Source organism: Sinohyriopsis cumingii, chromosome 16, assembly GCF_028554795.1.
Source record: "Sinohyriopsis cumingii isolate HCF-2022 chromosome 16, ASM2855479v2, whole genome shotgun sequence".
NCBI lineage: Eukaryota > Metazoa > Mollusca > Bivalvia > Unionida > Unionidae > Sinohyriopsis > Sinohyriopsis cumingii.
Window position 1 is genome coordinate 9,471,539 of NC_142976.1, and position 110,254 is coordinate 9,581,792.

Here is a 110,254-nt window from a genome sequence, read left to right on the forward strand (position 1 = left end):
GCACGCACACACACAAAGTAAACCGATTATTATCGAATATAGTAAAACAAATTGCCGGAAAGTTAACTATTCCATGCAGTGGTTTTACACAAGCTGCCAAAAATGTTTTTAATAAATATACGTCTGATAAATTTGTGCAGTCAAATCAATGATGCTTATTAAGAATTTACGATATTCAAGCACACCAATAAAAGCAAATTCTATTTGCCATTGTTCACTGAAGTAAATTATGTGTTTTTACTTTATGACAATTGCATGATTCGCGAAACTAACATCACACACGATCTAACAATGTAAATTGTTAATATGAACCTCCTGATCTTCATTCCATCTCCAGCAACCGATATGATTGGATTATGTTGGAACGTACTCTTCCTGGCTGTTTTGCCAACCGAGCTTGTGTCAGACAATTGCGAAAAGAAATGTACGTATCTCTCTCTCTCTCTCTCTCTCTCTCTCTCACACACACACACATCTGCACATCTTTTTCTTTCGGCAGTATTACTTTCTTCTAGTATAAATAATTACAAAAATGTAAATATATCGACTTTTCTCGCGCGAAAGTCCAATTAGATTTGAAAAGGAAACTTATTAACCATTTATATTTACTGCGCTTGAGAAAGGGTGTCATTCCTTAGAGTAAAATAATATATTTATTTTTTTAGCTAATAATTGATTTAGATGTTACCTAGAGAGGCAACATCTTCACACATGTCTCAGTCCACCATCAAGAAAACGTCACCTTTGATAGCAATTCCCAATTTTATCTCAAAATAGAACTTTAATTGTCCAAGGGGTGCAAATACCATTTGCATATATTATATATTATATTTTTAATACACTATGATGTTTAATAATTGTATACAAAAGACAGGCTGAGGGGCATTACATAAAATATAACGGAGATAATAACATCAAAAACATTACTTTATGGGTTTTCAACTCGTTTCTAATTCTGCAAATTTTGCTTTATTGACGATGAAATATGTTTCAAAAATGAAACAAGAAACGAACTTTTTTGGAGACTAATGTAAACGATTACTGTAAAAGACGGTTTAGAAAAAGTATTGGTACGGTCATTTTTATAACTTATTTAACATCACCAGTAGATAAAATAAATGTTCAGATATATTTGTGTTCCGTTAATTAGGCCTCGATACTAAAGAAAATTAATTATAAGAATAGTTGGTGATACTCTTATTGATATAATAGGATTAACATGGATGATCTTTAATTCCGCTTTTTCAATGCATTATAAGCTTTAACATCAACTGAGAAGAAAATGTGCAGTCAGCACTAATTTGTTTGTATTAAATATAAAATGATTAAGGCCATTCATATAATAGCAGTCCCTTTACGACAACACACAACAAACACTGCACACTAAATCGCGTAAAGGATAAATTATTGCTAGAGGGATTACTTGGTCAAAAATGACAGCACCAGATCATAATAATAGACTGTTTACAACTGATTCTCGAGCTTCCTGCTTATATTTGTATTTTGCATGCCCGGTGTTGTTCCTCTACGTGATATCTTGGGCTCCGCTTCTTTGGTATGCAGGGTGTGTTGCAAGAGAGGCAAAACAAACTATTGCAAAACAAGTGACACTATATCTTGTATACTCAAGATTGTAGTCAGTGTGCATCACATAACAAGGTAAATAAGCAAATAAATAAATGATTCCTTTACATTGATGAATATAATTCAGTTATGGTTACTAAATGCTAATTTTCTGCCTAAATCGGTATGACAGCGATAGTGAAACAATCCCTGTACATTGATTTAATTTCGCGTGACGAGCTTCAACAAAATTTCATTTACAACGGTAAACTCGGGGCGACCGTTGGTTCATATTATTAGAGTTTGTTCAGCGGTCCAACGCATGGGGCGACGACAAGTGCCATTCAAAACGTTCACATGTCAAAATGAAGCTAAGAAGTCATTCGACAGGGATTGATCGTCAAAATATAACCATTTTTCAAAGTCTATAAACAATTCAAATCTTACCCACATTCAAATCCAATTTTCTGCCCGACACGTGGGCTCATAGCCATGCAAAAATACATTGCTGATTCTGGATGTTATAAAAAATTAATACTATTTTGGGCCACGAGGACATCATCAAAATCATTAACGATCGTGACCACTTGTCGTGCAGAATATTGGCGTAGAACCCAGTTGACTTTTCGTTATATGCAAACTATTGAAACCATCAAATTTTTTGTCATGCTACTAAGCTTTGTCTCTGCTCAACCATGTACTCAAAGCACAAAACAATTTGGCTAACTTCTCAAGTTCTAATACCACATAATTATTAATTGCTTTATATAATATTCACTATATCTATTAAAATATAAGGTCACTCAAACTAAACATTAAAACATCATTAATGAAATAATCAGGTAAACTTTACATCAAAAAGAGAATCCACGAGTTTCTAAGTCATATATTACCCAAACTTACATCACCTAAATAATGCTTTTAAAATATTTAGTTGGAAAGATATGAAGTGAAAACATTTGTGAGAATTATATAATGGAATGCATATCGATATATAATATTATAATAACAAATTAAATGATGTACAAGGCCTAAAAACCCAAGTTAATATTTTTATCTATTAATGTAGAAGTCCAGCTTAGAGGTCATGCTAAACTTACCCATTTTACTTTCCGTATTTGTGTGATGTCATTAACAGCTCTTCTTAATTTACATGAAACACTCCTAATTGGTTCAGAATTAAAGGAGGTATAGTCTGACTCCAACATTATACAGATGTTTGATGCATTTTTCAGACACCGGTCCAGATTATTGCAGCAAAATTGCAGATGGCTGTACCTCTTCAAAGTGCAAAAATGGTGCCACATGTGTGATATCCGACAAGAAGGTACAATGTGTATGTCCCTCAGGGTACACAGGTAAAACACCATGTATTACATGACAGTGTATCTACATCAAAATTGAAAATGTTTGCCTCAGGATATGTAGGAGATCATTGTTTTAATAATGGATTACTTTGAAGAAACAAATGTAGATGTAAGGAGTGCTTATTTAACAGTGGTATTTAGTTGTGTTACCACTCCATTGTCATAAACTAAGTTACAGAAAGAAGCAAAAAAAAAAAAAAAAGTTAGTAAAACTTAACAAACAATTTCATTATCAATGCTATAAAAATGATAATGTAAGAGGAGCTTACAGTATCAGGGGGTAAATCCAAAAACAATCCTGAAATTGTTTTATGAAAGTCCAAGAGAATGAAAAGTTCCGTATAAACTTTTGAACCGGAAATATCCTGGTCCGCTAAGAATCGTGACGTTGTCACAATGGCGTCGTCCAGAACCCCTTTTAATAATTCACGGTAGTTCCAAAAATAGTATAGTCCAAAAGAATGAATACTTTCTATTTCCAATGAACAGTCCAAACAATGTTTTCCCTCTCGACTGGAATAATATCTAAGTACAACATGAAACACTTATGCGGACTCACAGCAATAACACAATAAATGAGAATGACTCTAAAATAGATATGAAATCTGATTGCTCAGTTCTCTCCTAATAGACCGTCGAGTACGATCATTTTTAACAATACCCCCTCCCCCACGAGACAGAGCTTACTACTCATTAAACACTGCGAAACGGCTATTCATATGGCCTAGCCCACCCAATGGAAAATTGCTTATTTCTTCTAGAATCGTCAAAACCCAACCAGACAATTGGAAAAAAGGCCGAATTTCGTAAACATATTTACGAAGAATTCTATTATTAGTAACATGTAATACGTTCTTTAGCATCTATCTATAGATCCTACGCAATTTTGCGTTTTTTAATATTCATCACACAGGACCTATTCACGTAGGCAAAATCTAACTTTAAATTACAGTCGTGATTAAAATTTTAAAAATTAGATGAAGTCATATACCAGGAGTTTACAAAACAATATAGGTGTATATTCCAGTTGGTAGAACATCTGCCTCTTAATCAGAGAGTTGCAGTTCGATGCCTACTCAGGCTAGCCTGCCTCTGTGCATCCTTGGCAGAAACACTTAGCACCCATTTTCTTAGCATGAACTTAATAATGTGTTAAAATTCTGTTGAAACCAACAACCAACCTGTTCTCTAGCGATAACTTAATTATCCCTGAGCTCCTTTGCATAACATGTGTTTATGATGATTTATTTAAAAACGTATTCTGTTGTTTTCCATTCGTTGTCTCATTTCAAAAGTGTGAAGTCCGTTTTTGTTCCTTACAGACGTCACATGTAATTTGTTAATACATTATGTTGGGCTTGACCAACAATTCCAAGTTCACCAAAGAATGATCAAATTCCTCAAATAAACAATGCATGAACTTTGCATAATTAGCGCCCTTGTTGTTTAACATCCCCGAGTGCACAGTGAGTTTTCTTCCTTCCTTAAAAACAAATTTCACGTTTCAGCATAACATGCTGATTACCATTATTTACATTTTTTATCATCATTAGTTTGAGGTTAAAAATGGTAACTTGTTTGGAATTAAAATATTGTACCCATTGACAGAAAGCACAGATAAAACATTAGGTTCGAAGTAATTCCACATATGTTTGGGAAATCAAATAAATTTCAATTTCGTTCGATATTTGTGACCATAGATTCCTTATCAATTTTGTTGAAATCTCAAATACTTCGTATATTTCAAAATGTGCTGGAGGAGTTTCGTACAACATAGGTGTTTAAATGCTATTATTTGCAGTTGTGCATCAAGAGGGGTATCAAGTCACATATTTAATTTTCTCTTTCTATTTCTAATAATTTCACTGTTGCTATTTTTAAAAATAAAATCCGTAAAGGCATACTAAATAAATAACATCAACAAACAACTTTTTATAATAGTTACTGCACTAAAGGTCTTCTTGGAAATGTCATTACTCTAAAACTTTCCAGCACAAAGTTTGTGAGGAAGAAAACATTGCAAGAAACAATAATACATAATTATTTGAGCATTCAGAAATTCTTGGTGTTCCAGTACTTGTTGGTAATTGGTATTAGATATAATGTATGCCGCCAACTTCTTGGTGCTTCCAATACTTGCTAGTAATTGTTATTAGATATAATGTATGCCGTCAACTTACTTCTTGGTACTTCCAATACTTGCTGGTAATTGTTATTAGATATAATGTATGCCGTCAGCTTCTTGGTGTTCCCAATACTTGCTGGTAATTTTTATTAGTATAATGTATACCGTCAAGAATAATATGATATGATGAATCAACAGAATTAAAAGGACACACCAATCATAGAAATAAAAACATGTATTAGATAGTAACAATTATATTAAACAGTTTTAAGAAAGGAAACAAAATAATTTCATATGTACCTTAATTTATTCATACAGGTAGTACATGTAATAAGTGTATAAATGGATGTACAGGTAACAACGGGAGCACAAACATCCTGGACATTGACATTACCCCCTGTCAGGAACAGTACCCCTGTCCGGATGGAGCCAACCAATATAATTGCACCTGCGCGGCTAATTATACAGGTAAAAGTTCAGATGAAGTAAATATAATTGGATATTTAACAATAACGTAAACAAACAAATAAAAAGCACACCTAAGCATCATTCGACAACAAATTTACTAAGTCCTTTATCACCCAAGCCTTATGTGAGCTTGCTACCACCATTAGAATATTAAGTTGAAACGAGTTAAAGTATAAAAATATATGTGACAAATAATCGAATTCAAATTTTAAATAAATACAAATGTAAATAAATGAACATCATGTCCAGCACGTTACCTGCGTCATATAACTCAATATTACACACCAGTTAACATGGTCACTACATAAATATTTGCAGATATGAAAATTTTCTATACTGAAAATAGTGTTGTCACTTAAAATCAATTCAACATGTTGATGGCTACAATTTAACCTAATCGTTTGAGCGTCCGCCTCGGATGCGGGAGGTCGTGGTTTCGATCCTCGGCCGAGTCATACCAATAACTTACCAAAATGGTACTAACAGTTACCTCGCTTGGCGCTCAGCATTAAGAGGTTAGTGTTAGGGGTGGTCGACCTGGTGTCATGATAATGTGACTGAGTGGGACATCATGTTACATATCTGCAGCATGATGCCTCAATGTACTGTCACACTGCATACATTGTAGAGATATGTAAAATGTAAATTACCAATGATATCAACGGTGCTAACTATTTCTTTGTATTTTTATTCTCTCTCTCTCTCTATATCTATATATCTATATATATATCTATATATATATATATATATATATATATATATATATATATATATATATATATATATATATAGTTGACCATATGGACTTCTCTGACATTAAGTTTTTCCTTATAGCCATATGGACTTATAATGTTAACCCTATCATTGTTTTTGACATTATATTTCTTATTAGGGACCAGCAAACCTCACTATATTAATTTTTTCTTAGATCTCATATAGATCTACTCACGTTAAACGTATGAATATTTTAACACGACACCTCCCGTTCGAGATCAGATGCAACCATAATGTTACAATGTTTCTTCCCACCAAACAGCCATTAGGCTACAATATTACATTTCCCGCCAAATTGTTTAACCTATTGACATTAATAACAAATTATATCTCATTATGCCCTAAAATCTAAAAGCTTTTTATAACGTAGGATTCCACTTATCCCCAATGCTACAATTTTTTATACTCCTATCATGATTTGAGATACCTCCATAGAGAATAATTAAAACAAGCAGATCCCAATTTAATTTTAGTATTGTTTTTAACACCGACAGGGATTTGCCTTCAGCTAATGTTATTCGACAGAATATAACATTAAAGATCGTAGCAGTAACTTTCGTTTAGCACAACTATATCCCACATAGTCCTTCCTTATGTAACCACAATTGATTAGAATCCAACATCTGACGTACATTTGTTGAAAAAATATAAACATATTTTGGTTAAATCCATGACATTTACTTAGTCGCCACACTGTTCCCTAATTGGGCCAAGTGCCGTGATCGTAAGATGAAACAAAAACTGACATTCTTTCTCCAAATGCACCTGATTCTTGGGAAAGACTCTTTAGCACATTATGTAAATAAATTTTTCCTCCAGCCAAATTAAGATTATTCATCCACGAATTAGAAACTCAACGCCGTTAGACCTCAGTAGTGGTACATGTTAATCCATGTGATCTGGTAACCAACATTTCGCAAAGTCTTGAAACAATTTTTTATCAAACTTTTGGCTAAATCTTCACAATCCAGGATTGTGGCCAAAATTTGACTAAGCCTTAAGAATCCGAAACTTTAGCCAAATTTTGGATGATTCCCGATTGGGTAGAACTTTAGCCAAGTTTTGGATGATTCCCGAGAGGGTAGAACTTTAGCCACAGTTTGGCTAAACTTTGATATACATGTCACCATTTTGGCTAAGCCTCAGACAGGATGGGCATGAAAATACTTTCACTATCACCATGGCTGATCTAAAACTTGATTCCATCAGGTCTGTAAAGTTTAATATTAAAAACAACATTATCTCTTCGCCATATGAATGAATTTTCCCAGCCAACCTTTGATAATGCATAACCGCTCAAAATTAAATTACTTGGGTTCCACGCTGTTTTGATAAACATGTTACTTTATACGTGAAGCAAATTGTTGGGATGTGTCTACAATTCAAAGTTCTATTCGGCTTTTCCTAGATAAATATTTTGTTCTCTCTCCATTACGTCATCAATTATAATAACAGGTAGAATTCTGTGTTAGTACAGTATGTATTCGTTTGGTTAAACTGGTGCTTTTGCTGATGTTCAATAAGGAGTGACTTTTTACCAGTGGTTTCTTTCTCAATAAAGTTTTGAACAGAAAGCCCAAAATCGCTCAGTTGATTGACATCTTCGTCATGGCTACATACCTTGAATTATGCTTGAAGACCTTTAAATGTTGGATTCTTCTGTCACTAACATTGGCCGTATTCCATTAAAGAAGAAACGCGTTCATGTAAGGAAGCTTTGTCCAAAATTAGTCTTCTGTCCGGCAGCTTTAACAAGTCTCTTTAAGGCACGTTTATTAAATCTGGCCATATTTGATAGTAGATAGGTATAATTTTTAAAACGTATTCAAAGGTTTTTATGCCATGTTAATTTCCTTCAAATTCAGTCAAATTTCTTATCAGCGGATTTTAACAAATTGATTAGGGCTTCATTTCTCTTTGGTAACAGCAGCCATATTTCAAGGTAGATCGCTTGTTTCGACTTGAAATGCTTTAATGACAGGATGCTTTTATACACTCCAATTTCTACTTTCTTGTATATTTAGGAATCATTTGTGCTTCATGCAAACAATGCAGAAAACATTAATGATGTTAATTATTTCATTTTTTCAGCTATTTACTGGATTTTTTCACTGATTTCCATTGGACATACATTTTATGGATTTCGTGGTTGTTTCAATCCACGAATGTTAAGACCCAACAAAGAATGATCCTCTTATGTAAACAACATATTTTTTCCCCCAATGTACAAATTTCAGTACAGAAGAATTTGTCATATTGCACAAAACCCTGAAAAAATTTTATCACAAAAATAAACGAATTTAAAGAAATTGTTTTTTGTTTCGAAATTGGTCAGTGCCACATTGACTTTGACTTTTAAGTTGTACAATTATTATTCTTTTATACGTTACTAATAGATCCAAATTACAGGGTTTTCTTCTATCTGATGATTTGTAAAGCAAATAGTAATCCATGATTAAATATCGGTATATATATATATATATATATATATATATATATATATATATATATATATATATATATATATATATATATATTGTTTAACTCCCAACAATTAGCAGTCCTAAATTAGCAGGAACATGTATAATGTCGACAAATTAAACAATCATTATGGTATTATTCCTTATAATTTCAGTCCTAAATTTATGGCTACCATACTATTTTATGGTATTATTCCTTATAATTTCAGTCCTAAATTTCTGGCTACTATACTATTTTATGGTATTATTCTTTATAATTTCAGTCTTACATGTCCGGCTACCATACTATTTTATGGTATTATTCCTTATAATTTCAGTTCTAAATATAAGGCTACTATACTATTTTTTGGTATTATTCCTTATAATTTCAGTCTTAAATTTATGGTTACTATACTATTTTATGGTATTATTCCTTATAATTTCAGTCTAAAATTTATGGCTACCATACTATTTTATGGTTCTGAGCACCACTTACTAATATAGTTTTATACATGACACCAATACGTGATATTTAACTTCAACACAGGATATATTTGACAGTGAGTGTACAATATTTACGCAGATGTTCATTTCTTTGTATATTAATATGGCCCCCTCTATTACCGATGAGCTTAAACAATAACCTTGTATATTAAAATGACTTTCCATAATAAACATAAGCTTAATCAATAACATTGCGTACCATAATGATCACCTATATTACCATTAAGATTAAACAATAACATGAGTTAGCAATATGCCAGTTTTGACGGGTTACACTGTAACAAAATCCCATGTTATTTAACAAATTAAAAAGTTTATAATGGAAACATGTAGAATTTGTAATATTATAGATGTGTATCCTAGATTTTTTTTTTCTGCTGTGGTTCAGTTTGAAAAGCGGCGATTTACTTTGCTTAAAATAGCCAAATTTCTCTATAGCTGACAAATGTAATAACTAAACTTGCCCGAAACCCACTCTAAATCAACCACTGTACCTCTATATGAATTCGACTAATGCATTAAATTCCGATATAAGTAATAATACATTACCAACTTCATGTGATACCTATACAAATTCAATTCCAGATATGAATAAAATCTACTATTGTCACTCTTTAATTTTAATGTAGAATTTTAACATTCTGCAGTTTAACCGCACGATTCTTGGGTGCAGATTTTAAAAGTTTCCCCTAATGCCTTTAAAAAAAGAAAGATTTTCACACTTTTTCATTTTTAATGGTGATAAAAGCTTGAGAAAAATCAACAAATATAATTTTTTTTAAAAAGACCTTTTCACCTTTTCCTTTGCTCTAAGACACTCATCTACATTAAAATTAAATTTTCAAGAATGACTGTCTCCATGGTGTCTTTATAGTGAGATTCTGTGTGAGGGAACCAGACCGATTTCATGAAATGGCTCCCATCCATCAGTGGAAAGTCTGGCTACGATAATTTTAACAGCTTGAAGTTTGAGTAGTCTTTCGTACTGATATATACATTATCCACATAATGATTCTGGCACAATGATTGATATAAAGTAGGTAATGAATATGTTATATACCAGTTCCATGTCAATTGTTAACATGCTCTGACAATGTGCTGTTTTTATTCATTTTCGTTATTCATTAAAGTAGATAATGAATATTTTATATACCAGTTGCATGTCGATTGTTAATATGCTCTAACAATGTGCTGTTTTTTATTCATTTTCGTTGTTCATTAAAGTAGATAATGAATATTTTATATGTCAACGACAAATGCACCCTTTAAGGCTATTCTAATTCATATACTCCGATGAATGGATACTTTTAGTCATGTATTTCCGCCATAAGCTCAGTTAGAGCCTGTAGATACACGAACATGACTGGTTTATTCAAACATGCATTAATCACACGATCATGACCGGTTTATTCAAACATACATTAATCACACGATCATCACTGGTATATCCAAACATTCATTAATCACACGATCATGACTGGTTTACTCAAAATGCATTAATCATACGATCATGTCTGGTTTACTCAAAATGCATTAATCACACGATCATGACTTGTTTACTCAAAATGCATTAATCACACGATCATGGCTGGTTTATTCAAACATGCATTAATCGCACGATCATGACTTGTTTATTCAAACATGCATTATTCACACGATCATGACTTGTTTACTCAAAATGCATCAATCACACGATCATGACTGGTTTACTCAACATGTATTAATTACAGGATCATTACTCGTTTACTCAAACATGCATTAATCACACGAACATCAATGGTTTACTCAAAAATACATTAATCACACGATCATGACTGGTTTATTCAACATGCAATAATCACACGATCATGTCTGGTTTATTTAACATGCATTAATCACACGAGCATCAATTGTTTACTCCAAAATACATTAATTACACGATCATTACTTGTTTATTCAACATGCAATAATCACACGAGCATGACTGGCTTACTCAACATGTAATAATCACGCGATCATGACTGGTTTATTCAAACATGGATTAATCACACGATCATGACTGGTTTACTCAAAATGCATTAATCACACGAGCATGACTTGTTTACTCAAAATGCATTAACCGCACGATCATTATTGGTTTACTCAAACATGCATTAATCACACGATCATGACTGGGTTACTCAAAATGCATTATTCACACGAGCATGATTCTTTACTCAACATGCATTAATCACATGATCATGACTGGTTTACTCAATATGCATTAATCACACGATCATCACTGGTATACTCAAACATGCATTAATCACACGATCATCACTGGTTTACTCAAACATGCATTAGTCACACGAGTATGACTGGTATACTCAAACATCACAATATCATGACTGGTTTTACTCAACATGCATTAATCACACGATCATGACTGGTTTACCAAACATGCATTAATCACACGAGCATGACTGGTTTATCTTTTTGATACACAAGGAGAAAAGAGTTTTGGAATAACATAATAATGTCTTCTTTGAGAAATTGATCTCAAGTTGTGACAATCTGAAACATGTTTATTTTAAACAGAGATATAACATGTATTATGACTGTTATGAATATGACTTAAGGCTTGTCTTTTATGTTGCTTGTCCTTTGAGTTTAAAGATGACCATGACATCACTAACTGGTTTGGTTTCTGCGAGAACGTGAGTGACTGAATGATCAGGCCAATGTATGTTCTGAACTATCATCCTAGCTATATATATATAAGGAGATAATTAATATTTCTAAAACATCTAAATATCTGAGGTATTTTAGGTGGAAATCTAAATCTTGGTTTACGTCATCTTCAATGCCAGGTTTATGACATATGCATCGGGCTTTTGGGTTACACTCTCTGGTCTTGTCCAGGGATGGTCCTTGTGGGTATCCTTCCCCTGGGTCACAACGTGGAAACTGTTGCGATCCACAGTCAACAATCATATATGGGTCTGAAGGATATAAGACAGAACTAGCCATACCACCATATCCGGGATCCAGTCTGGCTATGAACTTTTCTTGGACTTTGATCAAGTTCTCATTAAGCCTATCAAAGTCTGCTTTTTTCTTTCTTTGTTTCCCTCTCCTTGGCCCAGGTGGTCTTGATCTTTCCCACTTCTTCTTCCATACATTCCCTCACAAGATTGTCAGATTCTTTTAAGGCAGCGGATCTCTTTTTCAGGCAGCTTAAGGGTGGGTATGGCCAATACAGGCAGGTCTCTATCTTTTCCAAAAAATCCTCACTAATCACCATCAAGTCTAAGAGTTTCTTCAGCAGGCCTACTTTGCATATTCTTTTCTTCCTCTCACCATACCTCTTTAATCAATGCCATGGCTTCTTTAATGTTTGTCACCCGTCTTTTTACACACTGTTGAATAGATGGATATTTCCAATATGTCTCTGTCTTCTCTAGCACATACTCCACTTCTGCCATACAATCCCAAATCTTCTATACAGCACATGGTTTTTATTGTTGAAACGTCAAAAGATGGGTAGTCCGACTGATGATGATGAAATTGCATTAAAGTCGCTTGCGCACATCGTGCATGCGCTACGATTTAAATTCCGCAATGGCGGACTAATTAATTAATTGAGGTGGGCGGAAGAAGAGCCTCATCCCCCACGCATTTCTGCACACAGAGTGCGCTAGTGAATTGTGTCCGATTTCGGGACATTTAAGTCCCACTTGACAAGTGTTGAGCGGGAATAGAAGCACCCATGCTCATCATCATATAGACTGTATCTTTTGCATTGCTTACTGGGGATTGTACCACACTTATAGCGCCACCCCGGTATCATGCTGATACGCTCATTGGGTGGTATTTGGATTTAATGTTCGGGTCCGGCAGGGAGGAAGGGATAGAGATAAAAACGTAGCCGCTTGTAACATCCAGGGCTATTTTGGATCTCAGTTTCCGAAAATTAAAAGTGTCTCTTGCCGAATCTTGAATAAAACACTCTGTGCTGTTTATTATAAGAAATGTTTTGTTTTCCTTAAGTGGGCAATAAGTCCTACTTTATTTTAATTCGATTTTCTTTTATGATTTAGAGGCGTTTGAAAGTTTGGGGTTGTATATAAATATGTTAAGTTATGTTCCGCCTTGTGCAGGGAGGGCCTGATGATTTGGGTGTTAGTCACCTTATAGAATTCATTTAGGGCCTTACGTTCTATGTATAATTTAGATGCCGTATTGTGTGGTGGGGCCTGATGGTTATTGGATTTTTGACCACCTTATATTTCTAATTTAGGGTCCTACATAAATAATTTGTGTTTTTAGTATGCTCAATCTTTGCCACTTGTGTGGCTGGGTCTGATGGCTGGGTTTATGCTGCCTTACAACTTCTAATATTTACGGGGCAGATATTTTAAATATATTTATAGTGCATTGAACCACTTCACTTAGTGCTGAAAGGAGAGAGATAGATGTCAGAGGTTGTTAGTAAGTAGTAGACAGAGTTGAATTTATAGGATAAGGACTGATTAAGTTCAATTACCTATGACTCGATTGCAATGCCAGTGTTGGTTTTACTAATATTGTGACTAATTATCTTATATATATATATATATATATATATATATATATATATATATATATATATATATATATATATATATATATATATATATATATATATATATATATATATAGTATGTGATCGGCCGTTGGGTTAGAATAGTTAAAATTTACCTGGCTCATATCTTAAGTTTTACATTGTTTCAGTTATTAACAGGACCTGATGGTTTTGGGTTTTAACCACCTTATATTTATTTAATTTTAATGGTCCACGATTTTCATTAATGACCAATCTTGCCATGCTTAAGTAATAAGTACATATCCTATTTAGTCCGCTTTGTGCTTGATGGCTTGGGCTACTGGCCACCTTATAACTATGAATTTGAAGCCCTATATAATGACAGTCGTTATTAATATTGCCACCTTACGTGGCTGGCCATATCAATCCTGGGCTTAGACTGATTTATTGTGTTTACTTGGGGACTTGCTAATTGCTATTATTTATATTTAGTCCATCATAATGTATATGGTTTATCGCGTCCAAATGGTTTTATTGAATCCAAGTGTTTATCATACCCACCAGAGGCTCGTCCCAAATTTTTATTAGCATTGCCTTACCCTAAGCTATATCTGATTTACCGTATTGCATCATTATTAATATTATTATTTATAGGTGTATAGGTAGTATTCTAGGTCTATTACTACTTGCATTGCTTGGCTAGGCGGGTGTATTGTTATCTTATTTACTATTATAATTTAACTGAGTCCTGTTACCACTGCCATTGTTAAGTCAAACGCTCGCAGCCTCATCATGGCACGGGGTGGGCAGGTCTGTCTCAATCAGTATAGGGTCGGTCGTATGCACAACAGAATAACACCACACCCTATGCGACTGGCCTCCAGCTTTTCCCATACTTGTTGATACATTTGTCCCTCCCCTCCCCCACAAGGCCCCTGCGCTGCATCCAGTCGCCTTTTAGAAGAACTGCCTAGTATATATTAGTTACTACTGCATTGCTTGTTGGATTGAGAGATGATCCTTGATCGTCATATTGATGTTAGCTCAGTCGATAATGATCCTGTTACTACTGCCATTGCAAAGCATGTCGCTGGGGAGGGGGTAGGTCTGTCAAAATAGACATAGGGTCTTGACTTTTATAGTTTACCACTGCATTGGTTGTTGGTTGTCTGAAAGATTGATTTTTCAAAATGAATGGGTTTTAAGTAAGATCAATAAGTGGATGAGATTTTTCCTGTTTACCAAATTTCTTTCAGAAAGTATAATATTTTATTATGTCATATTGATGTTAAGGTTACCGAGAGCTTGGAATTCCAGGTAGGTCGTTGGTGATCCTGTGTTTTCCAGCTTGGGAATAAATATTTCACGTTGTGCACCATATTTGTTCCACACGTTAAATAAATGGTGTAAATGTTCGGGAGTAGGACAATGAGGGGAATTCAAGCACCAAGCCTTATTGTTTGGGAGATATTTTCCAAACCTGCTGGCTAATAATGTATTTCCAGTTTTGATTCTATTGAAAGTTTTCAGGCCATGTTTGTTATCCAGAGTAGGTACTTGTATGCTCCTGGAAACTTCCTTTTGTATATGGTCCTTCCTTTTACTATTATCCAATTCATGTTGCCACTTCCCTATGATTTTCTTACTGCCTAGGCCTTAGATTTCTTTAGTGCTGTACCGGAGTGTGGTAGGGTAAGATTCTTGAAGTTTATTTTTGACTGTTTGGTCCGCTTTTTCATTTTCTGGGATGTTGATGTGAGATGGTACCCACATAAATTTGATCTTCCTGTTATTGTGTTCCATGTGTCTCAGTAACATGTTGAACTCTTTATTGAAGTTTTCACAGCTGGTAGAGATGCCGGGTTCTAGTGATTTTAAGACAATAAGTGAGTCACTGATAATTATTGCTTTGCGGATGTTTGTGGATTGCACCCATTTAATGGCTTCAATTATGGCCCGGAACTCTGTATAGATAGAGCAGCTATCTGGGAGTCTGGCTCCAAGCTCTGTTTTCCTCCGGTGGTACTATAGCAGCCGTTCTGATAGGATCGTTTGATTTTGATCCCTTGGTATAGATCTTAGTGTAATCGTGATACAATTTTTCAAATGGTTGTGGATCTTATCTCTAACGGTTTTTCTTTTTTTGGTCCAAGCATTGATGCGGTTAATTTGATATGCGGTATGTTATATGTCCATGGTATGGTATTAGGGTATTTGATTTGTTCAGCCTGTATGTTTGAGATTTCAAGGTTTTTGATTAAGTCATGAATCTTCTTTCCTCCTGGTGGATCCGGGATTAACTTACGGCTGAAGGGGACATTACATCTTCCTAAACATAATTTAGTTGTATGATTATCTTCATGGACCGATATTCTTGTCGCGTATCTTGATAATATTTCATCCCTTTTGAGCTTAAGTAGAGGTTCTCCTGCTAGGATCTGTAATTCTTCTTTGGAGGTATTTCTGTGCGCTCCTGTACATATGAGTAGGGCCTCTATACAGATCACTAATAAGATCCAAAGAAGATTTACAGATCCTAACAGGAGAACCTCCGCTTCGGCTAAAATGTCCTTATTACCTTTCAAGCCTTATAGTTACCTAAATATTTGGATAATGATATGTAAGGTATATCGAGAAATTTAGTTAAATTTAGTTAATTTTATTGAGATATTTTTCTAATAGTTCAGATAAAAGTCTAAAACTAGGTTGGGTTGGAGTTAAGCTATTCTGAATAATGTTTTTGATACCTAATATACATTCGCCGATGATTTAAACGGAATGCTTAATGGGAAATAGTCTATTATTCTGATATTATCACTGCGTTGATCTTGTTTACTGTCCTCATTAAATATAGTGCTACTTGGTGCACAGTTATTTTGGATAATGTGGGTATAGGTTCCTGGCATTTATTGGCATCGCTAACTCTTGTTATGGATTCTTGATTAAGGGTATCTATGCAATCCTGTTTTCTATTAGCATTGCTTGTTTCCCTATCATTTCCCTGTTTCTTGGTTGCATTGCTATGATTATTGTCGTATTATTTATCAGTAAAATCTATTTGTATGATAGGTAAATGGGGTTCTTTGCTAGGTCTCATGGGTGGCGATGCAGTGGTTTGAGGTGTCTTTCCTTGCTTGAGTTACCTCACTGCGGATTTCGCCTTTTGGTACAATAAGTGGTCCGTCTCCATGAGATGGATAATTTCATTTCCTCTGGTGGTGTATATACACTCATCTGATTTGGGGCGGTGCAGTTCTCGGCAGTTTGCGCATCGTATTCCTTGATATGTGGCCGTTACAAGTGTTGCACCTTGTTTTGTAAGAGCATGTTCTGGTGTGGTGACCCATGACTTACAGCTGCTACAAAATCTGGGTTTGTTAATGTAATCATTCAGTTTGTAGTAGTGTCCATTAGTACCTAATCTAACAAGCAGAGGTGGGGTTGATAGGAATTCAACAAGTACTGCTGACGTTTCTTGTCCATGGTTGTTCTTCAGTCTGAATGACGTATTTATGTTGGTTCCTTGTTGTATCAGTTCTTCCGTGATTTCAGCATTACTCATTTGATTGTTTCTTCTACTTAACTTAAAACCATTTTCTAGGTGTAAGTCGTTGCAGTTTTCTTCGAGGATGTCGCTCGACTTGTTTCGGTTCTGTTAAGATTGTCATTTTCGTTCTGGCTGTTATTATTTGCCCTGGTGATAAGAGAGGTGTGCTTGGTCACTGACACCTTTATGAGGTCAATTCAGTCAATTTCCATGTTTTTGTCGACTTGTTGAAGCGTGCTACACCATACTATGATGTAGTGTGTTTTTGGCCGTATTAATTGGAATTCCCGTCCATGTACTTTTATCAGTGCATCAGCAATACTCCTAGTGCTAAGGTTGAGCCCCTTGGTATTACCACTGGTGATAAAAAGAGTATGTTCTCTTGAATGGTATTTCCGGGTCTGTTATTTGTGATTCTTTGGTGTCTGTGCATTTTCATTTCCATTGGCTTCTTGAAAAGGACGGTTAAAGTGTTTGTTTTTTGTTTCATCGATTCACTGCGCAAAGAAGCTAGCGCACCTATATAGGATATGCGACGTCAAAGGTAGCTCTCTTCTGATTGGAAGACAAACTTTGCCATGTGACTGAATTTTGTGAGGCGTGGTTGGATTGGTGATAGAGGTCAATACGTTTGATCCGCTCATCAACTATAAATACCGCTGCTCACCTCATTCTCTTTACCTGTTCTCGTTACAAGATATGGACTAACGTAGAGTCGTCTCCCTATTATCGTCGCTGCTGCTCAATCCTAACTGCCCCATGTATGTCAAATCATCATGGGCCATCACGAAGATTATATATACGGCAATTGGGAAACGAAGGATCTATGTGGAGAGGCAAGGCTGTCTGAAGCGAATCTTAATCTACGGTCCGGATGTCAGACGAAGTTTGAGGAAGAGAAAAAGACCCGTGCGATGTTTTGTATGTTAACTCAATGGTGTTAACAGAAATTCCAAAGGTTCTTTTCAGGACCACTCCATTGCCTCAAAAAGATTTATATTCTCTTGCCCTAAATTTTATTTTTCTTTCTGTTGTATTGATTTTTGTATGTTTTTATGTGTATGTCTATGTCTGTCTCTGTTTCTATTGTGTTTATCCATATATAACCCTTGACCCTATATAGGTTCTATACATTTTCATTTGACCCTGGACAGTCCCAATCCATTTTGACCCTATACAGTCCCAATCCAATCCATTTTGACCCTAGGTGCAAACCCCCCCCCCCCAATTTGACATAGATGTCAACGTGACCCTAGGGTATCCCCATATAATACTTCTTTAACATATCTCAGATGATGCCGAGGCGCATGAGGTTGCACAGGACGTCGGAAATGCAGACTTGACTGAATCATGTGGTGATACGATGGCAAACGAAACTGAGGAGCCGTTTTATACGAGACCTCGCCGAGAACGACGTGTTCCAAATTGGATGGATGATAATGTCCTCATTTACATACTTGAAATGTCTTGCAAATTAATCGCTCTATCATGTTTCCAATCATTGTGAATTAATGCATCGTGTTAAAACGTTCTGATAAATTGATGATTTGATGGATGATTTATTCCATTATTAAAAGTTGTTTTATTATGTTTTTTGTTCTTGTTTTAAGAGTCTAACCAAATTTCTGTTGAAGTTCGGATTAAGTACGCTTTAGCTAGCTTTGGTCTATCAAGGCTTTGCCACATCTTGTCAAATAATTCTGAAAATTCCAGTGTGCGACTGAAGAGTTCGTATGGAACTAAGTTTCATATTAGGTAACGTAAGTGTATCCTAACTGGTGGCTACAGGATGTAATTCGTATCCTGTACTAAGGAGGCTTAGTTTGGGAAGGTTCGCTGTTTCTCAAATTGTATTTGGGGACAGAGAGAATGTTCTGTTTAGTGTCCAGCCAAGTTTGATTTCTAAGCCGTGAGACAAATATTTTTTAATTTTTGTTTAATCGTTCTAGATTGCGATCGCTCCTTATCTCCAAGTCTATTCAATTTCATTGTTACAATAATCGAATAATTCTGCTATAATATTTTTTGTGGAGGGACCTCAAGTGCATTATTAAATAAATTATTATCATCGAAATCAAAGCGAATACTACTACTACTACTACTACTACTAATAATAATAATAATAACGATTTTATTTAAAGAAGGTGACAATTACAATTAGTTGCATGGAACTAATTCTCCTGGTGCTGTACTATTATTTGCATATTCTCATTCATGTACATGTTCATAGTTACAGAGAGAGAGAGAGAGACAAACACACACACACACACACACACACACACAAATAACATTAATAATAAGCTATATTTATATATGGACATAATAAACAGAAAATTTAAATGAACTTACTGCAACTAGGTACATTGTGTATATGCATTACTAAATTAGTGAGACAACAAACTGGAAGGTTAATTTATACTTAGAACGTATTTGTCAAATCGGACAGGTTAGTGAATTTATACTTAGAATGCATTTCTCAAAGCGGAGAGGTTAGTGAATTTATACTTAGAATGCATTTGTCAAATCGGACAGGTTAGTGAAGTTATACTTAGAATGCATTTGTCAAATCGGATAGGTTAGTGAATTTATACTTAGAATGCATTTGTCAAATCGGACAGGTTAGTGAATTTATACTTAGAATGCATTTGTCAAATCGGACAGGTTAGTGAATTTATACTTAGAATGCATTTGTCAAATCGGACAGGTTAGTGAATTTATACTTAGAATGCATTTGTCAAATCTGACAGGTTAGTGAATTTATACTTAGAAAACATTTGTCAAATCGGACAGGTTAGTGAATTTATACTTAGAATGCATTTGTCAAATAGGACAGGTTAGTGAACTTATACTTAGAATGCATTTGTCAAATCGGACAGGTTCCACTTTTCATCCATTAAATTAGATTATCATTAAACACATTTATATTTTTACTTTCTCTAAATTCCTTTGGGATTTTGTCCCAAATTAGTGATCCTGAAAATTGAAAACTTTTCTTAAAGAGTTCTTTATTTGGGTTTTGGATGAAAAGGTGGTTAGCTGAAATTGATCTTAAATTGGGATTGTTGCCTTGTTTTCTAGCATCAAATAGTTCATTCAGATATAATGGGTCCATATTGTTTGAAACTTTGTGCATAAGCCTAGCTTTTCTCAAAAATATTTGTTCACTTACTGTTAACATTTTAATAAAATCCATTGCATTTGAGATGTATCAGCATTATCTAAGATGAGTCTTAAAGCTCTTTTTTTGCAAGCGGAATAATTTGTAAATATTCTTGTCAGAAGTATTTCTCTAGATAATATTATATTAATCTAGGTATGGTTGTATATAGCATTTGTAGTATATTATCCTAAGTTTAGTTTATTGATACGACCTTTTTTACCCTAAATAACTACAGACATGATTCGTCATCATCATCTATATTTCCTTCCATATAATATTCCATGATATAACAATAAATCATCGGAAAAGAAATAATAAATAAGTACCAAAAAATAAATTGGATATTAGAATACAAATTCTTACAGTTTCTTAAGTAACTTAAGTTTTAAATTGTTATTTTTCTATTCTGGTCTCTTTTGTTTCCTAGTGGTCATTAATATTTTAGTCTTATCTGTGTAAATGTTCATGCCATTTTCCATACACCATGTAATATATTCAAAGTAATGCAATCTGACGGGAGACCTCAAAAGTTCTGATTTTGGCTGTTTTAAATCAGATAGTATGGTATCATCTGCATATAAGTCCGTAACCTATTTTCAGTAGCAGATGATTTATGAAAATGAGAAAGAGGAGTGGGTCTATGCTTGATCCCTTCGGTACGCCACATGTTACTGGTTATTCTTTAGAAAAACTGCCATTTATTTTGACACAATTTTCTCATTGTTAGATTTGATATAAGCCAGTCAATCGTTAAATTGTCACATCGATACATGATTCTTTTTTGTTGATACGAATATCATGATCAAAAAGATCGAAAGCTTTTCAAGATCATTTTATATGGATCTATCTAATTTTCCTGGTTCTAAGGCAGCAATCCATCTATCTATCATGGAGAACAAGGGTGTCTCACAGTATACGTACGGTTTTGAAAAAATATTTGGTACAGACTAGATTTCTAGTAAACTGTATTAAAGCTTTATTCATCAAAGAATATGGTTATCTTCTTTGTCAGCAACATGGACAATCTGTAGGTAAATTCAGTGAAAAAAATGAAAAGCACTAATACACACCAGCAAAACATTAACATTAAAACTTTCTAATTTTATAAAAGTAGTTAATAGCTAAGTATAGGAAGTAAATTATCTTTCTATGCACAGAGTCTATTCTTTAGCATAAGAAGTGGTTTTTATATTTGTGTGTGTGTGTGTGTTGAAAAATTACAGATTAAGATAAATTCACAAATGTCGTAGCATTACTTAGTTCATGTTAGGCTTGGGTAATATATAGCTTAAACAACCGTTATCAAATTAAGTTTTATGTGTGTTTTTGCGTAATGTTTTAGTGATATTCCATGTTGTTGCTGTCTTTGTTAGTTTGGATGTTTTGAATAATATTGAGTACATGGGTTCATAGCAAAAACATAATCATCTTCAAAACACAAGTATTCTAAAAGTCAAAGTTATGCCCTAAGTGTGTGCTAAACTGTTAATGTTTTTGGTGATGGTTTCAATTTCTTAGAACGTTGAAGAACTTCAGAATTCATCAAATTATTATCTTGTTTATGAGTCCAAGATTGGGCAGAACTTGGTCTCAGAAGTTGAATAATTTTGTGATTGCTTGTCGAGTTTGAAAAATGGTTATGTTTTGGCGGTCAAACCCTGTCTTCCATCTTACTGTTGATTTACATCATAATGATGTAAATTCTTCATCGGAAGTAAACCTATGTGCATCGTCAATGGATATAGATACAAAACATACTTTAGTTAGATCGAAATACTCAATCTTTCAATGAAAAATCATAATTAAATGTAATACGTGTATTGTTAAAAATAGACTTATGGAATTCTTTGTTACTGTCTATTTATATATCAGTTTTAAATTAAGAAATTTTTTGGAATGTAATTATAATTTGCACGAAACTGACCTGTACACATATTCTGCACATGACAGCGGGTGAAGCCGGTTGCGTCTGCTTTAACACGTCTGATTATTGTTACACTGTTCTGCATGACAAGGGAGTCCATATACAAGATGGACAGACCAGTCTCCAGTTTGAAGTCAAGGCCTGTAGCGACGTTCACTTGCTGCTCATGACGTCATGTACAGACGAAAATAACGGACTGTACGAGATTGTCATAGGTAAGCTGTAGACAAAAAACAACATTCTCAGGTCAAACCCATTTGTAATTTAAGCTGGCACTTTTGAGAATTATGTATGTACATTACATTGATAGAAGCAGCAGTTATTTTCAATATTGTATGATTACTGATTAACAAAGTTTGGGATATTTCACACTTAATGTTAGATAACAATCATAGTGGAAAGGGATAACAAGTATCACTAAAATAATCGGGCCCAATCAGGAAAGGGACAAACGGTATCGCTACAATAACTAAGTCAGTCTGTTCTTATAATGTCCTATTGTTGTTCTCAGGAAATCATTAGCACTTTCCTCTTCTATTTTGAAGATGATTTCCTAACCATGAAAATGTTGTATGCCTCCAACATAAACGCATTAGCTTTTATTATTAAGCATCCTTGGTACATTCATAGTGATGCTTTTGTGCGTGTAAATAAACAACTCGATTTGTTCCGAGCATATAATAATAATGCAATATTTTTCTTTAGATTTAGACAATATTTCTGTTTTACAAATACATCTGTTTTGCACCAAAAATTGTAATATACCTGTATATGTTTGCATATGCTTGAAATTTCATATTGATGCATGAAACAGCATGACTGCATAGATACTTCTCTAATGTGATTTCTGTACACTTAGGTTCATGCTACAGGGCAAAGAGAGTACATGTGGGTGGTTTGGGTCTTTCAGTTTAAATTAACCATGATAAGAGTGTCATGCTCTGGAATCATAACTGGTGTAATGGTCTGATATTTCCAAACCATTTCTACATAAACGGGAGTTAATTTGTACGTTGAATATGACGTATAGAACTATGATAAGGCATACATTGTGGATTGTTGTTTTGTGAGGAATATACTAAACATGTGGCTCTGAAATACTCGAGTTTTATAATGCACCATTCTTAACGGTCTAACTATCTTATATCAATTTGGAATCAACGTTCAAATGAGTTCATGACACTAATTTTGATTTTAAATTGAGTATGCCAATGTTTATGGAATTATTGTATGTGGAGTTTTGTATATGCCACAGTCGCCCACGGATGTCAAAATTTTCCAGATTTGACTTAGAGTGCACATTGGTGATATGCCACAATGTCTGACGGATGTCAAAATTTTCCATATTTGACTTGGAGTGCACATTGGTGATATACTTTATCCGGATATACAAGAACTAACATTTTTAACAATTTGGGGACATCTTAATTTTGTAAAGCAATAACTTGGATGGAGAGTGTGGCGAGAAATGTTAATCTTTTTTCCATTTAAAAATTGTAAAGATTGAAATATATATTAAAATTGAATACGATTTCTCTCAACAAACGAAATACCAATTTATTGTTAAAAATTTATTCTATAAAGAAGAAATTATAGCAAGTGAGTCCTTAGTTTTGAACCTTAAATATGACACCTATGACATTCTGTAGGACTCCAATTAGATATTATGGTGTAAGATAAATCGTCCTCTACAGCAAACCACACTGTAACAAATGCAATTTGTTTTACAGTATTACTTCATTCATTGTTGCTACATGTATATAGAAAAAGTAATATTATTATCCAGATTTATATATTGTCAATGTATTCGTACATTAATCAAGCCATTCAGCTGTAAATGCATCCTACTGCATCTCCTTTGCTAATAGGACCATTAAAATATTTAATTTGCTCTTAATAAAATGCCACATTAAAGTATAAACGTAAAATCTCCATTTCAGACTCTTTTCTTTAGTGTAGGATGACAACGTAAGAAAAAGGTGTGATTTGGTCAGTTCTGGAAAGCAAACAGGTTCCAGAAAAGCACTTGTTCAAAACAGTTTTGTTATTTAATACCAATGCAACTATTTCCAGAAGATGCCACATAACTAATAATGTTCCTTTGTTAAGTGTTTTGTTAAAGTTGAAGATTAATACAAGTATAACATGCAACATTAGAACTAACTGAATGGAGTTGATCCAAAATTGTACTGAAAAGGGATTATATAACGTACTACAATTAGCCTAGTGATGCCTAGCAGTAAAATTTATAACCCGTCCAAAACGAATTTAGCATTTTCCATTAAAAATATTGTTTCACACCTCTTGGGACTTCTCAAATTAACCGAAGATGCGGGTATGTGAGAAAGCTTTCAGTAGATTCCCGTGTTTCGATGGTTCTCACCAAGGTTTTTCCTGGGTTATTTCTCCACCAGTTATACTAGCTGATATGTATAATCTATCTGGAGCTGACAAATGGCGTTTAAGCAAACCAAGTGAATTGTGAATAGATAATGTCACCTAAAACCATAATAGGGGTTCGCCCCATGATGTCTTAAAAAATGTTAATTTAATTACTCAATGCAGACCAACCAGACCAACAACAGAGCTCTGTTTGTACACTATTAAAAGACTAAACGACCAGTCATGTTTATTTTGGTGTATAATCGTATATTAAAAAGACACAAGTACATTAAAAAACAAAATTTATAAAGTACTGGAACAGCAAAATGTGTTCTAGAAATTTACAAATTAATAAATGGTGAAGAGGGTACATCGATTAATCAGCACGGCTCAGTGGCATATGTGTAAAGCATATGATTACAGAGAGAAAGATCAGTGTTTTCAATCTCGTTGGAGGAAAAATATTTATCTCAGTGTGGTATATTTCTTAATGGTCATAAAATAAATGAACCATACTACATGAGACCTGTTAGAGTACCTGATGTAGAATGACATGCTAATTAAGTATTAATTACATTTCCGCATGATGATCATGCTGAATGCAAGTGGAATTGTGATTTATACTTTCAAAATAGAGATCATTATTGATTCATGATATGTACAGTTATGTGAGTACGCTGTTCAACAAAACATTTACATGACATTCAGTAAGGATTTCATAGTCGGATAATTTTTAAAGACGAAAAATAGGTAACAGTTGTTGTTGTTATTGTTGTTGTTATAGGGTTTAACGCCATTTTTCAGCACAAGATAGGCTATACATGGCGGCCAGTATTAATGGTGGAGGAAGAACCCGGGAAAACCCCGGAAAGAACCACCGACCCACGAGAAGCTACCGGCAAGCTTTCTCACATATCCACATTGGCCGAGCCCGAGACTCGAACCTACGCAGACAGAGGTGAGATGGCAGTGATCCGTGACGGAGAGCGCTTTAGACCACTCGGCCACTCGGGGCCCCAGATAACAGTTAAAATCATAATAATTAATGAGGATAAATATACAGACATAGCGAAAGTTTTGCAAATATGCAGTCTAAGTATTTGAGAAATGTCAAGACGACGAAGCATATGCAAACAATAACGGAAAAAGAAAAAAAATCTTCAGATGTGCTTTCAAAAACCAATAAAATGCATACGCAGAAGAATGTGAGATTGGTAATGAACAATGTTTATTCAATCGCCAAGGATATTAGAAACAGATGAATTAACTCGGATCAGACAATTTATAGAATCAAAATAAACAAAGTAGTATTGTTCATGTATGGTGACAAACTTTTCTTTTCGTTTTTCGTTAAGCGTTGGTACATTTTGTTTGTTTTAGATTATGTAAAGTCACTCTTTGCAAATCACCCAGAATGAGATTATTTTAAGGAAATATAGCATGTTTGGTATTGCTGTAATACACAACCAAATAGACCAACATTGTCTCTAAACTATCTCATTCCACTGTTGTGTTTTTCCACCAATAACCCATACAGATATTTCAATATGTCTACAACTACCATTGCGTTCGGTAAGGTCAGCAGTTGCTTTCGTTTTCACATGGTCAAGAATTTCCACGTTTATCAATCAGGAACAAAATATTACTACTCCGATAGACATCAACCAAATCCTTTAACCACTTATCTAAATTTATCGTTGCAATTTATCACAATGAACTGTGCAATATCCGGGTAACCCTTGTCTATTGTAAGTGATGAAGTACAGAAAAATTGTATAGACAAAGCTAGTAATAAAAATATGTTTGTATTCAGTCTCTATCAGATTAAGTGCAGGCTTTATATTTCGACATTCTGTAAATCAATATATATCATCACGTTATGGGTCCCTTTATTTTCTTACGTCGGGAAGAAGGGTTTTATTCGTTTCGAACACTAGTAATTTTATATTATTCTTTTGAATGCTTGCCAGAACATCAGACAGAAAATAAATATACATTTTATGGCATCCACATTGTTATTTGTTGATATTTGGACGTGGATGCATTTTTGGATTATGGTAAATTGTGACCACTACAAATGAAGCCAAATACAACATTTGTCAGTTTAGGTATTGTCAATATTTATGTTTCTGATTTTAAATACAGCATTGTTATGTGCAATATAAAATTAAATAATTATTTAGCCTTATTAAGATTAGCTTCTGGTTATCTTTAACGTCTAACGAGTATGCAAAACTTATTTTTAAACAGCTGATTAGATTTTTTAAAATCAAATATAAGGTAAAAAGATGATTCAGATTCAATATGCAAGTTGTCTAGCCTGCTTTTTTATTTGAATGACATATTGCGCAACAAAACGTACTGTGAGTAACCTGTTGTGAACAAAATGCGATTGAGCATAATTTGGATCACAAATACCAACTAATGTATTAGGTGTAGCTTCACAATTAAGATAGGTCTAACAAGCCTAGCCTTGATACCTAACTACTAACAGCCCTGTTCTGATTATGCACACTCTTTACGGTTCTTCTTTTTTCATTTTCATTGAGTTCTTTCCTATTTCCTCTGAAGGTTTTGAGCTGTTGCATTTTTAAGATTTTACAATTGATTGCTGAGCCCCGCAGGCCTCAAGTATACGTGGCATGTCATTCTGCGTGACTGTACCATTTACTTGTGTAGTTTAGTGCCAATTAGTCGATGTCAAATTAAAATTCTGATGAAATTATATCTTCTAAATCTGTATATCTATACAAAGTGAAAGATGTAATGCATTTTACTTCATCCTTGTCGTCTAGGCGTTCTCTCCTGGTCAACTAATTTTGGTTAAGGTTGTTGTATTTTTTTTGTAATGTATCATTTAATGGATGTGGTACAATTACTCTTGATAAAAGGTTTATGCATATCAAATGTGAAGTTGGTGGTGCAGTTTCTATACCTTCTTTGTATGAAGTTTGAGAGAAGTTAAATTGTCCTCGTGATTACATAACATATATGCAATTTTCTTTGCGTTTGATTTTGTTCAAAAATCTCATAGAGTAGATTGTAGTCGTTGTATTCTATCTTGGCTTTGTTTGGTTCTCTTAATATGTAGTTTGGATTAGCTTCATTATTTTAGTTTGCATATTTTCTAATTTGTTCACTGCTAGGGCGTAGCATACATTTTAGTTGCATTATCACACGTTCTACTTGTACCATTTTATTAATTGCTGATGATCTTTTTGTTATATTTTCCTTTTCCTTTTTATTTTATTATTATCACATATTCAGATATCATGACATCTTTTGTTCATAATTTTGATATATTGTCTTACTTGTATGCTCCAGCTGGATTCATGAACGTTGATTTATGATGAGTGTTATTGTAGCCATCACTTAAATTTGGTAAAGAGTCAGCCACATGTTTCTGGTATTATTTTCTGTAAAAGACTTTTACATTTTAGTCTTTAAGATTCCATTTAATCTTTCATCGATATTTTCTTTTCTGCATGAGTAAGTTATAAGGTATTAAGCGATCTCTGTTTCAAGCAAATCCGTAACATTTTGTTCTACAACTCTTTTCCTTCGTGCGGCTGCTTTTGGAGAGTTTTCTCTCTTTCTAGATGTCTCAAAAAGCATCATCTATGTCACATTACCATTTTCCCCACTTTTTTCAGTCCAAGTTTATTTTGAGAAAGTATCCAACACGTTCAAAATATATTTAGATCTATCGATTGATGTTTCATATCATTATAATATCCACCTCCGACTGGTCATGTACTGGATGAACATAAACTTTGCTATAGGGAAGTCTTTATTTGCTTGTTTATGAAATGTGCTGTTAGATTGCATGGTTAACCGTTCGTTGAATTATGTGTAATGTTTTGTTTCGTAGGCCCGTTTTACATGTTTCCACAGTTGAGTAATCTTCATGTAAGCAACTGGATTTTCAGGTTAAATACAGTTTTTGGAAAATCATTGAAAGCGAAATAAAAGCATCTAACAAATATTTTACGATAAATAAATAACTTTTAATTGATACCAAAAGGCAGTATGGAGGCGGTCTGAAATAAATACGATTGTTTTGTATAATTCACAAAGTTACTTCAAATCTTTTAAGATATGAATGATTTCGGATTATTTCGAATTTAGAATTTCCTCTACTTGAGTCAATAACAGCTATTGTAAATCCATTTTTTTTATAAATCGAACTGCGTTTTCTGTAATTTATCTCTATGTTTATGGTGAATAATGAGAATGAACTTGAGAGTGTTACAAGATCTTCATCCTATTGGGTAAATTTAGTCACACTGATGTATGCATTTAAGAACTTGACATACGCAAATCATTCTCTCTTTATATTCTACTGTTTTAACAATTTTGCTGTCATGGCTGATGCTGCTTATTTCAAAATTATCATCAACGAAAGTAATATGCAAATCTGAATCTTTTCTGAAACATTGTATTACAAACGTTGTATAATACGTTTTTTCATGTTTTGTATCTACAACTGAATACTACTATTCTCTTGAATGTTGCTCTTCAGGACATCTAGGTTTTATCCAGTCCATATCAGTAATGAAGTGGGCATTATCTTTAAAGAGAGAGAGAGAGAGAGAGAGAGAGAATTTAGGTATATTGCACTAATTGAGTAAATAAGCTGTTATGATTTGTCCTAGAGATTTACTAAGCCGTGAAGTATGTCACTTGCGTTACAAATAAAGCACCATAAAGTCTAAACAAAAAATAGAATGTTTACTGAGCTCAGCGTCTGTGTTTTACGTACGACAAAGCCAGTAGGTGTAATTTGGCGGTTTTTGGAAAGGAAAATTGAACGAAATATTCCATTTATTTTATATAGATTATAGATGCGCTTATTTCCAGACAATAATATATTAGCATATGCTGATATTTGTACTTATTGCGTCCAAGTTAGTGCTTAATATAAGTAAGATCTTCCTGATGCATCTGCACTTATAGCGTAATACACAGCATTTCATTAAAATTGTGAAAACAAATTAAGGAAATATGTAAGGAATTTGATTAGTGTTGTGATATCTTTCAGCAAGTATAAATATAAGCCTGTAATGAAAACGTCAGCATTTTTATTTTCTCTCTACTTTATTGCACAGGTGGATGGTCTAATACAATGTCTTCAATAAGGATAGCTAATCAACAAAATTCCCATAACGTTACTGTCAACCACACCGTTGAACCGTTAAACTGTTCTGAAATGAATTACTTTTGGATAGATTGGAAAGATAATGTCATCCGAGTAGGAAATGGTTCTGATGTTGGGTCTAACCAATTCATGCAACTAAATGGTTCGGGAAATATGACGATACAATATCTGGCCATATCTACATGGAATCATACAGGATATTGGAAGTTTAACGCTTGTAAGGAACATTTTTTTTTCTCTCAAAGAATTTAAAGTAATAGTTCAATTTTAAATTTAATTTATCTGGTGCCTACATACATGTTCTGTACATTTGAAAACTAATTCTTTTATAAATAATCTCCATATATAATGAAAATATAAACTTTCTTCCTGCCATACTTCCAAGGAATAAACTGTTGATTATCATTTCATATCCTTTGAATATCACTGTTAGAGAAAATTAAGCAAGATACGCTAGAAGCATATAATTAAAACAAAGTAATTTTAAAGAATTATTACATTATAATATTGCATTTATTGCCAGCTAAATGTACTTTGAATGAGAGCGCTGCCATCCAGACAGGTGATAATAACTATACCGACATACAAAAGGCAGCTCAGAAAACGGGAAATACGGTGACATCTACTGCAAATAGCAGAAATACTCAAGGCATAGTACCGTCAACTCCACCAGTGGAGACGACTGAAGCAATCCCAGCAAATAATTCGACATGTTCGTGTCCTTGCCATCTTCGCGTCAACCAGACTGAAACTGAAAGAGTGATGCAGCTGAAAACTGCAGTAGAACTGGTATACAATATCGATGTTCTTGAACTATCCATAACTTCATCATTCACATCGTTACTTGAATTATTACATCAGATGTGGTGATAATTGCTTACCTTCACTTTAAATTAGAATATGATAACATGATACCACACTTAAATATCATTTGTTGTTGTTGTTGTTGTTGTTGTTGTTGTTGTTTTTTTGTTGTTGTTGAGAAATATGTGTTAAATAATAATATTATAAAATTCAATAGTTTAAGGTTGTTCACGCTTAACTACATATAGCATACAACTAATACGGTTAAACTCTCCTCCCTCCCCAATATGCATAATGTCTGAATAAAGCAAATGTTTTCGCCTATCGCAAACATAATAAGGACCCGTATGTTCAAGTAGTAACCACGTTGAGACTTCTGTATCACAGTGCGATTTAATACGAAATTTTTTTTTTTGTTGTTGTTGTTTCTAGCGTTAGCAAAAGCCCACGCGAAATTTATAAAAGAATAAACTGTACACTGAGACATTTGATGTCGACACTTGGAAAATATATACTACACTAAACTGATGGACCAGTAATGTTCTAGGGTATTTCTAATTTTCAAATATTTTTTAAAAAGGACAACTAAAAGATAAGCATTAGACTATGAGTAAATTTATCAAACAGAAACTACTGCGAACATTAGATACATAATAGCACAATACAGCAAGATAAATATGGGACAATAAAACTTTTAAAAGGGTTGGTTATGCTTTTAGGAGTTAGTTCCCTTTTAGTGTATACTTATTGGAAAACCTAGCTACCATGTCGTAGCCTCAACTTGATTTCTTGTGGTTGAGGATCGAACTGATCCCATATCATGTAATGGAGCAAAAACAAAATCATCACTAAAGTCAGAAAAACAAACAGTGTAGAAATCTACTACATAAGTATAATCGGGTTGTGAAAGAAGTTTGGCTTATTTTGAATTTATTAAGCCCTTACACGATAAAATAAATTGGCATGGTTACACTAACCTGACCGTGTCCGTCGTGACAGATAACGCGAGACTCTCGCCGTGACCCCTTTTCTATATAAGGCTTGCCAGGCCATATTTTTGGACATTCTACGCTATGCTATTATCAATCAAGTGGTGAAAAATGGCTTCTCGGTGGAATTTCAAAGTTGCCGATACACCGTATTTACTTTCAATGCACAGAATTTCTGACTCAAACCGTGCCTTATTTTTACTACAAATTATTTACGTTTCCAAACAAGGCATCAGTGTCCTTATATGGCACATAAACGAACGATGCTGAGAACGGAAGTAATCATTATTTGAAATAATATGAACGAAAATATCGAATAAGAAAGGTAACGAGATTTTACAAATGTTTCTACAATGATTTGCGTTACTTCCGGTATTAAATAAGAGGACTGCTCAATTAATTTCATTATATGCAAGGAATATTTACAAATTGTTGATATTAGGCAATCAAGCAATCAGAGTCCACCAATCGGTCAGCAACGCCCGATCATCTGCTACTCGATCAGCAACACTGTTCACTCAGCACTACGGCTCTTATGGTTCAGTTTTACAGCTTCTACGGTCAATTACTGTGGTTAGCTCTACAGCTGGGACCACGTCGACTCCAATCAGCTCTACAGCAAAGACTCAGATCTGATGAAAAATACATCTAACACCGTGTGCTATGCCTGACACGAGCATATACTATGTCACTTAATGACGTTATATACGGTAAGCCCTACAAATTACATTATCAGCACAAAAATGACAAAACAATAAACAGGTTCGGAAGTGAATCGTCCCGTGCCCGATAAGAATCCTGCGGTACTAAACGTTTCTTAAGAATGCAGCTTTATAATGCTAATGTAAATCTCTTGCTAAGTCACAGACAAGAATAGAAAATATTTTCATTATCTATGTAAGCCGAAGCTACATAGAAAATATAGAAAAATAAACGTTATAACTTGTAAACAAGAAACTAATAAATAACTTACATACCTCTACAGCTGAAGATGTGCAAGTCCTTAAGTTGACCGCTCACTGACAAGACGTTCCATAATGTGAAGATTTAGTCTTACGGTGAGGCATTTATACACAGAAGATGCAGCTATACATTGTATGTGCGCTGGAAGTATTCGGTTTTTGCCATCGAAAGGACTTCGAAATATTGTACAACATACATAAATCACCCTCGGGTATCGTTGTACACAAGAAACGAAACCCAAGTACATGTATTTAATAAATAAATGGATTTATACAATTCCGTGATACCTGGGTAGAGGGGGCCTAACACCGTACCCAAGTATATGTTTTTAATTTTTTTAAGAGATTTATACAATTCCGTGACACCTGGGGGGAGGGAGCCTAACGTGTCTGCGCGTTTCACTCCAAAGGAAGTTTTCAGTGTAAAAGGCGACCATGCTCGCCAGTCATTTCCAGTTCCTGGACAAGTCCATTTTCAGCAATGAGGTGTATGTAGGACTATACATGTATGTACATAGGAGGAAAATAATATGTAATCTTCTTCCGATATAAACAATGTCGAATCAAGCAAAGGAAAAGAATAACAATTATGATATGCTCATTTTTTCCCCCGTTAACTTTACATTGTCAGACTCGTTCAATATTTCCCGATACTGAACGCGCGCGACAACACACATATAGCATTCACGTGAATAAAGGAACTACTTCCTTTTGTAAACAAACATTGGACTCAGACGCCAGCACTTTTGATTTGTAAACAAATCATTTACACTTGCGTAAGAGGCTCTTTACGTTGTGGTTGTTTAAATTTGTTTCTGAATGAACTAAAACAGATGTTTCGTGGACCTCAAAAATCCCGGCTGTTTTCGCACATTCCGCGTTGATACAATGTTACGGATTTAGGCTAGCTACATTATATAGATGACGGAAGATTAGGTCCTTACAAATAACATACAAGTAATAAGGCATATACTGTTTTCTGTAGCTGGTGATAAGAATAGCAAAATAAAATATACTTACAGTTTTACATTCTGAATTTCCTCAAAATGTATTCTCTTAATTCTGCAAATCCGAATTACATGAGCCATGTCATCGGTTTTCAATCTGGATTACACATTTCGAAATTATGCTGTAATTTCGATGATAAGTGCAATTGCATCCTCCTTACTGCACTCAAAATAAAATAAGCATTAAATTCCAAAACGTCTTTTTGATAATTGCAATTGAAAGTCTTCATATTTTTCCCACATTGTGATTTCAAACATTCAATGACAGAAACAGAAACACATCTGCAGACGTAAACATGCTTCTCCCGCACCACTTCAATCCGATGTATTTCATGTATAATTTGCACAGATGAATCCAGTCCAGAATCACAAACTTTCGTCGATACCAAAAAATATTCATTCCAGATCAAATGGAACAGTTGTTGCAATGCGCATTCATTCACAATATGACTGCAAGTTTCAATTTTAACTAGACACGCCATTTTCATTCGAAAGTTATGTCGAGCGCGCGACTAAGTTCAAATTTATCTGGGCAGAGTTATGTGCGCATTAATAATGATGTCATTGTGTAACGACAAATCTGCGCCCGTGTATTTAGTTTGGAATGCGGCATTCATTCATTTACGTTGTTTCTTGTAGTGTATTTTGTTAATATAATTAAACCTTAGGTAGAATTTAAAAAATGAGCATATAATGAAAAGGTTACTTCATTTGTATGGGAAAATATGAACTCGTTTTGTCTGAAGGATATACTGCACTCACAAGTTTATGCAGTATTCCATTCCAAAACTCGTTCATATTTTCTCATACAAATGCAGTAACCTATAACTACAAATTTGCCATTCCCGTGGATTTAACAAGAGGTGTAATTTCTGTGGTCATGTGTGTAAAGACATATAACTCTAAACTCTCAACATTATGGTAATTTACGGAATTATCCGGCAGTGACCGAATAGGGATGAACTACGTCACAATGTTTTCTGAGGAAAAAAGACTTGCCCTTAGTGTACGCAATATGGCGCTGTGGTCTTATGTAAAGTCCGTTAAACATGAAAGGCGCTGAGGATACTATTGTTACGGACACTCTGGTCACAGTCAGGTTAGAAATTATAAATCACTGAATGAACAGATAAAGTTATGTACACTTTTTATCCCATTAAAGATTTCCATTATTGAAATCGGTACCAGCATACGGAGAGGTATATTCAGACTATATCATAAATTCTCCTACGGAGAACACTAAGCGTTGGGTGTGTTGGCATTACAACATCTTAACCGTATCAAGAAACATCCGACTTTTATCAATTTAGTGTGTAGCTTGTTTATGATGTGATCTCAGATACGATCGTCTAAATCTTCCACAGATAAAGAAAGAGTTAAAAATGGAGAAGAAGAACCTCTCATCAACGATCAGGAAGAAGACCTGCGCACGTGATGAGCGCGTGTCAGCGAAGACGATGGGATTCACCCTTGGTGTGTGCGTGCTGACGACAGTATTTGGTTCTATCATCATGGGGGACCTTGTTAGACTCGGACACTTTATCAGGAAATGGTTTGAGTAAAGGCATATCATTTTTTGTATTCTTAAGCTCCTTTCCTGTTATCATAACTATTAAGTTATACAGGCATATAACTTACTCTATGTACCTTTATCTGTTAATAAGGACAATATAATTCTAAAAGAAATATTGTATATTTCAAGCATTGTTTACTTTGAACTTGGGATGCCTTAATTCTTGTTAGCAATTGAATTTGCAGAGGCGTAGAAAACGTTCACGATATTTTTTAAATAAGATAAGTTTGGAATTAAATGTATTGCGGTCCATATTTATCTTCAACGTCATCCACTGAAATTTTTTTGAAATTGAAATCTGGAATGAGTATTTTATCACAAACATGCTAATCCAAGCTGTTTTACACCTAGTTCAATGTTGTCATAGAACATAAGACGCTAAAAATGTAACTGTCTTCTGGAAAAATTAAATTCTTCTGTGTTTTATAGAAAAAAGAGCTGCGACCAAGGCTGAAGTTTCAAATAGCTGTTGTTTTGCTCGTATTTTGTAACTCATACAGAATCTGCTGATTTTGAAAATTAGAATGGCTATGACAAATGAGACAAACAGTTTCTGAACAACATGATTGTTAGTCTAAGCTTTGCTCCACAAGGTCATGTTAAGATCAATTAAAGTTTATCTCTTTGTAATGAGTTTAATGACAGAAAGAAATTTGAAAAGAAAATATAACGACTCATATTATTCCCACTGACTGAACATTCTCAATTTCTTTTAGATAATCACCCAAACACGTTTGCCACACTCCCTGTCTCTAACGGTTAATAAGGAATTTTTGGCTTAATATGGAGAATAATAAGGTTACAGTGTTTACAGAACTCATGATGAGAAATTATGTTATTAGGTTAAAATAATCAGAAGCTTTATTCGTCAGCTATTAATAGCAGCTGCACAATTTCGCATTGGACAAAAGCTGGACTTGGATGAGATTCAATGAGTGAATTAACAATGGCAGAAATCACGTTTTCAGACTGGGTAAATATTTCCGAAATTTCGTTCTGTACGTCAGTCTAATCGCTATTTGATGCTCCTGCTTTCTGTTTCAATGGCGGCAAAACTAATTGGATGAGAACAACTTCCTGTTTGTATTAAACCTATTATTTATTTTTAATCCTCAAACCAAATATTTTAAATATTATTTAGGATCAGGATGGAATGGAATGAAACAGGTAGGAAAATCTACATAATTCCTGCTAAGACACCATATATTACAAGATAAAATAAACAAGTAGGTAGAATATGTGTATGATAACAATGTGACAGAACTTGACTATTGTATTAATATCCTGCAGGAATTATGTATGCGCATGAAATGATGAAAGAATAAATGAATCAAGTTTTCAATCCTAACGTTTTGAAATATCGACAGCCAGGAAGATTGTATATAATACATAGATGCCATTTTTTTTATAATTGAATAAATGAACGCGAATGATGCAATTAAAACTTGACAGGATAAATATGGCACACATACGTAAACAATAACGAGACACATACGAATTGGTGACACCCACTAACAGCAGTGACACATATATATCTCATAGTGTCACACTTAATAGACAATAGTGACACACATACGTAAACAATAACGAGACGCATATGAATTGGTGACACCCACTAACAGCAGTGACACATATATACATCATAGTGTCACACTTAATAGACAATAGTGACACACATACGTAAACAATAACGAGACGCATATGAATTGGTGACACCCACTAACAACAGTGACACAAATATACATTATAGTGTCACACTTAATAGACAATAGTGGCACACATACGTAAACAATAACGAGACGCATACGAATTAGTGACACCCACTAACAACAGTGTCACACATATACATCATACTGTCACACTTAATAGACAATAGTGGCACACATACGTAAACAATAACGAGACGCATACGAATTGGTGACACACACTAACAACAGTGACACACATATACATCATAGTGTCATACTATATAAACAATAGTGGCACACATACGTAAGCAATAACGAGACCCTTACGAATTGGTGACACCCACTAACAACAGTGACACATATATACATCATAGTGTCACACTTAATAGACAATAGTGGCACACATACTTAAACAATAACGAGACGCATACGAATTGGTGACACCCACTAACAGCAGTGACACATATATACATCATAGTGTCACACTTAATAGACAATAGTGACACACATACGTAAACAATAACGAGACGCATATGAATTGGTGACACCCACTAACAACAGTGACACACGCATACACATCATAGTGTCACACTTAATAGACAATAGTTGCACACCTGCATAAACAATAACGAGACGCATACAAATTAGTGACAGCCACACACTACACAATATTGAGACAAACATACAATTCGTGGCACACACATACACTATGGTGACACACAATTAATACCCATTAGTGGCACACACATACACTTTTCTTTTGAGCGTGATCTAATATTGTTATTCTGCTTCTGTAAAAAAAAATCACTTACTTGCACAAATTATTTTTTGTTCTTTTCTTGTCATTGCTGGTGGCACGACATCACTTGCAGCAATCATATTCATAAAGTAAAATCACGTATTGACTGAATATTGAGGCAGCATCTTTTTGCCTCATCAAATAAAGAGGATATGTGTGTCTTCTCCACTGCCTCAGGTTGAAAAGTACAAACAACATGTAAGTAGCTGTGAAGTATCGCACTTTTTGTCGTATCTTGTGCTTTCATCCTACATCTGGACTTCCTCGGCAAGGAGCGTTTTGTGCAAGTGCCTCACACTTCTGTAGCAGAGGGTTGCGTGCGTTAGTCGTCCCGTAGCTATTGGATCGATATAAACTACTCCTCTAAAGAGAGTACAAGAGAATCCCCTAGAGTTCAAGAGAGTTCGCTAAAGAGAGTTCAAGAGAATCCCACAAAAAGAGTACAAGAGAATCCCCTTAAGAGAGTTCAAGAGAATTCCCTAAAGAGAGTTCATTAGAATCTCCCAAAGAGTTAAAGAGAATCCCCCAAAGAGAGTTAAAGAGAATCCCCCAAAGAGAGTTCAAGAGAATCCCCCAAAGAGAGTACGGGAGAACTGTACCTGTATTGTTAGCAGTTTATATCTGGCACACGTCATTTTATTTTTTGTAACTTCTAAATGTTACCACTTTATTCTTTTCTCATATATTGTAATGCCAACATAATAATAAAAGTGTCTGAATGCACTGTAGCCATCATTGCAAGTTTCTCATTTCAAACTTTTCAATAATTACATTTTCCTGTTTATTCTTATGGTATGTGATTGTAAACTATGTAATGACACCGATTGTTTTATTTTTGTTAAAAACTTATATCTAGGACTTTAGTAATGTAGTAATTGTACTATATGAGGTCGTCTTAGTTAAGGTTGGTAGTTTTGCTTGTGATTATGCAATTAAATTTGTTATAATAACATCTTCCCGATGCTAACTTCATGTTCTTAGATAATAATTGTAGAAATAAATTTTCATATATTAAAGGTGATACACAGTTATTTTTCAGCAATCGTAATCAAACATTCGAAAATCTGTGTTTGTTTGAATTCATACACAACACTGCGCCTTATTAAGAAATATTTTTTTTTTACTGCATTGTGTTAGATTTTTCATGTAGCTTTGACAATTCTTGTCCTATCGCTACGATGTCTGCATTATAGCAGTTTATAGTGATGTCTAGCACTGGGGCATCATGCCACAGACATGTATCATTATGTCCCACCTAGTCACAGTCATGTATGAGCGCCAAGCGAGGCAACCGCAAATACCATTTTTATAAGACTTTGGTATGACTCGGCTGGGGCTCGAACCCGCGACCTCCCGCATCCGAGGCGGACGTTCTTAGGCCGCCGGAGCGGTAAACAATATTAGTTTTAAATTTAAAATAGCAATTTATATTTAATTTCAGTAAATGCGCAGACATGACCTGTATGACTTTTACTATAGAGACGAACCTGGCCACCTCTCGACCTCCTAGAAATGTTTAGAATCTCTCGAGGGGCCACGAGTGGCCGAGTGGTCTAAAGCGCTCACCGTTCCGGATCACTGCCATCTCACCTCTATCTGCGTGGGTTCGAGTCCAAGGCTCGGCTAGCGTGGGTACGTGGGAAAGCCAGCCAGTAGCCTCTCGTGGGTCGGTGGTTCTTCCCTGGGTTTTCCAGGGTTCTTCCTCCACCAGTTATACTGGCCGCCATGTATAGCCCATCTTGTGCTGAAAAATGGCGTTAAACCCTAGAACAACAAGAATCTCTCGACGGAGTGACACCTCCGTCGAGAGATGAGACCGAAAGGAGGCAAAATACTATCACCAACTCTCACCGTTCGGTCAAAATAATAGATATAAAACTAATTGCTCCGCTTCTAAATTACGCATGAAATATAATTTTATACGGATATTTACGCCGTTTATTTTTTTTTTTTTTTGATCGAATATTGCACAGATTATCTATCTAATACAATGTTGCCATAAATCTGGACAATTTCAATATCGTTAATTATTCGGCAAAATTAAAAACAAAATACCGAAAAATAAGTGGTTTTGAAAATTAAACACCCCATCCCCTAGAATATCATGCGTTTTTAAATATTATATCAATCTTTGCCATAATGATACTCGTGTGGTGCGATTTTAATATTAAGCTTGAAGAATTATGCTTTGAATTGTGTTGTTTCTATACACTATTAATTAAGCATTCAATAATTTGTCTTTACTACAAAACGATAATGGCATTGATTTGGAATTTTGAATTCTCTCTAACTGTTAAGCATTTTGGCTATATTCGGTTCAGTCGATATTTACATCAAAATCTAAAAGAAAGAAGTTCCAAAATTGTAGAAAATTGGTAAGTTTTGAATAAATATAATACTTTTATGTTTAATTCTTTATGTATAATGTAAAACTTTACGTGTGTAAATTGTATATACAGAGTGTTGTTTGATTTAATAAAAGAAAGCCTCACTGATGTGCATCTCTAGCGTTTTGTCTTTCTATACTATTTCGAACCTGGTATCCCCTTGCATCCCAGTTATGTAATCATCATTCATTGGTAGGAGTGATACCTCCGTAAAGGGGGTGGGTAGAATGCTCTATTTCTCTCTTTCAATCTGAAAGTTGTCCCACCAATAAATTGGACGTCAAGCCGATTGGGCTGTGTGGTCATGGAACATAACAGAGCGCTTTGACTACGTATATGACGAGTTCCACAGTCAACAACCCACGCGCACCTTCAAAACAAAGTCGATGAAGCGATGTGGCAGTACAGTTTCGTCACTGTTAAATATCGAGATCCGTTATAGTGTGAACCGTCCATATGTGACTTTTATGTATCCAGTTAAGTCCTCTAAATTCGCAAGATGGTGTTTTCGTCCTTGGAATGGCTGTTACAGCTCTTGTCAGAAATAAACTCTCCCTTAAAAAGGTAGTCGCGTTTTGCACCACATATTTAGTTCATCTCGGTCTGGTATAATCTGTCCTGTGGACAAACACCCGGCACCTGAACTTTACTTCACAATACTAGAGAATGCGCATGCTGCTCGGCGCGACAATTTCCCTGGACACATTCAATACCGTCATGAACAAGGATTAAGGAAACAAAAACACCCTACATATCTGATATATACAAGAATCCGCTCGTCTATTATTTTTGCACTAATTTGTATTGTTACTTCTCTTGTTGTAAGATGCCCCTAGTGATTCTAACATGTAGGAGTCCATAGTGTTTCTTAGATTTAGTGTTAAGTGCTAGTTTTGCATATAGGAATTGTTTTCTCTGACGAAGAGCTTGTTTAGTCTGGAACGTTGGGAAAGGTTTGAATTTGCGTTGTTCTTCATTTCATAAAACACATGGGCAGGGAAAGTTAAAACAAACAAAACCAGAAAATGACATATACTATCCTTTTAGAAAAATCTATTAAGAGAGGTAACGTTAAAAGAATTTGGAGGTGAGGAGTTTTGCATCACGAAAGGATTTCAAAACTATGTGGTAAATGAAAATACTGAGTACATTTCTGCTTTCAGACGATAAGGTTTATCAAAACACTGAAAACTAGAATACGGATGTATCTCAAAATGGATACGCCTGTTGCCTAAAGGAATAGAAGATTTAGTTATACCAAGTATAGATCGATAGACACGACTCCAGTTAAAATAAACATGAGGAAAAGCCAATCAAAAGTGTGGATCAACCTATTTAATTACCTGGCAACATGTACCTTAGCGACAACTGAATTAAAAATTATTGAGAAAGATAAAATTTCAAATACAACCCAATCTTGAAAAGTGATGAATTTCTAACTTTAATGAGTCGATATTTGAAGTTTGGCAAGTGATCGTATGTAGTTTGACGATTACAAGTAAAATAAACTGGGAGATAGAAAATACGGAATACATATTTTGTGAACAAGATTTGCCTCTGCATGCTCGACACAATTTTAAAACAAAATTAATGCATGGTAAAATATTGTACTTTTCAAATGGAAATAATATGATCAAATAGCTTAACAGCTTGGAACCTGCTGATAATAGTTTTATGTCTCCATGGTCTTAAACTAAGTTATAGAAAAGAGCTAAAACCTAAAAGTTTTGTAAATTTCAACAAATAATTTATTTCCCTAGAATACAAAAGTGAAAATGTAAAATAGGACATACGGCATTGTCAATTAATTCCCAAATAATTATAGTATTTACTAACACAAGTCCTAATGAATAAAGTTCTGAATGAACTTGTGTGGTATTCCAAAAAATTTCCAAAGCTAAAAATGTTGATGTGCATGAGATGGCCAGTAGTATCTAATATACTAATGTACCAACGACCTGAATTGTAATGAATCACAGTAGTATAATCCAAAACATCCTTGTCTGAATTCACTATAATTCCAGGCTAATGCCTTAATCCAAAAATAGTATTGAGCACTTTATATTTCCATAGAAGAATAAATTCAATTAGGTACATTGGAGCCCAAATCAAATAATGACTACAACAAATGATTCTGCTTCAAGATCAATTTCTAGAGACACAATATTGCAAAGCAGTCTACTGACCTAGGTCACAATTAGCATTTCTACGAAAAACTATTTCTTAATGGCAACTTCCATTATAGAAAATTATGTTATTAAACTTAGACTAAAGAACATAATAAACATAATATCCTTGAAACAGACCAAGATAATGTTCCTAATATTTAACTTACACTCACAGATAAATATAAACTTTATATTAGTTGTTTACAGAATAAAACAAATCAATAATTCTGGTCAGCAGAAAAATGAACTTGATTTTGGACAATGTAAGGTACAAAATACAATTTTTCATAACCCACAGCATATAATGAATAAAAAAATAATAAACAATGCAAATTCGATACAATTAGCACACACCCACACATAAAGAAAAAGAAAGATTTATACGCTTAATTTACATGAAGCAATATAATACTTCCATACACGTAAAAGTACATCTGCAGTTAGTTCTCGTTTCCCTTGATGTGCCTGATGTCAATATCGCATTCCTGCAAGATCAACTGCACTTAATAAACTCTGATATTTGTTTGTCATCTTGCCAATTAAAGTAAAGGGGTTGTGATCACTGAATACAACAATTAGAGAAGAAGCTAACTAATATACACTTCAAAGTATTGCAAAGCCAATATCAAAGCCAAACATTCCATCTTGATTTTGGAATAGTTTCTTTGGTGTTCAATTAAAATTGTTTTTGAAAAATAGCACACTGGACGATCTGTACCATTGTTATCTTCATGAGTCAATACTGCACCATCCCACACCATCACTTAAATTAACATACATTTTAAATGACTTAAATTTTGAGCTGAAAGAACTTTTGAACTAGTGAGTATAGCCTTTAATTTATCAAAAGCCTCCTGACATTTGTCAGATCAATAAAACTTGGGTGGCATTCTTTATAAATTTGTCAGGATTTGAGCAATTATGGAAAATTGGAGAAACATTTCAGATAATATCCAGTCATACCAAAAAATCGCATCAGCTGCATTTTGCTGATATGCACAGAGAATTCAGAGATAACCTTGATCTTAGCATATATAGGTTTTTCTTATACATGTCCCACGATATGTCATAGCAAAGTAACATAAACACGGCCAAACTCATTTTTGGATAAATTAACTGTCGAATTTGCATCACTGCGTCTTTCAAAGAATTTCGGAATCGTCTCCAAGAGATCTTTCGTTGTAGACGATGAAATCATCGACGTAAACGTCACAATTATCGGGACCAGATGTAATCATGTTCATTAAATGTCTATCAAAAAATTTCCGAATCATCTCTAAGCGATTATTCAAGGTGTCATTGTAGATGATAAATCAATACCAGATGTAATCATGTCCGTTAAACGCTGAAAAGTACAAGGTGAACCTTTCATCCCAAACGGCATTACTTTATATTGATAATGTCCATCTTGAATTACAAATGCCAAACTTTCCTTTGCACTTTCTGTCAGTTACCTTTCAAAAGGTCAAATCTGGTCACATATGTTGCATTTACAATTTTCTCAATGCAGTTATCTATTATTGGCAATGGAAATGAATCTGTGTTAGTCACACTATTTACTTTCTTACCGTCAGCGCACATGCGGAAAGTATTATCTGGTTTAGGTAAAAGAATACATGGTGAACTCCAGTCACTTTTATTCGGTCCTATGAAATCATTCTGCAGCAAATAGAGTTTCTTTTTTCAAACATCTGTTAGTGCTCATATTTAAGTAATAGCTGTTTTAGTCTTTCGATTCTTATTGCTGTAGATGTTGAAGTTTCTTTTCCATGTTATTCATAATTTATGATTTCGGAAGATTGGTTAGACCAAAGTCATTAACATTCGATTGCGTTCCATCGCTTAATTTCCTCAATGAGTGGGACAGGTACAACTAAACTGACTGCATGATTAAGATGGCTATCTATATCAAACTACTCCTTGAACATATTTATAGGGCAAAGTTGTTTTGGTTTCCACCTGCCAGGAGTATTAATGATATAATTTAATTCACTTACTTCTTTTCAACTGGGTAAGGACTACAGTACTTAGCATGAAGATGATTTGAGGTACGGGCAAGAGAGCCAGAACTCTATTACCAGGCTGAAAACTCATTTCCCTTGCTTTTTGTCATACTTTAATATCATTTTTGACTGAGCAGAGTGCTGAATGGTTCTTGCAACTTTTATATGCTTTTGAAAACTTGTATTTAAAATTAGAAACATAGTTGAGAAAATTAATTGCTCTATCTTCATTGAAAAATGTTTCTTTTTATACAACTTCAATGGTCCACGGACAATATGTCCAAAAACTAGTTAAAAGGGACTAAATCCTAAAGATTCTTTAAATGATTCACTAACCATAAACAACAGTAAATTAAATCATTAGTTAAATATTTTCCAGTATCTAAATAATATGACCGAATGATATTTTTCTAGGGTGATAAGCAGAATACCTAAATTTCAGGTTGCCTAATTCATACATAACTTGTTAGAAACCTCCAGACATAAAATATAACCCTCTTTCAGATTGGACCAAATTGAGTAAAAAACATTTTATCAAAGCTTTTACTATGGTTTTACCTCTAATATACCACAAAGAGAGTCTTGTACACATTATGGTCTACGCGTATTGGTTGTCTGACTTTGTCTTAGGCAAGGGACCGACACAGTCTACCACTATTATGCTAAATGGTTCGTAAAAAGCAGGAATAGCTGCAGATGATAGTTAATTTCAGGATGGGTTTTCCTACTATTTTATGAGTGTCATAAAAGACGAGTCTGATGACACTTGAATTTTCAAACTGTCGGTCTAAGCAATGTAATAAATCAGGGAATCAAATAATACATTGTATAGACAAGACTGGTCACTCTTGGCCAAAATATCGACGTGTGAGTATACTATGCAAGTTGCTGAGAATGGAGTTGAAAAATGGAAGCAAAACTCAGACGCCAGAAGCGGAAACCTTCTTCAATTGATGCACGTAGGTACGAGTTGTATTTTCATATTGCTGGATCGAATATGGAAGACAAAGAAAAAACAGGTGACACAAATGGCACTTACAGTGTGACGAAGCTGACTGAGAAAGAAGGAAACCTTGACTGGTGATCTGGATAAGCTGTGTTGTTGTTATATATAGGAATTCAGTGAGCAAAAAGTTGATGATAAAAAAATGGTACATAGATGTTATTGGGTCATGACAGAGTCGGGCCCTGTATTGAAGCTATCCGATATCCATCAGAAATACTTCATGGAAGCAAGTTATTTAAAATTAGTGCCATGAATACAAATGTTCGAGTCAGTGCAAGAACTTAAACCTAGCAATTTCAGGAAAATAGATTCTTTTACCCAGTCCATGGCAACTCAGTTGTAGCTTGAGGAGGTGCATGAGCTGGTTTTGCCCATCGCTGATTAAAATTTGATGCTAAAGTATGGTACTGTTTATCCCAGGAGAGATCACCATAATAGGTATCGGGATGTGTTGGAATGTCAGTCAGTTCCAGACGGGCTACCATACCAAGATGGTAGTGGTCCTTGATATAAAGACTAGAAGACATGTTATGGTGGCGAACGAGATGGGGATGGTCACTTATGTGAAGCCAATAATGATGTGACCTACTGATCTCTACCCATCAAGATCTATATTAATATAAAGCTGTTGGCTGAGGAGGCAATACTAATGTAGTCCGCATCTTTTCTGTTGTCTTACTCTCACTGGCACGATCTGTTTAGCTAAGTGGGGTCACCTATATATCCTCTGACTACCTTGTGCATATGTCACATGTATCCACCAAATTGCGCCCAAGATTTGAGACAGGTAAACGCTTGCACAGAGGGCACCAAGTATTGCACATTTTGTTTTGACACATATAATTATAGGGATTAAAACACAAACAATTAAGTATGACTTCTTCACAAGACCGAGACTATTAAAAAATATGATCTGAGTAATTTCGTTTGTGAAACAAACGCATAGAATTGCTTATACTGTAAAAAGGCACAAATGGAAATGATTTTTCAGAGTCTCGAATAGAACTTGCTTTCAAGCATGAGTGGAAATGGTGAAGTATGGGCAATATTTGGAACCAATTTCTCAATCCAAGTGGAGATTATTGTTGTATGTCTTCAACCTGGGGTTGGCCAATGGCTTTTAGCATTTTATTTTATAAATGCAAGGTGAGGAGGTCCAGTTTCCGAGGTAGTGAATGTACTCCAAGTGTATTATAATCAGGCAGCATACTAGAAATAGAAAGAGGTAGATAACTGACTTAAATGATAGATCCTTTAGGAACACCTGTATTGAATATCTTTGAATCAGAACGGTTACCATTAATTACAATAAACAAATATCGAGGAAAAATTGTTTTAGCTTATGCAAAAGAATGGAGTGATTATATTTGAAAGCTTTACTTACGTCAAAGGCTACAGCAAAGCTATTCTTGCACTTGTTTAACATATATTCAGTTATTTTTAAAAGTCCAGATTAGCTTGAAGTGCCCTCCCAAAAGCCAGACTGGACGAAAGAGAAGAAATTGTTATCTGTGAAATAAAATCAGAGCTGAAAATGAGCAAGGCACTATAAAGCTTGCAAAGTAAATAAATATTAAACAATATTGACCTGGGTCTGATTCATTACCTTTGACAGTGCAACATCAGCTTTTCTTCCAGATATTATGAAAATCTTCTCTTTATAACGAGAGGCCAATTATGTGTACAGAATTCTGAAGTAACATAGCTCATTTTTTTCAGGAATTTGGGTTGTTTGTTGTTAACACCAATTATCTATACTGAAATCCTTCATTTTCTTAACGCCGAAGATCACAGCCCAGCTCAGACCAAGTTTACATCTCTGTGCTGCACATTTCAAGAGAGCAACCATTTGTCTTGATCAAAAGCCTAGATATATTTCTTCCCACGATTAGTATCTCATTCTCATCACACCTTAGTTTTTTTTTATGGTCATATTCTCATATATCATTGCTAAAGCTTTAAAAAAATAAGGAATAACACAACATTTGAATGGAAACATTATCATCATCCTGTTACAAACTTTGGTGGGATATTAGGCCCAGAATGATCTATATGCAGGGAGGCCAGCAAGTAGGGATGTACTGCGACTCTTCATAGTGAGTGACTGAACTGTCCCTCCATGCCACTTTTTCTGAAGGATAATTTTTCTTGTCTCTCCTAGACCCCTACGGGGATGGAAGATTAAAACCTCTTTTCCCGATACAATTTCCTCCAAGTAACGTTTGGTGATCTTCAAACCTCAGCACCTTATTTTAAGAAGGCCAAACATAAGACATTCTTGGTGGAACAGGATGATATCTCTCTTGAAAGGGGACACAACATATCCCAAAGGGTCGAAAGGGAATGGGGAATAGGGGACATGTGTCTTTTCTGGCAGTATGCATAAATACAGTCTCTGTCCCTGTAATTGGGTAATTAGGTAATGTGGAGGCATTTGAGTTTTCAATCCAATTCCTGACCCTATACCTAGATTTAGGATGTTTTCTTGATGCCCGGTGCTTGAAACCCAGCACCTAATGACAAGTATCATGATTGGTGACATGTGTCAATACCAAGCGACTGATTTTCTGTTCCTGGTGATCAGTGACTGATCAATGTGTGTGTGATTTAGGTTTTTAATGTAGCTTTAATAATTTTAAACATATTGGTTGGATGTCTGCAGCGTGACAGTTCATACTGATGTCTAGCACTAGGGCATTGTGCCACAGACATGTAGTGTGATGTCCCATCCAGTCACATTATTATGACACCAGCCCTAACACTAACCTCTTAATGCTGAATGCCTAGTGAGACAGTTGCTAGTACCATTTTTATAAATCTTTGGTATGACTCGGCCGAGGTTCGAAACCCGCTACCTCCCATATCCAAGGTGGATGCTGTAACCACTTAGGCCACTGGAGTGGTCTACACCTGGCAGTCTAGATTTGTGGGAAGAACTTTCTCAAAACTAAAAGACCTCAGGCACTTGAAGAATGTTCACCCTCCCCCAAAGACTGGTTGTGTCTGGGATTGGATTCCACTACCCTTACCTCCTATAGCCCAAGGGGGTGGGGTGCACTTATGACCCTTAACAACGAATGCTACCTTCTTAGAAAAAACACCATCTTTGTTAAGGATGAAGCTGCTCTTCCCTCTTTTTGTTGGGGGGTCAGTCAATACTCAGAAGTATCTGTTACCACTTCGAGGATTATAACCAGAATTTTCTCCTCAAAGATGCCATCTCTCCCTCTTTTATTCTGGGTGACAGAATCAATTTCAGCTATGGTATGCACAATCTGAGATCTTCAAATGGAGAAAAAGAAGCATACGCTTCCTTCCCTTTTCTATATGCATGCAGGCTTTTAGCTAGGACCATAGACAACAATGTAACAAGATAACTGGGTGGGATTTCGGATTTACAACAGAACACTTTTGATGGTGACACAAATACAATGTTTAATAACAAACAACTTGAATCAGCAATTAATTATGTATAATATGTGCAAGTATATGATCCAAATATTGTATCAATTAACATAAAATGCATGAACTAAATTTTAAAAAAATACAAATAAAGACTTTACACAGTACAAGCACAAGGGTGTAAGATTCACAGTGATTTCACGAAAAGATAGATGTGTTTTACTCAAATAGTAAACAAATGTAGTATTTTACTCATATAGTAAAATGTATTCACTCAAATAGTGAAATTATGTAAACAAAAGGGGCAGATATACAAATTATCTTTACTGTTACAAAATACACACTGGGTTTTATAAACCCCAAAAGTTAGCCCACGGCTAAAAGACAAAATACACACTGGGTTTTATAAACCCCAAAAGTTAGCCCACGGCTAAAAGATTACATGTATGGAGTTACACACTCCGTCACCAGCACACCTGGCTACCAGTCACACTGGCCAATCAAGCCGTTAGTATTCAGGTTGGTCAATCAAGCAGTCAGCACCCACCAATCTCGGTCAGCAATGCCCGATCAACTGCTACTTGACCAGCAACACTTTACTCAGCTCTAGGGCTGCTATGGTTCAGCTTCACAGCTGCTATGGTCAATTCCTATGGTTAGCTCTACAGCTTGTACCATGACAATTCCAATCACTTTCATCACCACTTCGATCACTCTGGTCAGTCCGACCACTCTGTTCAGCTGAAAATACATCTAACACCGTGTACTATGCATGATACAGGCATATATGATAAAATGTAATGATGTTATATATGGTAAATTATACATATTACAGTATCGGCACAATAATTACAGAACAATAAACAGGTTCAGAAATAAACGTAACAATGCCCAACAAGAATTCTATGGTAATCATGTCCGTTAAACATTGAAAAGTACAAGGTGAACCTTTCATCCCAAACGGCATTACTTTATATTGATAAAAATGCAGCTTTACATTGCTAATATAAATCCCTTGCTAAGTCACGAGCCAGAATAGAAAATATTTGCATTACACTAAGTACATGTAAAGCGAAGCTATATGGCAAACACAGAAAAATAAACGTGGTAGTACAATAAATATAACTTATACACAAGAAATTAATAATTCACATACCTTAAAGCAGACCGCTCACTGAGAAGACGTTCCGTAATGTGAAGATTTAACCTTACAGTGAGGCATTTATACACAGACGAAGTCGTCATACATTGTCTGTGCGCTGGAAGCATTTGGTTTTTCCCATTGAAAGCACTTTGCACATGCAGCATAGAATGAACTGTACTCACTATTTCGAAATGTTGTACAATATACATAAATCACCTTCGGAAGTCGTTGTACACAAAAAAACGAAACCAGAGTACATGTATTTAATAAATAAAAGAATTGATACAATTCCGTGACAAACACAAGGAACATCTTTCTATTCCTGTATAATTTTAACTTTAATTAAATACAGCTTTATACTTCACTTTTCACCCATTCTGGTCATAAAATGGAGACAATAAGCTCTCTTTATTGCAGATGGTTGAAGTTTATACACCATGCATGCTCTTGAAATTACACTATGAACTTTGTAACAATCTGTCCATGGTCTGGTTGTCTGAATGGTTTAAGGCACCAGACTTTACTGACCACTGTCATCTCACCTATGTCCATGTCTGTGTGGATTCAAGTCGCAGGCACGGCCAATGTGGGTATGTGAGAAAGCTTAAAAGTAGCTTCCCATGGGATGTTGGTTCTTCCTTGGGGTTTTCCCCAAGTTATTCCTCCCTCAGATAAACTGGGCATCATGTAGAAAAATGGCACAACAACAACCTGTCCGTATTCAATGTTATTATCTATTAAAAAGAAATTGTTTTATAAACAAGTCATGTACCTTTGAAATGTCTTTTATTTTTTTCAACTAAATATCAGTATTAAATAAATAGTTTTCCATCCATCCATACATATGTATATATATATATATATATATCACACTTCAAGAGAGTATGCCCAGCAATGTTGGATAGGCAGATGTACAATACTTGTCTGCAACTCTAATTTTAATACCTGCTGTTGAATAAATATTAAACTTCATGACAGCCTAACCGTGTCAGCTATATTTTCAGTTGAATACTGACCCTTAAACTCATCAAAGTTAGCATAAGTAGTCCCAGTATCATTCAGTCACTGACAGTGCACATTATATTTCTCATTGTCAAGAAGGTTAGCATGAACAGCTCCTGTCTCATTAAGACATGTACAGTCCACAGAATGACCCTTATACTCAACAAGGATAGCAGGATCAGCTGTCTAATTACGACACATACAGTCTACAGCAGGGTTCTTAAACACACAGCCCACCAAGCTGTATCCTGTGGCCTGCAAAATGATTGGCATCACAAGGTGTCATGAGAGACAACAAAGGTAGTGTGGATCTTGGGCCATTGAAAATGCCCTCATGCAGCCCTCATTAAGACAGATATATTCCACAGAGTGGCCTTTATACTCAACAAGGTTAGCATGAGCAATTCCTGTCTCATTAAGATCGATACATTCCAGAGAATGGCCTTATACTAAACAAGGTTAGCATGAGCAGTTCATCTCATTAAGACAGACACATTCCACAGAATGGCCTTATACTAAACAAGGTTAGCATGAGCAGTTCATCTCATTAAGACAGACACATTCCACAGAATGGCCTTATACTCAACAAGGTTAGCATGAGCAGTTCCTGTCTCATTAAGACATATTCCACAGAATGGCCTGTATACTAAACAAGGTTAACATGAGCAGTTCCTGTCTCATTAAGACAGATATTCGACAGAATGGCCTTATACTCAACAAGGTTAGCATGAGCAGTTCCTGTCTCATTAAGATAGATACATTCCAGAGAATGGCCTTATACTAAACAAGGTTAGCATGAGCAGTTCATCTCATTAAGACAGACACATTCCACAGAATGGCCTTATACTAAACAAGGTTAGCATGAGCAGTTCATCTCATTAAGACAGACACATTCCATAGAATGGCCTTATACTCAACAAGGTTAGCATGAGCAGTTCCTGTCTCATTAAGACAGATATTCCACAGAATGGCCTGTATACTAAACAAGGTTAGCATGAGCAGCTTCATTATTAACAATCCACATATCTCACTAAAATTAACTTTAGAAAATGTATTCCCTATAGCTGATAATAAAAATGTAATGTTTAAATTGTTGGGACATTCTACATGGCTCATTTTAGCCAATTTTGGGACATTCTGCATGGCTCAATTTAGCCAATTTTGGGACATTCTGCTTGGCTCATTTTAGACAGACTTGAATATTCTACACGAACCCACTTTAGCCAAATTTGGGACATTCTGCACAGTTCATTTTAGACAGACGAGGAACATTCTACATGGCTCATTTTTGCCACCTTTCATTTCATATGAAGCTTAGGTTTAATGCAACCATCACAGATAGAACATTTCATAAATCTGATTCAATCAGAATGCTTAAGCATGTAAAAAAAAAAATTGGAGAGTGACTTTGGACATTGTTTTTGCCTGCTTTGAGTGCCACTTTTAAATGGACGTGACCATATTATATTACATCTAACCTGACTTTTGAAAGACCTTGGCTAGATTAATTGTAGTCAGCCTGCTTTAGTTGAAAGGGAAATACAAAAAACACCTTTTGGGCATCATCAGTATCAAAACCATGTTAGGATTTTATGTTTCTGACTAATGCATAGCTATATAACTTCTACATGATTACTTTTACTTCCACGTAAACATTAGTACAATAATAATGTATACTGCCTCAGTCAACAGATGAAAGTCATGAACAAATCCAATCCCTACTTAACTTGAACAGTCCTCTATCACTCACAACTGTTTGTATTGTATCTTTCATTGTAAAAACATCAGAGAGAGAATTTACTGCCTAAAATGCCATTTGAGTCATATGGTTCTTTCGCCTGTAGGCAGACCACAGTCACATGTTTTATATTGTTTTGTCTTTAATAGATGGTGGCATTACTGACCATTGCAAACACAGTGGTAGTTGGCACATAACAGTGATCCACAATCACAAGCAGTCCATTCCGCTCAGTTATTTCCTAGTAGATCACAAACAGTCCATTCCGCTCAGTATTTCCTAGTAGATCACAAACAGTCCACTCCACTCAGTATTTCCTAGTAACTTCATCTCGTGATTTGCCAGTATTTTTTGGCATCTTGCGACCTGAACCATCCTCTAATTCTTTGGCTTTGTAATAGTGTGGTGCCACCTCCAGCAACCAGCTGTTCTCTATCTCTATAACCTGGGATAAAATAACATAAAATAACACTAGTCTGAAATTTTGATCACATCCATAAGCAACATATATTAAAAAAATAAAATTATGATAACATTTAAGTTAATACCTAGGGCATATTATTATGAACATGACAGAATTAAGTGGATATCTGTCTGCATATTATAACAAATATGACATTTAAGTTCTTATCATACAAACATAACACATTTAAGTGGATATCTGTCTGCATACTATAACAAATATGACACATTTTAAGTTCTTATCATACAAATATAACACATTTAAGTGGATATCTGTCTGCATACTATAACAAATATGACACATTTAAGTTCTTATCATACAAACATAACACATTTAAGTGGATATCTGTCTGCATACTATAACAAATATGACACATTTAAGTTCTTATCATACAAACATAACACATTTACGTGGATATCTGTCTGCATATTATAACAAATATGACACATTTAAGTTAATATATCTGGGCATGCCATTTCAACTTTAATGCTACAACTTGATTGGATGAGTTCACTGAATACACTGGACAAGAGTGTGAGGAACTGTTCTTATGTTCAAAAGTCAAACATAAAAAAATCTAACCACATGGAATATTTAGGCATAGTGTACCAATTATCCCCTACTATTATTTTCTTAGGTTTTTTTATGAAAGACTTTGAAATATGGGCAACTGGGGTTACTGAAGCACGGCCCTCTACAATGCCCCGTACTGTATCATAATCCAATTTTATCATCAATTCCAGAAAAAGTGAATTTGTAATTCATGTTTCTAACATGTACCAATATGTAACTGATAAAGACAAGCTTGTGCTGGATCTACCAATCTGTCTTAGAAAAACATAAACAAACTAACTGCCACTTGGTAAGTGTGTGTGTCTCTCTCATTCTCTCTCTCTCTCTCTCTCTCTCACACACACACACACACTTTATCAACCAACCTACAAACACCTACAGATACAAAGTATGCAATGAAGACACCTACATACAGATACAGAGCATTCAATGAAGACACCTACATACAAATACAGATACACCACATGCAATTAAGACATACATATAGATACCGCACATGCAGTGAAGACACCTACATACATATACAGAGTATGCAATGAAGACACCTACATACAGATAAAGAGCATGCAATGAAGACACCTACATACAGATACAGAGCATGCAATGAAGACACCTACATACAGATACAGAGCATGCAATGAAGACACCTACATACAGATACAGAGCATGCAATGAAGATACCTACATACAGATACAGAGCATGCAATGAAGACACCTACATACAAATACAGAGTATGCAATGAAGATACCTACATACAGATACAGAGCATGCAATGAAGACACCTACATACAGATACAGAGCAAGCAATGAAGACACCTACATACAGATGCAGAGTATGCAATGAAGACACCTACATACAGATACAGAGCATGCAATGAAGACACCTACATATAGATACAGAGCATGCAATGAAGACACCTACATACAGATAAAGAGCATGCAATGAAGACACCTACATACTGATACAGAGCATACAATGAAGACACCTACATACAGATACACCACATGCAATGAAGACACCAACATATAGATACAGACATGCAATGAAGACACCTACATACAGATACAGAGCATGCAATGAAGACACCTACATACAGATACAGAGTATGCAATGAAGTCACCTACATACAGATACAGAGCATCCAATGAAGACACCTACATACAGATACACCACATGCAATGAAGACACCAACATATAGATACAGAGCATGCAATGAAGACACCTACATATAGATACACCACATGCAATGAAGACACCTACATACAGATACACCACACGCAATGAAGACACCAACATATAGATACAGAGCATGCAATGAAGACACCTACATACAGATACAGAGCATGCAATTAAGACACCTACATACAGATACAGAGTATGCAATGAAGACACCTACATACAGATACAGTGTACGCAATGAAGACACATACATACAGAGCATGCAAATGAAGATACATACACACATACATAAAGTTACATATCATACAATCAACACACACACATACATACGGATACAAAGTATGCAGTGAAGACACATACATACAGAGTATACAATGAAGACACATACACACATACATAAAGTTACATATCATACAATGAAGACACACACATGCATACAGATACACATCATGCAATAAAGATGTATACACACATACATAAAGATACACAGCATTCAAAGAAGGCACATACACTCACACATACACACAAACATATGCATCAAATACAGATCATGCAATAAGGACACAACTCTAAATTTACCTGTCTCATGAACTCCTTCGTGGTAAAGACAAGTTCATGGTAGATAAGCCATTTTGGTCTGTCTTCAAACAGACTGCTGTTGGGGTGAATCATCACGGTCTGCTGGTACTTGACTGTCTTGTAGTTACCTCCCTTGTCCATCCGTGCAGTGTGGTAGAAAAATCCTGCTGTAATTGCCTGAAGAACAAAAGACAAAAACACGTTTTAAAAAAAGTGATTAAATATCTCACGTGCACTGGTCTTTGTTCCTGCAAACTTTTTATAACAGGTTGTGGCCTAATGGAATTCCCAGAAAATATATACAGAGTCTTTAGCTGACTGGGTATATAAAAAAAACCACAGCCTATTGAAAACACTTGCAAGAAAGAATGCTATTGGCTGGATAGAGAAATGAAATGCCAACAGACAACTGAACTTATTGTTGATATATTTTTTTTTTAAATCAGGTGCCATACATTCCAACATGTTTGCAATATGGGCTCAATATCAGGAGAAAAATGACATATTAGGTAAAAAAAATACTATGTATCGATGGGTGACTATAAATTTTCACCTTAAACTATATAAAATAAATCTACTCTTTGTGGATGGAAGACTATACATTTTCATCCTAAAGAATGTTAAGTAAATACACTGTCATAACAAAATAGTAAACAAAGCTATCACAAGACACCCCGACATGGACAACATATAACTTTCGATGCTGCCAATTCAACCATACCTTCCTGATGGCCACTGTGTCCATTGGGTTTGAGGTCAGTTCAATCTCCACTCTTTCCAGTAGTCCCTCTAGCTGATCCCGCACATCTCGAGCCCTCTTCATGGAGCGGTGCTGGATGAAATTCTCATAACACCACTGCGTGGAGTGGCCGGTTTCCTCCCATTGATTGTATACATTCATAAGTGTGATGTGGTCACCACCTGGCAGGAAGAAATTCTGCCGTGCTGTGTCTGCATGAACAACTTTGTCTTTAGGCCGGTAAAATATGGAATTGTTCACAGATAGCATGGAAGCTATTGTTACGATTTCCTTTGAGCATTTATACCTGTGTGATAGAAGAAAGGAATGTGCAGATTACTAATACTGTGACCTGCTTGAAGTTTGTTTTGTTGTTTTTTATGAGAAAAAGAGAAAAATGTATTTGTATTAAGCTTGATGTGGACCAAAAAGACAAAAGAATATTTCAAGTACTGGCATTGCTTTATACATTAACAGAACAGAAATATTACATGATATCAATACAAAAAAAATCATCAATTAACAGATATAAAGTTTTTCTCCGTTTTCCTGCTTCATACAGATTTTAAGTGGTTAAGTCAATACCTCCTAGTTTCTTTACCAAGGAAAGTGTAAATCTGGACTAAAGTACCTTAAATATAAGCAAACATTCACAGCCAAATAGTTTCATGGCAGATCACTCCAACCAATTTCTTTGTGACCTTAACAATGTATAAAGGTCATTCAAGTACCATCTGAATGCACTTACTTTTCTGAGGCCAAAATCATCTTGGACAACATGGGATCTACTGGAAACTCTGCCATTTTTCTACCAAGCTTTGTTAACTCCCCCTTGTGGTTCAGTGCTCCAAGGGCATACAACTGTTCCAGAGCCAGTACAAGCGTCTCGTGGGGTGGTGGGTCCATGAAATCAAAGTGAATCAGATCATTGATCCCCAAACTTTTTAACAGCAACACAACATTCCCTAGATTTGTCCGTTGGATCTCTGGAATTGTGTTCTCTTCCAGCTCATTTTTGTATGCCCAGGCAGTGTAGAGACGGAAACATTTTCCTGCCGATGTCCTGCCTGCTCGACCAGCTCTCTGATTGGCTGAGGCCTGAAAAATGCATTTGTTACCCACTGGAAAGGAAACTACACATACAAATGAATGCATTACATTTGTTACCCACTGGAAAGGACATTAAACATACAATGAATGCATTACATTTGTTACCCACTGAAAAAGACACTACACATACAATGAATGCATTACATTTGTTACCCACTGGAAAGGAAACTACACATACAATGAATGCATTACATTTGTTACCCACTAGAATGGAAACTACACATACAATGAACGCATTACATTTGTTACCCACTGGAAAGGAAACTACACATACAATGAATTCATTACATTTGTTACCCACTGGAAAGGAAACTACACATACAATGAATGCATTACATTTGTTACCCACTGGAAAGGAAACTACACATACAATGAATGCATTACATTTGTTACCCACTGGAAAGGAAACTACACATACAATGAATTCATTACATTTGTTACCCACTGGAAAGGAAACTACACCTACAATGAATGCATTACATTTGTTACCCACTGGAAAGGAAACTACACCTACAATGAATGCATTACATTTGTTACCCACTGGAAAGGAAACTACACATACAATGAACGCATTACATCACTGATGAACTGAAGAGGATTAAGACAGGAAATTAATGATATAAATAAATTGATTATAAATATTAAGCTGACTCTAGATTATATGGGGAAAAAATATCTTACCATTTGGCAAATCTGAAGTGAATTTGCACCATAAAACATGTTCAAAACAGTCTGGGAATACAAGAAATTTAGAATGGCATTACACCATTTAAAGGTTCTAGTATCCCAGATAACAGCAAGACAATCTCAATAAATGCTGGCAGTTTCAAGGTTTGCTTACTTAAGACAAATAATTTTATGATGGCAATACAATACCTATGAGACCAAATATCTCTTGTACCCATATCCCCTTGTTCTCTGCATTTTATTGTTTTATTCTTCTTCTTCTCAATGTTCCACAGAGTGATTGATTATTTATTTTTGCTTTGTGTACAATATTATCTTTTATCTGTTTACAAAATTTATCTCCACAAGAATAAAAAGTATTTCCTAAAGATAATATTTAATTTGCATAAATATATTAAAAATTGTTAAATATAAAGTGTTCTGATTTCATTGTTTATGACTTTATACACAAGAACATTTCAGGTTCGAGATTAGTTTGTTCACAGATACAATATGACTTAATGCCTGCATGTCATGTCAAGTAACCAAGCAAAAAGCATCTCACACTATACAATATATGTGTGTGTGTGATTTGGATTTTTAACATAGCTTTAACAATTTTTCAATCATATCGCAACGATGTCTGCAGTGTGACAGTTTATAGTGATGCCTATCAATGAAGCATCAGGCAGCAGATATGTAGCATGATGTCCCACCCAGTCACATTATCCTGACACCAGGATGACCAGTCCTAACACTAGCCTCTTAATGCTGAGCACCAAGTGAGGCAGCTGTCAGTACAATCCTGTCAGTACCATTTTTATAAGTCTTTGGTATGACTAGGCCAGGGTTCAAACCAGCAACCTCCCGCATACGAGGCAGACACTCTAACCACAAGACCACTGGACACTATACAATGTGAACAATATGGTGATCCCATGAAGTATATGACATTAGCAATAATGAACAGTACAATGACATGGATTTAATAATGTTAGGGTAATAACTGTGTATCAAATTCTTTGATGTATCTGCATCAATCACATTACTGCAACTTATGTTGCAACTTATACTGGATGTGTAAAAATGTAAATCTGAATGCTCAAAATACTACATATACCAACGATAATGTACACTAGTTATAATACCTCTCTATTTTCTCAGTTTTAACTAAATCAAAATATGGCTTCCTTAGTGATAACAAAATCAGCCAATCTGATGCAGGATAACCTCAATACTATACATGCATCTTGCTCATCGTCAAACTCACAAGATTTTGATGATACAGTCCAAATTCCAAAAAGTAGGACAGAAATATGGTCTCCAGAGTGGTAACTAGCTCAAGGAATAACATGTATGATCACATAATTATTGTTCATGGAACTTGCTCATTACTGAAATCAACTGAGATCTCAGATGATTATAGCCCACATTTCAAGTTTGATCAAAATTGGATCAGAAAATGGCCTACATAAGAAATAAGAAACTGCTGCCAGACAGATTACACACAATACACAACATACAATGGATGTTGGGGCATACAATAAACTCACCTGGCCTTATATCCTGGTGAACTAAAGAAATAAAAACTGAAATCATACATTTTATGGACTACTACTTGAAAGGAGTAATTAAAGACAGAAGAGGAAGCACAAAAGTATTGAAAATTAGACAATGCTCAGCATGTATACCTTAGAGATGGGAGTGACGACCAGTGATTCCATTCCAGTCCGAGCATTATAACTGTTCTGCTTACAAAATCCTGGGTCAATGACAAACTTGATCCCGTCTATAGTCAGGGATGTTTCAGCAATGTTAGTAGCTAGGACAACCTGTCAAAGATGAAATTATTAACTGCTCTGATATAATACATAAACAGAATCATATCCATACTTAACATAATAAAACAATTGTTGATTTTGTGATTTATCAACTATACACTTAGTTATCTGAGGAAATTATATAAACTAAACAAAGTAGAGCTAACAGTGACAGGTGCACGACGCAAGTCCTCACTCACCATAATCTGCAGGAAAGGGGCTTTAGCAGTAGAACAAATGTTGTGAACCCAATGTTATTGGAATGGGCAATCGGGAACAAAACTCATCTAAACGAGGAAATGGAATACTGCAAATTTCCACTCATTCATTGCATCATCAATATAAAGATACACGATAAACAGACCTGCCAACCATAATAAGTTCTTTTCAAACAAGACATAAATATTTTTCCCATGATTTTTAAAGCTTTTCTGTAAGGTACAATGAAATATCACAGTGCTATTGTTGACATGGAAAACATGCATTTGAAAATTCATAAGTGTGATCTGATGTCGTCACGGCAACATTTAAATCCAGACTTTTACTTCAAATGAGGGGTCCCGAGTGGCTGAGTGGTCTAAATCGCTGTCCGTTACGGATCACTGCCATCTCACCTCTGTCTGCATGGGTTTCGAGTCTCAGATTCGGCCAATGTGGGTATGTGAGAAAGTTTGCCAGTAGCTTCTCATGAGTTGGTGGTTCTTTCTGGGGTTTTCCCGGGTTCTTCCTCCACCATTTATACTGGCCGCCATGTATAGCCTATCGTGTGCTGAAAAATGGCGTTAAACCCTACAATAACAACAACTTCAAATGACCTCCAGATCAGTTTACCTAACTGTTGTTCCAAACTCAATGGAGATTAACAACTTCTTGCTAAGCTCTCATCTTCATGTAATCTTTGTTTTTCTTTAATTTCATGTGGTACCACAACCACAATACCCTCTCCCCAAAATAAACAATACTCATATCAACACAATATGACGCCCAACAAAGTATTTATTGTGCTTCCTACATTCTTCTGAGCTAATCCAATAATCAGAATATTCCTTTTCATACTTCTGTGCCAAATGTCTCGACTTTCTAAGAGAATAATTGTTTTTCTTTGTTGGATGACATATCTACACAATACTTTTTTTACATCTTGATCATTCAAGCACTTTATCCAAAAGATATGGAAAGATTAAAGCATCCAACATACCCCTCTAAAGTTAGCATGGTTCCAACTCCACTGACTCTACTATAAAAACCGAGATGTGGAATAACACAAATAAGCGAATATGTGGATTTGACCACAAGTATCATATTATATGGGTTTGACCACAACTATATTTTTGCATTTTTTCCTATTATTCAGTAAGTTTGTACTTTGATGGTAATTTCAATAGGCTTATGGTCAGTTTGTTAAATGATTGGCAGGTCTGGACAAATAGTTGAAATCTAATATTCTTCATAAAATCATGGTGCAGAAACCAAACAGGATTGGACAATCAGGGGTTGCTGTTATAAATGAAAATGTGGAATGCTGGAAATTCAATTTATTCCAGAACTTACTGGTATAAAACAGCATGCCAAATCTGGTTGAAATCCAACAAATCTTGGTAGAGTAATGCTGGGAAAACCAAAGTCAAAAGGACAGACAGTTGAATAAATGCCATGAAAAAGCTTGAAATCGAATTCATTCAAGGATTCACTAATATAAAGCATCATACCAAATTTGATTGAAATCCAACTAACCTTGAGAAACTTATGCTGAAGAAACCAGAGTCAGGAAAACAGATAATCAGAGGGAATAACTCCTGTAAATGATGACATGGATTGCTGGAAATCAAACTCGTTGAAGATCACATCAATATAAAGCTACATATTTGATCGGATTGAAATCAGACCAACCTTGGAAAAGTTGTGCTGCAGAAACCAAAGTCTTGAGAATAGCAATCAGTGGGCTTAACCATGGTCAACTGCAACATTCATGATAATCTCTGCCAAAAAACCAATGACTCAATGAAAATCAACCCAATACACAAAAACTGCAAGCTTGGGTTTCAAACCCAACTTTTATATTTTCCTTAAATCCCTCCATCAGTCAGAATTTTCTCCACTTTTTTAAATGAAGGGGGAAATTTCAAGTTTTCAGTTTTAGAAATATTTGTAATCGGATGATCTTCCTCCATCACATGTCAAATCAAAATTTTTTAATTTTTAATTATTTTTCTTATTTTTCTCATATAGTTGAAATATTACATCCATCAAATGGCTGAGCCAAACTCAAAGAAACTTCATAACAAATTTGGTTAAAATCCAATAATTCCCATCAAAGTTATCTTGAAGAAATGAAACTGTTGATGGACAGATGGGTCACTGCATGGATGGACAGATGGACAGAAACAGACAGATGGATAGAATGATGGGCAACACAACTGCTGTATGACTCATCTGACTTCATTCTACTTGACCCCAACTCCTCTAAGCTATCACATTCACACAGGATTTACCTTTGTCAAACATGTGTTGAGATAGTTGTTGTTGCTGTTATAGAGTTTAATGCCATTTTTCAGCACAAGATAGGCTATACAATGGTGGTCCTTATAATAGTGGAGGAAGAACCCAGGAAAACCCTGGAAAGAACTACGGACCCATGAGAAGCTACTGGCAAGCTTTTTCACGTACCCTCTGTATTGAGATAGTACAGACAAACGAGCAAGAAAAAAATAATATTTAGTATATATTGTAAGAGAAAATTAAACAGTGGACTCAATTCTTATTCAATTTACACACACTTCTATCAATACTGCTGAGGTAAGTTAGAAGGTGGCACTTGCTGGATGAAACTTGTAAAGTTATTAAGCCATGAAACAGGTCCAGCAGTATAATGATTTTGTCAGAGAGAGTGAATATGCTGGACAGGGTGGCCAAAAAAGTAGGATCAGACACCTAGACAGTAAGGCAGATAAATATAAAGGACGAGATACAAGTAGAGCTATCAAGAAAGGACAGACAGATATAGAAGCTTAAGTAAACAATATCACTGCCTATAATTAGAATTATGTAACATACCTTTCTGGCCCCTGGAGGAGTGGGCTCAAATATCTTGGACTGTAAGTCCGATGGCAGGTTGGCATAAATAGGAGCTATAATCAACTCCCTAATCTTGGTGCCCAACTTTTTGGTTCTTTCCTGTTATCAAATAAAAAAATGAATACAGACAACCCACTGCATTACAAATGTATGTGACCTAACATTAAAAACTGCATAAATTATATTCTCATGTCTATTATTACTACAGAAAGAGTTGAGAGCAGGATACATAAAACTTTTGATTGTGATGACAAACATCGCCAAATGGGATACCAATTTTTGGTGATTTATTTTAATTATAATATATTTTGCAATTAAAACTTTAGGGGCTTTGCTGATGCACATATATTGTGCTCTGAAGTCAATGACATTTGCTAGTGTAATGTATTTTTTAATTTGTTTACATGGGCTAAATTTCTAAACAAAGGAACATGCAATAATGGATAATTCAGCAGTAAATCAAACTTATTAATTAATTCTGAGAAAATGCAGGATTATGAAAGAAAAAAGTTAATAAGAGGCAATGACTCAAGCTGAAAAGAAGGCAGGTCAAGAATGGAATGTGCCATATTGTTTTCTGATCATCAAATCACTTTACATGTCCGTATCTTTTAAAATTTGGTGACTATTTGGATAGGTCGTGTGCCTGCCTAGGTTATCTCAGATGGCAGAGCATCTGTCGAGTTTTAAAAAGTCTTAGGACTGAACATGTATGATAAAGATATATGTTTTATTTCAGTTTTGCTGATGAGGGGTAAATTAAATCCTTGATATTTCATATGGTGAAATACTACAGACACTGAAATCTGTATTTTATTTTCATTCCATTTGCTTTTATTTTTTCATTGGTGGTCTCAGAAATGCATTTACATCTTGTGTTTTATCACCAAATACTAGTTTTCCATTTATAAGGCTTGCTGTAAATGGCAAGAACTTAACTTTTTGGATACTAAATAAAAGTGTGCTTTAATGAAATAACAAATCCATAAAATACACAATACAGCACTGAATTTACTATAAAATATCATCAAACTTCTCCAAAACAAAACCTAACTAAACTGAAATCCTCAGAAAATCCAAACATTTTCTGGTCCTGAATTTTTCTTCTTTAATTTGAATAAATTATTCAGTCAACTGAAACCCCTCTAAAGACCAAACCAAATTTCAGCCCCACATTTCAATTTCATACTCAAATGAACCCCATAAAACCAAACCTCACTCAAAACATGACGAAGTAGCTGCCAAATCCTGGGTATAAGTTCATTCAATAGTCCAGAAATAGCCTATGACCATAACCATGTGTAAAGTAGAACAAAACCCAGTCTGATACAGGCTACAGCAAACAACACGCTAATCAGTACACCTGGCTAAAGTGACATCTTTCAAAGTTTGTAATAATAATAATTCGGTTGTACAAATAAATGTAGATCATGCCAATCAGCTGACTATGTTGGACATTTCACAAATAAATAATCCCAATCAACTAGCATTCAACTTAAAACTTGGCTTGCACAATCACTGTGACATTTGTGCTGACAATGACCAACAATTATTTTTTTGCAATGATCAATTCCCTGTTTGTGTCTCATTTCTGGTGCAATTGGAGAACCTCTGTAATGCAAACCCCTCAAAACCAATAAGTTTACATGGGCCCACTAGATTTCTGCCTTGAACATTTCAAAGTATGACCACAACAGCAATAAGTGGAAAATATAATTTGTTGACTAAGCATATTTTATTTCTTATTTTTTCATTCCAATAACAAATGGCCAGATACAAGCTGTCATCAATCATGTAGTTCTTGGGTTTTTATGCAATGTCATGACTTATAAGAAGTGAAAAATTATCAGTATAAAGAATCTAATACTGGATTATCATGCACAAGGATTTCAGACAGGAAATTTAGTAAGACCTCATAATTATTTTAATTTCAAATTAATTCATGAAGTGTATTTGCATTTCATTCTATCTTCATTTATCATTCATCATTTTGCATTTACACTCTTCATTGTATTCCAAATGCATTCATTATTTCATTTTCATTTTTTCTGAATTTCATTTTATTTGCATTCATTCTGAATTTCATTTCATTTACATTGATTCTGCATTTTTATGCATTCATTCTCCACCGATTCTTCATTAAATTTTCATTTCACTGGTAAACGTCCCATTTTCAAGGTCTGCATCATCGTAACCTGTTGGCCAATACAACCAGTAGTACTAACAACCTTTTGTATGACATATTATGCACAGAGACAGCAGAGTAACCTACTTGTAGCATCTCGGTGGCTGTCTCAATCTCCTCTTGTCCCGTGAGAAACACCAAAATATCACCATCAGGCTGTGTACAGTGAATCTGTAACACTGATACCACTGCTGCATCAATATAGTCTGCTTCTGGAGCCTGCATAGTAACACAAAATTCATACATAAAGATGGACAAATAGACAGACCCAAAATTAGGTCAGGATGTATAATGCTGGCATCATGACAGTCTAAATGGTGTCCATTGTCGGGGTCTGTAGATAAAAAATTATATGACTGTAGACAGGCAAAGAAAGAGACAAAAAGGTAGTTCCAGCTGTGTGATGCTGGTATCAACATAGTGTCAATATAGTCTGTTATTGGTTTGTTTGTTTGTTTGTTGTGGGGTTTAATGCCATTTTTTCAGCACATGATAGGCTATGCAAAATGGACAGCATTAATGGTGGAGAAGGAACCCAGGAAAACCCCAGGAAGAACCACCGACCCACGAGAAGCTACTCTGCTATTGGAGACTGTAGATAAAATTGATACACACAGATACACAGACAGGCACGCAGACACAAAAATAGGTCAGGATGTACAATGCTGCTATCAACAGAGTGTCAATAGTGCCTGTAGTGGGGTTTAATGATAAAAATTATACACACAGACATACAAACAGGCATACACAAAGGAAAATTAGCTTGCATAATGCTGGTACCACCCTTGTGTCAACATAGTAAGCTTTTGGAATTGTTGATAAAAATGATCAAGTAAGAATGTATTCATACTGACTTTAAGACAACAAGCAAATTTAGATCACAGCGGGTACATTCAAGAAGAAACACCAACACCAATATAACATGGATGTTGCTTGCTTCCTTGGTCTGCCTATCAAAGTGTAACAGACTGGGCACAGATAAACATATTAATATAGATCCCAGCCTTAAGGTTTACTGATCAACATACAATGTACACACCACATCAATACTGATACAGATTGCACAGTAAAATAGAAAAGTCAGTTAATTACCATTAAGTCTTTTTTCTTCTTTTCAAGTTCAAATTTGCATTAAAGAGATACCATATAATATATGATTCCTTAACATGAAATATTACAAATCCAATAACAGCCCCCACCCAGTGGCCTCTCACAATTCCAATAACAGTCCCATCCAATGGCCTCTCACAATTCCAATAACAGTCCCACCTAGCGGCCTCTCTCAAATCCAATAACAATCCCACCCAGTGGTTTCTCATGAAATACGATCTATTTTAATATGTGCTATTACGGAATTCATGTTCATTTCTCAAAAACTGCTTAAAAATAATCAAATGAATGTGTGAACTAATTTCTATAATGAAACTCTACTATATGTACTAAAATTCCCCTTTTTCAAAATATGGAACAGACATGGATGATGGGGCACACAATGATATAATTATTGTAGTTTGATGAAGGACAAATTGATCTCATGTTAGTGATTATGTCTTGTAAGGTTGGAGCCAAGGTGTCTTGTAAAGTTGGAGCCATGGAGTCTTGTAAGGTTGAAGCCATGGAGTCTTGTAAGGCTGAAGCCATGGTGTCTTGTAAGGTTGGAGCCAAGGTGTCTTGTAAAGTTGGAGACATGGAGTCTTGTAAGGTTGAAGCCATGGTGTCTTGTAGGTTTTAGCCATGGTGTCTTGTAGGTTTTAGCCATGGTGTCTTGTAGGTTTTAGCCATGGTGTCTTGTAAGGTTGGAGGCACAGTATCTTGTAAATGTTGTCTCAGCTGTTAGCATGCAAGATTCACAATCAGCAGATTGCTGATACAAATCCATCCAAATTCTGCCTGGGACCTTTGATGATAAATATTGTAGTTTGATGAGGGACAAACTGATCATATGTTAGGAATTGTGTCTTGTAAGGTTGGAGCCAAGGTGTCTTGTAGGTTGGAGCCATGGTATCTTGCAGGTTTCTTGTAAGACTCAAGCCATGTCTTTTAGGTTGGAGCCATGGTGTTTTTTAGGTTGGTATCTTGCAGGCTTCAGCTATGGTTCTTGTAAGACAGAAGCCACGGTGTCTTGTAAGGTTGAAATGGCAGTGTCTTGTAAGGTTGGAGCAATGTTGTCTTTTAGGATGGAGCCACGGTGTTTTGTAAGGATGGAGCCATGACATCATGTAAGGTTGCAGCCATGGTGTCTTGTATGGTTGCAGCCAAAATGTCTAGCACATTTTAGCTATGGTCTCTTGTAAGGCTGGTGTCAAGGTGTCTTGTAGAGTTGGAGCAATGTATTTTAGGTTGGACCTATGGTGTTTTGTAAGGTTGGAGCCAATGTTGTCTTGTTAAGGTTGGAGCCAAAATGTCTTGTAAGTTTAATCCATGGTGTCTTGTAAGGTTGGATCCAAGGTGTCTTGTAAGGTTGGAGCCAAAATGTCTTGTAAGTTTTAATGATGGTGTCTTGTAAAGTTGGTGCCATGGTGTCTTGTAAGGTTGGTAGCCATATTGTCCTGTAAAGTTGAAGCCAAGGTGTCTTGTAAGGTTGGAGCCATGGCATCTTCTAGATTGAACCAATGTTGTTTTGTAAGGTTGGAGCAATGTTCTCTTACAACGTTGGAGTCATGATGTCCTTTGGGTTGGATCCAAGGAAATTCAGTTAATGGAACAAGACTCATTAGGAATGTTTAACTTCAAGATATGAACTTCACAAAATTGTATAAAAAAAACTGCCAACATATCATACTATCCATCTACTTATGAAGTGACATACACAGCAAAATGCTTTCAAGCTTCAAGATCAAGTGTCTAGTATCAACTTACTTTAGTGTAATATATGTCCACAGGAAACCGTCGACCGGGGATTCGAAACACAGGTGCATCATCAAAAAACTGAAAATGAGAACAAAATGAAACAGACACATTTCACTACAATAAACTTTACAATATAGAAACATTATCAATAAAAACACTTATTTTCGGCTCCAAAGGACAAAAATACATAATAAGTAAACTTCTTTTTTGCAAAGATGCACTTCATTCATACATATTCTTAAAGGGAGATAAATATAATGGTCCTTTACAAGTTTTGTCCTGCTGGCAATATAGTTTCAAATCAGGAACTGATTTTTGCAAGAACTACCAATGTTTTCTAAACAATATTAATTGAACTTATGCACAGATTGATATTTCTGGATAATACACAAACTGTTTTGTACTATATGTTGCTTATTGTAAATCTAGCTACAATTTAGACATTCTTAACTAATGGGAGTATGCTTAAACCTTTCAATTAATAGAAGAAAGGACAGAAAAAATAAAATATACAATATTTCGTAGAAGGCATATTGATCTTCTCTAACAAAAATACCTGTGAGAACTTTTCAGCATCCAGAGTGGCACTTGAGATCAGTAGTTTGAGATCTGGACGGAAGCGAGCAATGTCCTTCACCAGTCCAAAGAGAATGTCGGTGTGGAGGGTCCTCTCATGAGCCTCATCCACAATCAGAACACTGAAAATAAAAGGAGATTGCTGATGTCAATAATGTTCTCTCATGATGCTCATCCACAATCATGGTCAGAACACCAAAAATTATGAGATGGTTAATAACAACAGTGTTCTTTTGTGAGCCACATCATGGTCAGAACACCAAAAATTATGAGATGGTTAATAACAACAGTGTTCTTTTGTGAGCCACATCATGGTCAGAACACCAAAAATTATGAGATGGTTAATAACAACAGTGTTATTTTGTGAGCCACATCATGGTCAGAATACCAAAAATTATGAGATGATTAATAACAACAGTGTTCTTGCTGTCAGCCAAATCATTGTCAAAACACCAGAAATTATAATATGATTAATGTCAACAATGTTCTTTTGCTAGCCTCATCATGGTCAGTATAATGAAAATTGTGAGATGGTTAATTTTAACAAGAAATATTATGTAAATTCACTATTTTTGTTGGGTTTTAATTTCATGGATTTCAGGGTTGCTACAAACCATAAATTCAAAGACCTAGTGAACAATGATTCTTCTGTGGAAATAAAAGGACTCCTTTCCAAAAGAAACCCTTCCCCCAATTTGTGAATTTAAGGCCGGTGAACAATTGGCCTTCTGTGGAAATATCATTACCCCCGTCCCAAACTGACCCTTTCCCCAACCTCATCAATTTAAAGACCATGTGAACAATGGTCCTTCTGTGGAAATATCAAGACCCCTTCTGCAATCCATCAATTTAAAGACCAAGTGAACAATCGTTCTTCAGCAGAAATAGCAGGACTCCTTTCCAAATGGACCTTTCCCCAATCTGTGAATTCAAAAACCAAGTGGACAGTGTTCCTTGATTACAATTAACAGAATCCCTTCTCAAGCCAAGCTATGAATTTAAAAACATAGTTAATAAGGGTCCTTCAGTGGAAACTATGGAATTATTTTTCCAAGCCATGAATTTAAAGATGCAGTGAACAATGGTCCGTCAGTGTGAAAAAAGTAGTCTTTTATCTAGCCATGAATTAAACACCACATAAACAATGGTCCTTTAGAGTAAATAACAGGACCCCTTTTAAAATGGATCCCTTCCCCAATCCATGAATATAAAGGCCCAGTGAACAATATTCCTTCTGTGAAAATAACATAACCTCTTCTCCAAATCAGGAATTTAAAGTGTTGTGACTCTATGGTCACAAACTAAAGTAATGGAACAGAAGCAAAACCAACAAGTTTTGTAAAACTTAACAAACAATCTAATTATTAAAGTGATAAATGAAAAATGTGAGAGGAACTTACAGTATAATGAAGTGAATCCAAATTAGTACTTATAAAGGTATATGAAAGTCCTAAACAAATGAGTGTGTGTGATTAGGATTTTTAATGTAGCTTTTAACAATTTTTCAGTCATGTCGCTACAATGTCTGCAGTGTGGCAGTTTATAATGATGTCTAGCACTGGAGCATCATGCTGCAGACACGTAGCATGATGTCCCACCGAGTCACATTATCCAACACCAGGCTGACCAGTCCAAATACTAACCTCTTAATGCTGAACGCCAAGCTAGGCAGCTGTTAGTACCATTTTTGTAAGTCTCTGGTATGACTTGGCTGGGGTTCGAACCCATGCCCTCCCGATTCTGAGGCAGACACTCTAATCACTAGGCCACCAGAGTGGTCTCCTAAACAAATGAAAAGTCCCTTATAATTTCAATACCATAAATGTACCCGACCTCCAAGGACCATGACGTTGTCAAGATGATGCTGTCCAGAATTCTTTTGAATAATTTAAAACAGTTCCAGAATAATATTATTGTCCAAATAATGAACACTTTCTATCACCACTGAACAGTCCAAACAAATGTTTTTTCCTCTCGAAAAATATGTAAGTACAACATAAAACACATCTACAGACTTACATCAGGAACACAAGAAGTGTGAATGACTCCAGAAATCAGAATGAAAAAATTAATGCTTAATTTTTTCCTTATATACACAGTATATTGCGAATGTAGTTGACAACAGACAACATGTGACAACATATACTATTAATTTATGACAAACTATATATACTCATAAACTCATGCAACCAGTGGAAATCCACAGAATTCTTCTTGAAACTTTCATATCCCATCAGTCACTGAGAAATTATGTCACAGGTGCCATTTTAAGTCTTATAATTACGATTAATATTACTAACTGTCAACACGTATGTAAACCTCTATTAATAGATTTTATGTAATTTGCATTTTCAACAGAGCCAAATTAAGCAAACAATTTAAAACAACAAATATTCTACACAGTTCATGACCATGAATAAAAATTACGATAATTAAATAAAATCATATACCAGAAATTGCAGAAAATGTAGGTATACATAACAAAAGACACTGAACAATGGCCCTTCAGTGGAAATAACAGGACCCTTCTGCCAAGCCATGAGTTTAAATACCCAGTGAGCAATGGTCTTTTAGTGTAAACATTTGGACCCTTTCCCAAAACCAGGAATTAATGACACAGTGAACAATGGTCTTTCATTCAACCTCATTTCAACTCCATCGATTTAATCGCCAAGGAAAATGTCATTTTTTGCAAAACTACAAGAAATGTACACCTACAAAATTAGATAACTTTTTTTAATGGAGTATACAAAATCTAAAATTTCTGTATTATGTTAACCCACTGGGAGATACAGACTACATCTGGATAACTTGTTCTGATTACTAGTCCTCAAGATCTATATCTGAATAACAATATTAGTCAATATCATGGATATGTTTGCATTATTCTACTAGAACATATTACATGTCTAGATAAATGTACGAGTTTATATGATCTACTGTATGTGTGTTGGTAACTACACTAGTCCATTGCGTTACTCTACTACAATATAGTATATGTCTAGATAAATGTACGAGTTCATATGATCTACTGTACGCGTGTTGGTAACTCCACTAAAGTCCATAGCATTTTTATGCCTGGTAGGTTCTATCAGTCAATTGGATCTGTATGTCTGGAAAACTCCACTAGTCCATATGCTCTGAACATCTGGATAAGTCCATTAGTCAACAAAATTTATACATCTGGAGAACTCAGCTAGTTTTCAGGACCTACTGTATGTCACAGTAACTCCACTAGTCCACAGGATCTATAGGCTAAGATAACTCCAGTAGTCCATGGGATCTATAGGCTGAGATAACTCTACTAGTCCACAGGATCTATAGGCTAAGATAACTCTACTAGTCCAGTAAATCTCTATGCCAGAATAACCTGATGATAACAGGCAATAATTAATAATTTAACTAGTCCAGAAGATTTACATGTCTGGATAAAATCCAACCAAATTACACTGCCATGGTAAAATAATCTCAGTTTCTTTGCATCTGTCCAGTCATATTCATCATAAAGATTGCAATTATTTTTCAAAATATCTGATGAGATCTTTTTCAACTCCAATTTTACTAAAGGCTTGTATTTATTAAATAGCAAAAAAGTCAGGATACATCTATGTGCACATCCAATAACGTGTAGCTATAAAGTTACATTTTCCACCTAAAATATAAGAAAGATACAACTGTATTCTGTATGACCTTCATTAAGAGTGTATTTTAAAGACATACATGGGACTGACAATGGCAATTAAAAAAAATGTACAGTAGGTAACTAGTTTTTCTCCATGCACCCCCCCCCAATTTTAAATAAATACCAGCATCTATAGTTATTTAACCAAATCAGAAACTGCTCTTTAAAGTTACAATGTTTACTTATCTTTTGGTGAACTGACTTGTCATCTACAGATAATTATGTCACTTACCTGTAAGCAGCCAGGTCAGGTTCTGATAAGAATTCTCGAAGAAGCATTCCATCTGTCATATATTTGATGATTGTTCTCTCTGAAGTGCAGTCTTCAAACCGGATACTGTAGCCAACCTGCAAAAGGTTTATGTATCTACTTTTAGTAAATGGTTGTGTACATGTACATATACTTATTAGAGTTTTTTGTTCTGTAATCAATGAATTAAAAAATCCTACAAAATCACCATAATAAATGTGTCCCGTTCCTCTATTACAATATCAAGATGCATTTTACTTGTCAAAAATGTAAGGCTAGGAATTTTGTGTGATTCCATGCAATTTATAATGGACATGATGTTCAGACATAAGTAGTACCAACAGCCAATCATTCTGGACTTTATGGAATTATTTCTTTTTAAGTTGTCAAATTCCTTATTCCAAATTATACATACAATTCAGGAAATCAATGTTTTATGGGATACAGTTCCAAACTGACTTTCCACATGGACAAAGATCGGGGAAAAAAACATCATTATAAGGAATATAGCTTCTAATTTAGTGTAAGAACATACATATCAATAAAGCATCTGATTATACTGTAATGTGTGTGAAAACTGCGGCAAAGAGACAAGATACAGATAATTTGTGTGGAAAACTAAACTTTCTAGTTACTGTTTTGAAAAACAATGCTGAATGAATACAAGGTTCAAGAACTAAAGGAATGGATACATCATTTATTCTCAACAGACCATAATTGTCACTGTGTACAGGTATGTAATGGTTCACGGATAGATACAATATGACTGACTGCACAGAAGTTTGTGACTTGTAACAAACATGTCATCCATTTCAGGCATTACCTCATTTCCCAGTTTGAAGCCCATTTCTTCTGCCACTCTAGCTGCCACAGACATGGCTGCCACTCTTCTGGGCTGTGTACACCCTACTTTCATTCCCTTCTTACAGTAGCCCTGGAATATATGTATACAACATCTGCTGACATGAAATTTATAAAACATATTTAACAATTTATTTCCTTCCTTTACCAGACATGACAAGAGGAGTTGTTAACTGAAGTTTATAAATTTGTGTAAATCACACAGATAGGTAAGATATATTTATTTTGGCAAAACATTACTCTCTCAAGCTACATGTACCTATGACTAAAATTATTGTTTATTCACACTTCTAACTTACCGATGTCCACTCTCAAGTTTATGTATGTGTGATTTAACAAAGACTGATATGCTAAGTTTGTCTGACTATACAGTGATAAAGTTCACAGTGATCTGTCACCTTGGACAATTTACTACAGAAGAAGAACAAAATCAAATATGTAAATTCCCCATCTTTCACCCATTTCTGCGAAATTTTCTTTCTGATCTATGTACAGCTTGTATAATGTTTAACATCATATCATCTTGGCTATGTAGTGTTCTGTAAGTTCATATAATGAATAAAGGTTTACAAAGCAAAGATAAAGACAGAGTAAGGGTAAAAGTCATTTTTAATATAAACTGCACACTTTAAAAAAAATCCCAGATCTTCTCAGCTGGAAGATCATGGGATTCTCCCAGGGCAAAAAGGTTGACTTCATGAGTCTCCTCTTACAACATGTAAAAGGCTACACTGGGCCCATTGTACATATACAAGCCTGCATGGAGGCTTGAACTAAATAACGTTCTGTACCAATAAGTAGGCATATTTATCTCTGATTTTGGGGATTCACATGGTACAGTTGTGACTTGTGGATTCACATGCTACAGTGGTGATTTGGGGGATTCACATGTTACAGTAGTGACTTGAGGATTCAAAGTGACTTGGGGATTCACATGCTAGAGTGGGTCATTGTGAATTGTTCTGACACTAGGCCTAAAATATGTAAAAGAAAGAAAGTGAAACCAATAATTTCAGTAAAATCAACAAGTAATTTCTCAACAACACAAAGTAAAATTCAAGAGAATCTTAAATATCCTATCACAACTCCAAAATATAAAATGTTTCGAATGAATAATATAATAGTCTTGAATGTCCTGATATAACACAATAATGCAATCCAGAATGTCTTTGAATGGGTTAAAAATCCAGAGTAACATATTAATCCAAAAGTTAATGAGCACTTTAGTAACTTCCAATGAATATTTTAAATAAATAATTCCTCTTGAATTATATCTGATTTCAACATTTTGATTCCCAAAGATTGATACAGAATAGGAATAAATGATTTATCAAATCCCTGTTTATAAACATTTTCACTTGGCATACATCGTAAAAGAATGAAACACTCCAATGGAAAGTCTCACTGTAAAGAGTGGCCTTGAATTCAAATGCTAGTAATCATTCTGTTTATAACTTACAATTATGGACAAAAGTTAAGCACACAATATAACTATTCATAATACCTCCACTCATAAAGAAAATGAAAGATTTGGATAATAAAGAATTCTTATACATATTTGTCAAATATGCATATGATACTATAATAATTAAAATTAAATAGGTGGATGTCTTATGAATGATACTCAGCTTAATTACAGGGAAAAAAAAAGCAATATAGTACTTCTATAGACATGTGTGGGTATCTGCAATAATATTATCTTTTCTCTGATGTATCTAATGTCAATGTTGTATTCTTGCAGTATTAAACTCTACTTCAACAATCTCTATTTTTATTTTTCATTCCAAAGGGCATCAGTTTATACTGATAAAGCCCATCTGGTGCTGCAAATGAAGAAATTCCTTTTGCTCTTTCTGTGAGTGGAATTTGCCAAAATCTTTTTAAAAGATCAAACTTTGATGACATAATTTGCATTTCCAATTTTGTTGATGCAATCATCTATTTTTGGAACTGGAAATGCATTTTGGTGACACTGTTGACTTTTCTAAAGTAAGTACACATGCAGAATGTATTATCTGATGAAAACACAAAAATACATGGCTATTTTTACTTCATTCTACAGCAAATATTGAATTTCTTTTTTCAAACATTCCTCCTTGAATAAGGTGCAGAATCTACAATTTCAGTGTCTTGATACATTCTATTTGTTTATGATGAAACATCAGGAAACAAGTGCTCATGTTCACATAATAACTGTTATAGTTCACTCATTCTCTGTTGTTGTAGATGTGAAAATGTCGGTCAAGATTGTTTAATATTTCTGAATTCTGAAAATTTGTTAAACCAGAATCACTAAGTTGGACTGCATTCCATTGTTTACATCCTCAATGTGTGGCCTACATACAAGCAAACTGACTGAATAATTAAATGTTTTTATCTCATTCAAAATATTCCTTCAACATAGTTAGTTAACAATGTTTGTTTCTACCTCCCAAAAGTGTTAATGAAATGATTTAAGTAATTTACTTTCTTTTTATTTGTAGTCTTTAGTCTGAAGAGGACTCTGAGGTATATGAAAGAGCAATAACTTTATCACCCAATGAAAACTCTTTTCCTGTGTATCTGTCATACCTTAATTTAAATTTTGACTATCAATATCTAATCACTTCACAAGCATGTGACAATTTATATCTAGAATCAGAGATATAGTCCAGAAAATTAATCTTGGAATCTTCATTTGAAAGAAGTTTCTCTTTCAAATACTTCCATGGTCCTCAAACAGAAAAGTCATAAAACTAGTTCAAAACGACTAAAACCCAATGATTCTTGAACTGACTCCCTAACAGCAAACAACAACAAATGAAATCTCAATCTTTTCCTGTGTCAAAGCAATGTCACGTTCTTCAAAGCCTGATGAAATCTTTCCGTTGACTTTTGAGGTGATAGGCAGAAGATTTAAACTGTTGGATGCCTAATTCACGTTTAACTTGTTGCAAAATTATCGACATAAAATTTCACCAATGATCTGACTGGACAGATTTGGGAAGGCCAACAAGTGTAAAAAATACCTTTTCCACTTTTACAATGTTTTTAGTTTTAATATTTCTCAAAGGAATTGCCTCTGGACATCTTGTGGATCCACACATTATGGTCAACCAGTACTGGTTGCCTGACTTGGTCTTAGATGAGGGACACAGCCTACAATTATTCTGCTAAACAGTTTATCAAATGCAGCAATAGGGTTGCAGATGCACCTTAGGTATGTTCAGGTTGGGTTTTTCTACCACCTGACAAGTGTGACAAAGTTGAGAGTATTTTGAAACATCACTTTTACATTTTGGCCAATAAAACTGATTCAAGATCTTTTTGTAAGTCCTATTTACTCCTAAATTAACAGTCATGGCTTCAGCTTCACCAATAGACCTCTGAAACAAACAGGAAATCTCAGGATCCTGTTCCTGTTTCATAATAAGTGATTGTCTTTTATCACCCTGAGAGAGTGAGTAGTAAAATGAGGCTCACTGTGATCAATACCTCTTGCCTGACCATTACCAGGAGCAAAGGTCACCTCATCAAAAAGACTGACAACAGCATGTCAGCAAAAGGGATAATTTTCTGATCAACGTCATTCTCAAGAGCTTTTTTCTCTCAATAGGACAAACTTTCTGATCCAAACAATGCCTCTCAGTTACAAGTAGATTAACCATAACTTTATCTATAGCTAGGTCATTGTCTAGTAATGAATAAATATCTTCTATATGGAAGAAGTCACTGCACATACCTTCTACAGGAAAAGAATTCACTGCACCAACAGTCACTGGTCCAGAAACTAAGTCTCATGACAAACTGACACATCGGAGAGGAACACTAACAAAGCCACAATCTATTCCCTGAATTAGAACACTTTCACTAATGCAAGACTTTTCAGACAAACGCAAAGTAATGAAAGATTCTGACAAGCTACTGTGTCTCATAATATTCTTCCAGGGACAGGCATGGCAAAATTAACAATAAATGACATATAACTTCCTGACATGAATGGTTCATACGTCTCCAAAATAGAATCAGACTGGGGATTGTTTGATCCAACAAATGTATTGCTTTCAATAGAAGATGGTGACCTTGACCTCTTTGAAATAAGATCATTTTTGAATAGCTGTGTCTTCATTCTTGTGCTTATTTTTCAACCTATAGCAACCAGAAATCATGTGCCCTTTCCCTCACTGAATTTGTATTTCTTTCTTTTCTCTCTGAATTGCACATCTCTCTCTCCTTGTTAAAGATGCTTTCACTTCCAAATGATCGCAATGATTGGCAAGTTTAAGGAACTCATCAACTGCTCTGGTGGCCTAAGTGGTTACAGCATCCACCTTGAATGCGGAAGGTTGCAAGTTCAAACCCTGGCTGAGTCATACCAAAGACTTATAAAAATGATACTAGCAGCTGCCTTGCTAGGGGCTTAGCATTAAATGGTCAGTGTCAGGAATGGTCGGCCTGGTGTCAGGATAATGTGACTGTGTTGGACATGCTAGACATCATTATAAAGTGGTACAATGCAGAAATAATAGCAATATGACTGAAAAATTGTTAAAGCTATGTTAAAAATCCAGTCACACACACACACAAGCAACTCATCCTTTTTCGTAGACTATAATCCCTCCTGGGTATGATTTGAAACAAAGTTCTAAACATTAGATGACACTGTGAATGCTTGCTGGTTTCACTAAAATTTCTCAAACGGGTAAAATTAAAATCTTTATCAGTGATGATGAAAATTCCAAAGCAAATTAAATTAAAAATTAAAAGCCATTTTTAATATTGTTAAAGACATCCAGATCATGGATGAGCCCTCAAATTACTGTTACAACTCTATGTCTTAAAATATATAATGGAAAGAAAGTGAATTCAACAATATAGGTAAAATCAACAAGTAATTTATTTCCCTACAGTATAAAGTGAAAATTCAAGAGATACTTACAATATTGTGAATGACATTCCAAATAATCCTAAATGTCCTATCACAAGTCCAAAAAAATAGAGTTCCAAATGAATTCCAATAGTCTTGAATGTCCTGAAATAACACAATGATGCAATCCAGAATGATTTGGAAAGAGTTCAAAACAATCCAAAAATAATGTACTAATCCAAAAGTCAATAAGCACTTTAGTAATTCCAATGAATATTGTTTGAAATAAATAAATAACGACTTGCCAATCCTGCTTCTTGAATTATACCAAATTTCAACAAAACAACTGCAAAATATGATCACATTTTGATTCCCACAGACTGATACAGAACATGAATTATTTGTTTATCAAATCTGTATTCATACACATTTTCACTTGACCTAATTTGTGTGTGTGATTTGTGTTTTTACATAGCTTTAACAAAAATTCAGTCATATCTCTACGATGTCTGCAGTGTGGAAGTTTATAGTGAAGTCTAGCACTTGGGTATCATGCGGCATCATGTCCCATCCCGTCACATTATACTGACACCAAGCCGACCAGGCCTAACAATAACCTCTTAATGCTTAGCGCCATGTGAGGCAGCTGCTAATACCATTTTTTTAAGACTTTCATATGACTTGGCTGGGTTCATAGCCATGACCTTCAACATCCAAGGCAGATGCTCCAACTATTTAGACCACCAGAACAGTACATAATTCGTAAAAGAATATGAAGCACTCCAAGAGAAAAACCCTAGTCTAATTGAAAACAAAACTGGCTTTTAACTCATATGCTATGTAACCATTTTGTTTACAACTTACAATCATGGACAAATGTTAAAGACACAATATAAATTAAATATACATTTATTAGAATTCATGTGCTACTGCAGAGACTTAGCAATACACATTCATAAGGAGTGAAATGAAAAAGGTAACTGATTTCAATCGGAGAATTATTGACTCTGAAGCTCTCCAACTTATCCCTTTTGCCTGATAATTATATAGAATTACATACTTTCTTAAAGATTATAAAACGGCTAGAACTACAAATTGTATTTAATACATTTTGACTGCACAGAATGAACATTACAAAATTTTACTTTAAAAATAAACTAAATAATCCTTTTGATTCTGTAACCTAAATATTTCATGCCAACTTCAGAAGCATTTCCTCATTCAACCAATGTAATCATATCTGGGTTTATTTCAGTACTGACACCAGTTTCTTAACATATGAATGTCAACTTTTAATCACCAAGAGGCAGAGGATGTGCAGTCTTTCAAAATAAAACTGTATCATTATGTAGCCATTGTATACATTTTTAATGCATTCTGCCCACTCACTCATGTACTGGATTTTAACAGATTTTAATTGTAAGTTTCACTATATATATATATATATATATATATATATTTTTTATGCTAAGCAGTGAATTACTTGATTTTCTAATTAAAATAATATTGATATTTCACTGTAGTGAAAAAATATTGTTATTTTTTCACTACAGGAACTACTTTTTGGGGTCAGAACATACTTACCTCCCTTTGATTTTCTGTTTTAATAATAATAATAAAAACAATTATACACTGATGAATTACTTGTGGTTGTTTTCTTATTAATAATCCCTGTATGTTATCCTTGAAACTTGTAGTTTGTTATTCTGGAAATATCAGTTAATTTTTATCAATCTGATGTGGAAGTAATTTTGTGCGCAGATACACATAGCACAGCATAACACGTACTGTAAACAGCTGACATTACCGTAAGAAATCTCCTAATTCACTGTGTCCCAAACTTTAGGTAGCCAACGTATGTGAGCATAAAATAAAAAGAATATTTGCTTGAAATGAGTGAATAACGGATACATTTCATCTCTTGGGTGAAAAACTCTAGTATTTTCACTCGTGGCTTTGCCACTTGTGAAAATACTGAGTTTTTCATCCACTTGATGAAATATATCAGTTATTCACTCATTTCAAGCAAATATCCTCTATATATATATATATATATATATATATATATATATATATATATTTATATATATATCTGGATGCCAATTTTTGATCTGGGATGCAAACAATCACTGAAACGGGAGTCCTCTGTACACATGTAATAGGTGTGCGGAAAAATTCAAAGACTTGCCAATCCTGCTTCAGCCACCGGCTTTGTGGGAAAATGTGCTGATCAACTGGTTGTGCTGATATTTACAATGTCAGAATTCAGTGACTGAAAGACCCCTTGATGTACATACATGTTGCCATTTTATAAAAGCACATAAAAAAGAACATAATGCAATAGCTGGGTGGCAAGTTCAAAGGCTTTGACTGGTGGCCAGGTGGTAAAATGTACTGATATTTACAGTGATTGAATCCAGAGGCAGAAAGACCCAGAGATGTACATGTGGTCATTTATAAATATACATCAAATAAACAACTTTAGCTTTCGTTATGGTGTTCATTTCCAAATGTAGCGGAATAAGCAGTGCACGTGACCTCAGAATCAAGACATGTTGAGACTTAGACAAAATGCCATTTGTATGTGGATGAGAAGTCACCTAAAAATGTAAACTTCACCTTGTTCTGTTAGGAAAGCAAAAGCAACTTCACCCTGTGATTATTTAAGAGGTACATTGACTGACCATACCATATTTTTTTTTAAAATGCCCCTCGCCTTAGCCCAGTTAGTCCTGGTGTTGTAGCAAAATGTATTCATCAAGGCATCAGTAGCTAGGCCTAGTTTTTATATCAATTACATTGACAAACAAACTCTTGCCCATTCACAAGCATTGTTTTGATAGCTGACTGACCATTAGCCCTTATCTGAGTAAGATAGCAACTATCAATTTCCTGCATGATATCCTTCAATGATAAAACATACAAACTTGTGTTTTAAGGTCAGAATCGGTAATCTGGATATTTATTAACTGCCTCTTATACACTATTTCATTATAAAGTTAGTTTGAAACTGTAAGTGAACCAGTATGCCTAACGGGAAATAATGGCGGACTTCGCTAAGTCTGGGATGTACCAGTTTATTAGACTGTCTGTTTTCTTAAATCATCAGGCAAGTATATTCAAAAAAAATATACAAATCATTGAAACCAAAGCCTAGGTATTATTTTATTAAAGATTTAACTTTAAAATGCAAATTATGTAGGTCAGAAACGCATGGGACAATGCTATGTTGTGATTTTCGCGAGATGCGCTTTAAGGTATAAGTTTGTTTTCTGAATTGACATGTATTTGCGAAAATACGGGAAAAAACAGCAAATCAGATACTATTTATTTGCCTAAAATTACTACAAGTATGTATGCAAATAAATAATCCATAAATTTGTGATCTTGTCAATGGACTGTTGTAATGAAGCTATATTATATATAGTAAGTGATTACATTACAAAAACCTCTCCATCTAAAAATAGATGCACTCATGTCTGTGTTGATTCTGTAGGAAAGAAGGGACTGCAACTTTTGAAGGTGGGACTCCTATTTATACCAAAATGGGAGTCCTGGACTCCTAGTTTTAAAAACCTAGCGAGAGCTAGTTTGGCTTCTTTATATTTCCAAATGCAAATCTGACTGACAGATGACATGTCAGTCCTTCAGACTAATCTGACTTGCAAAATACACCCGACTTATAGGAGGGACAAAGAGAAATTGGCTTTTTATAGCCCTAAAAAGGGAGAGAGAGGTTTGTTTTAGAGTTGAGTAAATTTTAATTGAGAACATGTATAAACAGTAGTTGATTTTAAGTATTTAGATTTGTGATTTGACAGCAAAAAGTATTATAAATCTAACATCATATTGTGAAACTGTGCATGCATGGTTCTGATATCTTTTCTTTTTCTGATAAAATGAGATAATGACAAATTCATCAAATTTTATAAAAAATCAATAGGCATACTTGCATACATTTTTGGTCAACAATTGCTTTTCCAGGCAATCAGCAGAAAAAACTTATTATTCCATAAATGATGACTCGATTTAGCAATAATGAAATGCAGAGAATGCTATCATTATAGTTCCTTTGAATGTCGAAGCTTATCATGGATAATTCATTCAACAATTTCACTTACATTCTAATCTGAAACATTATCTGTTAAAACTCCTTTACACTTTTTCACTCTGAACATTCCCCACCAGGTTCACAAAAAATGGAATCTATGCTATATTGACTAATTTTGTATGTTGGATAAACAGCGTTTGATCATGGGTCTAATACTACACATCAAAGTTTGAAAGCACATGCTAACTTGAACAATTCTGATTGGCTACTTTGAAGAGATGCACTTACGGGTAAAATTGTAATGAAACATATTTGGGAAATTTCTTCAAGAAACTTAAATATGAACTAAAATTAAGTCTCTATAAGGTAGCTGACACTCAGTTTCTCAATTGAAATACATTTCCCTTTTCAAGATCTACATAAATAGGTATGCCAATACATGCTTTTATCTAATAGGTGAAGACAAATTTGAATATAGAGATATATGCTGACCAGTTCTACAATTAGCCACCTTAACTCCCCTACAGGTTACAAATCTATCCGATTCAATAATGGACACATATATCTAAGTGCCAGTGGAAAAAAAGAATAAGTCCTCTATTGGAGTACTGTATATTAATGGTGCAACAGATGAACTGATAAAAGATATGGTGCCACCAACATAACGAAAACCAGTACTGATACAATGATTGCTTTCATGACTTCTGTCTGCTGAAATCTAAAAAAAAGAGTTAATAAATGAACAGTTATGACAGATTTGACATACTTAATGCAAAATCTGAAGGTTAAAAACAAAAAAAAATGGTTTACAATGGACACGGCTGCTCCCTTGCCCTGAATAATTCATACTCATTAGTAATTTCCCTAAGAGCATAAATATCTTCACAGTTCAAAATTTTCATCAATATCACACTGCCTTCATCAGCAACTAATGTTGATCATGTGACTTATAATGGTCATGTGAAGCAAGAAGTCTAGTGTAAATGGGTGGTAATTCAAGCCCATTGTCCCTGTTGGCTTCTGAAATAAAACAGGCTGAGTATTGAAGAAGCTTTGAACTCTACAGCATATGGACAGGCTGTGTAGAGGAAACATAGTACTCCTAGCATACAGACAGGCTGAGTATAGAGGAAGCTTTGAACTCTATCATATGGACAGGCTGGGTATAGAGAAGCTTTGAACTCTATCATACAGACAGGCTGGGTATAGAGGAAGCTTTGAACTCTATCATACAGACAGGCTGGGTATAGAGGAAGCTTTGAACTCTTTCATATGGACAGGCTGGGTATAGAGGAAGCTTTGAACTCTATCATACTGACTGGCTGGGTATAGAGGAAGCTTTGAACTCTATCATATGGACAGGCTGAGTATAGAGGAAGCTTTGAACTCTATTATATGAACAGGCTTGGTATAGAGCAAGCTTTGAACTCTATCATATGGACAGGCTCGGTATAGAGGAAGCTTTGAACTCTGTCATACAGACAGGCTGGGTATAGAGGAAGCTTTGAACTCTAGCATACAGACAGGCTGGGTATAGAGGAAGCTTTGAACTCTATCATATGGACAGGCTTGGTATACAGGAAGCTTTGAACTCTATCATATTGACTGGCTGGGTATAGAGGAAGCTTTGAACTCTATCATATTGGCTGGCTGGGTATAGAGGAAGCTTTGAACACTATCATATTGACAGGCTGGGTATAGAGGAAGCTTTGAACTCTAGCATATGGACAGGCTGGGTATAGAGGAAGCTTTGAACTCTATCATATGGACAGGCTGGGTATAGAGGAAGCTTTGTATTATGAACACTGGCAATCCTATTTGTATCATTTTAAGTAAAAGACTCATTATTATACTTCGACTGGAATAAAATACAAATTAATGCTCTAATCAAGTTGCAATGCAAGTCATCAGAGATTACATACAGTAATCAGACGTTGCAATGCAAATTATCAAAGAGTACATGCTGTAATGACAGGTGTAATGTAGTGTTTCAGCCTGATAAAAAAAGGCTAACTAGGATCTTTCATTTTAAAAAGTGGTTGACTGATGTAATCATAATGGTCCAACCTCATAATAAAACAACATATTTACTAAGTCTCTTTTACTTTTTGGGGGATATGAAAACCAATAAATAACCATCTTTCCTTTAGGCTTCTCCTCAATGGTGCTTTTTACCATAGTGCAACAGCCTGGGAGAAGTCAAAATCTACACTTTTATGCCCCTCCAAATTTATAGCTATCAGACTTTACAGTTTCAGGTTTCATAACATTTCTTCAGGGTGTGACATTTTTCTTCTTTTGTTCTACCATTGTGGAATAAAGTTTTTCATTGGAAGTTTCAATGTGTGTTTCACTTTTTTCTTAGTTTTTGTGGGTTCTACCATCTTCTTCACTTGACTCATATCTGTGGTAATTTTTATAACTTTTATGATTTGAGCATGATACTGGGGTAAAGAAATGATTTATCCATCATTCTGTATCAATCTTTGAAAGAAACATCACACATTTACCAATAAAAAATGATGCCACATCATGTCATATCATCAGACAGGAAGCAAATGCTTATGAGAATTGCAGAGACTATACAAATTTTATTTTAAGTAAAAATTTTAAGAAAACAGGAGAGGAAGTCACCTCAGTATATTGCTTGAATTTGTTTCAATATTTTGTCATTGAATCGATAACAACTAGGTCGCAGGCAGAGCTTATTTTAATTTCTCAGCCAAAAATATTATGGGATATACAGAGTGTTTAATTATTTCCTGATAACTTAGAGGAATTGCTATTTGTGGGATTAGGAGAATAGGGGAAAATAAATAGTCCACGCATAGTAATCAGTACAATAGAGTGCCTGATGGATTTCATAACAACAATCAGTGAATAATTTGGACTGCTTGGTGAAAATAAATAGTCCACACATAGTATTCAGCACAATAGAGTGCCTGATGGATTTAATAATAACAATCACGGAATAATTTGGACTGTTTAATGCATCTGTACTAGACCAAAGGTAAATTAAAAGAAACCAACCTTGTTCATTTTTGGGGGTGCCATTTTTTGTGCATTTAATCTTTACATTTGTAGGATTTGGTTTCTAATCTGTGCAAATCTTACAAAGGCATACCATGGCAGAACAACTAATAATGTAAGTCATCAAAGATTAATTGAAGTGTGTAATGTAAGGTATCAAAGATTAATCAAAGTGTGTAATGTAAGTCATCAAAGATTAATTTAAGTGTGTAATGTAAGTCATCAAAAATTAATCGAAGTGTGTAATGTAAGGTATCAAAAAGTAATCAAACTGTGTAATGTAAGTCATCAAGGATTACTCAAAGTGTGTAATGTAAGTCATCAAAGATTAATTGAAGTGTGTAATGTAAGTCATCAAAGATTAATTGAAGTGTGTAATGTAAGGTATCAAAGATTAATTGAAGTGTGTAATGTAAGTCATCAAGGATTACTCAAAGTGTGTAATGTAAGTCATCAAAGATTAATCAAAGTGTGTAATGTAAGTCATCAAAGATTAATTGAAGTGTGTAATTTAAGTCAACAAAGATTAATTGAAGTGTGTAATGTAAGTCATCAAGGATTACTCAAAGTGTGTAATGTAAGTCATCAAAGATTAATCAAAGTGTGTAATGTAAGTCATCAAAGATTAATCGAAGTGTTTAATGTAAGGTATCAAACATTAATCGAAGTGTGTAATGTAAGTCATCAAAGATTACTCAAAGTGTGTAATGTAAGTCATTAAAGATTACAAGCTGTAATCAGTGTTTTCTTTAAGTCAACATAGATTACTAACAGTAATCGGGTGGGATGCAAGTCATCAGTTATTACATGCTGTAATCACGGGATGTAATGCAAGTGAATCAGGGGTACAATCTAAGTCATCACAGATTACATGCTTTAATGGGAGACCTGTGGCAGCTCAGATCGAAGAGCATCTAACTCATAATCCAAGGGTCACAGGTTCAATATCCACCCAGGCCAGCTGTCTAGGTGTGTCCTTGGAAAAGGTACTTAGCTCCCACCTCCCTCATCCAATAAAGCATTGTTAAAAAAACATTAAAAAAAAACATAATAAAAAGCAACAAAATACGTTGTAATAAGATAGTGTAATGTAAATAATCAAAGATGGATACTGATGAAGAAAAAAGTCTCAATTTAAGAAAAATAGTTTTGAATTTCTGTCCCGAAATGAATTTGTTTCAAAATAAAGATAGCACAATGAATGGACAGTACATGTAGCTATGAGGATATTTTGGTCTGCTCTCTAACAATGAAGTCATTAAAAAAATAGCTGCAGTTGAGTATTTGAGAATTTGGATGTACTTTTGCCAACTTCAGACATCAGCAAACATTAATTGTACATACATTAATGTATCTAGGTTTAAAAATGAATTTATTATAGAGAAATTCAGTATTTCCCTTGAATCAAGCCAATATGGCAGACTTTTCTCCATGTCTTCCTTCTTTGTTGTATATTTTCTAGTAATGGTTAACTGTTGTACAATACCAAGCACCTGCCATAGTAGAAAGCTCCATATTGTACTCTGACAGGCACATATTTAACACATATGGTTGCACACAGATGTATGCACATTGAAAAAATGTCTCATTTCTCTTTACTTACAGCTTCATACAGGTACTGTGGAATTTGTGTGGTTTTCCCTGAGCCAGTCTCTCCCTCAATAATCAACACCTGAAACTGTTCCATTGCGGCTATCAGATCTTCCTTAAAGGGATATATGGGTAGACTTCTTTTTGTCTCCTGAAGTGACATTTTCTTCTTCTCTGTTTCTGAGATATCTGGCTCCTTTTTGCCCTGCAATGGGACATGTTAAAAAGTTTATATGTTAAGAATTAGCTAACTATCAGACACATCACTTTCTAACCCATTAAGAATTCTGGAGAATGTCATGGTGACCCCCTTTTGCTCGTGATGTGCAGCACCCTCCATGACGAATACAACCATCAAACCATCAAGATAAAAACTATATATGAAACAACGCAAGAGAATCTGCACTCAAAAGCAAAACTTAAAACTGACACCCACAACAAGAACATCAGCAGAAAAGTGATGCCTATGGGTACATAAATACCATAATACAGCAATGTCATTATAGAAGTAATATGTCAGTATACAAACAGCATAAAACAACAAAGACCATACAGACCAAGCTACAGACCAGTTTAAGAGCCCAGGTATGCTTTTGCATTAAGGACTGGCAGATTAGGTTCTACACTGTTTGCTTACATCATTAATACAAATATTTGCAGAAACCCTGACTTGACTTGTATTGCAGGCAAGCAGCTTAAATCATCAGCAAAATAAACACCCCCAGAGACACAGACCTGACTTGTATTACAAGCAGGCAGCTTAAATCATCTACGACACCAACAGCTGCAGAAACGCTGACCAGACTTATGAGTTGGCAGCTTAGGTTCAACACTGTTTGCCTGAATCATCATAAAACAAGTATGGAGACATTGACAAGATCTGCATTATGGACTGGTAGATTAGATACTATACTCTTGTCCTCAATCATCAGTGAAAAAGCCACATAAACCCTGACCAGACCTGCATTATGGGCTGTAAGCTTACATTGTCAGTAAAACAATGACGTAGACTATGACCAGATTTGCATATTGGGCTGGCAGATTAGGTTCTGCAGTTTGCTTCACCTGCACAACCTAGAGAGGAAAAAGGCAATTGTTAACATTTATTCTGGATTGGCAATAGATTTCCCAAGTTGCTGCCAATTTTTGCACCTACCCACCCCCTAACATATGCAACTATTTTGGCAGTAACTGACCTTGTCTTTTTTAGTTCCTGGCATCTGTAAAGCTTGAACAAACTCTATCTCCTCATCAAGTATAAAGTCATAGTCTTTCACTGTCTGCTTTTCTCTTGCTTTGTCCTTAGCATCACGTGCACCAAATCTCAGTACAGCTGCACCAACATGTTCCTCTTCCCACCTTTTCTGCTCAGCATTGGGACCTACAATACAACCATAATAACTATCAGCATTGGGTCTTACAATACAACCATAATAACTATCAACATTGGGTCTTACAATACAACCATAATAATTATCAGCATTGGGACCTACAATACAACCATAATAACTATCAACATTGGGTCTTACAATACAACCATAATAATTATCAGCATTGGGACCTACAATACAACCATAATAACTATCAGCATTGGGACCTACAATAAAACCATAATAACTATCAGCATTGGGACCTACAATACAACCATAATAACTATCAACATTGGGTCTTACAATACAACCATAATAATTATCAGCATTGGGACCTACAATACAACCATAATAACTATCAGCATTGGGACCTACAATAAAACCATAATAACTATCAGCATTGGGACCTACAATACAACCATAATAACTATCAACATTGGGTCTTACAATACAACCATAATAATTATCAGCATTGGGACCTACAATACAACCATAATAACTATCAGCATTTGGACCTACAATACAACCATAATAACTATCAGCATTGGGACCTACAATACAACCATAATAACTATCAGCACTGGCACCAACAATACAACCATAATAATAATCATCATAGGGACTTGCAAGGCAACCACACTAGTTATAAGCATTAAGACCTGCACAAGGCCTAAAAATTACAATTATCCGAGGTCTGAGACCAAATCCTTTTAAACCCGGACTGGTTATATGAAAGTATTACTAGCCCACTAGGCCTTTAATATTTCCTATTTGTTCCTATAAATTGCAGAAAACATGCTTTTTAATTGTTAAGACATTTCATAAGAGTTGTAAAAGTGCACTGATACAAGTGGTAGTCAATCGATAATGAGAGAATAAAGCTGTAAAATATTTAGAATGCAGTACACAGATCACCAGTCTAAGCCTGATCTTTATCAATCAAACATTTGTCTGCTCTGAGCTAGAGTTAAAACTATGCATCAGCAGTATCAGATTACCGTATGTTTTAGACGCTATAAGATTTATTGGCGGAAGGCAAGAATCAACCACAGAGAATTTATCTCTGCTACAAGATGTGTTCTACTGTAGGGTTTCAAATTTCCCAGGACCAAAAAAGGATGGAAATTATTAAAAAAATAAACACATTCTGACTTTCCAGGATCGCTGGAAAAAGACCCGGCCATGGGTTCAGTATGACGACAAGACGTTCTTTATTTTTTATATATATATGTAAAACATACCCAGAGTCAGCCAATAATTTAAGTACTATATTTCAAGATAAATACCCAGTGACATAAGCAAAGAGGATACTACTTGCACCAGAAAGGTTTTTTGACAGTAAATAAACATACCTGTCTCAATCATCAAGACCCTGATTCCCTGCGCCTTTACAAAGATGAATGCACAACCAGTTATTCACCATGTCTGAGAGATCAGAAATAGCTGTTTTCTGTTCTGACATGACCACTGCCAACTGACTGCTTTTGTCTGAGAAAGCATGGCACTAGATGACACATACACTTTGAGGGCCAAGGAAAAGTTCTTTTGAGGTTGTGCTATCAGTCAAGTAGTCTGAGTTTTCTATGACCTTCCATCCACATTACAGATATTCTGACAACAAAAGTGTCAAAATATTTTTAATAAATTGCTAAAGCTCAGAGGTACCATGGATGATCTGCCAAATAAATAGATTTCGGTGCTAATGACTGCATATAAACTTACTTTATGAGTGTTTTCAACTGTTTTACTAAATGAACTTTGAACGGCAAATTTTTTTTTGAAAACCTTTGGAATTACAATTTTAGATAACATCATTGACATTCAAAGAGAATCCACCAATAGAAAGCATGATCATGTGATTTAAAAATGTTAAAATTGTCTGATTAACAAAATATTTCTTTGATTTAATAATCAAAATAGTAGTTGTCTGATATCTGAGTTTGAATTAATTTAGTTTTTTTCTTCCCGTCTTCAATTTATGTTAGTGCACTGAAGAAAATATATGCTTGTCAGACGAAGCAGTCGGATCAGTCCACGGCTTATGCTAAAATGGTCAATACAAGTCCTAGTGGTCCTGGACCACTGAGTCAAAAGATAAATTTTCAGACCCTGATACAATACATCCACAATAACAATCAGGATTGAGAGTTACTATACAACCACAACAACTATCAGCAATGAAAATTACAATACAACTACAACAACTATCAGCATTGCGACTTACAACACAACAACTATCAGCACTGGGACATACAATACAACCACTACAACAATCAGCATTGGGAATTACAATACAACTACAACAACTGTCAAAACAGAATTACAATACAACCACAATAACTATCAGCGTTGGGACTTACAATGCAATCATAATGCCTATTAGCAGTAATAATACTAGTGAATTCATGGATGGATTGAGAACCATGCTGTAACATATCTTTTCATTTTATTGTCATATTAGCAAGATGTATGAAAATATATCATACTGGTGGGAAAAACAGACACATTTACAAAACTAAACTAAATATCAGTAAATCTATGCAAATATTTCAAGCGCTTTAAAATATAATGTTCCAAAAACCTAGATAGATCAAAATTTTAGATGTATTATGCTTTGGAAAGGTAATGTATAGCTGTGCATGCCCTTAATCAACCCTGTTTATCTGTTCTGCAGTCAAAACACATACCAAAAGGCAAAAGGACCTGGACAGGCTAGGCTGGCTAATGAGGAACACTATTCTGACAGATTCATACAAGGTATCTTGAAAGTCATATACCATCAGATTAAAAGGTCTGGACTAGCTAAAGAGGAACCACTATTCTGAAAGGTTCATACAAGGTACTACCAGACTAAAAGGTCCAGACAAGTTAGGCTAACTAGTGTAGGCCTATTTTAGTAACTACAGTCTGACAATACAAACCGTTTGTACCTCCTACCGATTTAAATAATGGAAACCTTTAATGTGACAAAAAGTGCAAGGAATTTAGTCAATTCATTCACTGATATATAGTTTCTAACCTAACAGTGAGTAGAATGGCCCTAACACCGTGATCGTCTGCGCGTTTCATGCTTAACGGAAGTTTTCAATGTAATAAACGGACATACTCGGATCCATTTCCAGTTCCTGGACAAGTCCATTTTCAGCAAATGGGTGTCTCATCACTACAGATGTACATACATAAGTTGTCTGCTTTCCGATATTTACAATGTTGAATCAAGCAAAGGAATATAATGACAACAACAAATTTGCTTTTCATGTGGATTTAACAAGCGGTTTAATTTCTATGTTCATGTGAGCAAAGGGATATAATTCCAAACTCTCAACGTAATGGTTGCCAAACAGGATGAACTACATCATTATGTTGACTGATGGAAATAAACTTGCCTATAGTGTACACAATATGGTGCCATGTTAGTATGGAAAGCCTGTTAAGCATGAAAGGTGCAGGGGATGCCAGCATTAGCACCTTCTGGACACAGTCAGGTTAGAAATTATAAATCAATGATTCGATTGACTTAGTTCTGTGCACTTTTTATCACACTAAACGTTTTCATTATTGAAATCGGTAGGGGGTACAAACAAACGGGGATGTATAGTCAGACTATAATAGTTATGTTATTCAATATTGAATAAAGCACAAACTGTCACTCTGCTGATAAAAAAGAACACCTGGAAATAAAGTGGACCCTTGGCTAATACAGCACAAGAAACCATTTAGTATTTCCCATACATTTCTTATAAAGCAAGTTGGAAAGTGAGAGGCTTTTGTAAGAAGGGCATAAAAAATGTTCACTATATTAACCAAAAACAAATTCTATGGACTACAGTTATCTAGAAAAAAACATTTGGCAAGCTTAACTGATCCAAAAACTGTTAAGAAACAGACAGATATTGACTGACCAACAGACAAACAAACCTTTTTCCTTCTCATCCTCAAAGTACTTATCCTCAGGTTTAACTTTGTCACTGGGGATGAAGTATCGATTGACTCGTTCAATGTCTTTGGCAGCCCTGTGTTCTTTGGCCAGCATCAGCACTTTCTTTTTGTACTCCAGCTCTTCTCTTTCCCTCTTAGTTAAGCTGTAAGAGTGATATCAACATCATTTAAAATCTGAGATCTGTTTTAAAAAATCTATATACAAGTCTAAATATCTCTTATTATAGCATTTTCCTGGAACAAATCAAATGCTAACTGACCATATAGGGAGTCCAGGCAAACATGAATACAGCTTAATTGTATCTACTGATTTTGGACCAATTCGACATTATATAAAAAGCCTTTAAGTAAAAAAACCAACGTTGTTACGCAATCCATTTAACAGCAATTGCCATAACAAGACTTTCAAGATTTGGTAGCTATGTTGGAGGCCAGATCAGCTTTATGTCATTTAGTACCACGTAGATATTTTTTTTAGATACCCCATGTAGATATGACTTTTAATTCAGAAGTAGTGATTGCGATTTTCAAGATGGCCACTGTGGTGCCCATGCCAAATGTTAAACAGACACCTGATTTATTCTGGTACAACTAGAAGAAATCTTTCAGTTAAACCCCATGTTGACAGAACTAACCATTAAAGAGTAGCAATGATGACAATATTTTCAAGACGGACTCTATGGCAGCCATACTTGATATCTGAGGGTCACCATCTTCCTTTCAAAACAACTAGACCATGGGATGAATGTTTGCAGTTTCATGGCAATTGTCAAAAAAATTTAGAAGCAGTAATAAACTCATGTACATGGCTTCTTTATGAAATGCAATTGCATAAATTCTTCTGGTCTATGGTCAGTCGAAAACCAAAATATTTATTTCAAACCCGACTTACAAGTGAAAACCACATCACAAAGATCTCATATCAATCAACAGAAAATACAGCTGAGATGACCAAGATCTAATTTAAATCGACAGACAATACTGCTGAGATAAGTCATCTTTTTAAGCACATTGAGAGCTGACTTTTTTATTGGTGTTTCATGCTACATAACCAGTTATGAAACAATACCACGAGTATTAAAAATATATTAATTTTTATCTTTTTCTACAGATTTCCATGTTGATTTCTGAGAAATACTGAATAACTTCCTGAGTGCTGAGGAAAGTACAAAATGGTATTGTTGAAAATCTGTGCTGTCACCTTAGAGCAGCAGTAGTACCTCAATTTCTTTTCCCGTGTCTCTCACTTTGTTTTTCTTTTTTTCTGACTTGATCTGGGCTTATATTGATCCAAATTATCTTAAAAAGGAATAGCTGTGATAAAAGCAAATATTTTGGTAAATTATGTTTCTTTGAGAATACTTACCCAAATCATATTAACTGCAGGAAGAGCTCCACTACTTCTCAAATCCAGCAATTGTGTTAAGATGAAAAAAGTCTGCTCAAAATTGGGACTTCCCCATTTATATACCATAAAGATGAAGGGAAAAAACTCTTTCCAACCCTTCCCCTTACCTCCCCTCATCACTGCTAGTTGGCTAATGTTGTTAACTTAGCATCAGCTTATGTAATACCTAAACAAGCATAATTACATTAGCAGGGAAGTGTGGGAGGGTTTAATTGTCATGAGACTGGGTATATATCCTCATAATTTACTGAAAATGCACCTTCTCCTTTAAATACATTCCCGAATCACATTATTGTTAGTTGTGTGTATATGTGACCTGGATTGTTAACGTAGCTTTAAAAAAATTCAGTCATATCACTAAGATGTCTGCAGTGTGGCAGTTTATAGTGATGTCTAGAATCATGCCACAGACACGTAATATCATGTCCCACTCAGTTATATTATCCTGACACAAGGCTGACCAGTCCTAACACTAACTTCTTAATGCTGAGCACAAAGCAAGGCAGCGGCTAGTATTATGTTTATAAGTCTTTGGTATGACTTAGGCTGGGTTCAAACCCACAACCTCCCACATCCAAGGCAGACACTCTAACCACCAGAATGGTCCATTAATGTTAGAAGAATAATTAATTGGTTGATGCAGTGTTAAGCATCACAACCATGGTCACCACTGAAGAAATAAAGATTTCTCCCTTTTGAATGGTAAACTGCACCCCAAGTATGAAACCAGTTATGTAAGCAATGATGACATCACTGAGATAAGAGAAAAAGAACCAAATTACTTTTTTATCAAGCAAAATTGATGTGTGCACCCATCAAAAGTGCTGTTCTATGCTTCATGGTAAGGCTGTGCTGACTTCAAACTGGTCTGGGATGCAGTCACAAGACATACCAGATTCAATTCTTGTCCCTACAAAGCAAGCTCTGTTATGTCTCAGACTGCCACACTCTTTTCCAATTCATAACATGCTGAGATAGCGTTGATGTCATGACATGCATTGGACATTTTTAGTCTGTTACGCACTGTTGCCATCATGCCAGATATTCAGTGGTTATATTTTTTTCCTGACAGGAAGAGTTGTTGCTGGTCTCCTCAGCAATTTCCCATGCACATCACTTAATGTTTGCGCATGTGGACTGGTTCCTGCATCATTGTCTATCTAGAGTGATTAATGGAGGAGAGTGGACAAATGCAATTGTTGGATTCACTGAGGTAGCAAAGTTCTTCCCAACACTGATATGATCTAATGTGATCTGGAAATATGTCCAAAGGAGAGATGTATTTGAACTCTGGATATTTTTTTATTCATATTTTTTTCTTTTGTTTCTTTTCTTCTTCCCTGTAAGTTTATTATTTGGTGACAGGTAATCTTCAAAATACACAAGTGCTGGAGCCTGACCTGTTGTTTACATCTACATGGAGACAAATATATCAAAAGAAGAATGTCAAGTTAAACCCAAGCATTATAGTTTTAATTTTCATGTTAATACTCTTTCAAATCCCATTCACAAGTCTTCAGAAGACAACAGTTCAATATACAATGTGACCAAACCATTTCAGGGATCGTCCTGGGCTTCGCCAATGTCGCAAATTGCGATTTTTTCCCTTACTGGCGACAAAAATATCCCATCTGGTGATTTTTTTGGCGACATACTTTTTGGTTATTTAATTTGTACATACAATCATGGATTTGGATTGGATAAATTAAAAGGGAGAACGAAAGGAAGCCACAAACTTGACTAAGCAATGCATTGGAATCGATCTGTTACACAAACGATCCTATGTTCGTATTGACGACCCCATCTTTACAGTGCACTGTTACATTATAATCTGCTTATGCTGACATCTGGGCTGAGTACTGTATACTGCGATAGTCAATCATGCTACCGCACTATACCTACAACTGACCGACTTCTTAAGACACGAATAGCACAGATACAATTAATTGTATGGCTAATCCTTCTGTGTTTTTTTTTTTTTTTTTACATATACCAATACAATAGTTTCGCTGAACCTTTATAGAAAACTGATAACGTTTGAAGTACCCTCTGTGTATAAATACAAAGCAAATGGAAAAAATCTAAATCACAATTATATCTGTCGCCAGTGCAGCATTTTACTCACTGATCTTTTCCTTTTGCCATCAATTCCATGTTACGGCTGCAGAGACTTAAACTCCGCAACAAGAAACAGCACAAAAAAAACAGTTTTGCATAATTAATAATAATTACTTATTTCTCAAAATACAGGAGTGAAAGGATCCCTAAATTGGGTTTGAATTTATGCTTATATATACGATCCAATATTGCCAGGTGTTGACTCGTGTAAGTTTCATTCGTGGGAATGGAGATCCTATTTTGCTTGTCGAGAAAATTTATACAGCATTCAGTGATCATTCTTGGGATTTAGGAAGCAATTCACTACAAGCTTTGTGAAGCTAGCCATAAAGGGGTGGGGGGTGGGGTGGGGCTGCTGAGAGACTACTGGTGTCACCTGTCAGAACTGTAGACTGTGAACGTGGATTCAGTAAGATGAACCTCATAAAAACTGACATCAGAAATAAGCTCTGCATCTCATCTCTCGAGAATTTAATGAGTATCAGCATGTACAGATGTGAAAAATTAGACTTTGAAACTGCATTCAACAAGTGGGCAGTCCTAAAATCGCGACAGATCTTCATGTAACACTTTGTAACATTTTGTTAATGCTTGTTGTAATTAAAGTATTAACTAACCCATCTTTTGTAATTTTCATTGCCTGTTACATTAATAGACTAAATTAACACTTGGAAAAATTTACACTACTTGTTTTGGCGACACTTTTTGAAAACTGGCGACAAAATATTGAGGTTGGCGATTTTTTTGGCGACAGCTTTTTAAAAGACAGGACCATCCCTGCATTTATTAACATCAGAAGTCCAATATAACTGCATAATACAGCTCCACTATTCTTTTTAAGAAGAAAGCTGTACCAGCAAATGAATGAAAAAGTGGGTTATTCTTGTTACTTTTTAGAACTTGAAGTTATATTAATCTAATGTTGGTAATTATACTAATTCTACTGAAAGATATAAGAGTAAACCAAACAGATGTACAAATAAAGCTCAATTGTTTACAAATGAATAACAAGAGTCCTTTGATGGGGCTGACACTGCTGGGTGAAAAGAATTTCCAAGAGTTCAAGATATGACCATTTCTTTCTTTTACCTGCTGAGTGTTGAAACCATCTCAGATATTCTTCAGCGAAAACAGTATCTTCAAATCAGCTGCTGTGGTGGACATACTGGATGTCAAATTGGCACCATTTTCATTTAGGACCAGTAGACATCATTAAAAGCTGTTTCATGAAAATCCATATCAAAATGACCATCCATAAAGGATACATACAATAAAGTATTCAGCGTATCCGACTTTCCAATCTTGCAATAAAGTGTCCCAGATGTATCTAACTTGCTATCCTTCCTATCAAGTATTCTCAGTGTATATGACATATTAACCTTGCTATAAAGTATTCCCAGTATATCTAACTTGCTAACCTTGCTATAAAGTATTCCCAGTATATCTAACTTACAAACCTTGATATAAAGTATTCCCAGTACATCTAACTTGCTAGCCTTGCTATAAAGTATTCCCAGTATATCTAACTTGCTAACCTTGCTATAAGGTATTCCCAGTGTATCTAACTTACTAACCTTGCTATAAAGTATTCCCAGTATACCTAACTTGCTAACCTTGCTATAAAGTATTCCCAGTATATCTAACTTACAAACCTTGATATAAAGTATTCCCAGTATATCTAACTTGCTAGCCTTGCTATAAAGTATTCCCAGTATATCTAACTTGCTAACCTTGCTATAAGGTATTCCCAGTGTATCTAACTTACTAACCTTGCTATAAAGTATTCCCAGTATACCTAACTTGCTAACCTTGCTATAAAGTATTCCCAGTGTATCTAACTTACTAACCTTGCTATAAAGTATTCCCAGTATATCTAACTTACAAACCTTGATATAAAGTATTCCCAGTATATCTAACTTGCTAGCCTTGCTATAAAGTATTCCCAGTATATCTAACTTGCTAACCTTGCTATAAAGTATTCCCAGTATATCTAACTTACAAACCTTGATATAAAGTATTCCCAGTATATCTAACTTGCTAGCCTTGCTATAAAGTATTCCCAGTATATCTAACTTGCTAACCTTGCTATAAGGTATTCCCAGTGTATCTAACTTACTAACCTTGCTATAAAGTATTCCCAGTATACCTAACTTGCTAACCTTGCTATAAAGTATTCCCAGTGTATCTAACTTACTAACATTGCTATAAAGTATTTCCAGTATATCTAACATGCTAACCTTGCTATAAAGTGCTCTCATTGTATCTAACTTGCTAATCTTGTTATAAAGTGTTCTCACTGTATCTAACTTGCTAACCTTGCTATAAAGTATTTGCAGGATATCTAACTTGCTAACCTTGCTATAAAGTATTCCCAGAATATCTAACTTACTAACCTTGCTATAAAGTATTCCCAGTATATCTAACATGCTAACCTTGCTATGAAGTGTTCTCATTGTATCTAACTTGCTAACCTTGCTATAAAGTGTTTTCATTGTATCTAACTTGCTAACCTTGCTATAAAGTGTTCTCATTGTATCTAACTTGCTAACCTTGCTATAAAGTATTCCCAGTATATCTAACATGCTAACCTTGCTATAAAGTGTTCTCATTGTATCTAACTTGCTAACTTTGCTATAAAGTATTCCCAGTATATCCAACCTGCTACCCTTGCTATAAAGTGTTCTCATTGTATCTAACTTGCTAACAAGTATTCCCAGTGTATCTGGCATGCTAAAACTTGAACACAGAACCTTAATTCTGACATAATCACACCACTGAAAAACTAAAACAAATGCATGGTTTTTTGCTAATACAAATGAAACAAAAATGAGGATCATACATTAATGTGTTTGTACTGTCAGATACAGTGGGAAAGATAAAAGCACAAATGGGTTTGTTTTCAAGACCATGTACTTAGGCCGAGAACACAATAACCAACAGAACAAACAATATAATTTACCATATACACCCATCTGATGAATAAAATAAATTGTATTTAAATTACCTATCATAAAACTGATATGAACATAAATATATTTGTAAAATAAATACACTGGATAACATATGACTTCATGTACTGTTGTGTGATGAAAGACCCTTTATTACAAAGCAAAATTCTATTAGTCCTATAAATGCTTAATACATTAACCCCTAGCGATGACTTTACAGGGCAGGAGGTAGTAACCTACTGCCGAGCTCTGTAGCGTCATGGTCATGCATGATACACGAAAGTGGGTGGTATTATAGAAAGGTAGACAGATGTAGCTCTACAATGATAAAAAAAAGAAGGCCAACTTTTACCCTTCTGCTCATGCGCAAGTCAAATAGCCAACGAAAAACGATGTTTCTAATACAACTAGGCAGTATGTTATTGAAAGATGACAGGGGATTTGGTGTTTTTGAGTCTATTCAGAAATAGCTTTCAAAATGTGTTTCCTACTTGATTTTCAGGCAAAAATGACAGAAAGCTCCAGGGGTTAATGTGTTAACAGCACCCATTAAGAACTTGGCAGTATCCAATAAATGGAAAATGGACCTGATCATACCACATGATAAATCTGCATAGAAAGACGTGTGAGGGGTTATCTAATATCGATAACAATGATACGGGTCAATCAATCAAATAAGGTGCCTTACTTTGTATCACCAAACAGATACTCCTCATCCTGAATATCAGCTTCCAACTCATCAAGCTTGTCTACCTGTCGTTTCTTCAAGTAGTCACGACGGGATTTCTTTCTGATTTCAGGGATGATCTTTTTTTTGTCCTCTGTCTCCAACTGCAGTCGCTTCTTAGCTTCTTCATATGCCTACAAAACACTTTGGACTTAAACAATGCATGTATATACAGGATATCACGTAAGTGTTGATTTGATGTACATAAAATGTAAATAAAAGTTATTGACTCTTTTTTTTACAATTTACCTGTGAAGTCCAGGAAGTGAAAATGACCAAGTGGATCTAGCAGTTTTTTGATAGATGAATATCTGAAGTAAGGCCAAGCTGTATACTCTATATCAATACTACACCAATTAAAAGTTATTTTAATAATACCTAAGAGATACATACAAGATTTTGTTTCAAACAGCCAGTATAACCAATGAGGAAAACCAGGAAAATTCTTTTCTTTAAAACTCTAACCCTATGTAAAATACAAAATTGTAGAGCACCATCTGTGAGACTGTGCATCCTGTAGACCCCCTACTACTAGCCTTGGGCCTTCAGTTGTAACCAATGGATTTTACCAAACATAATAAAAGAAAAATAATACTGTCTGGAATTAAAGATGATATCACATTAACAGTAAAAATAAAAACAAGGACTTCATAGAGTAAGACTGTATGTATTTGTCTTGCATGTAATGAGTTTATGCCAGCTAATGGACTTTTATCAACTGGCTCCTCCACTTTCCTAAAAAGGACTTCCTGGTTTTTCTAGCAAGACCTGCAATTTCTGATAAGTTGTGGACCATGACTGAGGGAAATCTGATTAGTATAGCACATTGATTGAAAATACAGTACCTCAATGTGATATCAATGAGTCATACAAAACAGTGCAAGCGTCTGCTAGGGTTAACCTCCAATAGCAGGACTGCAAGGACTTTATCCATATACATAGCTGCCAACCTTCCAGGCTCGCAATTAGTGAAAATAGGGATAAAAATTAGTGAATTTGGGCATGAATTAGTGAAAAATACCATGACAATAACTCCATCCACTCTGACTGTCAATACTACACTATATCAAGATCGCAATATAAAACTAAAACACTACATATCTGCATTTCTATTTATTATGGTATTCATAAGCTTCCCTTGTTCTTGTGATTATTTATCAAGACATGATAGTGTGGCAGACTTGAACTTCCTCAACTTCTTGATCATAAATTTGTTTTCAAAACAGTTCAGAAGTCTTGCTTGCTGGTTGATCTTGGTAACTAAAATTACTGACATTTTTTCTGCACCTAAAGAGGCCCTAAAGTCAGTCCTATTTTTCTCACTAGAGAAAATAATATTTCACTGTCTCTGTTGCTGTGAGGAATGCACAGGAGCTGCAGCACTTTTGTTTCTTCCACAAGAAAATTTGGAAGCGATCTTCGAGTCTGGGAACATTTGTCGGAACCAATTTTTAGCATGGTGTCCAGCTGATAAAGATAGATTGTGTTCAACAAGAAAACTCACAAATAATGCTTCAGCACTGGTAGCTTGCAGGTCTTCCATCGATGGTTTAAAATATTCCAGAGCTGAAATCCGAGAATTCTTAATTTTCCCAACGTCTACATGTTTTTTGCAACCGATGTGCTTCCTCATATAGTCTCTGCCACCATGCCCAAGACTATAATTTTGGCACACTGTGTGCACAAAGTGTGATGTATATCAATGTTTAATGGCATAATGCACGGCCAATTTTTGGTATATCCCAAATTAAACTTTCAAGATATTACATGCCCGTACATGCAATGCCGAACGGTAATTCAAATCAGTGTTGGTGACGCATGCGCGGAGCAAAATTCCGGTTAGGCCACAGTTTCTCTCAAAAGCATTTGTAAAACTACTCTTATACATATAGATTAAAATAGGCTAAAATACTTGCTACCAGGCCAACTGTACCAATCGGCTGTAGTCCTACTAATATCGCGACCAGCAGAACCGGACCGCTAATCAGGACTAGCGCTTAACAGGAAATCGTTTTTTTTAAATTAAAGATTTAAAATAACTGAGAATTGGAGAATTTGTGAATTTTTTGCTTGCGTCGTGAATCCGTGAATCGCTGAAAAAGTCGTGAAATTCACGCCAAAATCAAGAGTGTTGGCAGCTATGCATATCTCTATAAATAATTAATGACTGAGATGATAGGGAAAAAAAACTTCTGTTTAACTCTCACCTTTTTATCAGACTTGGACATGACATGTCGAGTTTTATCCTTATCCTTCTCCTTGAGACGGTTGGTAAAGTCATCCCTCTCCTGCAGGTCCTTCATCCTCTCTCGCTCCTGCTGCTCGTACTCATCACCATCATCACTGTCACCATCTAAGTCCGCATCAATGACACTGTGAGGTTTCTCTCTATGATCTGAAGATACCCTGTCAATAAAATCCAAAATGACACTGAAACCTGCAGTTATATTCATCTTTCACACTCACAGCAGAGCAAAATAAAAATTTAGTCTGGGGGTCAAAACTATGCTGGTAACTAACATATTGCTCTAGCACCGGAGAAATAAAGGGCACTAAACCCTCTCTGACTCTGATGTCACACCCTCTGCTCTACTGTTGCTCTTAATAACATTTCATGGAAACTCTTATTTAGTTTTTTTAAATTTTTTTTATGCCTATTTAACAAGTAATGCAAATTTGAATGTTACTTCTTTGCTCACAAAAATGTGTATTCATTCCAAATAATGACCCTTCCTATTTAGCGCCCCTCTGGTCTATCTCTGGTTCAAGCACTTTGATATGACCTTACCAAAAAAAAAATTCTCACCAACATATAAATCCGTCATTTCCTTATTCACATCCAAATTTAGTAATTCCCATTTATTTTATAAAACAAAAAACTTATTTTCTCAAATAACACCATCTCCTGATTTCAAACATTCTGATAGTCAAATCAAAGATTTTAACAGTAAAGCATTACTGGCTCATTTGAATGTTGTCCAAGGGAACCATGGAATACACAGCTTGATGTTGCTGTTGTTGTTGTAGGGTTTAATGCCATTTTTCAGCACACAAATAGGTTATGCATGCCAGCCAGTATTAATGGTGGAGGAAGAACCCGGGAAAAACCCCGGAAATAACCACCAACCCACAAGAAGCTACTGACAAGCTTTCATGTCAGTGATCCATAACGGAGAGTGCTTTAGACCACTCGGCCACTTGGGTCCCCCACACAGCATGATAGTGAAACTTTTAATAAAGTACATTCAATGCAAAGGTTTCAGTGATCCCCCCCCCCACAATTTATTTTATTGCACTGGAGTAAGCATATGTACCATCATAAAAGGTTTCTAAAATGTGCATCATCATAAAAGTAATTTTTTTTTTATATCAATGAAAGTTACAAGAAGCAGCACCTTCCCCAAAGCAATCCTTCTATACTATCATTTCAAACAATGACACTTTATAACCCACAGAAAAGACAGTACTTCTGATCCTCAATGCAAACCTTATGCAGTCAATGTACAGTCTGCTGGCATTGAAAAAGCCTGAATAAGCTTTAAAACCCTAAAGTTGATAAATTAATAAAACCAAATTATTATTGCCTACTGACCTCTCATCCTCAGAACTGCTCTCTTCTGAGGATTCCTGCTTCTTGCGCAAATGTTTTCTTTTATTTTTAACCTTAGCTTTCTGGAAATAAGAAAATGGAACAAGTAATATTTCTAGTAAGGGAAAATAAAATCAAGAAATTTGCTGATGAAAAGATCCATCTTGTAGAAATCAGCCATCTGAAGACCAAATGTTTACTTATTACAACAAGAATTTCTTCATGAAAAAGAAAATTCACAGACAATTCTAATGCCTGCTGTTGTCAAACACGATTCATATAGAAATTGCAAACTGAAATTTAGTGACCTTATAGGGCCCTATTACCCATTTTTGAGATACCATTAAACAAACAAATTAATCTTTCCTTTTACCAATTTGCTTCTGCATGCTTTTAACACTGCAAAACGCATAAATAAGTCTTTCTCATACCACATAAAAATTGGTTAGCAATGTTGCAATCCTGAAACATAAGCTTGAGAAGCTATGCGTTGTTTTCATTTGATTACAAGAGCTATGGGTGACAATTGTTTGTACTGTCTACTAAATTTCAGCTTCAAAGTAAATACAAATAGACGAAGTAATAATTTAAATATTAATTACCTTGCAATTAATTTTGCAATCAAAAGACTTATTGTGCCATCAAAATACTGTTTTCATCTAAGCTTAATTAAAAGAAGTAAAAAAAATGAAATGTCACTAATAAATAACATGACATATATGGAAAGCACTACCTTTGTTGGGACTTTATATTCCTCTTCCTCCTCCTCCTCCTCATCATCATCAGACACCAGTGTGTATCTCTTATTCTTCTTTTCAAGCTCAATGGCTGCTTGCTCCTGCAGACGTGCTGGTTTGATTGTTGGTGCTTGGTGTGGAACCTGGTCAACATGATTGGCATACAATGGTAAAATATTATCATGGAAATATTTAAAACCTCATTTTTATGAAAAGTATGCCTACATAAATTATAATAAAAATAAGTGAATAAATGACCTATTGAAAAAATGACATAATGAGAATAACAATAACAAGATTTAAAGGTTCCAAACATTTATAAGTTTAAATTGTAGCATTAATTTAAAAAATAAGTTTCATTTTCCCCATTTTTTTGCGTGCTTGTTCAAATCAGAGTTGCAAAAAAATGAAATAACAATACAGCTAGTTCTAATAGTTCTGTATACCCATATTTTCCGGCCTACAAATCGATGTGGAGTATAAGTCGAATTGACCAATTTTGTAAATTTTCCATCCTTCGTCCATATATAAGTCGATTCGGAGTATAAGACGAGGCCAGGTCAATAACTTGGCTTTGTATTTTATACTAGTAACTTCCGGTTGCATGAATATTGATGGTATCGTTGTATGATATTCCATATTACCGGCAATCGTGAAATTGCATTACCGATGCTAACATGCTTGTAATTTTACTTCTGAACTGCTATATTTTGTTATCAATTGACACAGCTGAATAAACAGTCCATGCTTGTTTTATTATAATTGAAAGCACATCCATGTTGTAGTTCATTTTATTACCTGTAGTTACGAACTTAACTTATACAAACTTGTCATTTTCTATCGTAAGTTTGAAAGTCACGGACTCCGTTAAATTGATTCATATATATATATATATATATATATATATATATATATATATATATATATATATATACACTATTTTTTAAGTGTTTGTTCTGTTTGGACTTGGGTATAATTAACATTTTATTACTAATCTATTCAATGATATACCTCACTATTATCTTTATTGGCGAGTTCGAATACAAAGTAATGGGTATGATCTCTTGTCCTTATAATAAATTTTGTATGGACAATGACTTCAATAAAATGTTGACAGATTTTCATTTCCCTAAAAAAAGTCTCATTTCCCTACTGGCAGCCTCGCTGATTTGACCTATTCTGTCGATTCTTGCCCTCAATCTGGTTTCAATTATAGCCAAAGCGCTAAGCATGTTTAATTACCATGTAAATAACACTGCATAGCCATGTGGTTGTTGTGACAATGTACATCGTAAATAAAACAAGAATGAATTGTTGATTTAGAGGTGTTTATTGATAATGGAATATAGTAGGCTCGTAATACATGAGGATTATTACAATCGTCAGGTAACTCAAAATACCGTCTTTTTTCTCTTTGCAAAAGCTACAAATAAAAACCGCCCTGAATAAAAGAACGATCTTGTACACGGACAATTTTTTTCATCTCTCACTCTCTCTCTCGTGCGCACACACACAAGCACGCGCGCGCTCACAATATATCTGATTTTAGTTTAGTTTAAACCATATTTGTTTTATTTATGATATCCATTGCAACAAGAGCCACGTGGCTATGCATGCTATGATTATTCCTTCCAGTTGAAACCAGTCTTGAGTGCAAGATTTAACAGATGAAAACTTTACAAGTTCCAGCTTAAAAGCCGCTGTGTAAGACTTGCGTGATTTTACAGGAGGCATTGTGAGATAAGTTGTATGATTTGTACGGGGATATTTATACGAATGATTATGACTGAAAAGATTGATCAAAATATACCGAACTCATTAAAATGTGCCCATACAAAAGCAATGAAAACAATGCCCATGACTAAATTCATTATTTACATCTAGAGAAGGGAGTGGGCATCATTTCCTGTTGTACTTAATCCCATTGATATTAAAAACGGGTAGCATAATTGATGCGGATTAATTATAAAGAACAATGGGGTACCGGCAATATGGTAACTAGTATCGGTAGCTAAAGCCAATATCAAGGTCTAAACAATTGCGGCAACTGGCTTTGATTGTTGTTGGAAACCAAAGACCAATTTATCAACAACCGGTATAATCAAAGAGAGACACTGAATCATCAGCTGGTTAAGAATGAATATAGGTGAAGTGTTGACATTACAATTTGCTTTAAACTGAATTGCGAAACTAAAAATCATGGATCACTGATGATCTATGAGTACTGGTAGTCCATCTATATATCTGATTTTAGTGTAGGTTAAACCTAATTTATTTGAGAAACTTTGTCAAATACAATTAGAAACATATGATTTGGGGGATTCAGTAGAATGCATGATCTACATTATTTTATAAATAATCCTAGAACGCTCGAGTTAATATGGATTACATCCCTTTGTAGGATCAACTGGATCAATCAAAAAGCTATGCCGGTAATTGCTCACGTGTGTCCAACATTATACTGGAAAATCAAATATTAATGGACCAGTTATTTCATATCTTTTTTTTTAGGAACAAACAATATGCTTTGAATTAGTACAGTACACTAAAGAGTATAGACCATAAGTGTGCTATGCGGCCTGGTGAAGTTTTTACCGGTACGGTAAATTGTTTTCTTTTATTTTATGTTTGAGAAATAAGACAAAACACGCAGAATGCAAAATAAATAATGACAAAACTTACAAATATAAACGCAGTCATATTAGTTTATGACAATTTATTGACATAGTAATTTAACATGAATTTGTACTTCTATGTGACCTGTTTTCGATTATGCCGATTATAGAGCAATGTCAATAGCATACCAGATACTGTAATCCATATATAAGTCGATGCAATTTCAATGACACAATCCATATATAAGTCGATTCGGAGTATAAGACGAAGACCGAACTTTCAAGTCAAAAAGTATCGACTTATACGCCAGGAAATACGGTACTGTGATCAATGCCATTGATTTAAAAAAAAAACAACTCACAAAGTAAAAGATATCCTGTATCTATCGTCGTGTTTATATTACAAAGCACTGGCATAATATGCCATATAAAAGATAGCAATAAATAGATAGAGCACTCCAAAAATTTAAATTCAGAAGCATGTGCAGGTTTTATTTCATGCACCAAGTGCAGTTAGAACTCTAGCTTTGCAAAGGTATTTGTACCATTAACTGATAAATGCCTGCAACATACATGCCAACCATTGTGCTTTTGATGTAATCATTGTTTTTACAAATCCAATTATGTCTGCATATCGATTACACACTTTTGGCACATTAATAAAATAAAACTAAAGCAATAAAAAAAAATGTGTTTGTAATTTTGATTATCATCTCTACACATCATATAAATGTGAGAATATTATTTTTTAAAAAGACCGCTGCACAAGAATAGTAAGTACATTTGTCCATTGTTGACCTTTATGCACTTTCCTTATTTTCTATTTATAGCAGCTTAGTCCCAATTATGTCCAAACTATTTAAAAAAAAACCCACAACTTAAATAATTCAAAAAATCAACATAAAAGTAAATTATTAAACAAATTGGCCATCTAACCTCTTCCGTGTTGGTTTGAGTTAGTCGTACATTGTAAGATGCTTCAACCGATGTTTTTTTTTTTTGGGAGGGGATATCTTACTGCCTAAAAAACTGTCTGTTCTGAGGTTAACTGACATCAGAATGTGTGGTCAATGTTTCAGGTATATCTCAAGCTTCACACCCTTCCACAAATTTAAGTCTAATTGACACTGCTGTCTTTGTCCTGATTTAATCAAAATCTGACACATTCAAATGGCATATCGTCAGGTTCCATTGACATACATTTAAACTAGTTGAAATATGACAGCAGTTGAGGAATGCTGAGGTATGCTGAAATATGTTGAAGTGGGGACTTGTTTCTTTAACAAAACAAAGAGCTGCTTAATGTTTCACAAGGGAATATATACATAGTTTAGTTCTGTTAAATAAGTAAGTTCACACTGAAATCTACTTATGCATTCCTAGGGTACCATTGCATTTCAACCAATGGAAATGTATGTCAATGGAACATGAAAATGCATCCATTTGCAAGTGTCTGATTTTGATTCTGTGAATATGAAGACAGCAAAGTATGTATATTAATTAGACTTAAATTTGTGGAAGAGTGTTTATATGTGCTGCTATGTATGTGAGATATTCCTGAAAATTTTACATCTTGTTCTCCTGTCAGTCGACTTGGGAACACGCTACACCCATCAAAACAAAAATATTGGGTGAGGCGTCTTACACTGTAGGACTACGGATCGAGTCTCTGGCTTGACCAAAGTGGGTTTGTGTGAAAGTTTGTCAGTAGTTTCCCGGTTCTTACCGGAGTTTTCCCGGGTTCCTCCTCCACCAGTTATACAGGCCGCCATGTATATGCCTATCATATACTGAAAAATGGCGTTAATCACAAAACATGTTCCAAAAATACCCAAGAAATATATGTTTTATGTAGAGTTTTATTGCTAATTATATATCGTTTCTCTTAGAGTTTTCAACTGACCTTATTCCATAGCTCTACTGCAAATATCTTGACATTTTCATCCACGTCTAGGGCTCCAGTTTCCTTCAATTTATTGAGGAACTCCTGAGAACTGTCCGCCCTTTTGGCTAGTCCGATCAAATACTGAGAAATGTATTTGTCAGCTAAACCAAGGATGTCATGCAATTTGTCGTTGACCCAAGTTTCTATCGAAGACATCTTTGACTATCATAAAAAAACATATAAAGACTTGTTATTAAGAACAAATATGAAAGTCCTTGTGTTAGCGTATTGAGGACGCCGCCATTTTGAATAGTTGAAATGACGTTAGTGCTCATTACTTGGATGCTTTGGTATATTTGAATTAAAATATTATCGCTCAATCAACCTTGCTCATCTAGCATTAATGCACAAATAGAAGCATTCGATCCGCCAAGAAACAATATATGTATGTATGTATGTATGTACGTATCTATCTATCTATGTATGTATGCATGTATGTCAGTGGCACTTCAGCACAATACTGATTATATTGTGTCAGTTATTAGGTTGGTTATACATTATAAAGATATCTATACTTTTATGAAGATAGGTATTAAGTTATCCATACAGACTAAAGAACTGCACACAAAAAGGTACAAATGTAAACTCTTTAAAATAAACGTAGACATGTAGTACTGCACGAACATGAAAAGGATTTTACAATTCTGCAAAAGGCAACAATATAAAATATTAAGTTAGAAAATATGAAAGTCCTCAAAAATATAACCATTTTCGTGTGTGTGTGTGTGTGTGTGTATACACAAAATTTTCTTTGCTGGTATAACATCATTAAGTTTCTGAAAGGACGAATTCATTGTGTTCAACACACTGGCAAAGTATAAATTCTGACCTAAGAAAGTATTTGCGTCAGGTACGAGGGCCCCGGGTAGCTGAATTATCTAAATTGTGGGTTCGAGTCTCGGGCTCGGCTAGTGCGGCTATGTGAGAAAGCATACCAGTAGCTTCCCATGGGTTGGTGGTTCTTATGGGAGTTTTCCTGGGTTCTTTCCCAACCAATTATATGGGACAACGCATTTAGACAAAAAAGAAAATAAAAGAAGAGACCTACTTGTTGGGCCAGCAATTTTGAATACAGCCCCCGAAAACCAGTTTTGACGATAACTCGTTATAATATATTTGCTTAATTAAATACATCCTACATTCTAGATTACGAGTACCCACAAATGTTTTAAAAACAATGCAACTTTTGCGCCAGATTGGCAGAGATGATACAAGAGGAAGTGATTGCGTGAATCGTACAAAATTTTTACCAAAATCGCACACATATAGAGACCATGGATGCGCGAGAACTCCCGCAAATTACTTTAAAATCGCACATTTGAAAACTTACTCTGAGCTGATTACAATTTTTATTCGTATGTTCACCTTTAAAGCGATTGTCACGATATAAGTCATGCCGGTACAGGTAATGTATCGTAGTGCTGGTCACATGTCTTTTTTTGTAACTGTTCTGGGGTCTTCACATTGACTCCCCCCCCCCATTTCAGCGGTATTTCGAAATTAAATGTATACAAAGTAAAATAAGAAGCCGAATTGTAATGCTGAAACTCAAAAGGATTTTGATCGTTGGTTCCGTTGAAGGCTGAATTCCTGACTATACCAACGATCAAATGTTTGGGTAACTGTCCTTGTAACAGATGATCTTCGATCGTAGATCGCTGTCCAGCGGGAATGGTGAACGTTTTCACTTCCACTCTTTGGATCGGAGACTTGGCGGTCGTTCTGCTCAACGTGACTGACGTCGTTTCCCACTTTAGGTAACACTTTCACACGACGCACGTAAAGTCGGGCTTCTTGAATGATAGTTTTGTATTCATTGGCATGGGTCATCAAATGGAAAGCGGCACTGCTACGATTCAGTCTCAGGCGGACATCCACCCTGGTTAGCAAATACTTTTCTTGTAACCACATGTCCAAATGCAAACGATCCATCAGTTCTAAACTTCGCCCTTGCAGAATTTTCTTATGACGGTCGTTAAACCCCACATTATGAGGATTGTCATCTTCTGTCAGGGCTATGTCGATAAACGTGGCTACACCTGCCGTGTCAGGTTTCCATACCACGCAAGCATCCAGATGAGTATT

General features: G+C 35.0%; 2 protein-coding genes across 3 annotated transcripts; one reads left to right on the top strand and one right to left on the bottom strand.

Annotated features, from left to right (window-relative positions):
- The first annotated feature begins 342 nt into the window (after positions 1–342).
- LOC149779920 (uncharacterized) lies at positions 343–40,291 on the top strand. The gene is made up of 7 exons (XM_089936617.1): positions 343–424; positions 2,799–2,921; positions 5,374–5,523; positions 22,461–22,649; positions 29,925–30,191; positions 30,498–30,763; positions 35,101–40,291. Exons 1-7 carry the CDS (start codon positions 346–348, stop codon positions 35,296–35,298), a joined length of 1,272 nt encoding a protein of 423 aa, XP_089792743.1. The 5' UTR covers positions 343–345; the 3' UTR covers positions 35,299–40,291.
- A 9,864-nt stretch (positions 40,292–50,155) lies between these two features.
- Positions 50,156–108,419, bottom strand: LOC149779921 (pre-mRNA-splicing factor ATP-dependent RNA helicase DHX16-like). 2 transcript variants are annotated; one of them, XM_089936618.1, is made up of 20 exons: positions 108,128–108,419; positions 103,606–103,752; positions 102,876–102,955; positions 101,491–101,689; positions 99,245–99,417; positions 92,062–92,225; positions 87,970–88,154; positions 86,787–86,978; positions 78,175–78,267; positions 73,219–73,329; positions 72,378–72,493; positions 68,444–68,585; positions 67,897–67,965; positions 65,125–65,256; positions 62,832–62,951; positions 59,649–59,789; positions 56,930–57,279; positions 56,164–56,488; positions 55,443–55,619; positions 50,156–53,091 (listed from the first exon to the last, which is right to left on the bottom strand). In XM_089936618.1, the coding sequence occupies exons 1-20, from the start codon at positions 108,323–108,325 to the stop codon at positions 52,954–52,956; spliced, it is 3,252 nt and encodes a 1,083-aa protein (XP_089792744.1). In that variant the 5' UTR covers positions 108,326–108,419; the 3' UTR covers positions 50,156–52,953. The 2 variants fall into 2 exon arrangements, with proteins under 2 accessions (XP_089792744.1, XP_089792745.1); XM_089936619.1 differs by lacking the exon at positions 78,175–78,267.
- Between the last annotated feature and the right edge of the window lie 1,835 nt (positions 108,420–110,254).

Excerpts from the sequence above, each read along its gene's own strand:
- LOC149779920 (XM_089936617.1), top strand. The coding sequence starts at position 346 with ATGATTGGATTATGTTGGAACGTACTCTTCCTGGCTGTTTTGCCAACC. Across the intron at positions 425-2,798 it reads AGACAATTGCGAAAAGAAAT|ACACCGGTCCAGATTATTGC; the intron begins GTACGTATCTCT and ends TGCATTTTTCAG. Across the intron at positions 30,192-30,497 it reads ATATTGGAAGTTTAACGCTT|CTAAATGTACTTTGAATGAG; the intron begins GTAAGGAACATT and ends ATTTATTGCCAG.
- LOC149779921 (XM_089936618.1), bottom strand. The coding sequence starts at position 108,325 with ATGTCTTCGATAGAAACTTGGGTCAACGACAAATTGCATGACATCCTT. Across the intron at positions 65,257-67,896 it reads TGGACATATATTACACTAAA|GCTCCAGAAGCAGACTATAT; the intron begins GTAAGTTGATAC and ends GTTACTATGCAG. Across the intron at positions 53,092-55,442 it reads CGAAGGAGTTCATGAGACAG|GTTATAGAGATAGAGAACAG; the intron begins GTAAATTTAGAG and ends ATTTTATCCCAG.